This window comes from Ranitomeya variabilis, chromosome 2 (assembly GCF_051348905.1).
Source record: "Ranitomeya variabilis isolate aRanVar5 chromosome 2, aRanVar5.hap1, whole genome shotgun sequence".
Lineage (NCBI taxonomy): Eukaryota > Metazoa > Chordata > Amphibia > Anura > Dendrobatidae > Ranitomeya > Ranitomeya variabilis.
Window position 1 is genome coordinate 111,238,233 of NC_135233.1, and position 144,179 is coordinate 111,382,411.

Here is a 144,179-nt window from a genome sequence, read left to right on the forward strand (position 1 = left end):
TGTGATGCCATCATGTCAATATGGACCAAAATCTCTGAGGAATGCTTCCAGCACCTTGTTGAATCTATGCCACGAAGAATTGAGGCAGTTCTGAAGGCAAAAGGGGGTCCAACCCGTTACTAGCATGGTGTACCTAATAAAGTGGCCGGTGAGTGTATATAGTACAGTTGGGATGCATATATATGGGGGCCAAGATGGATTTATGGGGGAGGGGGCAGGACAAAGGACCAGGATGCATATATATGGGGGGCAGGATGGATATATGTGGAGGGGCCAGGATGGATATATATGGAGCCAGGATGGATATATGGGGGGCAGGACAAGAGACCAGGAAGCATATATATAGGGGGCCGGATGGACATATGGGGAAGCAAGGAAAGGGACAAGGAAGGATATATGGGGGTCCAGGAGAGAGATATAGTGGGGCAGGACAAGGGACTTATGAGGGCCAGTATATATAGCTGGGGAAGCGGGATGGATATCTGGGGGCCAGACTGGTCAAAAGAAATAGCGGGCCAGGCTGGGGCATATTATAAAATTCTCAAAGAGTGTATACCATGCCTAGATCCATGGCACTTCCAAACATTACATAAATAAAAAAAATGGACGGGAAGCTATATGCCATAAAATTACATGAAAATTTTTATTGCAATAAAGCTTTTTGCATATTGCTGTCCCCATACTAACTGGTTTTACGTTGAATCTTTTAACATTGTATCAATAAAAATTTTCATGTAATTTTATGGCATATAGCTTCCCGTCCATTTTTTTTAATTTACGTATTATAAAATTATTGGGGCCAGGATAGGGCATATTATAAAATATAGGGGGCCAGGCTGGGCGAGATTATTAAATTAAGGGGGCCAGGATGAGGGACTTAATTACTGTTTTGGGGCCAGAATGAGGAACATGCTACTGTATATTAGTTTATGGTGACAAGTGGGGAACATAATTTCTTTAGGGTCCAATTATGGACATCATTACTACTGTAATATAATTTAATTTGTAGGAAATGGTTTTCCATGGAGGGAACAAAAGGGAGGTCCTGTTACTGTGCAGGGTGGCACTGCGTCGCTTTTCGTCTTCATCTGACGTAGCGTAGAAGTCAGGGAAAAAGTGGGGAAAGTGCTCTGGAAGCGATCAGCTATTGATGACTGTGTGTTATTGTTTGCAGAAACAAGTCCTGGCTGGAAGTCTGTGCTGGTTGAAGAAGAAAAGCGAAGATGAAGGACTTCAACTACAGACGTCACAGGTGAGTCAGTGTATTACATGTACATGCACAATATACACTATATACTGTGTACAGAGGTCCTGTGTATAATATCACCAGTGATCACTGTATTACCTGTACACTGACACTATATACAGAGGTCCTGTGTATAATGTCACCGGTGATCACTGTATTACCTGTACACTATATGCTATATACAGAGGTCCTGTGTATAATGTCACCGGTGATCACTGTATTACCTGTACACAGACACTATATACAGATTTCCTGTGTATAATGTCACTGGTGATCCCTGTATTACCTGTACACTTACACTATATACAGAGCTCCTGTGTATAATATCACTGGTGATCCCTATATTACCTATACACTGACACTATATACAGAGCTCCTGTGTATAATGTCACTGGTGATCACTGTATTACCTGTACACAGACACTATACAGATTTCCCGTGTGTAATGTCACTGGTGATCCCTGTATTACCTGTACACTGACACTATATACAGAGTTCCTGTGTATAATATCACTGGTGATCCCTGTATTACCTATACACTGACACTATATACAGAGCTCCTGTGTATATCACTGGTGATACCTGTATTACCTGTACACTGACACTATACACAGAGCTGCTGTGTATAATGTCACCTGTGATCACTGTATTATCTGTACACTGACACTATATACAGAGGTACTGTGTATAATGTCACTGGTGGTAATAACAGTGTTGTTAGTATTGTGGTTTGTATTCATAATCAGTATTGCAGTATTCGGTCACTATGTGGTGGTAATTTGTGGTCTGGTCACGGTGTGGCAGTATTTCTCCTTGTATGTGGTATTATTTGGTCCCTATATGCAAGTAATATGTCATATTATTTGGTCACTATGTGGTGGTTTAATGTGGTCTGGTCACGGTATGGCGGTATTTGTCCCTTGTATGTAGCATTATTCGGTCACTATGTGGTCTGGTCATGTTGTGGTGGTATTTCTTCCCTGTATGTGGTAGTATTGGTCTTGGTATAGGCCAGGGGATTGTGTTGTGTATGGCGGTCATTGGCTCTCTCTGATATTAAAGGGAACCTGTCACCCCGTTTTTTCAGTATGAGATAAAAATACTGTTAAATAGGGCCTGAGCTGTGCATTACAATAGTGTAGTTTGTGGACCCCGATTCCCCACCTATGCTGCCGAAATACGTTACCAAAGTAGTCGTTTTCGCCTGTCAATCAGGCTGGTCAGGTCGGATGGGCGTGGTGTCTTCCCCCAGATCTTGCGTAGTTTTCCGTTGGTGGCGTAGTGGTGTGCGCATGTCCAAGGTCCCGAATCCTGCACAGGGGTGTGAAAATAGCAGCGATGTCCGTTATTCCATTGGTGGTCGGTGGGCGCGGCCATCTTGCTTTGGCCGCGCGTGCGCAGAAGCGGCGCTCTGCTGGCCGCGGCTTCAGGAAAATGGCCGCGGGCATCCGCGCGTGCGCAGATGGCTATCGCGGTGGCCATTTTCGTGAAGCAGAGTTCGCATCTCGGCTTCACGAAAATGGCCGCCGCGATAGCCATCTGCGCACGCGCGGATGCCCGTTGCCATTTTCCTGAAGCCGCGGCCAGCAGAGCGCCGCTTCTGCGCACGCGCGGCCAAAGCAAGATGGCCGCGCCCACCGACCACCAATGGAATAACGGACATCGCTGCTATTTTCACACCCCTGTGCAGGATTCGGGACCTTGGACATGCGCACACCACTACGCCACCAACGGAAAACTACGCAAGATCTGGGGGAAGACACCACGCCCATCCGACCTGACCAGCCTGATTGACAGGCGAAAACGACTACTTTGGTAACGTATTTCGGCAGCATAGGTGGGGAATCGGGGTCCACAAACTACACTATTGTAATGCACAGCTCAGGCCCTATTTAACAGTATTTTTATCTCATACCGAAAAAACGAGGTGACAGGTTCCCTTTAATTAGAGATTAAATACTTTGTACACAGCAGCAGAGATGCACCTACAGTGGGTTTCCTACAATCTGTTTGAAAAAGAACCGAGATGGACCCTAAAAGATGGAAGTAGAAGCAAAGTAGCCCCCGAGTTCTGATAAATGTCCATTTATATAACGGAGGAAAAGCACAACATGTACAATTCCCTCTTGCACTCTAAAAACTGTCTCAAAAGAACTCAGAAGGACCATATAATAACTAGTGTTACCCTCTACTTCAGTCTCCATCAGTTGTGTGGCACATCTATTTTTAGCATTATTCCATTTTTCTGTTATTCAAAAACCGAATGTAACAACGATTCGTGAATGTACTAAGCCGGACAAACACTGATGATTTCTGATGGATGTTTTCTAAGAGACTAGTCATTCATGGTTTGTCTGGTTGCTTCAAGAGAATGCCAAATTTGCAGATTGAACACTGCTTTTAATCTGTTGTCTGATGGTCTACCAAATAAGGACGGCAAGTCGGGAACAACTGCGCCGCCAAGTCATACAGCTGTTGTTTGGTTTGGCATAGGACTGCAGCCAATGGCCAGACAAATATAACACAATAGCTCAACTTTTTTTTAATCAGTTGCGAAAAAATGCCAACAAATATCAAAATTGTCCAGATCCAACTTTTTACATGCAAAAATCTCAATCTCTAGTGTGTAATCAATTTAGGCTCCAGTATGTCAGCAAACTTATGAGAATGCTTCATATGACTTGTAGAGCTCCCTTATAAACATCCATAAGTGTATCTACCGGGGGGCAGAGGGTGCTAGCGCCCCGGGCCCGGTGCTCAGAGGGGGCCCACCCGGAGCTACGCTACGGTAACTGTATCAGCGCCCGCAGCGCGCCAATACAGTTACCTTCTGCGGCAGAGCAGGGAGAATCGATCTCCCTGCTCTGCCGCGGGCCACTAAGTGGCCCCTGAGCAGGCGTGGGGGGGGCCCGGTGCCAGCAGTGGGCCCCCCGCCTGTCATCGCAGGGTCAGCTGTACTGGCATTTAGCCGATACAGCTGACCGCAGTGATGAGGAAAGGAGCGCTGCCCTCCTTCCCCCATCATCCCCCTGTCAACGTCTGATGTCGGCGACGCTGACAGGGGGCGTGAGCCGGCGCCCGCTGTCAGGAGACAAGCGGAAGCTCAGAGCAGTGCAGGAACCAGGAAGAAGAGAGGTGAGTATTTATTTTTTTTAAGGGGTGCTGCCTTATAATACAGGACCTGCCTATGGGGGGTCTGCGTAATACTACAGGGTCTGCCTATGGGGGGTCTGCCTAATACTACAGGGTCTGCCTAATACTACAGGGTCTGCCTATGGGGGGTCTGCCTATGGGGGGTCTGCCTAATGCTACAGGGTCTGCCTATGGGGGGAGGTCTGCCTAATGCTACAGGGTCTGCCTATGGGGGGTCTGCCTAATACTATGGGGTCTGCCTATGGGGGGTCTGCCTAATGCTACAGGGTCTGCCTATGGGGGGTCTGCCTAATACTACAGGGTCTGCCTATGAGGGGGTCTGCCTAATACTACAGGGTCTGCCTATGGGGGGTCTGCCTATGGGGGGTCTGCCTAATACTACAGGGTCTGCCTATGAGGGGGTCTGCCTAATACTACAGGGTCTGCCTATGGGGGGTCTGCCTATGGGGGGTCTGCCTAATGCTACAGGGTCTGCCTATGGGGGGAGGTCTGCCTAATGCTACAGGGTCTGCCTATGGGGGGTCTGCCTAATACTATGGGGTCTGCCTATGGGGGATCTGCCTAATGCTACAGGGTCTGCCTATGGGGGGAGTTCTGCCTAATGGTACAGGGTCTGCCTATGGGGGGGTCTGCCTAATGCTACAGGGTCTGCCTATGGGGGGTCTGCCTAATGCTACAGGGTCTGCCTATGGGGGGAGGTCTGCCTAATGCTACAGGGTCTGCCTATGGGGGGTCTGCCTAATACTATGGGGTCTGCCTATGGGGGGTCTGCCTAATGCTACAGGGTCTGCCTATGGGGGGAGTTCTGCCTAATGCTACAGGGTCTGCCTATGGGGGGGTCTGCCTAATACTATAGGGTCTGCCTATGGGGGTCTGCCTAATGCTACAGGGTCTGCCTATGGGGGTCTGCCTAATACTACAGGGTCTGCCTGTGGGGGGGTCTGCCTTATACTACAGGGTCTGCCTATGGGGGGTCTGCCTTATACTACAGGGTCTGCCTATGGGGGGTCTGCCTTATACTAAAGGGTCTGCCTATGGGGGTGCTGTCTTGTACTACAGGATCTGCCTATGGGGGTACTGTCTTATGCTACAGGGTCTGCCTATGGGGGTGCTGCCTTATAGTACAGCGTCTGCCTTAGGGAGTGCTGCCTTATAGTACCAGGTCTGCCTATAGGGGTGCTGCCTTATAGTACCAGGTCTGCCTATAGGGGTGCTGCCTTATAGTACAGAGTCTGCCTATGGGGTGCTGCCTTATAGTACAGGGTCTGCCTATAGGCGTGCTTCCTTATACTACAGGGTCTGCCTATGGGGTGCTGCCTTATACTACAGAGTCTGCCTATGGGGAGTGCATTATACAATATAGAGTAGGCCTATAGGGAGTGCATTAAACTATTGAGGACTATCTGGTACATTATACTATATTGAGGACTATCTAGTGCATTATACTATATCGAGGACTATCTGGTGCATTATACTATAAAGAGGCTATCTAGAGGGGCATCATACAGTGTGGGGATTACAGTGTTGGAGCCATCAAACAGTTTGGAGGCTACTAAGGGGTCAGTATACTGTGTATAAGAGAGCATCATACTGTGCATAGGGGAGCTGTACAGGGGCAGACTCGGGACATTATTAAATGTAAAATGGGCACTTATTGTTATAGGGGAACTCAGGTTACTGTGACTGTCGAAGGAGCACACAGGGCAATATTACTTTCTAGGGGACAAAATATGGGCACTGTTTTCTAGGGCATTTGTGCCCAGCATTACTATATTATAGAGGGGTGCTTTAGAATTTAGAGGGCACACAGAAAAACACAGCAGGTGCAGTAATAGGGACACATACGGCGGCAGCGGCTCAGTATTGGGGTATCAGGTGCAGCAATAGGGACACATACGACAGCAGCGACTCAGTAATGGGGTATCAGGGGCAGCAATAGGGACACATATGGCAGTAGCGGCTCAGTATTGGGGTATCAGGTGCAGCAATTAGGGATACATACAGCAGCAGCGGCTCACTATTGGGGTATCAGGGGCAATAATAGGGACACATACGGCAGCAGCGGCTCAGTATTGGGGTATCAGGTGCAGTAATAGGGACACATATGGCAGCAGCGGCTCACTATTGGGGTATCAGGGGCAGTAATAGGGACACATATGGCAGCAGCGGCTCAGTATTGGGGTATCAGTGCTGATAGGGTAAAACAGGTACAGGAGTATTATCCCTGGAGCCCCTCTGACTAGCTAGCTACGCTAAAACAGTTGCCTTACCCTAAGAACCAACCTTTCCCATTTTACAGCCAAGTAAAGAAAATACAACGGACGTATAAGTGCACCTGGACAGACCTAGAGAGCTTTGGTGAGTGTGCAAAGGCAGGTGATGTACTATGACACATAATTAAGACACAGATGTGGCAAAGGATCAAGCATGGGGCATGGATGATAAATCTGCACCTGTTTTACCCTACCTGATATGGTTGGTTCTCTGGTAGTGGGTCTGGTGGTGGAGGTGACTAGATGATCGGTTGGGGGTGACATGCTGTTCTACAACTTCCTTCCCAAAATGATTACTGTTAGCTTACTCCCAAAAAGTCAATGTCCCCACTAACCACACCCCTGCGTCAGCTTCTTATGTCACTACATGTGATCTTGTCTGGACAGGATTTAGTGTAACTCACTTAAGTCGGGTTGCAGCACAGGTCATACAAGTATTTCTCCAGTCTGGGTTTGTCTGACCACAGTGTTTACAAGTCCAAGTATGGAGCATCATGTGTGGCCATTATACAGTATGGAGCATCATGTGTGGCCATTATACAGTATGGAGCATCATGTGTGGCCATTATACAGTATGGAGCATCATGTGTGGCCATTATACAATATGGAGCAATGTGTGGCCATTATACAGTATGGAGCATCATGTGTGGCCATTATACAGTATGGAGCATCATGTGTGGCCATTATACAGTATGGAGCATCATGTGTGGCCATTATACAGTATGGAGCATCATGTGTGGCCATTATACAGTATGGAGCACTGTGTGGCCATTATACAGTATGGAGCACTGTGTGGCCATATTTTTTTCTGTTTATAATTATTATTTATGAAACAGTGTGATCAGCAGTGCTAAATGGGTGTGATTGGGGCGTGGATATGGGTGTGACTAGTTGTGAAATGGGTGTTGTCAGAGGCGCGGCCTAAAATTTGCCACGGCGCGCCGCAAAATTTGTCCCTCTTTCCCTTCTTCAAAAATTGGGAGGTATGTGTATATGGACTGTCGTCCGTTCCTCTGTTACTGAGAAATCAGCATTTGTATTGATATATAAATGAAGCTAAAGACCTATTTGTAGATCTGAAGCCTGTGTCACTCCAGCTCTAATCCCTGCCCAGCGCGATCTCCTCATGCTTGGCTGACTGCTGTGTGACTTCAGGCAAAGGGGCCGTCCGTTGAGCTGGAGATGCTGACATTCTTTTAAGATGCTACAATTTGCTAATGTTTCAATACATACACAGATTGCCACTGATATGTGTAATATTTACCAGATACCACTAAGACCTGCGGTTAGTCTGTAAAATATACAAATGTATTAATATATAGGGCTAGATTCTATCAGAACCTCGTCCTTCATTTTTAACAAAAGAATCAAGCAAACCGTTCACATATATTTTGAATTCCTTTCACTTGAATCCAGTCTTGTGCATTTACTTGCGTTTTGCAATATGACCACTAGGTGGCAGTGACACACCATTTTACCAGTAAGATTCTGCAGTCAGTTGTCATTATTGTCATTGTCATTATTTATCTCGGGGTAGGGTCACACCTCCGTTTCTCCACATCCGAGATAAAAAGCCCTATTATTCTGATTAGACTCTGATCACAGTTTGATCTGAGTGGCATCACTTTTTCTCTGACATGGAGAGAAAAAAGTTTCTCCACCTTCTCCATTTTGTCAGTCTGTGAAAATCAAACCACAAAGGATATCAGCTGAGTGTGGTCTGATTATTTTTCACAGTCCCATAGATTTACATTTCCAACAAGCAGATCAAAATCAGACATGTCTCCGATTTCTTCCACAGATGACCCAAGGAAAAAAAATCGGACATGTGAATGACCCAATAGAATGTCATAGGTATGAGTGCTCTGTGAAAACCAAGGATAGCACTCATCCGAGAAAATGTGTGTGTGCACAAGCCTGTAAAGTGTAACCCCAAAATATAGAAAAGTGAGTATTGTACAAGTGGGTACACCATAGCTGTTTTTCCTAAATACACAAAATAGAATATTTTGCTGCTAAAAAATTGCACAGACTGATCACAGTCCATGCTACAGGCTGTTATAACTAGGCGTTAGGAGACCGAGAGACCTGTTCCGCAGCCCGAGTAATAGACTATGTGGTTCTACAGTTCTGGTGATGGGAGCCGGGGAACAGGGCTCTCAGGTGGGGCTGAATTTATCGTCTTTATGCCAGTTTTCACACATAATAAAGTTGCAGATTTTTACGCAAGCGACATTTGTGCCAAAATATGCTGACTTTCTTCAAATTTGCATTGGCTTTGTCTTTTTTATAAAACTGGGCAGAGTTTAGTGGGGGCATGGCCAATTACTGATGGACATGTTTCATATATTTTTTATACCGAAAAGTGTCAAATGTATGGCAGCTCATGGAAATGGATACTAAATAGGGGTGGGTTATTGTATGGCTCCATATGAAGGGAAAATGGCATGGCATGCTCTGGTGCATGTTCAATAATGGACTGTTGTAGAATCATTGCTGCCAGGTGTGACATATGGGGCCTGATAGAACACTATGCGGCAGTACATATAAATCCGACGGGTCCAAGCTACTGGGCTTCAGTAAACCCTTTGTGCCATGAAACGTTTTCATGCCATATAGTCTCATGCCATATAGTCACATGCCGTACAGTCACATGCCTTAAGGCCCTGTCACACATAGCGAGATCGCTAGCGAGATCGCTGCTGAGTCACAAGTTTTGTGACGCAACAGCGACCTCAGTAGCGATCTCGCTATGTGTGACACGTACCAGCGATCAGGCCCCTGCTGTGAGATCGCTGGTCGTGTCGGAATGGCCTGGGCCGTTTTTTGGTCGTTGAGGTCCCGCTGACATCACTGAATCGGTGTGTGTGACACCGATCCAGCGATGTCTTCACTGGTAACCAGGGTAAACATCGGGTTACTAAGCGCAGGGCCGCGCTTAGTAACCCGATGTTTACCCTGGTTACCAGCGTAAATGTAAAAAAAAAACAAACAGTACATACTCACCATCTGATGTCCGTCAGGTCCCTTGCCGTCTGCTTCCTGCTCTGACTGAGTGCCGCCGTACAGTGAGAGCACAGCACAGCAGTGACGTCACCGCTGCGCTCTGCTCTCACTGTACGGCGGCACTCAGTCAGAGCAGGAAGCAGACGCAAGGGACCTGACGAACATCAGATGGTGAGTATGTACTGTTTGTTTTTTTTTGGTAACCAGGGTAAACATCGGGTTACTAAGCGCGGCCCTGCGCTTAGTAACCCGATGTTTACCCTGGTTACCCGGGTGCTGCAGGGGGACTTCGGCATCGTTGAAGACAGTTTCAACGATGCCGAAGTCGTTCCCCTGATCGTTGGTCGCTGGAGAGAGATGTCTGTGCTCCCCAGCGACCACACAGCGACTTACCAACGATCACGGCCAGGTCGTATCGCTGGTCGTGATCGTTGGTAAATCGCTATGTGACGGGGCCTTTACAGTTTTATGCCGCCCAGTCTCATTCTGTCCAGTCTCATTCTGTCCAGCCTCATGCCGTCCAGTCTGATGTCGTGGTCTGATGCCATACAGTCTCATGTCATACAGTCACATGCCGCACAGTGTCATGCCGTACAGTCACGTGCCGTACAGTCTCATGTGCAAGATTGCACTTACTTACGGGTTTGGGGAATACTCGCTTGGCAGCGTATTAACACACAAGACCGTATTTTCTTCCAAAAGTTCAACTGGGTTTATTACTCCATAAACCCTGCTTGTCAGTGCTGCAGGTTTTCCACTGGCAGTACCACACGGGACCTGTTTCTGGCTCTGCAGATCCCTGTCCTCACCTCGTGCTGTTCAGGGATCCAGTCCTCCTCCCAACACCCAGGTTACTCGGGATCACACAGGTGGCCTGTCCGGGTACTATTCAGGACGTCCATCCCCAGCTGGGACCATCCAATATCCAGGTCACCAGTAGCAAAGTCCCACCACGTGCTCTTCAGGGCTTAGCACACCCAACACCGAGGTATCTATCAGGACCTTGCACGTGGACCATTCAGGTCCCCTCACTCAGAGAGCATACAGGAACCTACCGGAACATGTGACCCACACCCTGGTCACATTATGTACCTGTAACCACTCCCATAGGTGAGGTATGGATCACATGGGCTGGTCACGTGATCCTGACATCATTGCAGGTTCTCAAAACACCCGCACTGCCGAATAGGAAAAAGGGGTACAGTGAGCACCCTCACCCAGTGGTGAGGTATGTGGGTAGCCAGACCCTCCCATCTCTCATAGCAACCCGGACCCAGATTCAATAAACAACATCTTAGTGCTCATGTGCACCAAAGACCAAATACTCCGGGTTGCATTGTAGGGAGCATCTCCCCATATCAAGGGAGACTTACAGCGCAGAAGACCTCCTCCTCTGCGACACATACCTCCCATTAACCACAATGCCGGACACTGTCTCACTATCACATCCATGCATACAACTGCCATGGATTCTCATGGCCTCAATACGCCTCCGTGCGCATACTGGGGAGACCATGCAGCGCCCCCTACCTGTTACAGGGGTCACTGCATCACATATGCCATACAGTCTCTTGCCGTACAGTCTCATGGTGTACAGTCTAATGCCATACAGTGTCATGGCGTACAGTCTCATGCCATACAGTCTCATGCCATACAGTGTCATGCCTACAGTCTCTTGCCGTACAGTCATATGCCATACAGTCTTATGGCTTACCGTCTCATGACGTATAGTCACATACCATACAGTCTGATACCATACAGTCTCAAGCCGTATAGTCACATGCCGTACAGTCTCATGCCGTACAGTCTTATGGCGTACCGTCTCATGATGTACAGTCTCATGTCATACAGTCTCATGTCATACAGTCTCATGTCATAGTGTCATGACGTACAGTCTCATGCCATACAGTGTCATGGCATACATTCTCTTGCCGTACAGTCTCATGTCGTATAGTCTCATGTTGTACAGTCTCATGCACACAGCTTTATGCTGACATTCTGTTTCCTTCCTGATGGGCCTGTGTGTGGAGTGCAAGTCAATGGTCCCTATGAACACTCCTTCCTGTATTGTGTGTGAGGCACCACTGTAAGCCCAGATGCAGCCTCAGGCTAGTATCCATCTTCGGGGACATTAAATTAAGACCTTTTGTTTTGCTCATTTATATTCTTAAAGAGATTGTCCCAAGATTGCAGCATGTCACTTATCCACAAGAGTGGAAATTGCGAAAACATGTCAGCACAGTGGTCTTCCATCCCTGTGAAACTGCCAGAAACACAAATGGTACAACCTGCTCCTATCATTCATATATAAGAAGTTAACAGTGAGGTGCCAGGAATAAGGGTGACAGGGCGGCGATCGTCAAACCGTCTGAGGTGGAACACTGTGGTGAATATTAGGTATTATCACCAAGAATGAGAGGATGGATGTGGGAAGGGAAGTGGTTGAGGAAATGTGAACAGTGACTACTTCTCCAGTCATATCACCTTTACATCCATTACAGAATACTGAATATTGATTGGTTGATAGAATATAGACATTTTGCCAGTTTTGTTACTTACAGGCTGCCCCTTCATCCAAAATGACTACTACATGTGTAATAACAGGCAATTTATAGTGGGGATTCTGCACCACCGTTACCAACCAGCGAGGCAAAATGCAGAGCTGCTCCAAGTGTGGCCGCGTGAACCTGGCAGATGCCTGATTCTGTGACTGGTGTAGGGCAAAGGTAATTGTTCACTTTGGTGCTAACCTGTGCCTACCACACAGAACTCTTACACCTTGGATTTTAAGGTTGCATCTCTATCCATTCAGTAATACCCGTATGTTGCCTCTCCTGTTTTGCAGACGGGTCCTTCTGTGAGTTACCTGACCTGCTCCAAGTGCAGTGCTAGCAGCCAACCATATGCCCATTTCTGCTCATCATGTGGAGTTTACCTGGAGCCCCCATCAAAACTTTCCAACCACTTGATTGGGATTGCACGACCTGCAGACCACTTAACGTGGTCCGGTGTAAGCTGGGTTTTGTGTTTCTTTATTACCACTTCTACAGTTTTAGGCTTTGTTCACATGTCCAGTAACGATCCTGTAGAACGGATCCAGCAGAAATCCGCTAGGAAAAAGTATTTAGTCCATTATTCACAAACTGATCTCTGACAGATGTTTTTTTATCATTGGAGTCCGTGGGCAACGGATCCATTATTGCGCCATCCATTGTCATCTATTTCTAACATATCCGTCAAGAAAAGGCCACATTGTGACCATACGTGTGTGGCTACCAAGTGGCAAAGACAGCGTTCTAGCTTCTGGTAAAATATATAATTTTTATTTAATCATTAAAATTCCATTGTAAAAGAAACAAAAAAAAGCAGTGAGGTAGAAGAAAAATCATCATGTTGCTTTTTTTCCTACCCCCTGCTTGTTTTGTTTCCTTTGAAATGGAATTTTAATGATTAAGTAAAAATTGATTATTTTTGTTAACTAAGGTACTTACACACTGTAGTCCCTGAAATGTACCTTACTCTCCCTGTTATGACTGCATTTGTCCCCATATCAGCTCTCCTCCAGGCATGTCATATGGTGATGGAGGTAGCAGATAGTGATGAGCAAGTATACTCGTTACTCGGGTTTCCCCGAGCATGCTCTGGTGGAGATTTAGTTTTCCTTGCCGCAGCTGCATGATTTGCGACTGCTAGACAGCCTGAATACATGTAGGGGTTGCCTGTTTGTTAGAGAATTCCCACATGTATTCAGCCTGTCTAGCAGCCGCAAATCATTCAGCGAAAACTAAATCTCCGAACATGTCAAAATACTCGGAGACCACCCAAGCATGCTCGGAGAAACCCAAGTAAAGAGTATACTCCCTCATCACTAGTAGCAGAACCTCGGACAGTATGCAGTACTATAGTATACAGCTGCATATTTATTTTAGATGTTCTCCAACTACTAATGACAAGTAAGCAGACCCTACTCTATTAGTTCCCTTTCACTCAGATTTGCACAGGACATGTACAAGTAAAAAAGTCTGGGCTTAGTATCTAACATAGAAACATATTGCTTCCGCACATAATAACTTCTAATATGAAAGCTTCATAGAAATATAGAATTGACCCATCAGTATAAAGTATTTAAAGTATAGATGTATATGTGGTCAAAAACGTTTTACGGACATAAAGGGAACAAATCGCTGATATACTAAACTATACAAACAAAGGAAACGACGATCAAAAATTCCCAAACATTATTGTATAAAGTTACAAAAAATCTTTATTAATCACTGGGGGTACATGGAAGCAAGGGAAGGAACCGCCAAAAACATGCATTGCAAGATATGGGCGCACAAGCTAACAGGGTATATAGAGTGTTGAAGTATCAATAAACCCTAATAGTATTGCACATTCCCAATAGGCCTAGTAGCAGATAAACAGAAGCTTGTATTGCATGCATGCAAGAAATATCCATAGTACATTAGCAAGTGCATACCTGATCAGGGTCTGTGTTGCAGTGCACCCTCCCCATAATAACTTCTGCTGATAAGTGTGTATGTGCTCTATACCTTCCATGTCACTTCTAGAGCCGGTGTATATCTTTCCTACCTGAAGGATGTCCGCATCAGCATTGCATTCTTTGTAGGAAAATCAGTCTCAGATTCTGTCATTTTTTATGGGAAAAATATCACTATGTTTACCTTAAAATTATAGATATCATGGCGGAACTGTAGAATTGCCATTATATGTGAATGGAGTTATTTGGGCGTGATTGGGTAAATGGAGGGCACCACAAAAGACAGAGGGTTCACTGTGCGCTTGTAACTGAGCATGAAAAGAGAAGAAGAAGAAAGATCATGCCCACATAAGTAGGAACACCTCCGTGTAAATAATGATGTAAAAAATAATTTTTATTTAGTTGGCAAAAACCTCACAAGACGCACACATGTGCACACAAAAAACGCAACACAACAAAGCTTAAAAACACTTAAAAAATGCAAGCACAATGCATATATATATATATATATATATATATATATATATATATATATATATATATATATATCTATCACATCCCAAGGTGAGGAAAGTGACGGCCCACAAAACAAATGCTTCCCACAATAAAATAGCTATAATAAGATGACTACAATAGCCTGACTATACAGATGGGAATGAAGAGAAAATCAATATTGCAATACCATACATCCCCCTAATAAGGTGCATAACAAATGTGCAGGCAATAGCAAAATTGTCAAGGCTTTAAACCCATGGCAAAGGGAATGTACCCTAAATAAGGAAGTGTGTCAATAATAAAGGAGACAATTTTGAAGTTAGAAAAAATGAACAACCATATATATGTATATAAATGTCTCACTAATGGTACACATGGGACCTGCGGAGGGGGAAGGGAGAGGAAGGGAAACTAAGCAATGTAAAGACCCATAACCTCAATCCCATAAGCAAAAAACCCCATCATACCCGCGGTCCAGAGCCATGTGAAAAAGAATTGTGGTAAAATGGGGAAGCACAGTGTGGGATAGGCTCCCACGCGTATCGCCGCCAAAGTAGCGGCTTCCTCAGGGAAAGAAAGTATCGAGTTATTTGGGCCCCGCTGGTCGCTCATCATTGTGCCCATTATAAACGGTAGTGTCAATGCAGAGTTTTTTGGTGCCCATACATCTTAGACACCTATCTCTTCCAACTTGTCCACACACATGACCATTTGGCTCGGCTCCCCTAGAAAACAAAATGTTCAGCTGCATGAATACAAACCTCCCAAACCTTTGCCCCCCTAATGTAATCTGTCATGGGAAAATTGAGAGATCCCATACATTTACATTTCAGTCAATCTCACTAAAATTGAACGCTTTGGCCTATTTACTACTTTATTCTGAGCTGTATGTGGGCCTATAGGGGACTTCTTGCAAATTCTTAATGCTGCCATAAACATTAGACTAATGTCAGCTGAACCCGCCAAAATTGATGGGTTCGGCCAACGGCCTAATGTGTACGGTGGCGCCGGCCAAATGATAGTTGTGAGAGATGTTATTCACTGATGTCCGATTACGGACTGCCGATCACATTGTTCTCCCTAAGATAAGCCGACAGCTAAGTGCTCCTGTGTATGGAAGTGTTGCCTAAAATTGCTGTTGGCCAAATGATTGGCCGAAACATTGTTTGGCCAACAGCCATCTAATGTGTTTGACGAGCCTTAGGGCTGACGTCCGTGCATGTCGGTCTGAGATTGGACTGTTAGTGAACGGATTGGCCTCAGGTCTCATGACCCAAGCATGACGTGTATTTCTATGAGACTGTCCCACTCAGGTCGGGAGAGCCGCTGCCAGTCTGCGCAATAGCGACACAGTCTCAGACCGATTTGCACAGATGTCTGCATGAGCCTTTAGTCTTATGGTTATTGTTGTTATCATTCGTTTTAGGATTTAGATGGTCGTGCTTCCTGGCAACCTTAATCAGTCTTATTGCCAAACCCAAGGCTAGTTGTAGACGCAATGGACAAAGGGACCCAAACAGTTGGATTGTTTTACCCATCTAGCAAGTTGATGGAAAAAAAGGAGCTAGAATTATTGTCCGAGAAAGATCAGAAAGAGAAGATGAGTGATCGCAAGCCTCTGGTCACAGCAATCAGCCCCGGCAGAGGTGAGCGTTTCAATTCTTTTGAAGCGGCGCTGGTGTAAAGAACACATGAGCCCAAGAGCAAAATGAAAATGTATATATTTAGGGACTGTAAAGCAATTTCATACATTTATATTATTTCAGTTCTACAGCTGTTTTGAAACTAAAGTTTCTGTGGTCATATACAGACTATAATGATTGTGTTACAACTCACACGGGAAAAATAGGTAAAGCACTAGATACTACAATTGACCCAGCCGGTTTCTGTACAGATTAGAGATTTTGACCCCGCAGTCCCTAGTGGGTTCTACGTGGGCTGGAATAGCTCTAACAAACTAAAAGATGGCAGCTTGCACCTATGCTGCCTGAAAGGCCGTTGAGCCTTTCACGTTCCTCGTAAAGAAACGGAGGGCAGAGCAGAGAGCAAATTACCTACAGAAGGGGAAGTGTTAATACATCAGATATTGTCTATATGTAGAGAGGCTGGCACTTCACAACATACTATCAACTAGAAACTCGGACTTACATAAATATAGCCGATGAAGAGAACCAGAAAATGAAATATAAAATCATTTTTTATTTAACACATTTAAAATAATGCATAGGGGAATTTATATTAAAGCAGAGTGCCCAGAATGGGGAAGTGCTTATCATCTATGGTATACACAGATGAAAGGTTGGCCTATGCTAATATTACAAATACCCAACACAAAATTGTATCAGACTGCCTGCCCTTGTATGGGTCTAGATCAAGGTAAGTTGAACTAATAGACTCTGTATGAAGGATTAGTTCAAAGTGTGCTGACATAGAAAGAGATCCCTAGCTGGTCTTTCGCTGACTGTCACTAACAACGGCAGTATGGCTGGACATCCAAATAAGAATATCATCAGCAGAAAATACCAGTAGAGGGAAAGAATATAAAGTCTCACCCGAAAGGTGATAAGGCAGACAAATGAATAAATGATAACACCTGTTAACCTAAAAAGAGTAAAGCATGGATAACAGACAATAAACACGCAGAGAAAAGTTGTAAAAGTTGTAACTACCGTGGTTCAGTAGATAGGAAGCTAACCACAAAGCACAGGCTCAAGGGTTTGAACCCAAACGCATGACACTGACTTCTAGCTAACAAGTGGAGTAAGTTTTTATGTTATGGATTAAAATATATTAATTCCGCTGCTCTGTGAAGCCACCATCTGTAGATCAGACTAGTCATGATCTGTAACCTAACAGTTTGGGAGCAGCAGCCTGGTAGTCTGAGAAGTTACAGTTTTGACCTTTGCTCGATAAAATACATAATCGAGTTACATCTATATCATTCATTAAAACTCAGTCCAAGCCTACCCTTATGTAGCCAGATAGGAAACAGGAGTTGCATCTTAATAACGCGTGCATCTTTGCAGGCTTTTGGAGGCAGCAGTTGGATCATATCAGTGCTCACCTGCGCTGCTACACTCAGAGCGATTCTGAGTTCAAAGTTCTGATCGGAAAACCTTGGATGGGAAGAGTAAGTAAAAGAATATTATACAGGCAAATCAGTCAGTCACCTAGTAACGTTGTAAATTACAGGTACGAAAAAATCTGTGCCCTGTGATTGGCTGCAGCGGTCAATTGATTGTGAGCAACGTGTCATCTTAAAACATCTTATGCACTGGTGCTCAAGTCATTAGGCTGCTGAAGCCAGTCCCAGGGAACTTCACGCTATGACAGATCACTTATCTCCATATAATCAGTTTGACAGCTCTTTGGTCTTCACCATAGTGGAGTTTGGAGTGTAACTGTGGATGTGGACAGGTGTCTTTTATACTGATAACAAGTTCAAACAGGTGCCATTACTACAGGTAATGAGTGAAGGACAGAGGAGCCTCTTAAAGAAGAAGTTACAGGTCTGTGAGAGCCAGAAATCTTGCATGTTTTTAGGTGACCAAATAAGTATTTTTCACCATAGTTTGCAAAATAAATCTTGCCAAATCAGACAAGGTGATTTTCTGGATTTATTTTTTGTCATTTTGACTCTCATAGTTGTGGTCTACCTATGATGTCAATTACAGGCCTCTCTCATCTTTTTAAGTGGGAGAACTTGCACAATTGGTGGCTGACTAAATACTTTTTTTCCCCACTGTATGTCCATCTGATCCCGGCCTAAGGGAGTGTAGTAAATGCCTGCATCCATGAGATCACTGAGTAGGGTTTAAAGACACAGATTTTTGATCAGTTCTACGGATGATGAAGTTGGTTTGAGGTGGCCATTTATACCCACAGATATTTTCTTAAGATAGAAGCAATTCTCATCCTCATTAGTTATGATCAACCCCCAAATTATAAAGGAATCTTTCAGTAGGATTAACCCTTTAAATCCATCTATATGGGCATGTAGGTCATAAAACTTGAATAAAATGATACCTTGATACCTGCAATCTGATGTTTCTTTCCAGAGAAATCTACATTTTTCTTAATATGTAAATGAGCTGTTAAGATCTATGGGCCGGACAAAGCTCTCCTGAGAATCTGCCTCCAGAGATTATGTGTCACGCTGGGTGAAGGATAAGCAAGTGTACAACACAGGCACGTATGAGCTAACACCAGCTCCATGCTGCAGCAAGTGAATGTATTTAACGGGCTCTGGCGATGAGCCCGCACCTTTTCCGGCACATGACAGCTGATCTTATCAGCTGACATGTGCCCGGAACAGCCGAAAGTGGAATCGCGATTCACCGGCGGCTGTTAACAAGTTAAATGCCGCTGTCAAACTCTGACAGCGGCATTTAACATGCACGTGCAGGAAGCACGTCATTACCCCCTCCCATCGGCGCCCATGTCACATGATCGCGGGTTGCCGATGGGTTGGCAATGACAACCCTGGGTCAGCAGGAGACCCCTGTGGTTGTCATAGCCGGATAGCTATGAGCTCCACCCAGTGGTTGGCATAGCAAGTGAGGTATTCTGCTACATGCAGGCAATATGATCATCGCCTGCATGTAGCAGAGCCAATCAGGTTATGGCAGCTTCTAGTCTCCCATAGAGACTATTGAAGCATGCTAAAAGTAAAAAGAAATGTTTTCAAAAATATTTAATAAATAAAATATATATAAAAGTTCAAATCACCCCCCTTTCGCCCCATTCAAAATAAAGCAATTCCAAAAAATAAAAAATACACATATCTGGTGTCGCCCGGTTCAGAATTGCCCAATCAATATAAAAAAAGAATCCAATCGGTAAACGGCATAGCGAGAAGAAAAATCAATACACCATAATTACTTTTTTTTGGTTGCAGCAATATTGCAATAACAGGCAATCAAAAGATTGTATACACACCAAAATGGTATCAATAAAAACATCAGATCGGCGCGCAAAAAATAAGCCCTTGCCCAGCCCCATATCCCGAAAAGTGAAGGTGCTACGGGTCTATGAACTCATAATGACCTGGAGAATCATAATGGCAGGTCAGTTTTAGCATTTAGTGAACATGGTAAAAAAAAATAAAAAAAACAATAGTGGAATTGCACTTTGCTTGCAATTTCACCGCATTTGGAATTTATTTCCCGTTTTCCTGTACATGATATGGTAAAATCAATAGTGCCACTTAAAAGTGCAACTCGTCCCACAAACATAAGCCGTGACATGGCCATATAGATGGAAAAATAAAAAAGTTATGGCTGTGGGAATAATAAGAAAAAGTTTTGAGATTTTTTTCACCTGAATTTGGACGTCGTCTTTTTGATTTGTTGATTTTTTTTTTACCAAGTGGGCTGCTTGAGCCTTCTCTGACGATGCGTCTACATTTGGGCTTAGGTGTCCTACACAAGTATCTATATTAGGGTATGTGTCCACGGTCAGTGGGGCCGCAGCGTCAAACACGCAGCGTCCAGATGCTCCAGCATAGTGGAGGGGATTTTTTAAAATCCCGTGTCCACTATGCGTGGAAACACGCACGCGGCGGCCCTGCGACTCCGGACATGCTGCGCGTCTTTTCAGATCGCAGCATGTCCGTGTTCCTTGCAGCGACACTGCGTCGCCGCAAGGAATATCACAGGGCCCTATGTGAGGAGTGCGATGATCCCGGATGTGTACAGTTAACACATCCGGCATCATCGCGTCCCAGAAGGGGGCGGGGCTTAGCCGCTCCGACGATACCGCCGGCCATCCTGAACGTGGACACGCAGCCTTAGAGTGCTGAGAGCAATCTTTACTTATATGTAACGACTGACCATCTGATCTGTATGTCTCACACTGGTAACTCCTCCTTTCATGTATAATAATCTCTGGAGGCAGAGTCTCAGGAGATCAGTGTCCGGCCCATAGATCTTAACAGCTCATTTACATATTAAGAAAAATGTGGATTTCTCTGGAATAAGACATCGGATCGCAGATATCAAGGTGTCATTTTATTCAATTTTCTATGACCTGTGTGCCCACATAGACAGCTTAGGAGGGGTGATCCTACTGAGGATGTTTTCTATGTATGGCTGGCATTAAAGTTAGAATGCATTGTTGCCATATGTATATGTTCTGCTACATTGTGGATTACATTTATTACATCAGTTGGCTGCTTACCTTCTGTATGTTTCTATATAGTTTTGCTACAAATACTTACAGAAAAAAATGTTACGGTAATATCCCAAAGAATGTTGTAACTGGGAACCCAAAGAAGCTCTCTAGCAATCATTTCTTGAACAATTTGATGGAGGGTCGAGATGACCATGATGAAATCCAGTCTAGCGTGGGTAAGTCTCATAATACAGTATGTCCTTATTTTTGCCTTGACCATATACAGCTCTGGCAAAAATTAAGAGACCACCACATCAAAACCCTGTCATGGGCAGCCCAATCTCCAGACCTGAACCCCATTGAAAACCTCTGGAATGTAATCAAGAGGATGATGGATAGTCACAAGCCATCAAACAAAGAAGAACTGCTTACATTTTTGTGCCAGTAGCAGTGTGAAAGACTGGTGGAAAGCATGCCAAGATGCATGACAGCTGTGATTAAAAATCATGGTTATTCAACAAAATATTGATTCCTGAACTCTTTCTGAGTTCAAACATTAGTATTGTTGTTTCTAAACGATTATGATCTTGTTTTCTTTGCATTATTTGAGGTCTGAAAGCACTGGGGGGTTTTAATTTTGACCATTTCTTCTTTTCAGAAAAAAATACAAAACTTATTGCTTGGAAATTCAGAGACATGTTGTCAGAAGTTTATAGAATAAAAGAACAATTTACATTTTACTCAAAAATATACCTATAAAGAGAAAAATCAGACAAACTGAACATTTTGCAGTGGTCTCTTAGTTTTTGCCAGACCTGTATCCTGTACTGACTCGACCATGCTTCATCCTTGAAGAACACTGGGGCTGTGGCTTTAACCTTCCAAGTAAATGTTGTGACAGCTCCATACCGTACTGATCATCATTTATTTAGGCTACTTTCACACTAGCGTCGTGCACTGCGTCGCTATGCGTCGTTTTGTTGAAAAAATGCATCCTGCAAAAGTGCTTGCAGGATGCGTTTTTTCTCCATTGACTTGCATTAGCGACGCAGTGCGACGCATTGCCACACGTCGCAACCGTCGTGTTGCGTCGGACCGTCGCCACCAAAAAACGTTGCATGTAACGTTTTTTAGTGCGTCGTGTCCGCCATTTCCGACCGCGCATGCGCGGCCGGAACTCCGCCCCCTCCTCCCTGCACCTCACAATGGGGCAGCGGCTGCGTTGAAAAACAGCATCCGCTGCCCCCGTTGTGCGCCGCAACGTCGCATTGCGACGTGCAGTGCACGACGCTAATGTGAAAGAGGCCTTATTTGCTGGTTTGCTTCTTTTAGGTTTCAACCATTTTCATTTTTAAAGAGGATATCCGAGAGTTTAGAAAAAAAAGGCATGTGGCTGAATCTCTGGCAGGCCCGATCAATGACAGTTATGAGGTTCAGCAGGCTTCTGTTAGCAACTACATGCCTTTTTTTAAGTCCTGGATATGCCCTTTAAGGAGGTGATTACATTCCCTTACACAGCACATAACACAGTATGTGAGAAGCTTAGCAGCCCTCATGGTGCCGGGAGCTGCCCCATCTTTGTGTGCTACAAGTTGGTAATTGATGGGACAACAGACACTGCAGAATACAATGGGTACGGGCAAATCAAAGAAAGCGTGTAACAATGTGTTTATTGACTCGGGAGCTCGCGCCTTTCACATGACATTATTTCTCTAGCAGCACAAATATTGACTTGGCATGGTGCAGGATAAGACTGTTCACAGAAGCCACATAGTGGAATACGTTACATATAGGATGATAAATCCCAGAATTAGGAATACCCAAAGGCTTATGTAGCGCCCCCACTGCCGCAGGGCCGAGGGGTACCCGGTACCGGGCCTCTGAGTCTCTGCTCTGGGGTTGTCACGGTGGCTAGACCCGGTCCGTGACCCTGCTGAGGGGCGTACAGTAATAGATGTGGATAGTGGTGGTGGTGCGGTGCAGTAAATAACGAGGACACCAGGTTGCAGTCTCTTTACCTCTTTACTGAAGGTGTCTGGGTCCTCAGTCCGGAATACGGTTCACCAGGCTGCGCAAGTCCGGCCGGTCCGATGGCACCTCCAGAGTTCTCCTTGCAGGTGGAAATCTGTGCCTTCCTGCTAGCGCTATGTGTTGTGGTCCTCCCCTGCTGAGCTTACGGGATAGTCCCCACAACTGTTGTGTCTGTTTCTCGTGTTCCCTCACAACTCGATTAGATGATCTTCTGCTAATCTTCCGTCCCTCCCAGGTGTTATGGTTGGGACGCACCCGTATGACGGGTAGGCTCGGAGCTCTTCCGGGACCCTAGAGTCGCCCCTCTCCAAAGGTTGTCCCCTATGTCTGCGTAGGTGATTTAGGTGAGACAGCCCGCCTGTGACTGACTGTCCTGCCGTTGGTTTGAAGTATGGCTTAGAGCTCTGTACCTCCTCGGTGTTCCGGCCGCCGGTTGTTTACGCCTCAGTAGGATGTTGCCTCGATCTTACAGCACGACTCCTACTGGTATTCTCCTTCTTGCTTTGATCTCGTTTCTCACAGCACAATAAATCTCGCTTCTTGTCCTTTCTTAGGGCACCGCCGCTATGAAGTGCAGGCGCGGTCCCGTAGCTTTCTCTGTTTGCCAGGCCTCTGTCAGGATCCCACCCCTGACAGGGACCCTACCGAATCTTCCCCTACAACACCCTCTGCCACAAGGTGTTGCCTGGTTCCAACCCAGTCAGCGTTCTCTCTAACTTCCTGCCTGACCCCCAGTTTTACCAGTATGTGAGGAGTGGCCTAATGAATAGTACCCTTAGCTCCCCCTGGAGGCCCGACTGTGAAATGTATTGGTGTATGTGATACCTGGTCAGATGAACTCCTTCAGTGCCATCAGACGTACCATAGCCCCCCTTAGCGGCGGAGCCACAGTACTGCAACGACCAGGACTATGGGGCGCTGCACTCCCCCTCGGTTAAATCCAGTACTCCTGGACTGGGAAGAAAACAACAATACATGTCAGCAAAAAGACATACAATTTTTGTGAGTGCAATAACAATAAGCATATTTGAACAGAGCTTCCCTTTATGGGAGGTGAGGACACTTAAACGTTACAAACATGGTTAAATACTTTTAAATAACTTACTATAAATAACTTTTCTTACCCAACCGGGTATTCTACTAAGTGCAAAATTTTTAAACATTAATTTAACATTGCCTTTAAGGATGTACACTCTGAATCCACTAAAGACCTTCTTATAACACATTATAAGGCTTAAGCAACTTTTATGCATTCTCCTTCTTTAAATCTGCAGGACCGCCTGTCCTAACCGCTCCAGACCTACTGCCTCTACTTTCTGTTACAGGACCGCTCCTTTCCGCCCGAGCCTACTGTCCTTCCACTACTATACACAGTATAGAACATATCATTTTTCTTTCAGTTTAGGATCACTGAGCCATCTCTGTATGGCTCCTAGGAGGACTCACTAACTAACCCCGTACGGGTTCACTTCCTGTCCTCATTCCTCTATTAACATTATTGAACATTTCTTACAATCAACTAGTTGGTTACATTTAACTTTCACATATCAACATCATCAATACTTTCTTTTCAAGACATTATTGCCATTCAACCATCTTAAGGCAACACTGTACATAAGTGCAAGATGTGAACATCCCCTTTAAGAGGGAACCAAGTCTCTATGAGGTAGTGCAACTTTTCAAGCTGCCAGTCCGTATGCAGCAAGGACTCCAGTGCAGGTTCCAAGAACCGTATCTTCGCAAAGAGTCCGTCTTTTATGTAAAACCAGTAGAGAGCACCTTTAAGAAGGTGCAAACTATATACAAGATGTTTGTATCATGCATTGTTCATGATTCAGCAGTTCTTTGATAACTTGTGCAAATGTAGAAAACAAACAAAAACAAGAAACAATAGGGATCCCGGGTCAACAAAGGGATCCCTTTAAGAGTTAACGCTGGACGGGTTTAGCAGCAACGTAGCAAGGAAAAACAATGAACTATTTACAGTCTTTAAAGCATTTTTGCAGTGTATAAGTTACTTGAACCACTCAGGAGGTAGCACCGGCGGAGGCAACCCCCTAGGGTATTGCGCACCGCCTGGTACTGCATAAGGGGACGTGTTGTCCCATCTGGGGGTCTGCGTACCCACTGTCTTCAGTTCTGGAGCAGCACGGGCACCACCCACCGGAAGAGGTGCCTCCTTGGCCACGAGGGTGGTGGAGGTGACAATGCTGCATGTCGTGGTCTTGACCATAGTGCACGTGGGGGTGACCTCGGTGGTCCTGGTAATGACCATGGGCTGACCACAAGGGGGCACCTTGGCTACAGGGGTTAGCTTCACTGGCACCTTAATCGGGGGTTTCACAGGGGTCTGCCTCTTGCGGACATTCAGGGCAAACCACCCCTTTTCCCCGAAGTGCCTGGTGTACGAGACTTCATCCCCCGGGTAGAGATCCCGGTCTGGGTTGCCCTCTCTGAGATGCGACTCAACATCCCTTCGGTTTACAAACACCTCCGCATACAGACCCGGCTCTTTAATGAAGCCCCAGCCTCCGCGGAGCTTGAAGGTGGTGATGATGCCCTGCCTGCGCGGGGCCTGGTGAGCGGTGGGGTCCTTGCGGGCCCGGTCCTTGACCGCCAGGTCTTTCTGATGGTAGGCCTCCAGCCCGGCCTGGTACTCTTTTTCCTTCTCCTTCCACTGCTGTTCCAGCTGGGCCTGGTATTCCTCCCAGCTCAGGGCCTGCACCATCTCCCCTTCCCGTGTCTTCACCCCGGGGAACCCCATGAGTTCGGATCCTGGGTTCACCCAGCGGCATACCGTGCGCTCCGCACGTGTCTCACACAACAGGGTGGTTGGCGCGATCGGGGCCTTCAGGCGGTGTTCCATGCCCGTTGCCTCCTCCCATGGTAACAGGCGTTGGAGTCTACGGGTCCCAGGGAGAGGGGGTGCCGCAACGGGGCCTATTAACAAGTCCTCCGCCGGCGGGACAGGGTCGACGGACTCACCAGCCAATGCAGGTTCCTCCTCCGCGGCGGGTTCCGCTGGCGGTGTCGGCGAGGGCCTTAGCAGCAACTCCGGTAGTGGTACAGGGTCCGATGTCAAAAGACTTCCTTCCAGCGCTACCTGGTGTGGAGCCTGGGCCTTCGCGTTCAGCTGAAGGAGCTGGTGGATCAACTCTCCCATCTCAGCCTGCAAAAGATCAGCGTTGTCCGTGGAGAATTGGCTGCGGTACTCGTCCGGGTAGTTGGGGGAGACTTCTGCTTCCACCGCACATTCGGGTTCTGAGCTGCTGGCCATGGCGTCCTCCACGTGAGTCGCTTCCTGATCCTTTTCCCGCTCTCTCTTCCGTGGGCGGTTTCGTTTCCGTTGTCTCCGCCCTCCATTGAGAATCAGGAGGCGGATCTCGGCTGCTGACGGACACGTCCTCATGGTGCAGAAATATTTAGACTGGGCGGCCATCATCGTTCGCGCGCTCCAGCTTGCCTACGCCCACTCCACGCCCTTCTTCTTCTACTGCGCTCTCCTCAGCGCTGTAATGGCGGCGGATTTTGGCGGCAAGTGGCACAGCACAGTCTTTGCAATAAGTCACAGTCCAAGTACAATAAATCACAGTTCTAAGGCACACATGACCCGATTCTTCAGGCTTAAGTAGATCCTGTTCGTGACGCCAAGTTGTAGCGCCCCCACTGCCGCAGGGCCGAGGGGTACCCGGTACCGGGCCTCTGAGTCTCTGCTCTAGGGTTGTCACGGTGGCTAGACCCGGTCCGTGACCCTGCTGAGGGGCGTACAGTAATAGATGTGGATAGTGGTGGTGGTGCGGTGCAGTAAATAACGAGGACACCAGGTTGCAGTCTCTTTACCTCTTTACTGAAGGTCTCTGGGTCCTCAGTCCGGAATACGGTTCACCAGGCTGCGCAAGTCCGGCCGGTCCAATGGCACCTCCAGAGTTCTCTTTGCAGGTGGAAATCTGTGCCTTCCTGCTAGCGCTATGTGTTGTGGTCCTCCCCTGCTGAGCTTACGGGATAGTCCCCACAACTGTTGTGTCTGTTTCTCGTGTTCCCTCACAACTCGATTAGATGATCTTCTGCTAATCTTCCGTCCCTCCCAGGTGTTATGGTTGGGACGCACCCGTATGACGGGTAGGCTCGGAGCTCTTCTGGGACCCTAGAGTCGCCCGTCTCCAAAGGTTGCCCCCTATGTCTGCATAGGTGATTTAGGTGAGACAGCCCGCCTGTGACTGACTGTCCTGCCGTTGGTTTGAAGTATGGCTTAGAGCAGGGGTCAGGAACCTTTTTGGCTAAGAGAGCCGTAAACGCCACATATTTTGAAATATAATTCCGCGAGAGCCGTACAATATGTTTAAAGGGCCATTGACAGATCAATCGCTCCAATGTTCACTTAGTACAGCAAGGAATGCTCCTCCCTGCTGTATAAAGCCACAACTGGACTGAAACAATGGTAATTAGCAGTAAAAAAATTAAATAAATAACTTACATTGTGAGCTTGCGATGCATGACATCAGTCCAGCAGTCTGGCTTCTTCTTTTTCCTGCGCATGACTGGAAGCTGGCATTCTTCCCACCTGATGTTGAGAGAATGCCAGCTTTGAGGCATTCGCAGAAGAAAGAAGCTGGAATGTTGGACATGTCACACAACGCATTGTCAGTTATGTCAATTATCTATTTTATTATTTTACAGCGAATTATTGTTTAGGTCCAGCGGTGGCTTAGTGCAGCAGAGAGGAACACTCCTTTGTGTACTAAGTGACCGCTGGAGCAATTGTATCTGTCAGTGGCCCTTTTAAAAGTGTTGGTCTTACAGAAAATGAACAAAAAAGAGAGGCTCAGACCCATAGGGAACTAAAGCATTTACTACTTAAAGTGGTACATACAAGCAGGCACACCCAGCGTAAGTTCTGGCGTCGGCACATTGGAGCGGAGCTGTGCAGCTCCATGTGTTCCTATGCGGCCGCACACTCCGCTCTGGAGTGCCGACGCCAGAACTTGGTTCCCACATGCGAGACACGGACGTGTTTCTCGCATGTGGAAACAAGCCCTAAGTGCCATTATACACAGGAGATCTGTACTTAGTATGCAGCGTCTGTGTATAGGTAATACAGTGATCACCGGTGACATACACAGGACCTCAGTATATAGTATACAGTGTATAGGTAACACACTGACTCACCAGTGACGTCTCTAAGTGAAGTCCTTCATCTTTCATCCCGCACAGACCGCCATCACTTCATCCAGCCAGGACTCGTCTCTGCAGGAAATAACACAGTTATCACGAGTTCCACTTGCAGAACACATTACTTAATTTTCCCAACTTCTACATTACACCACATGAAGAAGGCGACATAGTGTCAATCTACACAGTAATAGGACCGCCCCGCCATTTAAAACAGTATACTCAAAAAATAAAATAAATACATCCCTGCAGTAATAATATCCCTTAATTAGCCCCTGTGGTAATAATATTCGCCATCCTGGCCCCCGTGTGTCTCATTCCTGGCTCCAGCCATATGTTCTCCCATCCTGCCCTCATGAGTATCCATCCTGCCCCATATGATCTTCCCATCCTGCCCCATCTGTCTCCATCGTATCTATCCTGCCCCATGATCCTGCCCCATCTGTCTCCAATCCTGCCTCCAGTGTCTCCAGTCATGACGCCATGTCTGTCATCCTGCCCCGTGTCTCCAATCATGCCCCGTTTCTCCATTCTGCCCCTGTGTCAAGCATTCTGCCCCTGTGTCCAGCTTTCTGCCCCAGTGTCCAGCGTTCTGCCCCCGTGTCCAGCGTTCTGCCCCCGTGTCCAGCGTTCTGCCCCCGTGTCCAGTGTTCTGCCCCAGTGTCCAGCTTTCTGCCCCCGTGTCCAGCATTCTGCCCCCGTGTCCAGCGTTCTGCCCCCGTGTCCAGCGTTCTGCCCCAATGTCCCTTCTGCCCCCCTGTGTCCAGCTTTCTGCCCCCGTGTCCAGCTTTCTGCCCCCGTGTCCAGCTTTCTGCCCCCGTGTCCAGCTTTCTGCCCCCCTGTGTCCAGCTTTCTGCCCCCCCTGTGTCCAGCTTTCTGCCCCCCTGTGTCCAGCTTTCTGCCCCCCCTGTGTCCAGCTTTCTGCCCCCCTGTGTCCAGCTTTCTGCCCCCCAGTGTCCAGCTTTGTGCCCCCCTGTGTCCAGCTTTCTGCCCCCCCTGTGTCCAGCTTTCTGCCCCCGTGTCCAGCTTTCTGCCCCCGTGTCCAGCGTTCTGCCCCCGTGTCCAGCGTTCTGCCCCCGTGTCCAGTGTTCTGCCCCCGTGTCCAGCGTTCTGCCCCAGTGTCCAGCATTCTGCCCCCGTGTCCAGCGTTCTGCCCCAGTGTCCAGCGTTCTGCCCCAGTGTCCAGCGTTCTGCCCCAGTGTCCAGCGTTCTGCCCCAGTGTCCAGCGTTCTGCCCCAGTGTCCAGCGTTCTGCCCCAGTGTCCAGCTTTCTGCCCGTGTCCAGCGTTCTGCCCCCGTGTCCAGCGTTCTGCCCCCGTGTCCAGCGTTCTGCCCCCGTGTCCAGCATTCTGCCCCCGTGTCCAGCGTTCTGCCCTCGTGTCCAGCGTTCTGCCCCAATGTCCCTTCTGCCCCCCTGTGTCCAGCTTTCTGCCCCCCTGTGTCCAGCTTTGTGCCCCCGTGTCCAGCTTTCTGCCCCAGTGTCCAGCTTTCTGCCCCAGTGTCCAGCTTTCTGCCCCCGTGTCCAGCGTTCTGCCCCCGTGTCCAGCGTTCTGCCCCCGTGTCCAGCGTTCTGCCCCCGTGTCCAGCGTTCTGCCCCCGTGTCCAGCGTTCTGCCCCAGTGTCCAGCGTTCTGCCCCAGTGTCCAGCGTTCTGCCCCAGTGTCCAGCGTTCTGCCCCAGTGTCCAGCGTTCTGCCCCAGTGTCCAGCGTTCTGCCCCAGTGTCCAGCTTTCTGCCCCCGTGTCCAGCGTTCTGCCCCCGTGTCCAGCGTTCTGCCCCCGTGTCCAGCGTTCTGCCCCCGTGTCCAGCATTCTGCCCCCGTGTCCAGCGTTCTGCCCTCGTGTCCAGCGTTCTGCCCCAATGTCCCTTCTGCCCCCGTGTCCAGCTTTCTGCCCCCCTGTGTCCAGCTTTCTGCCCCCCTGTGTCCAGCTTTCTGCCCCCCCTGTGTCCAGCGTTCTGCCCCAGTGTCCAGCGTTCTGCCCCAGTGTCCAGCTTTCTGCCCGTGTCCAGCGTTCTGCCCCCGTGTCCAGCGTTCTGCCCCCGTGTCCAGCGTTCTGCCCCCGTGTCCAGCATTCTGCCCCCGTGTCCAGCGTTCTGCCCTCGTGTCCAGCGTTCTGCCCCAATGTCCCTTCTGCCCCCCTGTGTCCAGCTTTCTGCCCCCCTGTGTCCAGCTTTGTGCCCCCGTGTCCAGCTTTCTGCCCCAGTGTCCAGCTTTCTGCCCCAGTGTCCAGCTTTCTGCCCCCGTGTCCAGCGTTCTGCCCCCGTGTCCAGCGTTCTGCCCCCGTGTCCAGCGTTCTGCCCCCGTGTCCAGCGTTCTGCCCCCGTGTCCAGCGTTCTGCCCCAGTGTCCAGCGTTCTGCCCCAGTGTCCAGCGTTCTGCCCCAGTGTCCAGCGTTCTGCCCCAGTGTCCAGCGTTCTGCCCCAGTGTCCAGCTTTCTGCCCCCGTGTCCAGCGTTCTGCCCCCGTGTCCAGCGTTCTGCCCCCGTGTCCAGCATTCTGCCCCCGTGTCCAGCGTTCTGCCCTCGTGTCCAGCGTTCTGCCCCAATGTCCCTTCTGCCCCCGTGTCCAGCTTTCTGCCCCCCTGTGTCCAGCTTTCTGCCCCCCTGTGTCCAGCTTTCTGCCCCCCCTGTGTCCAGCTTTCTGCCCCCCAGTGTCCAGCTTTCTGCCCCCCAGTGTCCAGCTTTGTGCCCCCCTGTGTCCAGCTTTGTGCCCCCCTGTGTCCAGCTTTGTGCCCCCCTGTGTCCAGCTTTCTGCCCTGGGCCCCCCCCCCCCCCCCCGATCGCCGCTCTCAATAAAAAAAAAAAAAAAACAAGTTTTACCTGACCGCGATCCTGCTCTGTCTGGTTATCGGTGGGGGCGGCCATCTTCCTGAGGCCGCGCGTGCGCAGGTGGAGCGCTCTGCTGCCTGGGGCTTCAGGAAAATGGCCGCGGGATGCCGCGCATGCGTAGAAGGAGATCGCGGCGGCCATTTTTCTGAAGCCGAGATGCGAACAGGTAAATTCTGCGCCGCCGGCGACCCGCCCCCCGCATTGTGCCGCCCGGGGCGGCCCGCCCCCCCCTTCCTACGCCACAGGCTGCCTGCAAGCCAGATACGGCCATCAAAAGAGCCATATCTGGCTCGCGAGCCATAGGTTCCCGACCCCTGGCTTAGAGTTCTGGCCGCCGGTTGTTTACGCCTCAGTAGGATGTTGCCTCGTTCTTACAGCACGACTCCTACTGGTATTCTCCTTCTTGCTTTGATCTCGTTTCTCACTCAGCACAATAAATCTCGCTTCTTGTCCTTTCTTAGGGCACCGCCGCTATGAAGTGCAGGCGCGGTCCCGTAGCTTTCTCTCTGTTTGCCAGGCCTCTGTCAGGATCCCACCCCTGACAGGGACCCTACCGAATCTTCCCCTGCAACACCCTCTGCCACAAGGTGTTGCCTGGTTCTAACCCAGTCAGCTTTCTTTCTAACTTCCTGCCTAACCCCCAGTTTTACCAGTATGTGAGGAGTGGCCTAATGAATAGTACCCTTAGCTCCCCCTGGAGGCCCGGCTGTGAAATGTATTGGTGTATGTGATACCTGGTCAGATGAACTCCTTCAGTGCCATCAGACGTACCATAGCCCCCCCTTAGCGGCGGAGCCACAGTACTGCAACGACGGACTCTGGGGCGCTGCACTTATATCCACCGTCACAACCAACTGTTTTTTTTTCTTAAATAAAATAAGTAAAGCAACTTTGCTGTAGCTCTTCATGACACTTTCCATGGTTTTCTTTTTTCAGCTGCTATGCAAACTGTGTGTCTTAATGGTAACAAACTCTGTAGAGTGTAATCCTGAGGTCCGGCGTCTCATCATGTCTTCTATGTGTCCCCCACTTTGTGGTAGAAGTAGAGGACAGATAGAAGGGAATGAATGCTGCCATACACATTGGACTAGCATCAATCAGACCCCCCAAACCTGATGACTTCAGCAGATGGTCTAATGTGGCGGGAGAGTGGGGGGGCTGACAGGTGATTTTGGGGGAAGGAGTAAGGATCTGGGATGTCCAATTATCTTTGTTCTCCAAAGATGAGCAGCGATCAGAGATGTCTGACAGCGACGCTCTCAAAGAGATTGCAGGTATGCTCAGATGAGTAGTCGCCCTACCAGGGCAGCGGGGTACTCGGTACCGAGTCCGTCGCTCTTAAAGGGAATGTCACGGTGGCTGCGACCCGGTCCGTGGCCCAGGGCGCCCAATTAAAGGGGAACGGTCTTTTAAGGGGAATTGTGGTAATGTCTGTCTTGATGCCACCAGTGGTGTTTGGTCAATAGGGGAACCGACGCTGCTTTAAAAGGGGTCCTCTGGGGATGTTGTTGCAGCAATGATGGTGACGCTTCCCACAGGTGAAGGGGGTCCCCAGGGCTCCCAAGGTGTGTGGGCCAGATGGTATAAGCCGACGAATAAGAAGAGGACACAAGTGGTAAAGTCTTTACCTGGTTTACTGTAGATGTAACAGGCCTCAGTCCAGGGTACCAGGTACAAGTGTAGTTAGGGTCCGGCCAGCTTGGAGGCAATTGGGGAATCCCTCTCCCAGGTGAGGTCCATAAGCCTTTCCAACTAGCGCTGTCCTATGACATAACAACAGGGTCTGTACCACAGGACTGGCATATAGCAAATGTGGTGCCAATATTCAAAAAGGGGACAAAAACTGAACTCGGTAATTATAGGCCAGTAAGCTTAACCTCTACTGTGGGTAAAATCCTGGAGGGCATTCTAAGGGATGCTATACTGGAGTATCTGAAGAGGAATAACCTCATGACCCAGTATCAGCACGGGTTTACTAGGGACCGTTCATGTCAGACTAATTTGATCAGCTTCTATGAAGAGGTAAGTTCTGGACCGGACCAAGGGAACCCAGTGGATGTAGTGTATATGGACTTTTCCAAAGCTTTTGATACGTTGCCACACAAACGGTTGATACATAAAATGAGAATAATGGGGATAGGGGAAAATATGTGTATGTTGGTTAAGAGCTGGCTCAGGGATAGGAAACAAAGGGTGGTTATTAATGGAGTACACTCGGACTGGGTTGCGGTTAGCAGTGGGGTACCACAGGGGTCAGTATTGGGCCCTCTTCTTTTTAACATATTTATTAATGACCTTGTAGGGGGCATTCAGAGCAGAATTTCAATATTTGCAGATGACACTAAACTCTGCAGGGTAATCAATACAGAGGAGGACAATTTTATATTACAGGATGATTTATGTAAACTAGAAGCTTGGGCTGATAAATGGCAAATGAGCTTTAATGGGGATAAATGTAAGGTCATGCACTTGGGTAGAAGTAATAAGATGTATAACTATGTGCTTAATTCTAAAACTCTGGGCAAAACCGTCAATGAAACAGACCTGGGTGTATGGGTGGATGACAAACTCATATTTAGTGGCCAGTGTCAGGCAGCTGCTACAAAGGCAAATAAAATAATGGGATGTATTAAAAGAGGCATAGATGCTCATGAGGAGAACATAATTTTACCTCTATACAAGTCACTAGTTCGACCACACTTAGAATATTGTGCACAGTTCTGGACTCCGGTGTATAAGAAAGACATAGCTGAACTAGAGCGGGTGCAGAGAAGAGCGACCAAGGTTATTAGAGGACTGGGGGGTCTGCAATACCAAGATAGGTTATTACACTTGGGGCTATTTAGTTTGGAAAAACGAAGACTAAGGGGTGATCTTATTTTAATGTATAAATATATGAGGGGACAGTACAAAGACCTTTCTGATGATCTTTTTAATCATAGACCTGAGACAGGGACAAGGGGGCATCCTCTACGTCTGGAGGAAAGAAGGTTTAAGCATAATAACAGACGCGGGTTCTTTACTGTAAGAGCAGTGAGACTATGGAACTCTCTGCCGTATGATGTTGTAATGAGTGATTCATTACTTAAATTTAAGAGGGGACTGGATACCTTTCTGGAAAAGTATAATGTTACAGGGTATATACACTAGATTCCTTGATAAGGCGTTGATCCAGGGAACTAGTCTGATTGCCGTATGTGGAGTCGGGAAGGAATTTTTTTCCCCAATGTGGAGCTTACTCTTTGCCACATTGGGTTTTTTTTGCCTTCCTCTGGATCAACATGTTAGGGCATGTTAGGTTAGGCTATGGGTTGAACTAGATGGACTTAAAGTCTTCCTTTAACCTTAATAACTATGTTGCTATGTATGAAGTCCCTGCTGCTTGAAGCTGTTTAGCAAAGTCCTCTTTTCCTCCTGTCCCAAGACAGGTACCTGCACGCCGGGCAGCTTGAGCCGATTTACAGGGACTCTATCATGCCCCGGGCTCTTCAGGTGTTTCTGCGTCTCAGGTGTGGTGTGGGCCAATCACATAAAGTTCTTAGTCCTCCGGTTCTGCCAAGTGTCCTATAGTTCCACTAAGGCCTCAGGCTCCCGGTACACGGCTGCTGTGCTCTGGCTTTGAGGGTGCCCTGCCGCTGTTCCCCTGCTGAGCCCTGTTCCACTCCTGTACTCCTTTCCTCTGTGCTCCACTGCACTTCACCCTTCAGGTTCTCTATCCTTTCCTGGAGCTGCAGCACTTCACTGGCTGCATGGCTCCGGCTGTCTGCTCCACGTCTCTCCTAGACGTCTGCTCTCTTTCGTCTCTCAGGACCAACTCTCTAACTCCTCCTCCAGGCCAGAGCACATAAAGTTGGGGGACGCTCCCCTGAATCCGGGTTCAGAGCTCCCCCTTCTGGCCTGAATTCAGAATGTGGTGCATGTGTGTGCTTACCTAGTAAAGAGAACCCCATTGCCTCCAAGCATGATATCGCCCTCCCCGAAAGGAAGGCAACATCACTGTAACAACCGGTCCCCTGGGGTGTTACATAAGCGCTTCTATGTATGAAGGAGTCAGGCTACCTGCCAAAGAATTGGCCAACAGTGATCTGAAATCTATGAGAGGTTTTTAGGGGCTGTCCATGCGTGTGTTTATGGTCTGCAGTCACTCCATGTGGCTGCAGACTTGTGAATCCTCACAGCATGCACTGTACGCACTGTCAGAATTCTCCGGTGCTGGGAACAGGTGGGTGCGTGACTGCAAGTATGTGATTTGCAAACACGCTGTCACATGCCAAATAGACATGCGCAACCTCACTCAATACAGGGGAATTGAGCGAGTCACATGACCGCTTGCTCCCGGCGCTTGCACTGGAGATTGGAGAATCCTGAAATTCACTGTGAGAATTCAGAAGTCTGCAGTCACATACGGAGCCCCAAGCTTGCAGAACCACTTTAATACTACAGGATTAGAATATGCAGGCTGTTATCATGGAGGTATATAGTTTGCAATTGGAGCTTTCGGATAGAAAATGGTAAGAAATTTTTAATCAGCACCTTTAATCCACACAAAGTTGTTTCATTTCGTTTTACTTCATACGCTCTGAAAGAACAGAAAATAAATCAAAGGAGCGCATAACCGTAAAGGGAGTCAGTCACCACCAAAACCCACTTTAAACTAAGCACATAGTCAGATACGGGAGTTATACCCTATAAGTATCAAATCATTACTGCATAAATCTGTCGCTCCATTGTGCAAAAACGCTCTCAAGTCTTGTGTGCTGATTGGGGTGCTCAGTGTGTCCTTGACGGGGCCGAGCACTTTAGTGCACCGCTTTGCTCATGAATTTGGATGCCTGTCTCTGGCTTACACAGAGTCAGTGCAGTCAGGAGAAATCTGGTACCTGTTCCAAAAGTCTTAATTTTGTTTTTCTTAAGCCATTCAGAGGTAGACTTGCTGGTGTGTCTTGGACCATTGTTCTGCTGCATAACCCAAGTGCGTTTCAGCTTGAAGTCATGAACAGATGGCCGGACATTCTCCTTCAGGATTTTTTGGTAAACAGCAGAATTCATGGTTCCATTTTTCACAGCAAGTCTTCCTGGTCTTGAAGCAGCAAAACAGCCCCAGACGATCATACTACCACCACTGTATTTTACTGTTGGTATAATGTTCCTTTTCTGAAATGCTTTTTTACTTCTACTCCAGATGTAATGGAACATACACCTTCCAAAAAGTTCAACTTTTGCCAGTCCAGAGAGTATTCTCTCAAAAGTCTTGAGGATCATCAAGATGTTTTCTGGCAAAACTGAGACGAACCTTTATATTCTAATTGCTTAGCAGTGGTTTTCATCTTGGAACTATGCCATTGCAGGCCATATTTGCCCAGTCTCTTTTTTATGGTGGAGTCATGAACACTGACCTTAACTGAGGCAAGTGAAGCCTGCAGTTCTTTGAATGTTGTTGTGGGGTCTTTTGTGACCTGTTAGATGAGTCGTCCCTGCACTTTTGGGGTAATTTTGGTCAGCCAGTCACTCCTGGGAAGGTTCACCACTGTTCCATGTTTTTGCCATTTGTGGCTAATGGCTCTCACTGTGATTTGCTGAAGTCCCAAATCTTGAGAAATGGCTTTATAACCATAGTTATAGAGTGATAGATCTCAATTCCTTAGTTTCTCATTTGTTCCAGATTTTCTTTTGATTGCGGCATGATGTCTAGCTTTTGAGTATCTATTGGTCTACTTCACTTTATCATGCAGGTCCTAATAAAGTGATTTCTTGATTGAGAATGGGTGTGGCAGTAATCAGGGAATTTGAACTCAGGTTCCCAAAGATGTGACAAACCACAGTTAATTTATGTTCTTTTTTTGGGGTGGGGCGGCAATAATTTATTTTAACACAGGGCCTTGTAGGTTTGGATTTCTTTTTTCCTTAATAATAGAGACCATCATTTAAAAACTGCATTTTGTATTTACTTGTGTTTATCTTTGAGTAATATTTACATTTGTTTGATGATCTGTAACATTTAAGTGTGAAAAACATGCAAAATACAATACAACTGTATTTAGATTAAAAACAACAAAATTGCATTCAGAGGGTAGACATTTACTTTTAAGAATTACTATGCCGACATTGCAACCAGTTTGTATTCTTCTAGTGCAATTAAAATAAAAATGAAGCAAAGTTTTAAATAGATGGGAATGAGGATGACTGCAGCACCAGACTACAGAATGACAGACAGGAGAGAAAAAGAAGAGCCAAATACTTGTGATCCTGTCAGAAGTGTACATCAGTAGTTGATTCCCCTCTTCCCATTGAACACATGCACACTCATCTGCACCAAGCATGCATATCTATGGGGCAGTGGAGCGTTGGCCAATAGCTGATGAGGATGTATGGCTTCATTAAGACTTCAGTATAATGACCTGAATATGTACTCATGGGTGCAAATACTTTTTTAGACTTTTATGTTATTTTTTATATAGACAAGTGTACTAGGTGGATTTTCATAACTCATCAACTATTTGTAAAGTACCAAAGTTATTTGCCCAAGACATTATTGGAGGCTCTTCTGCCATTCTGCATATATACTGTAGGCTGTATTTGGAGCACCCGTAACGTCACCCGTAAAGTGATGGCACCCACTAAATAAGACCTGAATGGCAGATCACACACTGACTGGTTCTCTTTAGAGTTTATTTATGGATTTGGGGATCAGTTATTGTTAACTAAAATGTGTTTGACGATTTTACAGGTAATTAACATCTGTGGCTGCCACCACTGTCATTATGTACCATCATTATATATAATAGTATAATACTCTTGTATATCCTGCAGCCAGTGAGGACGGGCTGAGTGCTAGAAGCAACAATGGAAAAGCAAAACGGTCCAAGAGAAAGAGCAGGAAGCCGCTTCAGAAAGAAGACCGACTCCCGGCATGTGACGGAACGCAGGAACTAGACAAGGAAGGTCGGATTAATATGCTTTCTAACTCTGTGCTGCCTGTTTAGTCCATCATTCCGATAGTTGGGCATTGACCAGGGACTCAGGACATTAGCATGACCCCCACTCCCCCACCTAGAAACTACATCATAGAATTGTATGGGTCGTTAGAGCTTTAGGTTGGCACTATGTTATCTTCTGGTTTTGTAGTCAAGCCAATGATCTGTCTATAGTAGGGTTTGGGCGAGGAATAGAGCTGGGGAGGCGGAGGCTTTGGAAGTGCTTTTACAGTCCCAGTGCTTTTAAGCCTCATTCGCATAAGAATTTAAACAGTGATTTAAGTGTTGCTCAGGGAACAACAGATTGAAAACTCAAGGTGTGGATGATATTGTCTTTCAGAGAGTAACAAAACCATATAAACAGTTTGGAAAGGTGGATTCTGCTGACAGAGTCCCTAGAATCAATGGACTACCTCTTTTAAGAGTTTGGCTCATGTTCCTTTCTTGGGTAACACACCGCTCCTCTACATACCAGTTGCCTGCTTGCCTGAAGATTGGCAGATGAGGCCGGCAGAATGGCTGAGCTGCTGGCCACAACTGTGTGCTATCCCTTAGGAGGCGGCTTTCCTTGTGCGGCATGGGAGAAGTGCCGGGGCTCTATGGCGTCCAAGTAGAACATGCAAGCTGTATAGAAAGCAGCCTGAAAGCCTGCACCTCTTGCCTGTACCCTACAGAATCAAAAATCCCTCCAGTCTTTTGATTAAGAGGAAATTGCAAAATTATTGTTTTTACAAACAATTAGCAGTTTTTCTCGTCCATGTGGCGCCACTGCTGACAGCATGAAATGGGAAGAGGTTTTGTAAGTAACGCTCTAATATAGTCAATTTTTTGCCGGGCACCTGGTGAATGAATAATTAGACTTACCTCTGGTCAGTTTTTGTTAATTGAAAATATCTGTAGTCTAAACTTTAGCTTCGCTAGTAAGACTTTCATTGGATTGTACTCATTTTTCCAACATGGTCTTCAGTCAATTGAAAATGACTTTTTTGGGGTGTGTAAAATAGCAAATCTTGTTTGCAATCAATGGCCTGCACTTGTTGGAGAATTGTGTAGTATTCTGTTCCAAAGAAAATATTGATTCTGAAAGAAAACTAAAGGTTTTTAGACAAATCTGTTGGAGTGTACTTATTTATGCTGAGCACTGTGTATATATATAGAGAGAGAGAGAGAAAGAGAGAGAGATCATGTATATATCATTTTGATCTCTACCTATCAGTCTGACTGACAGTACTGTCTGTTGCTAGAGATTAAAATGATGCAACTGAAAATATTGACTTACAGAGGAAACAGATGAGCTGTGGAGAAGACGTTACATTTATCGTCCAGCTAACATAAATGACCAGGCCTCTGTATCTTTTCAATACAATGCTAACATTTCAAGCTCTTGGATGAGGTATATAGAAGGAGAGCATACGCTAACATATAAAGCTGGTAATACGGAGACAGTCTCTGCTACCGTGAGCCTGATTCATTCAGACTGGCATTATGCACGCCACTTAAAGAGGTTGTCCACTACTTTAATATTAATGATCTATCCTTAGGATAGTAGTAATGAAACTCGGCACTCAAAAGGCTATGTTGCAATATATCCTTTTGAGTGCCAACCTAGCGTTTTGAGTGCTGAGTTTCATTACTACTATCAGTACAGATTGGAACCCTTCTCAGGCACCTCATCTGTCCCTTCTGGAGTGCTGTTTATGATTTTTCTATCCTTAGGATAGGCTTCAATGTCTGATTGGTGGGGGTGCAACATCCAGCACCCCAGCAGGGCTACAGTCACTGTGCTCGTGCTGTATTTTTTTTTTTTTTAATCATAGACCGGTGACAGGGACAAGGGGGCATCCTCTACATCTGGAGGAAAAAAGGTTTAAGCATAATAACAGACGCGGATTCTTTACTGTAAGAGCAGTGAGACTATGGAACTCTCTGCCGTATGATGTTGTAATGAGTGAGTCATTACTTATATTTAAGAGGGGACTGGATACCTTTCTGGAAAAGTATAATGTTACAGGGTATATACACTAGATTCCTTGATAGGGTGTTGATCCTGGGAACTAGTCTGATTGCCGTATGTGGAGTCGGGAAGGAATTTTTTTCCCCATGATGGAGCTTACTCTTACCACATGGGGTTTTTTTTGCCTTCCCCTGGATCAACATGTTAGGGCATGTTAGGCTATGGGTTGAACTAGATGGACTTAAAGTCTTCCTTCAACCTTAATAACTATGTAACTATGTAACTATGTATGCACCCCCTGGCACATTGACTGATAGCCATCTCTGCAGCCTATCAGTGTCTTTTCAGCACATAGTCGTAGTTATTTATATATGTTAAAGATGCAGTATGTGTGTTATATTGCTTTGTATGTGATGAAACTGAACTTTTTTTTCCAGTTTATGATATGAACCATACACTACCTCAGGGAAGCCATCATCATAAAGTTACCTGTTGTTTAAATCAAGTTTTTGTGTTGCATGTATTTTTCAAAAAAATGTTGACAATGTTTTTTTCTTTCCTCCATTCACAATAGATTTTGACACTGAGAACCCTGCTCCCGCCCTTCCCTTCACAATGACCTTTGCACAGGTTCATTAGGTACTTCAATACAAAAAAAAAAAAAAAAGAGGGTTGTGGTCTGACCATGGTGGCTATGTACATGTGTTGTTTCTTGAAATTAGAATCTAAAAAAGCCCCAGTGGTCACTGTGAAAATTGCAACATTTCCATTTTTATTTTTAATACAGATTATGATATGTAAAAGAAATATGAAAAATATTTAAAAAACATAAAAGCATGAGTTTTATGTTGATAGCTTCCCTGTCTAAGGCCAGATTTCGAGGTGTCAGGTGTACTTATGATTTAGAATTCAGAAATTGCAATCCCCTTAACTGTTGTAATTTACCATTGCATTCAGGGAGCAGATCCTAATAATGAAGATCGTCCAGTACTGACTGTTGCTGTCCTGAATGGACATTATAAAGCTATACCAGTCCTCGCACAGGAAGGATCAGATATAGACCAGCAATCTGGACTGTAAGCACTTAATCCCCTTCTTACACTTTACTTACATCACAGAAAAACCCCAAAGCTTATTTCCAGATTTTCTTCGGTTATGCTGATTATTATTTTACAAGGAACTACTGAAAAGCAGTAGATGCATTATTAAGGGGCAATAAGTGCACCATATCCTCCACTATGAAGCTGCCTGGCAATGCAAACCTGCTATTTGTTTGCACTTTCCTAGGCATAAATACAGTAGTTGATAGGGGGCATCTTTTTATAATATTCCGCTAGTGACCAGCCCATAAGTCTCTTCATTTACTTGTTTTTTTTTTATTATAGCTTGCCCTCCTTGTCACAAATTATACCCTATATTTAGTTATCAATGTGTTATTTTAATGGCAGAACTACAGTGGTGCTGGAAAGTTTGTGAATCTTTTAGAACTTTCCTATTTTTTTATGTAATTTTAGGTCGAATTTATGCAAGAGTTTCATACAAGACATAAAGGTAGATAAACAGAACCAAATCAGACAAATGCATCAAAGGTATTAGATGTTGTATTTATTTTATTGAGGGAAATTATCCAGTATCCCACCTCCGAGTGATAATAATACATGAACCTTTGCTTTCAGTATCTGACCCCTTTTCCAGTAATAACCGCATGTAAATGTTTCCGTTGTTTATTGGTCCTGCACATCAGCTCGGAGGAATTTTAGCCCTTTTCTCTCTACAAAACAGCTTTACTTCTGTTATGCTGGTGGGCTTTCTCACATGAATTGCTCACTTCAGGTCCATCCACAATATTTCTATAGGATTACGGTCAGGACTTTTACTTGGCCATTCCAAAACTGTAACTTTATTCTTCTTTAACCATTCTTTTGCCTTGTGTTCTTCAGGTCATTGACATGCTGAGTAACCAACGCTTTTGAAATTCAGCTCATGGACAGATGTCCAGACATTTTACTTTAGAACTGGCTGGTATGTAGTTCAGGATTCATTGTTCCATCAATGATGAGAAGCTGTCCTGGCCCAGATACAGCAAACAGACCCAAACAATGATACCACCACTACAGTATGTCACAGATGGTAGAAGGGTTTTATGCTGTAATGTATTTTTCCAAATACAATTCTTTTTATTTAAACTAAAAAAGCTCTAATTTAGTTCTAATCCATCCACAGAACCCTTTCTTCTGGCTTGTCCAGGTCATCTTACGTAAACTACAAACAAGCGGCAATGTTCCTTTTGAATAGCAGAGGCTATCTACTTCCAATCCTGCCATGCACACCATTGTTTTTCAGTGTCCTCTTGATGGTGGACTCATAAACTTTAACATTAAACAATGTGAGAGGGGCCTTTCGTTGCTTAAATGTTATCTTGGTTTCCATTGTGACCTAGCAGATTATTATACATCCTGGTCTTGAAGTGATCTTTGTTGGTCAACCACTCCAGGGAAATGTAAAAATGGTTTTGATTATCCTCTATAGATATAGGTATAGAGTCTGACTATGGAATGGTGGAGGCTAAACTCTTTTAGAGATGGTTTGTAACTTTTTCCATCATGAGTATCAACAAGTATGCTTCTGTGGTCCTCAGAAATATCCTTTTTCATGCCATGATACACTACTACAAACCTGTATTGTGAAGATCAAATTTTGATAAATTCCTGTTTAAAAAAAAACCAAACAGGTCATGCACTCACACCTCCACATTTTCTGCTAATACTAATGGTTAGCAAACTTTTTCCACTTACATTCTCGTTATATTGAACAATTTTCCTCATTTAAAAGAGGAAGAGTCTAATAATTTTGACTCATTAGATTTGGTTTTTATCTACTTTTAGGACTTTCGTGCAAATATAATGTATTTTTTGGTCAAATTTATGCTTAAAGGTACCGTCACACTCAGCGACGCTGCGGCGATCTAGACAACGAGCCGACCTAAACTAGATCGCTGGAGCGTCGCTGTTTAGGTCGCTGTAGAGACGTCAAACACAGCAACTCCAGAACGATGCAGGAGCGATCCAGTGACGTAACGGCGACTAACTTATCGTTCTTGCTGGTTGATAGCTCCATGTCTGGCATTGCTGGCGTCATTGCTTTTGATGTCAAACATGACGATACACGCCGACCTAGCGGCGAAATAAAGTTCTGGACTTCTAGCTCCGACCAGCGATGGCACAGCGGGATCCAGATCGCTGCTGCGTGTCAAACACAACGAGATCGCTAACCAGGACGCTGCAACGTCACGGATTGTTGTCATTCTCGTTGCAAAGTTGCTGAGTGTGACGGTACCTTTAGTGTGGAAAACTGAAATGGTTCATAAACGTTTAAGCACCATTGTACAATGCAATCTTATGCATCATTGTCTCTTTAATGAATGCCTCCTGTGAGCCTTTGCTGATAGGTTTGATAGGAAATAGCTCTGCCTACAGGGCATTTTTTCCATCAAACAGACAGAACCACCTGACATACTACAGTCTTATGTCATTGAGGTCCATCTCATACTTGTGGTCTCCAGCATTTTGATATATTCAGCAAATCATTGTGGTTTCCACTATCAAAAAAGGCCACAAAATTATTTTATATTCCAATAAAATGAAAATGTTCTCAATTTTTATCTCACGTATCCCATTTTACTAAGTAAAATTGTATTATATCTTTGTACAACTTATCATTGTACCCAAGTGAAATATCTCATTTCTCCTTGCAGAAACCGTAACACCGCTCTACATGAGGCTGTCCTTGTTGGAAGGGAAGAAATGCATCGAAATATTACTGGGGTAAAGATTGTTTTTACAGTTCTAAAGAGCGATCTTTAAAGGGAGTCTGTCAGTTCAAAATGGCCGTTCAAACCAAGCACACGTGCTCAGTGCACTCTTGGCATGGCCAAGTAGTTCAGTGCACTTTCTTACCTCTGTTTTCCCATATGTCTTCCCTTCTCTAACTCTTGTCAAGCCAGACCTGTCCATCAAAGAAGAGGTTGGCAAAGATAGATGTGGGTGCACTGAATTGGTGGTCACACAAAAGGTGGGCCAAGTAGTTGTGCTTGATTTGAACAGCCACCTTGTGTTAACAGACTCCTTTTACACTAGGACAGAAATCTTCAGGAATAGAATCCACTGTGACATTCTCATAGGTGTACACATAGTTTTTGCTGCTGACCTTCCCCAGTACAGTTGGTAAACTCTGCAGTATATTTCAGCGCTGAAATCTCACCTCCCGAGACTTCAGTGCCGAGATCTCAATCTGCGCATGTACCGCCTCCCGTGGCCATTTTTTTCCTGGAAGGAATCCAACACACGCACAGGAAAGCATGGATGGAACGGCAGAGCCACCCACGCAGCACGAGACAGAGCCAAAGCAGCAAGCAGCGGGGGACAGAGCGAGGCGGCAGCACCAAGGACAGATAAATGGGTATAAAAAAGTAAGAAATGACACCTAGGTATCACAATACATGCTTATGGTTTATACAGCATTACCATATATAACTAATGTCATATATAGAAGGATATCATGAAATATATCCACAGTACAATAAGATAGTAGACATATTGTATTAGCCCCTAGGACAGAACATAGTGGAAAATCAAATTACAGGCTGATCCAACTTCAGTGGAAATGTTTCATGACAAGGATAAGATGCTCAGTATTGTGTGTGGCCTCCATGTGCCTGTATGACCCCCCTACATGCCTGGGCATGCTACTGATGAGGCGGCGCATGGTCTCTTGAGGGATCTCCTCCCAGATCTGGACTGATAAAGCATCCAACTCCTGGACAGTCTGTGGTGCAATGTGACGTTGGTGGATGGTGCGAGACATGATGTCCCAGATGTGTTCAATCGGATTTAGGTCTGGGGAACAGGCGGGCCAGTAAATAGCTTCAATGCCTTCATCTTGCAGGAACTGCTGACACACTCCAGCCACATGAGGTCTGGCATTGTCCTGCATTAGGAGGAACCGAGGGCCAACCGCACTAGCATATGGTCTCACAAGGGGTCTGAGGATCTCATCTCGATACCTAATGGCAGTCAGGCTACCTCTGGCGAGCACATGGAGGGCTGTGCGGCGCTCTAAAGAAATACAACCCCACACCATTACTGACCCACTGCCAAATCAGTCATGCTGAAGGATGTTGCAGGCAGCAGATCGCTCTCCACAGCATCTCCAAACTCTGTCACATGTGCTCAGTGTGAACCTGCTTTCATCTTTGAAGAGCACAGGGCGCCAGTGGTGAATTTGCCTGGTGTTCTGTGGCAAATGCCAAGCGTCCTGCACGGTGTTGGGCTGTGAGCACAACCCCCATCTGTGGATGTCAGGCAATCAGACCATCCTCATGGAGTCGGTTTCTAACCGTTTGTGCAGACACATGCACATTTGTGGCCTGCTGGAAGTCATTTTGCAGGGCTCTGGCAGTGCTCCTCCTGTTCCTCCTTGCACAAAGGCGGAGGTAGCGGTCCTGCTGCTGGGTTGTTGCCCTCCTACGGCCCCCTCCACGTCTCCTGGTGTACTGTCCTGTCTCCAGGTAGAGCCCCCAGTCTCTAGACACTACACTGACAGACACAGCAAACCTTCTTGCCACAGCTCTCATTGATGAGCCATCCTGGATGAGCTGCACTACCTGAGCCACTTGTGTGGGTTGTAGAGTCCGTCTCATGCTACCACGAGTGTGAAAGCACAGCCGACATTCAAAAGTGACCAAAACATCAGCCAGAAAGCATTGGTACTGAGATGTGGTCTGTGGTCCCCACCTGCAGAACGACTCCTTTTATTGAGGGTGTCTTGATAATTGCCAATAATTTCCATCTGTTGTCTATTCCATTTGCACAACAGCATTGATTGATTGTCAAACAGTGTTGCTTCCTAAGTGGGCAGTTTGATTTCACAGAAGTTTGATTTACTTGGGAGTTAGATTTACATGGAGTTAGATTCTGTTGTTTAAGTGTTCCCTTTATTTGTTGAGCAGTATAGTTGTGACAAAATGATAGAGATAAAATGTCTGGTGACAGAGGTAAGTACAGTGGGGAAAATAAATATTTGATACACTGCCAATTTTGAAAGTTTTCCCACCTACAAAGAATGGAGATGTCTGTAAATTTTATTGTAGGTACACTTCAACTGTGATAGACAGAATCTTAAAAAAAAATCAGAAAATCGCATTGTATGATTTTTATATAATTAATCTGAATTTTATTGCATGAAATAAGTATTTGATACAATAGAAAAACAGAACTTAATATTTGGTACAGAAACCTTTGTTTGCAATTATGGAGGTCAGACGTTTCCTATAGTTCTTGACCAAGTTTGCACACACTGCAGCAGGCATTTTAACCCTCTCCTCCTTACAGATCTTCTCCAGATCTTTCAAGTTTCATGATACATGACCCCATCCACTCTCCCTTCAATACGGTGCAGTCGTCCTGTCCCCTTTGCAGAAAAGCACCCCCCAAAGTATGTTGTTTCCCCCACCATGCTTCCTGGTTGTGACGGTGTTCTTACGGTTGTACTCGTCCTTCTTCCTTCAAACACGGCGAGTGAAGTTGATACCAAAAAGTTCTATTTTGTTTTCATCTGACCACATGACCTTCTCCCATGCCTCCTTTGGATCATTCAGATGGTCATTGGGGAACTTAAAATGGGCCTGGACATGTCTGGCGTGATCAGGGGGGACATTGCATGCCCTACAGAATTTTAATCCATAACAGCGTAGTGTGTTACTAATGGTAATGTTTGACACTGTGGTCCCGCTCTCTTCAGCTCATTCACTAGGTCCTCCAGTGTGGTTCTGGCCTGATTCCTGAGCTTTTTCAGAATCAACCTTACCCCACCAGGCGAGATCTTGCATGGAGCCCCAGCCTGGGGAAGATTGACAGTAATCTTTTGTTTCTTCCATTTTCTAATAATTGTACTAACAGTTGTTGCCTTCTCAACAAGCTGCTTGTCTATTGTCCTGTAGTCCATCGTAGCCTTGTGCAGGTCCACAGTTTTGTCTCTGGTGTCTTTAGACAGCTGTTTGGTCTTGGCCATGGTGGAGAGTTTGGAATGTGATTGAGTGTGTGGACAGGTGTCTTTTATACAGGTAGCAAGTTCAAACAGGTGGAATTAATACAGGTAATGAGTGCAGAGTAGGAGAGCTTCCTAAAGAAAAACTAACAGGTTTGTGAGATCCATAATTCTTGCTGGTTGGAAGGTGATGAAATACTTGTTTCATGCAATAAAATGCAATTTAATTATATAAAGGTCATACAATGCGATTTTTCTGGTTTTTACTTTTAGATTCTGTCTCTCACAGGTGAAGTGTACCTACGATAAAAATTACAGACCTCTCTATCCTTTGTAGGTGGGAAAACTTGCAAAATCAGCAGTGTATCAAATACTTATTTTCCCCATTGTATATACCTGAATAGGGGCTAGAAAGGGTTAAACAGGGATGTGGATCCCTGTGTAACCCTTTCTAGCACCCACTCAGGTACATACTTACCTCTGTCACCAGATATTTCATATATTAGTGACAAAACCATATAGATTTTATGATATCCTTCTATATATGACATGATTAGTTATATTTGGTAATGCTGTATAACATTTTTCTTTTTTTTATACCTATTGATCATCTATGTATTCTGATTTTATAATATATACCTTATACTTGGGTTAGCACTTGCTTTACTTTTGGTTGTTTAATTTTACCTCCCTATGTGCACCATTATTATTGGCATGTTGGTTTTCTCTTCGCTTTGGTTTCTTATGCAATATTCCTGATGTGCCACTATATTGTCCAGCCTACCCATGCACCTGTACGAGGATATATCCACTGCTTAAAACAATAGAGGGAACACTCAAACACAATGTAACTCCAAATCAATCACATTTCTGTGAAATCAACCTGTCGAGTTATGAAGCAACACTGATTGTGAATACATTTCTTCTGCTGTTGTGCAAATGGAACAGACAACAGGTAGAAATGATCGGCATATAGCAAGACAACCCCATAAAGGAGTGGTTCTCCAGGGGGTGACCACAGACCAATTGTCTGTTTTCATCCTTTTTGGCTGCTTTGGTCACTTTTGCATTTTGTTATTACTCTCAGCCCTAGAGGTATTGTACAGTAACATGAGGCGATGTCTACAACCCACAGAAGTGGCTCAGGTAGTGCAGCTCATCCAGTATGGCGCATCAATGCGAGCTGTGGCAAGAAGGGTAGCTGTGTCTGTCAGTACAGTGCCCAGAGGCATGGAGCAGATACCAGGAGACATGGAGAGGGCCTTAGGAGGGCAACAGCCCAGCAGCAGGACCGCTGCCTCCTCCTTTGTGACAAGAGGAGCAGTGCCAGAGCCCTGCAAAATGACCTCCAGCAGGCCACTAACATCCATGTGTCTCCTCAGTCAAAAACAGACTCCATAAGACTGGTATGAGGGCCAGACGTCCACAAGTGGGTGTTGAGCGTACAGCCCAACACCGTGCAGGGCGATTGGCATGTGCAGGAGAACACCAAGATTGTCATATTTGACATTGGCGCCCTGTGCTCTTCACGGATGAGAACAGGTTCACACTGAGCACATGTGACAGACGTGAGAGTCTGGAGATGCCGGTGAGAATGTTCTACTGCCTGCAACATCCTCCAGCTTGACCAGTTTGGCAGTGGGTCAGTAATGGTGTGGGGAGGCATTTCTTTGGAGGGTAGCACAGCCCTCCATGTGCTCACCAGAGGTACCCCAACTGCCATTAGGTACCGGGATGAGATCCTCAGACACAGTGAGACCATATGCAGGTAAGGTACAGACCTTATGGGGCTGAAGTGTCAGCAGTTCTTGCATGATGAAGGAATTGAAGCTATGGACTGGCCTGCTCATTCCACAGACCTGAATCCAATCGAGCACATATAGGACATCGTGTCTCGTTCCTTCCAACACCACATTGCACCACAGACTATCCTGGAGTTGACTCTTGCTTAAATTCAGGTCTGGGAGGAGATCGCTCTTGAAAACATCCGCTGCCTCATCAGGAGCATGCCCAGGTGCCGTAGGGAGGTCTTACAGGCACGTGGAGGCCACACACACTACTGAGCATCATTTCCTTGTCTTGAGGCATTTCCACTGAAGTTGGATCAGCCTGTAATTTGATTTTCCACTTTGATTTTGAGTGTAATTCCAAATCCAGACCTCCATGGGATATTAATTTTGATTTACATTGATCAGTTTTATGTTTTATTGTTCTCAACGCATTCGACTAAGTAACGAATAAAGATTTGCAACTGGAATATTTCATTCAGAGATATACACTCACCGGCCACTTTATTAGGTACACCATGCTAGTAACGGGTTGGACCCCTTTTGCCTTCAGAACTGCCTCAATTCTTCGTGGCATAGATTCAACAAGGTGCTGGAAGCATTCCTCAGAGATTTTGGTCCATATTGACATGATGGCATCACACAGTTGCCGCAGATTTGTCGGCTGCACATCCCAAAGATGCTCCATACAAGGCAGGATGGATCCATGCTTTCATGTTGTTTACGCCAAATTCTGACCCTACCATCCGAATGTCGCAGCAGAAATCGAGACTCATCAGACCAAGCAACGTTTTTCCAATCTTCTACTGTCCAATTTCGATGAGCTTGTGCAAATTGTAGCCTCAGTTTCCTGTTCTTAGCTGAAAGGAGTGGTACCCGGTGTGGTCTTCTGCTGCTGTAGCCCATCTGCCTCAAAGTTCGACGCACTGTGCGTTCAGAGATGCTCTTAGGCCTACCTTGGTTGTAACGGGTGGCGATTTGAGTCACTGTTGCCTTTCTATCAGCTCGAACCAGTCTGCCCATTCTCCTCTGACCTCTGGCATCAACAAGGCATTTCCGCCCACAGAACTGCCGCTCACTGGATTTTTTTTCTTTTTCGGGCCATTCTCTGTAAACCCTAGAGATGGTTGTGCGTGAAAATCCCAGTAGATCAGCAGTTTCTGAAATACTCAGACCAGCCCTTCTGGCACCAACAACCATGCCACGTTCAAAGGCACTCAAATCACCTTTCTTCCCCATACTGATGCTCGGTTTGAACTGCAGGAGATTGTCTTGACCATGTCTACATGCACTGAGTTGCCGCCATGTGATTGGCTGATTAGAAATTAAGTGTTAACAAGAAGTTGGACAGGTGTACCTAATAAAGTGGCCAGTGAGTGTATAGGATGTGGTATTTTAGTGTTCCCTTTATTTTTTTGAGCTATATATATATATATATATATATATATATATATATATATATATATATATATATATATATATATATATATAACACGTCTTCTTACATACAGCTTGATTGTACTCACCATTTATTGATGACATTTATATATGCATGTGTAGAATTGCCCTTTATTGAGTTTTCCTAATCCATGACATAGCCTTTGCAGAATTCCTGGATTTTCAAGGCTAGGGAACTGTATGCCCTTGTGATCTCCAATAGTGTTTTCACATATGAAGTCTCCCATGATGTGTTGAGGAATCATTGCTACTGCTCGTATTTTTTTTTCAGGTGCAATGCAAGTAAAAAAAAAGAAAAATGATAAAGGGATGACAGCCTATGACCTGGCCCTGAAGAGCGGAAATTACCAAATCTCCTCACTTTTTGCGTCCAAGATGGGGCAAGGCATGTTGGACATGTTCACCAAGCCAAAAAACATCAGTCTGGATGTGTTCTCGTTTTTAAATGACAAACCACGATACTCTTTTTCTAATCATGGTTATTTAATCCAGAAATGATCTGCCTGGATTCCATTTGTTATGTATTTGGTGCCTTTCTATTCTGAATAAATGTGTAATGTTCTCTTACCTTGCTGCTGTGTGGGCTCCTAACTAATTATTTGCTGGGAAAAGAGCTTGTGTCTTTAGAAGAACACCCCTCGAGTAAGAGGAGCTGCCAGGCACTGATGTGGAACGGGTCACTTCCTCTTACATCTTGGTCAATACATGCCTCACTGACCATTTGAAACTAATACATGAATCTTTATATCTTATGACTTTTCTACCCAATTTCCTTACTGGCTGCACTTTTCGTTAACTTAAAGCAGTAAGTCTCTAAACATAAAGGCCCAAACTAATCAAGAATGGTGTTTTACATGCCAGTAAAGAGTGGGCTGGAGTGGAGTGTCCGCCTTCTAATGAATTTGGTGCATCTTTCAACTGCCGTGCACCACCACAAGGAACGTATATTTCTGATGTAATTTATGCCACGTTTGTGGCATGAATTATAAGGAATTTGTTTTCTGCCCTCAGTCAGGTTCCCTCCAGGTAAAGATCTGACCACTATTGAAAAAGTTGCTGAAGCTAGCCAAGAAGGCGGAAAACCACCAAAGTCAGTATTATTTTGTTTAACTAGGCAATCCCTGCATGTGTTGCGTCCGTCGATAAGCCGCAAGACATGCAGCCGAGGGACTTGCCCATAATTTTTGAGCACGCCGAAGTCACTCAGTGAACCTGTTTAAGTGAACCTGTCAGCAGGATTTTGCTAAGTAAACCACAGACACTGTCCGGTTGGCAGTGTTAAACTGATTAAAATGATACCTGGGGTGAAGAAATCCATCTTGTGGTTCTTGTGTAATCCGTGTTAGGAGTTTTCAGTTAATGATATGCCCATGTTCCGAGGGCAGGACTGTGGGCATCGTCCTGCTCTAAGCCACAGAAATCAAGAAGAGACTTGCTCATTGTGGGAACATAGCCTTAAAGATAAGTGTAATGAAAAAGTTATTTCGAGCAATTTTGAATTGTAGAATAAATGGAAAATCTAATAAAATTACTAAAGCAATTTTGAATTGTCACTTCAGAGAGGAAGACGACTAGAACTCTAGCGCCACCTATTGGAAGTAGCAATCCTAACAGTCAATGATGACCCTTTAACGAGCCTTGTCACATGACTTAGGATAAAAGCCAAACCAGAATCTCAATTTGCAGACACTGTTTCGGGGTACTGCCCCTCGTCAGTGCAAAGTGGAGATCTGGTTTGAAGCAATTTCAACATTTTAGCAATAAAACCCACACTAATGGGCTCTTCAGCCCCTTTAAAGCTGTAGATTGGGTCTCAGCAGCCAGATCATGATTTTTTAAAATCTTTATTATACTTACCTATACAAATACTTGTGCCATCCTCTTATAGGACCACACAACTGCACATTCTGCACCTTTTCTCCATGTGCTGCCTTCACAAGTCATCATCTTCCCCCTTTGAAGCATTGAATACCTTTGTCATATGTCTAAAATCAGAGGTATAATAAGGGCTCAAAGCAATGTGATCCCTATTATAGATCAGTACTAAATGGCTGCCGAATCCATGCCACCTTTTCATACATCCACACAAGACAAAAACAACGTTTAGGGACATCACAATTCTGTATTTTTTATACTTTGACCCATTTCTGGATGAGGCACAAACCACAATGAACCACAAAAGCAGAACGATTTACAAAAGTAAACAAAATCATTTATTAGTTTTGAAGTCCTCAAATGAGAGGACTTTTCATCAGCATCTACAATGAATGTGTCTGTAGTAACATGAAAGTACTTGAAAGTGGCTCCCACTAGATAGACGATAGTAGCCAGGATGATGGTAGCCCACCATGACCTAGACCACCCGCCAGAATGGAGGGATGGTCTCACATGTGCGCTGTTGCTTCATTGTGTCTCTAAGTGACAGACTGAGATCTTCAGAAGTCTCAGTCATTGAATCAAGCATCAGACCCAAGACCGGCGTCCATGTAATTAGTGGTAGTCTCTGCAGACAGAACCCCCATTATCTAGCCATTATCGCCCATCCAGAGGAGAGATGATCACTTGTAGAAACACTTTAGTTTGGACACAATGGACACTTGATCAAAGCACTTGAATTGAAATGAATAAGCCTCAGTTGACTGTCATATTATTCTTGAGGTTTATGGATAATCCAAAGTAAAATCCCACATATGTGGCAACATAAAAATGACCAATCGCACAATATTCTGCACATCTGTGCTAAGTTGGCTTTAAATGTAATCTGGGCTGAATAAAATTCTTTAAAACATGAATCAACCACAAAAATGCAGTATGGTATTGAAGCCCACAGGACTAAAAGCAGAAGACTGAACCCTAAAACCACGGGCTAATAAGCCAGGACACGTCTGGTTGGACGTCTCTTCCCCCGGACTAGTCCTGGCCTTGGGTGCTGTAATGATGACACCATTTCGGCATCATTTTCACTGTTCCCCCGTTTCTCTTGAGCAGATGCACAATGTCCAGAACTGATGTTATAACGAGGGACAGTGAAGATGATGTCAGTAAAGCCAAGAGGGCGTGATTATATCACCCGAGGCTGGGACTGGTCTAGGAGAATAGACACCCTACATCACCCGAGCCTGGGACTGGTCTAGGAGAATAGCCACCCTACATCACCCGAGCCTGGGACTGGTCTAGGAGAATAGCCACCCTACATCACCCGAGCCTGGGACTGGTCTAGGAGAATAGATACCAGACATCACCCGAGGCTGGGACTGGTCTAGGAGAATAGCCACCAGACATCACCCGAGGCTGGGACTGGTCTAGGAGAATAGACACACTACATCACCTGAGGTTGGGACTGGTCTAGGAGAATAGACACCCTACATCACCCGAGGCTCGGACTGGTCTAGGAGAATAGACACCAGACATCACCCGAGGCTGGGACTGGTCTAGGAGAATAGCCACCCTACATCACCCGAGGCTGGGACTGGTCTAGGAGAATTCTTTGACAAAAGAAAAAGAAAAAAGAGGGACGGCACTACCTTCCACTTGGAGACCTTCAGCCTCTGTGCACATCAAGTGCTTTCATTCTAAGTGAATTGTTCTGGGCGTCAAGAATAACTCTGATGTACACATAACAGACCCTGAATGAATATATCTGAGAATAACTGCAGTCCACGTGAGAATTCCCAGCGAGAGCAGAGCTGTACCTGTAAGGGTATGTTCACACAGAGTGTTAATATATGTTTGTTTATTTTTCTGCAAAAAAATCCATAGCTTTAAAAAAAAAAAAAAACATTGTATAGGTTTTTGCAGTTTTTTCAATTGCATTTTTTCTCCTTCAGTCGATTCAATTGTCCATTTTGGAGCAATTTTACTTCCCCATTGAAATGATTACGAAGTTTATTTAAGTGGTTTTCCGTGTGGATTTGGAGAAGATTCCGCTCCAAACTCTAGATAAAAAAATGAGAATAGACCCTAATACTAAAAGCAGTTTTTTTTCCAAGGGATTTGGTACGCAGACCTTGAGGCCAATACTAGTTCAAAAATGTCCGGAATCGTTTTTGTTGCTAAAAACAGAAAACCAAATCCGTCCCGGTCGTCCATGTGATCACCTTCTTAGCCGCAGTGAGAAGGCGTGCTTACATTCCTTACTGTCTATTGGGAAGTACTTGTCGTAAAAATCTAAGACGTACTCTTCAGTCTTGAATCCGAACTTCTGGTACAGCAGCATTGCCGGATTATTGGCGGACACATGGAGGGTCACATCTTTGCCCATGCAGGTCTGTCGGGAAGGAAAATAAAATGTAAGCGGCTTTAGACGCAGAAGACAACGGAGCGGTGAGAGAATTAAAATAGAACCTTTATTTCATTAAAAACAAATAATTAAACACCACAAAAAAGGAACCGATCAAAGAACAGCAGCATCAACAGCAACATGAGAAATCTAAATAATCCTACTGCACCCGATGATGATGGAAAATATCCAGGTGGGTAGGCGTATGAGCAGAATGCATACAACGGGTCCTGGACTATTATACCCTGGAACTTTACCCGAGCTCATCCTCGGTGTCCGGATCCCTTACCTCACATTGCTGCCCCTAAATGACCCTACACCACACTGCTTTTCCTACAGGGGCTAAAACGTTATCTGTACACCCTGCCAGCGCTTGTAATGGAGTATATAGGACTAAGAGAGAACAGCCCAGTGTTACTTCAGAGAACTAGCACCGCCCCTATGACTTTACCGTTAATGTGACTATAGCGTGAACAGGGCATCATACATGGAAACAGATTTTGAGAAAAAGTGCCCATGTTGTCTTGAAGAATCAGACTTTCACTTCTCACTTCTACAGCTATGTCTGAATTGGTCTTGTGGACACTTCTTCTTTCAGAGAGGTTTAATACTGTGTATATCTGAATAGGAGCCAGTAGGGGTTACACGGGGATGCACCCACCCCAACACGCGTTTCAGTGTCTTCCTTTGTCAGGTGGTGGGCGAAACACGAGTCGGGGTGGGTGCAGGTTTCCCCTTCTGGTACCTAGGATAAAAAATTACGGACCTCTCCATTCTTTGTAGGTGGGAAAACTTGCAAAATCGGCCGTGTATCAAATACTTATTTTCCCCACTGTCCATATAGATTTGTTGTGCCTAATGTGGCAGCCAAATTTACAGTGGATTGTTGCCAATTTGTGATCTGATGAACAGAATACAAAGGGTTTATTGGTTACCTGAATAAGGTGGTAGATCATAAATGTTGCTATGCCAGCTCGCCTCCATTCCGGATGGACAAACAGAAAAGAAATATAGGCCTCATTGTATTTGACATCGGGCACCATGAAACCAAAGGCAATAATAACCTTTTTGTAAAGGACCACCACACTGAAATCCGGGTACTGCAAACACTCCGAAACATCAATACCTAGAAACACAGGAACCATTCTGATTAATGAGTAACTGGCAGTTTATACAACCTTTTTATGTCATAGTGATATGTCAAAAATGTGATAAACTGGATGTTTGGGTGCTGATACCCCTATGTGATCACTAGGTGAAGGGGCAGAAGGGCTGAGCAGAATTCATCAGAAACAAATAGGTACAGAGTCCTTTCGTGTTAGCGACTATTCCCAACATCTGGATCTTTGATGATCAAAACTGCTGACATGTCATTGTAACTAGTCAAAAGTTTAGGAGAAGGTCAGGTACTCTATGGCTGTGTGCACACGATGCAGATTTGCTGCGGATCCGCAGCGGATTTTTCCGCGCAGAAACGCTGCAGATCCGCACTGTGATGTACAGTACCATGTAAATCAATGTCTAAAAAAAAAAAAAAGCTGTGCAGATGGTGGAGAAAAATCAGTGCGGAATTGCTGCAGATTTAAAAGAAGTGCATGTCACTTCTTTTGTGCGGATCTGCAGCGTTTCTGCACCCCTCCATTATAGAAATCCGCAGTGGCAAAAACTGCAGAAAATCTGCACAAAATCCGCATCAAATCCGCATAAAAACTGCGGCAAATCCGCGGCTGCGGACTCTGCCAGGAGATGCAGATTTTGTGCAGAATATTCTGCACCACTTTTCCTACGTGTGCACGTGCCCTTTAGGTCATGTTCACACGTTGCGAACAATTTCTGCTGCAGATTTGGTCACAATTGGTGTTACATGGGGATTTCATTGTGTATCTGGTAGCGGATTTCACCCTACACCAGTTCAAAGACTTGTATGGGGTGAAATCTGCTATGACAGTAAGTGAACATATCTGCAGCATGCTCTCAATATCGGGCAGATTTTTTTCCAGAAAGTATAAATATGGTTTTGAAAACCCATTCACTTGCACTGTACTGTAAATTGCTGCAAATTTTCGTTGCAAGTCTTAAATAGTTAACATAGCCTTAAAGGGGTAATCCCATCTCCAAGTTCCTATCCCAATATGTAGTAGGTGTAATAATAATATTAGCAAATTACTCCAATTAGAAGTGTAGCATACACTATGTTCCAAATTATTATGCAAATGACATTTTTTATCGGATTTTCCTAAATGATTGGTGCAAATGACAGTCAGTCTAAAGGTACCTTCACACTAAACGATATCGCTAGCGATCCGTGACGTTGCAGCGTCCTGGATAGCGATATCGTTGTGTTTGACACGCAGCAGCGATCAGGATCCCGCTGTGAGATCGCTGGTCGTTGCTGAAAGTCCAGAACTTTATTTCGTCGCTGGATCTCCCGCTGACATCGCTGGATCGGTGTGTGTGACACCGATCCAGCGATGTCTTCACTGGTAACCAGGGTAAACATCGGGTTACTAAGCGCGGCCCTGCGCTTAGTAACCCTATGTTTACCCTGGTTACCCGGGGACTTCGGCATCGTTGGTCGCTGGAGAGCTGTCTGTGTGACAGCTCTACAGCGACCACACAACGATGAAACAGCGACGCTGCAGCGATCGGCATCGTTGTCTGTATCGCTGCAGCGTCGCTTAGTGTGAAGGTACCTTAATAAAAGTAATCACCCGTTAGAGTATACATTGAATTTTATTGAAGAAACCTCCCAATGATAACAGTATAATCTGCAAAATGAATAAAACCTTAAAATGCACTGTTCCAAATTATTAGGCACAGTAGAATTTCTAAACATTTGATATGTTTTAAAGAACTGAAAATGCTCATTTGTGGAATTTGCAGCATTAGGAGGTCACATTCACTGAACAATAAAGCTATTTAACTCCAAAACATCCTAACAGGCCAAGTTACATGTTAACATAGGAACCCTTCTTTGATATCACCTTCACAATTCTTGCATCCATTGAACTTGTGAGTTTTTGGAGAGTTTCTGCTTGTATTTCTTTGCCTCCCAGAGCTGCTGTTTGGATGTGAGCTGCCTCCCACCCTCATAGATCTTTTGCTTGATGATACTCCAAAGGTTCTCTATAGGGTTGAGGTCAGGGGAAGATGGTGGCCACACCATGAGTTTATCTCCTTTTATGCCCATAGCAGCCAATGACTCAGAGGTATTCTTTGCAGCATGAGATGGGGCATTGTCAGCATGAAGATGATTTTGCTCCTGAAGGCACATTTCTGCTTTTTATACCATGGAGGAAAGTTGTCAGTCAGAAACTCTATATACTTTGCAGAGGTCATTTTCACACCTTCAGGAACCTTAAAGGGCCCTATCAGCTGTTTCCCATGATTCCGGCCCAAAACATGACTCCTCCACCTCCTTGCTGACGTTGTGCAGCCTTGTTGGGACATGGTGGCCATCCACCAACTATCCACTACTCCATCCATCTGGACCATCCAGGGTTGCTCAACACTTATCAGTAAACAAGACTGTTTGGAAATTAGTCTTCATGTATGTGTGGGCCCAATGCAACCATATCTGCTTGTGAACACTGTTTAAGGGTGGCCGAATAGTAGGTTTATGCACCACAGCAAGCCTTTGAAGGAGCCTACACCTTGAGGTTCGAGGGACTCCAGAGGCACCAGCAGCTTCAAATATCTGTTTGCTGCTTTGTAATGGATTTTTAGCAGCTGCTCGCTTAATCCGATGAACTTGCCTGGCAGAAACCTTCCTCATTATGCCTTTATCAGCACGAACACGTCTGTGCTCAGATTCAGCCACAAATCTCTTAACAGTGCGATGATCACGCTTAAGTTTTCGGGAAATATCTAATGTTTTCGTCCCTTCACCAAGGCATTGCACTGTTTGATGCTTTTCAGCAGCAGAGAGATCCTTTTTCTTTCCCATGTTACTTGAAAACTGTGACCTGCTTAATAATGTGGAACATCATTTTTAAGTAGTTTTCCTTTAATTAGAATCACCTGGAAAACCAATTATCACATGTGTTTACGATTGATTTCAGTGATCCATTGAGCCCTGAGACACAATATCATCCACGAGTTTATTTGAAAAACAAAACAATTAAATCTTTATGACACTTAAATCCAATTTGCATAATAATTTGTAACACAGTGTAGTTCTTCTGATTCACTATGTTGCTTGCGACATGGATGTCTAAGCTACTACAATTACCTGCACGTGGGGTAAGCGACATAGCGAATCAAAAGAACTATACTACGTTTCTAGTTGGAGGTATTTGCTAATATTATTATTATTACACCTACTACATATTGGGATAGGGTTTTGGAAATGGGAATACCCCTTCAAGGGTTTGTGTCCTAAGACCCCAACAATTGATTTATAGACCAGATCAAGAGACAGGAGCGAACAGCTCGGCTTCTATCATGCAAATGAAAAGTGAAAATGACCAATGCAAACCATGACCAGACTTTGAGCCAGCAGGGCATACTAGGTAATTTGAGCTCAGAAGTCGCAAGAAATTTAAGTGCAATTTTGTAAGTTTTAAGAACATGAGTATCAGAATAAATATGTCCCATTGCTTCCTTACCTGGCCAGAAAAACTCATGGCATATGGAGTTTATTGTGGGGACGTGGCCTGGACGGACATAGCTATAGTCAATGGGGGACTGTGGTTCTGCTGCCCAGCTGGGGTCATTTCTGTGGGCATAAGCCCTGATTTCAGCCAAAAGCTGCAGTCTGCACGGTCTGGTCTCATAGTCACGTCTGATAGAGAAAGATAGAAAAATACATATATAAAAAAAACATAAAAAGATTAAAACTAGAATACTCCTCCCTTCAAAAACTTTGCACTGCCCAGACTCTAAGCATATTTGTACCACTGTACGACTGCTCTCTCACTAAGGCACGATTTACAGTGTATAGCCAAGGGTTTGTGAAGGAGTGTAAAAAATAAAACTATATTTCGTCCAAAAAAACAGCACCCCTGCTGTCCATGGGACCTGTTTAGTATTGTCGCTCATACCTATTTAAAGGGAAACGGTCATCAGTAAATGACCTATACATGTACACAGGTTATAGCATTACATGTATTTAAGAAAAATGCTATTTTTTTCCTATCATAATCTGTATTAAATAAAACAGAATGAGAAATATTGCAATTCTTTTACTGACCACTGGGGCAATTCTAGACTCCTACTTCCTGTCCTTAAAGGAAGAGTTTACAGCAGTTTCATCATCAGCAGAGGCAGGATTATGACAAGTCACATCTATATACACTGATAACACAGGATCCACTAATCATAACAGGTTATGTCCCAGCTTTCCCTGCCCCCTCCCTGCACAATGACCTTTGCACACGCTCATTAGATGCTTCATTACAAAAGACAGTAGGAGTCAGTCTATTGCTATGTACATGTGTTTTTCCTGAAAGAAGCAAGTTAGAGTCTACAAAAGCCCCAGTTGCCAGGATGAAAATTACAAGCTTTCCAATTTTTAACCCCTTCAAGACCTTGCCCTTTTCCGTTTTTGCGTTCTCGTTTTTCGCTCCCCTCCTTCCCAGAGCCATATCTTTTCTATTTTTCCGTCAATATGGCCATGTGAGGGCTTGTTTTTTGTGGGACAAGTTGCACTTTTCAACGACATCATTGGTTTTAGCATGTCGTGTACTAAAAACGGGAAAAAAATTCCAAGTGCGGTGAAATTGCAAAAAAAGTGTAATCCCACACTTGTTTTTTGTTTGGCTTTTTTGCTAGGTTTACCAAATGCTACAACTGACCTGCCATTATGATTCTCCAGGTCACTGCAAGTTCATAGACACCAAACATGTCTAGGTTACTTTTTATCTAAGTGGTAAAAAAAAATTCCAAACTTTGCTAAAAAAAAAAAAAAAATGCGCAATTTTCCAATACCTGTAGCGTCTCCATTTTTCGTGATCTAGGGTCAGGTTAGGGCTTATTTTTTGTGTGCAGAGCTGAGGTTTTTAATAATACCATTTTGGTGCAGACACGTTCTTTTGATTGCCCGTTATTGCATTTTAATGCAATGTCGCGGCGGCCAAAAAAAACTTAATTCTGGCGTTTCGATTTTTTTTCTCGCTACGCTGTTTAGCAATCATGTTAATCCTTTTTTTTATTGATAGATCGGGCGATTCTGAACCAGCGATACCAAATATGTGTAGATTTGATTTTTTTTTTTTTTGTTTTATTTTGAATGGGGCGAAAAGGGGGTGATTTAAACGTTTATATTTTTTTTTCTTTTTTTCATATTTTTTTAAAACTTTTTTTTTTTTTTTACTTTTGCCATGCTTCTATAGCCTCCATGGGAAATTCCGGTCTCACTTTGTTACTTGCTTTCACCAGTGGTCTTCTCCTCAGTCATCTTCCAGGCAGTCCACTTTGACCAAGGCCTCTTTCACACTAGCGTCGTACGACACACGTCGCAATGCGACGTTGCGACGTACCGACGCAAACTGTGATAGCGCCGCACAACGGTGGCAGCGGATGTAGTTTTACAACGCATCCGCTGCCCCATTGTGATGTGTGGGGAGGCGGGGGTGGAGTTCCGGCAGCGCATGCGCGGTCGGAAAAGACGGTCACGACGCACCAAAAAACATTACATGTAACGTTTTTTGGTGGCGACGGTCCGACGCAACACGACGCAACCGTCGCACAACGGTTGCGACGTGTGGCAATGCGTCGCTAATGCAAGTCTATGGAGAAAAAACGCATCCTGCAAGCACTTTTGCAGGATGCGTTTTTTCTACAAAACGACGCATAGCGACGTGCAGTGTGAAAGTAGCCTGAAACAGCAACAAATCAACAAATGGTGTGATCTGACCCCAATGTACCTTGACCTTGCAGTTCACCTCTAATGTCTTTGGAAGTTGTTTTGGGCTTTTTGGTCACTATAATTATTTATCCGTCTCTTCCATTTGTCATCAATTTTCCCTTGAAACCAAATTCAAAGCAGTGGTCTACAGTCCCATAGACCATAAAATTCTGAATAATAAGTAAAATTGTAGTAACAGGAACATAAAGCTGTTTGAGATGGTTTTATAGCCTTTACCTTTAACGTGTTTGTCTATAACTTTCTAATCTCCTGAGACCACTCTTCGTTTTCTTTGGTGTATGTTCAGTGTGGTATACAATATGATACCAAACAGCACAGCGACTACTTTTCATCCTTCAAATAGGCAGACTGACTGATTACAAGTCTGTAGACAATTGTGATGCGAATTACAAAACACACAATAGTTTCATATGTCCCTATTGTTATATTATTTTAAAACTTTGGTAGGAGTACTATCATTTTCATTAACTTGCTTTTTTTCTTGTTTTTTTTTTTGCTATTGAACCACAATTCAAAAGCAATATCTGCTTTTCATAGTTGATATTTAGAATGACAAGTGACAACTGAGGCTTGTGACAGGCTGTAGCCACATACATCTATGGTGCCCGATCGCTGACAGCATGTAAACAAACACTAGATGGATGAACGGTAAGAGTTCTGGAAACGTTAAGAATTTTAAAAAAAAACCTCCCCTTTTTTTTTTTTTACTACTTACAGTTGTCAACTATTATTTTACATGGAGAGAATGATACAACACAAGGACTCGAACAACTAGAAAGGGCAATGGTAACGTCACTGCTTGTCGTAAACACACCTTTAATGGCCTTATCTGGAAACATACCGAGCATTCTGTGCATTATCAAGAATAAGGAAAAATATAGAACAAAAGCAACAAGGAAACAAAAGCTCCCTAAATTGTAAAGACACAATCATAACGTTAGTGTGCTGAAACATACAAAGCTCATGGGCCAAGGAACATTTAGTACCATGAGCATTTTTTTTTTTTTTTTTTTATGTAGTGGAATATATGAAGTAACCTATCATTTTCTACAAACCAAACTTCTGCTAAATGTATAATACAAAAAAAAAATTGTGCAGGAATTTGTGTGCGCCATACTGGAATGGTGAGACAGCAATCTGACCTGTTTGTTCCCATCAGCCTTTTTCATCCCTTCTCAGGGAGCCGCGCAGAGTTGTACATGGGCTCACAGAAACTCTATAACCTTTCCACCACAAACCCGCCTTTATCAGGAGAGGTTGAATACTAGCAGTATCGGCACTGACCTTAAATAATCTTTCTAGCTAGATAAAAACTGCATTACATGTGTTTACAGCTTAAATTGAAGCAATTTCACCAAGATATGAAGTTATCGTTTATTTATCAATAGATCGGAGAGGAGATAAATTGCAGATTACTGGTCAGTAGTGATGAGTGAATATACTCGTTACTCGAGATTTCCCGAGCACGCTTGGGTGTCTTCCGAGTATTTTTTAGTGCTCCGATATTTAGTTTTTTTCGCCACAGCTGGATGATTTACAGCTACTAGCCAGGTTGATTACATGTGGGGATTCCCTAGCAACCAGGCAACCCCCACATGTACTTATGCTGGCTAAAAGCTGTAAATCATTCAGCTGAGGCAATGAAAACTAAATCTCCGAGCACTAAAAAATACTCGGAGGACACCCGAGCGTGCTCGGGAAATCTCGAGTAACGAGTATATTCACTCATCACTGGTCATCCACCACTGGGACCCCACTGCTCCCGAGAACAGAGCTCTGCAGAGCTGCCATCTGAAAAGAGTGGCTGATGGGCATGTGCACCACGGCTCCATTCATGGTCTACTCTATGGGATTGCGAGACACAGGAGCGCTGTGCTTGGATATCGCCAGTGGTCCCATAGGCAATAAACTGAGCAGTGGTGCACGTGTTCAACCACAGCTCCATCCAGGCGGGGTGATACAAACAGGAGCTTTTCTTCTTAGTTATTAGGTATTTTTCATTTAACAATACTATATCCTTCACCTTATAAGACAAGTCCAACCTTTTCTCTAACGTAGAACTCAATTTCTGTCAGCAAGGAAAATGTTTTTTAATTCTGATCTGTAAAGCAACTACAAACCCTTACCTTATGAATGGCTTCAGAATGCGAGCAGTGTAGGGACTAACTATGCTGAGGTCGGCATCTTTATCTTCCGCGGCTCCTAGCCGATACAAGAAACGCATCGCGGAGTGACAGACACCTTTGGTTGTGGGCACTGCAGTCTATCAGAAACAAAAAAGAAGTGGAAATTGAAAAGGCAGAAGATGATCTGACTAAGAAAACAGGAGTGCCAGTAGTCATTCATCAACCACACCAAGGATACTTGGCAAGATAGCGATGCCTACGCTGATCTCAATAGTATCACGCTGTAGCTTAGCGGCACTAACACCGCAGCATCTTCTGTTAGATCCCAACCAGCTCTGTCAAAGCTCGGCATTCACAAAGCAGTCTGCAAGATGTTCGAATAAGTAATAATTAAGTCCCTGTTCTACTCTGGTTCCCCTCTAACTTCCCATTTGAACACATTCACTTATTATTAGTGTTGAGTTTCTCCCAAAACAGACTCGTACACAAGCATCTTCTCACCTGATATCTGTCCAAGATTCGCAGGTCCTTGCTTGTCGTCCTGTACACCGGCCCTGTGGGTACGGGCCGAGACACCGAGCCTTCCCTTGCTCCATAAACCCCTCCGACAAGCATTAGAGCGGCGTTCAATGACTGATCCAAGTCAAAGAGGGGCAAACCTCTTTCTCGCTTAGCTTTACGGACAAGCAGCTTCTGCCTCAGCCTTCGCGCTTCTGGAGTCACGGCTACAGCATTGGGACAGGCCTCCAGACGTTTTAGGAGCAGTTTTTCCTCATAAAGGCTGATAGCGTGGTACTGAGGAGTTTTGTTTTTATCCTTCACTATGGGTTGAGGTCGTCTCTTGTCACGAGCTCTATCCGCAGATGGACCCTTGTGAAGTTCACCCTCCCCCCGGTCCAGTTTCTCCTCTTCACTTTCTATTTCTTGTTTCACATGTATAGACGACTTGAAATTCTTTTGACACATAGGGGCTGAATGTGAGATGTTAGCAGAAGGCAAATATTCCATCCCGGGATCGATGACACCATCAGCATCCATCTCTTCATCATCTGAAATCAAATTAGAAAGCAATTAAATTTCCCAGTTTGCAAGAATGACTGATTAGCAACATATTAATAGTGAGAATATTGCACATTCACATGGTCCAAAACATTATAACAAGAACCATTTGCAGGGCCACAGAGTTTACAGTTGCTTTGAAGAGCGTCGGGAACAATTTCAATCAGGAAATCACTATTGACAATAAGGCTTGTAGTACCCTAGTCCAGCAACCATGTTGGTTAGTCTGTGGCTGCCGGACCAGAGCCCTATGAATGTCCTCCTTCAGCATTCCCTGTGCCCATTTTTATTATTAGGCTATTATTCCAACATCATTCATGCAGCATAACACAAGCATGATGTTACACTGGGTCTGCTAATCAGAACAAAAAGGTAGGAAAAGATTCGTAAGCTTCTGGTCTGGCAACCACAGATTAGCGACATGGCCACCGGGCCAGGGACCTGCAAATCTTTTTGGACAACTCTACTGCTCTAACTTTTTGAAGTGGTATCATGAAGATTAGAAAGGATTAATATGACAACCACAAGCTATGCTATGCTGCCAAGTAGTCATGTATCTCCCTCATCGTTGACCTAAGCCAAAAGTGGGGAACAAATATAGACAAAGGGTTTTTAGTTACATTCATCACACGGCACAACACATCAAATAATACCAGCAATGACACAAGATTATGCCACAAATACAATAGTACTGTTGCAGAGATTTTACAGGTTAAAGTAACTATATAATTTGTCAATTGTAGGTGAAATGATCCAGAAGAAGGAATCGAATGTACAGAGATCAAATAAAACCCACACAGAACGCAATCACTGATCTACAGGACAAAAGTGAAATACTGTAAAAGTTTTGTATTGTGAGGTACACATACACACACACACACACACACACACACACACACACAGTGGGTGCGGAAAGTATTCAGACCCCTTTAAATTTAAATTTTTCCCTCCTTGTTTCATTGCAGCCATTTGGTAAATTCAAAAAAGTTCCTTTTTCTCATTAACCCCTTCATGACCGAGCCTATTTTGACCTTAATGACCTGGCCGTTTTTTGCAATTCTGACCAGTGTCCCTTTATGAGGTAATAACTCAGGAACGCTTCAACGGATCCTAGCGATTCTGAGACTGTTTTTTCGTGACATATTGGGCTTCATGTTAGAGGTAAATTTAGGTCGATAATTTCTGTGTTTATTTGTGAAAAAAACGGAAATTTGGCGAAAATTTTGAAAATTTTGCAATTTTCACATTTTTATTCTGTTAAATCAGAGAGTTATGTGACACAAAATAGTTAATAAATAACATTTCCCACATGTCTACTTTACATCAGCACAATTTTGGAAACAAAATTTTTTTTGCTAGGAAGTTATAAGGGTTAAAATTTGACCAGTGATTTCTCATTTTTACAACAAAATTTACAAAACCATTTTTTTTTAGGGACCACCTCACATTTGAAGTCAGTTTGAGGGTTCTATATGGCTGAAAATACTCAAAAGTGACACCATTCTAAAAACTACACCCCTCAAGGTGCTCAAAACCACATTCAAGAAGTTTGTTAACCCTTCAGGTGTTTCACAGCAGCAGAATCAACATGGAAGGAAAAAATGAACATTTAACTTTTTAGTCACAAAAATGATCTTTTAGCAACAATTTTTTTATTTTCCCAAGGGTAAAAGGAAAAACTGGACCACGAAAGTTGTTGTCCAATTTGTCCTGAGTACGCTGATACCTCATATGTGGGGGTAAACCACTGTTTGGGCGCACGGCAGGGCTCGAAAGGGAAGGAGCGCCATTTGACTTTTTGAATGAAAATTTGGCTCCAATCTTTAGCGGACACCATGTCACGTTTGCAGAGCCCTCGTGTGCCTAAACATTGGAGCTCCCCCACAAGTGACCCCAATTTGGAAAATAGACGCCCCAAGGAACTTATCTAGATGCATAGTGAGCACTTTAAACCCCCAGGTGCTTCACAAATTGATCCGTAAAAATGAAAACGTACTTTTTTTTTTTCACAAAAAAATTCTTTTAGCCTCAATTTCTTCATTTTCACATGGGCAACAGGATAAAATGGATCCTAAAATTTGTTGGGAAATTTCTCCTGAGTACACCGATACCTCATATGTGGGGGTATACCACTGTTTGGGCACACGGCAAGGCTCGAAAGGGAAGGCGCGCCATTTGACTTTTTGAATGGAAAATTTGCTCCAATCATTTGCGGACACCATGTCGCGTTTGGAAAGCCCCTGTGTGCCTAAACATTGGAGCTCCCCCACAAGTGACCCCATTTTGGAAACTAGACCCCCCAAGGAACTTATCTAGATGCATAGTGAGCACTTTGAACCCCAAAGTGCTTCACAGAAGTTTATAACGCAGAGCCATGAAAATAAAAAATAATTTTTCTTTTCTCAAAAATGATTTTTTAGCCCGGAATTTTTTATTTTCCCAAGGGTAACAGGAGAAATTTGACCCCAAAAGTTATTGTCCAGTTTCTCCTGAGTACGCTGATACCCCATATGTGGGGTAAACCACTGTTTGGGCACACGTCGGGGTTCGGAATGGAAGTAGTGATGTTTTGAAATGCAGACTTTGATGGAATGCTCTGCGGGCGTCACGTTGCGTTTGCAGAGCCCCTGATGTGCCTAAACAGTAAACACTCCCCACAAGTAACCCCATTTTGGAAACTAGACCCCCAAAGGAACTTATCTAGATATGTGGTGAGCACTTTGAACCCCCAAGTGCTTCACAGAAGTTTACAACGCAGAGCCGTGAAAATAAAAAATAATTTTTATTTCCTCAAAAATGATGTTTTAGCAAGCAATTTTTTATTTTCACAAGGGTAACAGATGAAATTGGACCCCAATAGTTGTTGCCCAGTTTGTCCCGAGTATGCTGGTACTCCATACGTGGGGGTAAACCACTGTTTGGGTGCACGTTGGGGCTCGGAAGGGAGGGAGCACCATTTGACTTTTTGAACGCAAGATTGGCTGGTATCAATGGTGGCGCCATGTTGCGTTTGGAGACCCCTGATGTGCCTAAACAGTGGAAACCTCTCAATTCTAACTCCAACACTAACCCCAACACACCCCTAACCCTAATCCCTACTCTAGCCATAACCCTAACCACAACCCTAACCCCAAAACACACCCCTAACCACAACCCTAACCACAACACACCCCTAACCCTAAACCCAACCCTAACCACAACCCTAACCCCAACACACCCCTAACCATAAGCCTAACCACAAGCCTAATCTTAAACCTATTTCCAACCCTAGCCCTAATTCCAACCCTAACTCTAATTCCAACCCTAACCCTAAGGCTATGTGCCCACGTTGCGGATTCGTGTGAGATTTGTCCGCACCATTTTTGAAAAATCTGCAGGTAAAAGGCACTGCGTTTTACCTGCGGATTTACCACGGATTTCCAGTGGTTTTTGTGCGGATTTCACGTGCGGATTCCTATTGAGGAACAGGTGTAAAACGCTGCGGAATCCGCACAAAGAATTGACATGCTGTGGAAAATACAACGCAGCGTTTCCGCACGGTATTTTCCGCATCATGGGCACAGCGGATTTGGTTTTCCATAGGTTTACATGGAACTGTAAACCTGTTGGAAAACTGCTACGAATCCGCAGCAGCCAATCCGCTGCGGATTCGCAGCCAAATCCGCACCGTGTGCACATAGCCTAATTCTAAGGCCATGTGCACACGCTGCGGAAAACGCTGCGGATCCGCAGCAGTTTCCCTTGAGTTTATAGTTCAATGTAAACCTATGGGAAACAAAAAACGCTGTGCACATGCTGCGAAAAAAACTGCACGGAAACGCAGCGGTTTACATTCCGCAGCATGTCACTTCTTTCTGCGGATTCCGTAGCGGTTTTACAACTGCTCCAATAGAAAACCGCAGTTGTAAAACCGCAGTGAAATCCGCAGAAAAACCACGTTGAATCTGCGATAAGTCTGCAGTGGTTTTGTACTGCGGATTTATCAAATGCGCTGTGGAAAAATCCACAGAGGACCAGAATAACCCTAACCCTAACCCTAGTTCTAAACCTAGTGGAAAAAAATATATATATATATTTTCTATATTTTATTGTTGTCCCTACCTATGGGGGTGATAAAGGGGGGGGGTTCATTTACAATTTTTTTTATTTTGATCACTGTGATAGGTTTTTTCACAGTGATCAAAATGTACATGAAACGAATCTGCCGGCCGATTCGGTGGGCGCACTGTGCATGCGCCCGCCATTTTGGAAGATGGCGGCGCCCAGAGAGGAGACAGACGGACACCGGGAGGCTCGGTAAGTAAGGGGGAGCCCGGGGGTGGATCGGAGCACAGGGGGGGTGGATCGGAGCAAGGAAGGAGCGGACAGGAGGATGGGGGAGCGGACAGGAGGACGGAGGGGACCGGACCACAGAACGGAGGACTGGGGAGGAGATCGGTGGTGGTGGGGGGGCAGATCAGGTTTTCCAGCCATGGCCGATGATATTGCAGCATCGGCCATGGCTGGATTGTAATATTTCACCACTTTTCATAGGTGAAATATTACAAATTGCTCTGATTGGCTGTTGCACTTTCAACAGCCAATCAGAGCGATCGTACGATCGTAGCCACGTGGGGGCAAAGCCACCCCCCCTGGGCTAAAGTACCACCCCCTCTGTCCCTGCAGATCGGGTGAAATTGGAGTTAACCCTTTCACCCGGCCTGCAGGGACGCGATCATTCTGTGACACAGCATATGCGTCACAGGTCGGATTGGCACCGACTTTCATGACGCATACGCTGTGTCACAGGTCGGGAAGGGGTTAATGTACACTCTGCACCCCATCTCTAAAAAAAAAACAAACGTAGAAATTTTTGCAAATTTATTAAAAAAGAAAAACTGAAATATCACATGGTCATAAGAATTCAAACCCTTTGCTCAGACACTCATATTTACAGTGCCTTGCGAAAGTATTCGGCCCCCTGGAACTTTTCAACCTTTTCCCACATCATGCTTCAAACACAAAGATACCAAATGTAAATTTTTGGTGAAGAATCAACAACAAGTGGAACACAATTGTGAAGTTGAACGAAATTTATTGGTTATTTTAAATTTTTGTGGAAATTCAAAAACTGAAAAGTGGGGCGTGCAATATTATTTGACCCCTCTAACTTAATACTTTGCTGCTCCTCCTTTTGCTGCGATTACAGCTGCAAGTCGCTTGGGGTATGTCTCTATCAGTTTTGTACATCGAGAGATTGAAATTCTTGCCCATTCTTCGTTGGCAAACAGCTCGAGCTCAGTGAGGTTTGATGGAGATCGTTTGTGAACAGCAGTTTTCAGCTCTTTCCACAGATTCTCGATTGGATTGATGTCTAGACTTTGACTTGGTCATTCTAACACCTGGATACATTTATTTGTGAACCATTCTATTGTAGATTTTGCTTTATGTTTGAGATCATTGTCTTGTTGGAAGACAAATCTCCGTCCCAGTCTCAGGTCTTTTGCAGAGTCCAACAGGTTTCCTTCAAGAATGGTCCTGTATTTGGCTCCATCCATCTTCCCATCAATTTTAACCATCTTCCCTGTCCCTGCTGAAGGAAAGCAGGCCCAAACCATGATGCTGCCACCACCATGTTTGACAGTGGGGATGGTGTGTTCAGGGTGATGAGCTGTGTTGCCTTTACACCAAACATCGTTTGGCATTGTGGCCAAAAAGTTCGATTTTGGTTTCATCTGACCAGAGCACCTTCTTCCACATGTTTGGTGTGTCTCCCAGGTAGCTTGTTGCAAACTTTAAATGACACTTTTTATGGATATCTTTGAGAAATGGCTTTCTTCTTGTCACTCTTCCGTAAAGGCCAGATTTGTGCAGTGTATGACTGATTGTTGTCCTATGGACAGACTGTCCCACCTCAGCTGTATATCTCTGCAGTTCATCCAGAGTGATCATGGGCCTCTTAGCTGCATCTATGATCAGTCTTCTCCTTGTTTAAGATGAAAGTTTAGAGGGATGGCCGGGTCTTGGTAGATTTGCAGTGGTATGATACTCCTTCCATTTCAATATGATCGCTTGCACAGTGCTCCTTCGGATGTTTAAAGTTTTGGAAATCATTTTGTATCCAAATCCAGCTTTAAACTTCTCCACAACAGTATCACGGACCTGCCTGTTGTGTTCCTTGGTCTTCATGATGCTCTCTGTGCTTCAAACAGAACCCTGAGACTATCACAGAGCAGGTGCATTTATACTTGACTTGATTACACACAGGTGGATTATATTTATCATCACTAGGCATTTAGGACAACATTGGATCATTCAGAGATCCACAATCAACTTCTGGAGTGAGTTTGCTGCACTTAAAGTAAAGGGGCCGAATAAAATTGCACGCCCCACTTTTCAGTTTTTGAATTTCAATAAAAATGTAAAATAACCAATAAATTTTGTTCAACTTCACAATTGTGTTCCACTTGTTGTTGATTCTTCACCAAAAATTTACATTTGGCATCTTTATGTTTGAAGCATGATATGTGGGAAAAGGTTGAAAAGTCCAGGGAGCCGAATACTTTCGCAAGGCACTGTAAGGGTACCGTCTCACATAACGATTTACCAACGATCACGACCAGCGATACGACCTGGCCGTGATCGTTGGTAAGTGGTTGTGTGGTCGCTGGGGAGCTGTCACACAGTCAGCTCTCCAGTGACCAACGATGCCGAAGGCCCCGGGTAACCAGGGTAAACATCGGGTTACTAAGCGCAGGGCCGCGCTTAGTAACCCGATGTTTACCGTGGTTACCAGCGTAAAAGTAAAAAAAAACAAACACTACATACTCACATTCCGGTGTCTGTCCCCCGGCGTTCTGCTTCTCTCCACTGTGTCTGTGCCAGCCGGAAAGCACAGCGGTGACGTCACCGCTGTGCTCGCTTTCCGGCCGGCCGGCGCTCACAGTGCAGAGAAGCAGAACGCCGGGGGACAGACACCGGAATGTAAGTATGTAGTGTTTGGTTTTTTTTACTTTTACGCTGGTAACCACGGTAAACATCGGGTTACTAAGCGCGGCCCTGCGCTTAGTAACCCGATGTTTACCCTGGTTACAAGCGAACGCATCGCTGGATCGCTGTCACACACAACGATCCAGCGATGACAGCGGGAGATCCAGCGACGAAAGAAAGTTCCAAACGATCTGCTACGACGTACGATTCTCAGCAGGGTCCCTGATCGCTGCTGCGTGTCAGACACAGCGATATCGTATGGATATCGCTGGAACGTCACGGATCGTGCCGTCGTAGCGACAAAAGTGCCACTGTGTGACGGTACCCTAAGTCACATGCTCTCCATTTCCTTGTGATCCTCCTTGAGATGGTTCTAATCCTTCATTGTCCAGCTGTGTTTAATTAAACTGATAGGACTTGATTTGGAAAGGCACACACCTGTCTATATACTATAAGACCTCACAGCTCACAGTGCATGTCAGACCAAATGAGAATCATGAGGTCAAAGGAACTGGCCAAGGAGCTCAGAGACAGTTTTGTGGCAAGGCACAGATCTTGCCAAGGTTACAAAAAGAATTTCTTCAGTACTCAAGGTTCCTAAGAGCACAGTGGCCTCCATAATCCTTAAACGGTAGAAATTTGGGACCACCAGAAGTCTTCCTAGACCTGGCCATCCAGCCAAACTGAGCAATCGTGGGAGAAGAGCCTTGGTGAGAGAGGTAAAGAAGAACCCCAAGATCTCTGTGGCTGAGCTCCAGAGATGCAGTAGGGAGATGGGAGAAAGTTCCACAAAGTCAACTATCACTGCAGCCCTCCACCAGTCGGGCCTTTATGGCAGAGTGGCCCGACTGAAGCCTCTCCTCAGTGCAAGACATATGAAAGCCCACATAGAGTTTACTAAAAAAAAAAAAAAAACACATGAAGGACTCCCAGACTATGAGAAATAAGATTCTCTGGTCTGATGAGACGAAGATAGACCTTTTTGGTGATAATTCTCAGCGAGATGTGTGGAGAAGACCAGGCACTGCTCATCACCTGCCCAATACAATCCCAACAGTGAAACATGGTGGTGGCAGCATCATACTATGGGGGTGTTTTTCAGCTGCAGGGACAAGAAAACTGGTTGCCATTGAAGGAAACATGAATGCGGCCAAGTACAGAGATATCCTGGATGAAAACCTCTTCCAGAGTGCTGTGGACCACCTTCCCCCCCAAATTTTTTTTCGACATTTGTTTTTTTTTCAGTCAATATGGAGTGCAGAGTGTTCATTAATGAGAAAAAAAATTAACTATTTTGAACTTACCAAATGGCTGCAATGAAACAAAAAAGTGAAAAATTTAAAGGGGCCCGAATACTTTCCGTTCCCACTGTGTGTATATATATATATATATATATATATTTTATGTATCCCAACCCTGGCTTGTACTTCTCAACAACTTTGTCCCTGACTTGTTTGGAGGTCTGCTTGGTCTTCATTGTGTTGTTTGGTTGGTGTGTATATTCTTTTGTAGGCCACTGTGTATGTACATACATTTACACGGTGTGTGTATATATGTGTGTGTGTGTGTGTATATATTACATACATACACACACACACACATACTTACTAGATGGTGGCCCGATTTTAACGCATCGGGTATCCTAGAATATGTATGTATGTATGTATGTATGTATATAGCAGCCACATAGTATATAGCACAGGCCACGTAGTATTTAGGAGCCATGTAGTATATAGCAGACAAATACTAAGTGGCCTGTGCTATATACTATGTGGCTGCTATATACATACATATTGTAGAATACCCGATGCGCTAATACAGGCCATGCAGTATCTAACAGTGGACACGCAGTATATAACACAGCCCAAACAGTATATAACACAGCCCACATACTATATAACACAGCCCACGCAGTATATAGCAGCCACGTAGTATATAACACAGGGCACGTAGTATATAGCACAGCGCACGCAGTATATCACACAGCCCACGCAGTATATCACACTGCGCATGTAGTATATAGCAGCCATGTAGTATATAACGCAGTCCACGCAGTATGTAACACAGCCCACGCAGTATTTAGCAGTGTGGGCACCATATCCCTGTTAAAAAAAAGTAATTAAAATAAAAAATAGTTATATACTCACCCGCCGGGATCCAGCGAAGCTCTGGCCATGAGCGCGCGGCTGCCGCCATCTTCCGTTCCCAGGATGCATTGCGAAATTACCCAGATGACTTAGCGGTGAGACCGCTAAGTCTTCTGGGTAATTTCGCAATGCATCTCTGGGAACAGAAGATGGCAGCAGGCGCGAGTGCATCGTCGGACTACGGAGGGTGAGAATAGCCGGGTTTTTGTTTTTTTTATTATTTTTAACATTAGATCTTTTCACTATTGATGCTGCATAGGCAGCATCAATAGTAAATAGTTGGGGACACACAGGGTTAATAGCAGCGGTAACGGAGTGCGTTACCCGCGGCATAACGCGTTCCGTTACCGCTGGCATTAACCCTGTGTGAGCGGTGACCGGAGGATAGTATGGAGCGGGCGCCGGGCACTGACTGCAGGGGAGTACGGAGGGACTAATCGGACTGTGGCTGTCGCTGATTGGTCCCGGCAGCTATGACAGGCAGCTGGCGAGACCAATCAGCGACGCGGGATTTCCGTTACGGAAGTTGCCGACAGAAAGACGGAAGTACCCCTTTGACAATTTATATATATATATATATATATATATATATATATATATATATATATATATATATATATATATATATATATATATATATATATATACATACATATACATACACAGGGTGGAGCGCGGTAATTTGCTTTTTTGCACTGCATGCTGTGGCGGCACTGTCGGTCGAAGAGAGGGGAGAGTGGGTGTGGCTTACAGTGGCTGATGGGAGATTTGTATTCCTCCGCCTTTCAGTTGCCATCATGCAGTGGACACGTGAGGAGAGGTCATTTTGTGTTGAAGCGTATTTTTCAAATGCCCACTCGATCATTGCAGTGCAGCGTGCTTTTCGTTTACAATTCGCTGTTCCTCCACGCGGACGTGTTCCTGGACGGCAATCAATTGTAAACTGGGTGAATGCATTCAGAACAGCAGGGAATGTGTCATGTGTACGAAGGGGACCTGAGAGAAGGATTACAACACCACAAAACATCGAGAGAGTTAGAGCAGCAGTACTGCAATCTCCGAAACGCTCTGCTCGGAAGCAATCATTTGCTCTTGGCATTTCAAGACGTTCTCTCCACCGGATTCTTCATGATGAACTGAATTTTCACCCGTATAAAATGTGCGTGGTCCAACAATTGTCAGCACGGGACTATTTGACACGGCGGACCTCTTGTGAAGACATGTTAGCAACGATACCCCGTGACGCAATTGTGTTTTTTTCTGATGAGGCACATTTTCACCTCAGTGGGTGTGTAAACAAACAAAATATGCGTTACTGGAGTGAAACAAACCCCAGAGAAGTTCACGAGAGACCTCTGCATTCGGACCGCGTCACTGTGTGGTGCGCCATATCACGAGTAGGCATCATTGGTCTTTACTTTTTTCAGGATAACGGTCGTGCCATAACTGTGAACTCCGAACGGTACTTGTCTATGATACAGGATTATTTTCAGCCGGCTCTTGAGGCAATGGAACTAGAGGATACATGGTTCCAACAGGATGGTGCCACTGCACACACAGCGAGGGTTACCATGAATTGTTTGAGGCAAATGTTTCCTGGACGGCTTATCTCTTTGAGGGGAGATGTGAACTGGCTCACCAGATTTAGCCCCATGCGATTTTTTCCTTTGGGGTTACCTGAAGTCTAAGGTGTATATTAACCGTCCCAACACCTTGGAAGACCTAAGGAACAATATTGAAGCTGAAATTGGCAGAATACCAGTGGACATGCTTGTTAGAGTTCATGAAAACTTCAGAAAACGTATGCAGCAGTGTGTGGATAGCGAAGGTCGACATTTGCCAGATACACTATTTAAAACCATGTAATTTAAAAATTCCATTACTGTTCAGTATAATTAAAATATAAAATAAATTTTTCTAATGATCATAATTTTTTTATTTCATTCCCAAATCAGCAAATTACCGCGCTCCACCCTGTATATATACATACATATATATATATATATATATATATATACATATATATATATATATATCTAATATATAAAGCTGAATGTGTGTGTGTGTGTATGTATGTATGTATGTATGTATGTATGTATGTCCGGGATTGGCATCTGAACCGTAGCAGCTACAGCCACAAAATTTTGCACAGTCACACGTCTGGACCCCGAGAGCGTCATAGGCTATGTTGTGAGGTGAAATTTTAACCCCGCGCTTTCCAATTCACCAAACAATTTTGCCCCTATCTACATAATGGGGAAAAAGTGAAAGGAAAAGTGTTGGAGGCGTCGCAGCTACAGGCACAAAATTTTGCACAGTCACACGTCTGGACCCTGAGAGCGTCAAAGCTATATTGTGAGGTGAAATTTTAACCCCGCGCTTTCCAATTCACCAAACAATTTTGCCCCTATCTACATAATGGGGAAAAAATGAAAGGAAAAGTGTTGGAGGCAAATTAACAGCTGCCAGATGTGAACAAGGGGGACTTAAAGAATGACAGCGATGGCACCAAAGAGTATATACTGTACAGTTGCTAAGGTGGGGCCCCAACATGGGATAATCACACCACCACGGGGATATGAACACACACACAAAATGCGCCACACACTACCACGTGCTCGAACACATATACCACTCTCAGTGCACATTTCACCACACATACACCAACCTCGCCACATAAAAGTAGAAACACAAAAGTCGCCGCTCAAAACTCGCCACGCGCAAAACTCTCCACATGCAAAACTCGCCACACGTGCAAAACTCGCCACACGCAAAACTTGCACACGCAGAAAAATTGCCACACGCAGAAAAATTGCCACATGCACAAAAGTTGCAACACATGCAAAAGTTGCCTCACACAAAACTTGCACATACTCAAAAGGCACCACACATAAAACTCGCCACGCGCAAAACTCGCCATGCGCAAAACTTGCTGCACACAACTTGCTACACTAACCTGTCACATGCAACTCGACACACAAAAAGTTGCTACACGCATGTCGCCACACAAAACTCATCTCACAAAAGTCCCTACATGCATGTCGCCACACGCAACTCAACACACACAACTTGACACACGAAACTCGCCCTAAAACACACACAAGTCTGGTATCCTTCAAAAATAAAAATCTGATTAATAAGCAGACAAACTACAAGAGCAACAAATGTACCATATAGGAATCCGGCAGCTGTCAGTCACATGACCAGTCTATTATGTGTATGTGTGAGCTAATATATACTGCCAGGGGGTGGGCTTACTGTTGGCTGGGGATTTATCAGGCTGCCATTTTAGCTTACAAATACTGAGGTAAAAATACTGACCAAATAACGTGTGAACGAGGGCTAATACAGGAGGAGATGACATACAGCTATATACTATATACAGGAGATGACACACAGGTATATACTATTTACAGGGGAGATGACACACAGGTATATACTATATACAGGAGGAGATGACACACAGATATATACTATATACAGGAGAGATGACACACAGGTATATACTATATAGAGGAGGAGATGACATACAGGTACATACTACATACAGGAGGAGATGACATACAGGTATATACTATATACAGGAGGAGATGACACACAGGTATATACTATATACAGGAGCAGATTACCTACAGGTATATAGTATATACAGGAGGAGATGACACAGGTATATGCTATGTATAGGAGGAGATGACATACAGGTATATACTATATACAGGAGATGACACACAGATATATACTATATATAGGTGAGATGACACACAGGTATATACTATATACAGGAGATTACATACAGGTATATCTAATATATAAAGCTGAATGTGTGTATGTATGTATGTGTGTATGTCCGGGATTGGCATCTGTACCGTCGCAGCTACAGCCACAAAATTTTGCACAGTCACACGTCTGGACCCCGAGAGCGTCATAGGCTATGTTGTGAGGTGAAATTTTAACCCCGCGCGTTCCAATTCACCAAACAATTTTGCTCCTATCTACATAATGGGGAAAAAGTGAAGGGAAAAGTGTTGGAGGAAAATTGACAGCTGCCAGATGTGAACAATGAGGACTTAAAGAATGAGAGCGATGGCGACAAAGAGTATATACCGTACAGTTGCTAAGGTGGGGCCCCGACATGGGATACTCACCACACACGGGGATATGAACACAAACACAAAATGCGCCACACACTACCACGTGCTTGAACACATATACCACCCTCAGCACACATTTCACCACACACACACACCAACCTCGCCACATAAAAGTCGAAACACAAAAGTCACCACTCAAAACTCGCTACATGCAAAACTCGCCATATGCAAAACTAGGCTCACGCAAAACTCGCCACACGTGCAAAACTCACCTCATGGAAAACTTGCACACACAGAAAAATTGCCACATGTACAAAAGTTGCACCACATGCAAAAGTTGCCTCACACAAAACTTGCACATACTCAAAATGCACCACACATAAAACTCGCCACGCGCAAAACTCGCCATGCACAAATCTTGCTGCACACAACTTGCTACACTAACCTGTCACATGCAACTCAACACACAAAATGTTGCTACACGCATGTCGCCACACAAAACTCATCTCACAAAAGTCGCTACATGCATGTCGCCACACGCAACTCAACACACACAACTTGACACATAAAACTCGCCCTAAAACACACACAAGTCTGGTATTGTCCTTCAAAAATAAAAATCTGATTAATAAGCAAACTACAAGAGCAACAAATGTACCATATAGGAAATACGGCAGCTGTCAGTCACATGACCTGTCTATTATGTGTATGTGTGAGCTAATATATACTGCCAGGGGGGAGGGCTTCCTGTTGGCTGGGGATTTATCAGGCTGCCAATAGCAACCAATCACAGCTCAGCTTCTATTTTGCTACAGTTAATTAACCTGAGCTCTGATTGGTTAATATAGGCAACAAAGACATTCTCAGTATAACAAAGCTAATATATGTTGTGAAATGCTTCTATTTGCTTAGTTTTTGCCTTTTAATAATTACATTTCTATCTATTTGTTTTGTGGTTTTTGTGTGCAGAATAAATTTTTGTTAACACATTCTATTTTGCTAACAGCAGTCATTAACCCGGGCGAAGCCGGGTAGTACAGCTAGTATATATATATATATATATATACATATATATATATATATATATATATATACACACATATACATACATACACATATATACATATACACACACACATATACACATATACACACACACATATACAGTATGTGTATATATATATATATATATATATATATATATATATATATATATATATATATATATATATATATATATATATATATATACACACACACACATATACTGTATATCTATCTATCTATATATACACATGCACATATATACACACATATACACACACACACCGTGTACATGTATGTACATACACAGTGGCTTACAAATGAATATACACACTAACCAAAAACAAGATGAAGACCAAGGAGATCTCCAAACAAGTCAGGGACAAAGTTGTTGAGAAGTACAAGTCAGGGTTGGGATACAAAAAAAATATCCCAATCTCTGATGATCCCCATGAGAACCATCAAATCCATTATCATCAAATGGAAAGAACATGGTACTACAACAATCCTGCCAAGAGATGGCAGTCAACCAAATCTCTCAGATTGGGCAAGGAGGGCACTTAAAGATAGAGGCAGCACAGAGACCAAAGGAGACTGGATAATCTGTCCATAAGCCGTACACACCACAGAGTTGGCCTTTATGGATGATTGGGAAGAAAAAAGCCTTTAATTACAACAATTGTAAGGCTCATTTTGAGTTTGCCGAATGGCATGTAGGAGACCTCCGAAATGTATGGAGGAAGGTGCTGTGAGGCAAGACCAAAATTGAACTTTCTGTCCACTAAGGTAAGGGCTATGTCTAGCGCCAAACCAACACAGTTCATCACCCCAAGAACACCATTCCCACACCACTTCCCAATACAATCCCAACAGTGAAACATGGTGGCGGCAGCATCATGCTGTGGGAATGTTTTTCACCAGCAGGGACAATGGTCTGAGTCGAGGGAGAAGATGGATGGTGCAAAAAACAGGGATATTCTTGAGCAAAACCTGTTTCAGTCTGTTAGCGATGAGACGGGGACGGAAGTTCACCTTCCAACAAGACAATGATCCAAAGCATACTGCTAAAGCAACACTCGAGTGGTTTAAGGGAAATGTGTAAATGCTTTGGAATGGCCTAGTTAAAGCCCAGACATTAATCCAATTGAGAATCTGTGGTCAGACTTGAAGATTGCTGTTCACCCCAGATGAAAACATCTATCTTGAAGGAGCTGGAGCAGTTTTGCCTTGAGGAATGGGCAAAATTCCCAGTGGCAAGATGTGGAAAGCTCAGAGACTTATCCAAAGCGACTTGCAGCTGTGATCACCGCAAAATGAGGCTCTACATGAGAACTGAGGGTGAATAGTTATGCACACTGAATTTTGTCCTATTTGTTGTTTGCTTCACAATAAAAAGAAAACCAAATGTTCACAGTTATACGCGTGTTCTTTACATGAACTGATTCAAACCCTAAAAAACAGTGAAATTCCATGTTGTGAGGCAGCAAAACACGAAAAATGCCAAGGGGGTGAATACTTTTGCAAGAAACTGTACATATATAATAAATATTTATCTATATAGAATATATATCACACATACACGACAACAAGTCTGAAGAAACAGTTCTTAAATAAATTATTACAGAATTTATTCACCATAATTTTAGAGTTTATATATAAAGTGCATAAAAAGTTGAATTCCTTTTAATAAAGGGAGCCTGCAGCCTTGAACATGGCTTCTGATCTGCAAGTACCATTTTATAGAGGGAGAAGGGCAGAGCAGATTCATGTACAGCTTTGTGGAAAAAATATTTAGCAGAACTTTTTTCCTTTGGAATCCCTGCTCTTTCTATGCGGAGTCCAGTGGGTGGTCCTAATTAGTGATTGACAGCTCTCTCTGCACACCAATGTATTAACGGCTGCTAATCAGTGATTGGGACGGTCCTGTGGACTCCTGAGCCCAGGAAGAGCAGGTATTTAAAGTAATAAAAACTAATCATACTAAATCTTTGCCCACACACTTCTATATCAACAAGCTCGGAACGTCTCGCTTAAAGACAGGAGTGCATGTTTAACAGGCTCCCTTTAAATACATTGCATTACTAATCTTGTATTGATCCCAAGTTACAGTCTGCTTTATCCTCCAGAGCTGCACTCGCAATCCTGGTCCTATATTCAATTTTTCATAATAATTAGAGACCATTCTGCAAGAGGGTGGGGAATATTTGTCTCAGCAGTGGACATTTTTACCTTGAACATAATAGAGGACATATATAAAAAAAAAAAAAAGATTAATTCTTATTACAGTGGACAATTATACTAACCATGAAATAAAGCTTGGGGTGGCATGACATCGGGAATGAGATCAGCCTCAGAGAGCAGGCTTGGAGTTGCAGAGAGTGATGCTGGTGTATCTGGAGCAGAGAAATCCAAAGAAGGAGATGGAGAAGGACTGGTCATGGGTGTCCGGTCTGATGAACTCATGGAGGAGAAGTCTACGACTTCCCCTTTCTCAAGCCCAATATCTGGCCGACTGTTCCGACTGCTGGAGAATTTCACAGGAGTAGAGCACGAGCTGTGATCCACAAATCCAGAGGCTTCTTTCTGGACTCTCCTGATGTCTTTTGCTTCTTGAGTACGAGATCTCTTTTCTTTTAGCTCAATAGCAGATTCAACCGAGTTCCCTCTAGATCTCTTTCTGAGTCCTTCTACTGTGATCACTGGGTCCAAGCTAGACTTTACAGGAGCTATAGAAATCATAATACACAGTCCACAAAGCTAAGTTGTGCTGCTAGAAAATGCTTTTATTCCTTATAATTAAAGTGGGGTTATACTAGCAAAGATGTAGCTGAATAGATTGGAAATTGAAAATAATGACACTTTCTACAACAGACTTTCTTTTATATTTTTCTTTTCTCCTTTTCCCCTATGTGCTGTAGGAATATAACAATGTTATGGATTTACTAAGCTAAAAGTGGCAGAATTCTGTAGAGAATACAGTCTAATCTGCTGATCAGCACCATCTTAAATTAATGACACACACAAGAACAGCAGGAAGGCTTCTGCTGCAGCCAGTTGTCTCACAGCCACACACAAGAACAGCAGGAAAACTTCTCCTGAAGCCAGTTGTCTCACAGCCACACACACAAGGACACCAGGGAGGTTTCAGTGCATCCAGTTGTCTCACAGGCACACAAGGACAGCAGGGAGGCTTCTGCTGCAGCCAGTTGTCTCACAGCCACACACAAGGACAGCAGGGAGGTTTCTGATGTAGCCAACTGTCTCACAGCCACACACAAGGACAGCAGGAAGGCTTCTCCTGAAGCCAGTTGTCTCACAGACACACACGAACTGCAGGGTGGTTTCTGCTGCAGCCAGTTGTCTCACAGCCACACACAAGGACAGCAGGGAGGCTTCTGCTGCAGCCAGTTGTATCACAGCCAAACACAAGGACAGCAGTGAGGCTTCTCCTGAAGCCAGTTGTCTCATAGCCACACACGGACAGCAGGAAGGCTTCTGCTGCAGTCAGTTGTCTCACAGACACACACAAGGACAGCAGGGAGGTTTCTGATGTAGCCAGCTGTCTCGCAGCCACACACAAGGACAGCAGAAAGGCTTCTCCAGACGCCAGTTGTCTCACAGCCACACACAAGGACAGCAGGAAGGCTTCTGCTGCAGCCAATTGTGTTACAGCCACACACAATGACAGAAGGGAGGCTTCTGATGCAGCCAGTTGTCTCACAGCCATGCACAGGACAGCTAGAAGGAGGAAGACGATCCCAAACTCACAGAAAAAACTTCATTATATATTTCTAAGTTTTAAATGCACAAACAGAAAAAAATTGAAAAAGAGTGAGATTTCTGAAGTTTCATGCACACACTGCTTATATTTTCCTTGCAGGTATGAACCGTCATAGCGTTTTTTTCAAATCTGCAGCATGACATTTCATTCAGCATTTTTGCAGGGTTTTTGAGCCATTCAAAAAAAAATGGAAAAAAAAAAATAAAGTAAAAGCATGGCAAAAAAGCACATATTTGCTGCAGAAATATCTGCTGCAAATACTATATAAGTGCACATACCTTAGGAGTAAAAATAAATCAGCCCCAGCATGCTTGCTCTGGGGTCTGAATTGTAGCATGGGGTTTCTAATCATGGGGGGTGGGGATCTGTGATGCTAGAAACCCATAAAGTAAGCACCAACTTTATGTTACAACAGCCCACACGCTGTGGTCCCCAACATTTTCTGTACCTCGAGTCACAAGGTGATTCTGACTGATGGTTGATTGGTTGATAACTATGTAAAATCTAAAATGGAGAAGACATATTGAATGTGAATTTTGATATGCAAGACATGTGCAAACTCAGGGAGTTTCATTGTTTTGTCGTCATCTCTTCAATCAGAGATTCGCTGAAATTAAAGGGTTTTTTTTTCAGGATCAAAATATTAACGGGAACCTGTCAGTACTTTTTTTTTATATACTGATGGTGCTTGTGCTCCAATAAAAATTGTACCTTTTTTATGGAAATCTCATACGCCAAGTCAGGAGAAATCCAGCATAGAAGTCATATGTAAATGAGGCTGTAAGTGCACTAGGGGCGTGTCAGTGCACTGGGACTGCTTTCTCCAGATGCATTGACAGCAGATGTGCATATGGCATAAGGTGAGCCAAAGAGCTGTGGCTGGTGGGCCACATGTGGCTTCTAGGTCACAGGTTAGGGCCACTGTTCTAAAGTGTCATTATTCTCAAATGTAAAATCTGTTCTGGTGTATTTCTATATGTACATTATTAATACATATTGCTTAAAACCTCTCTAGCATAAGGAAACCTCCATCACCGCTGACAAAAGGAGGCTGGAGTATCTATCCCTTACAAATATTGCCCATAGGTAGCCAAGGGACTGTTAGCAAAACCGCAATCAATGAAAAGTTAATAGGAGAGAGAGGTTAGAATTCATCGTAGCACACAAGCCTGAAAATACAGTTTCCACTAAATATCCGGCAAAAGTACGTTTTCCTGAATGGTTATGACCTGGGGCCACTATTGTTCAATGCAAGAGATACATTTTCACCTGCTTGGACTAATCAAGAGACAATAAAACGAAGCTTGGAGGACCAATAAATGCCCATCAGAATCTGGACCCACAGATCTATGGACAAAACTGTATTTTCAGGTGCTGAGTGTTATAACGAGGTAAATAAAATCACTGACAGTAAGAAGTTAGTAGATGTTTTCAGGACAACACAGAACACCTGCTGGGGGTGACTTTACTAAATACGTACTTTTTATTTTTTGTGAAGATATATACTTGTCTCCTTCAGGTTTCAAAGTAGGAGGTTTGTTGTGAACGAGCTTCCACCACCCCGGTTCCCCAAACTCCTGGGCTCCGGATTTGAAGAACATGGGGCTGCCCACAGAGAGACATCCTGCAACTGTGCTCCACCAGGTAGAGGTCTTCTTCCTGAAACCAACAAAAACAAACATACATATTAGAAGATTTCTCCATACCGGAACCAGTTTTTACAAATGTATGAATCTGAACTAAGAGGCCTTATCCCCAGAAAAAGCACAATTCGTGTTCATGGGCTACACTAGAGAAAGGAGGTAAAATGCAATACCGGGCATAGTCGATCGTCAAGGGTGGTGTGAATTCTAGGAACAAAAAACCTTTTCTCTAATCCTAAACAACCCCTTTAAATAGCTAAATATAGTGCATTTAGCACAGACCCAGCACTATTTTCCCCTAACTGTACGTCACAGTCAGGGTGAACACGTATGGAGCAGGCTCAGAAACTGAGTCTGCTCCGTACATGGCAGATGCCGGCCGTGTTATATGGACGACACCTGCCTCTAACAGCAATCACTGGAGCAAGCTGCGATGGGTTAACCACTTAGATGCTACTGCCAATCATTTCATTTAAATGGTCTTTTTTGCTTATGCCCATGGGCACAATCGTTTGCAAGATGATAATAAAGTCTACTGAAGGCCCCCCATCATTGCCATTCATAGGGGAACGTCAACTTCAAAATATACTACAATACTATTGCAGATTCTAGTATTCTAGAAAATCAAGAAAAAAAAAATGAATAAAAAAAAGTTCTACAAAATATTTAAATAATTCTAAAAAATATATAAAATCATCTCCCTTTTCCCAGTTAAGAAAATGTATAATTAAAAAAAATAAAATAAACCAATTTGGTATCATCTTGTCTGTATCTTTCAAAATCTTAAAACTATTTCACCAGTAATACACAGAGCAAAAATGAAGCACAAAAATTGAAAAAAAAAAAGTGATTAAAAACGCTTTCTTAACCACTAAGAGTATGAAATGGCATACTACTGCAATGTCAAGAGAAAAGTCCTTATAATCCCAGATACTGAATAGTTAATACTGGTGATTGGTAATGCAAGAGTCCTGGATTCTGATTTTTCCTGTTTTTTTCACCAGCCACGCTGACATTGGCAGCAATAGACAGGTTCTGACTTCTACAGGAGAACGGTTTTGAAAGGGAACCTGTCGCCATGAAAAAGTATTCACATCTGCAGGCCTCGTGTGATAGAGCTGATTGCTATAGAGTTCTGTCAGTAAAGACTCGGTATAACCTGGGTATAATCATTTAAACTTCTGCACTTTCTGGGATTTTTGGTCCAGTGGGTGGTCCTATCAGTGTCCGTCAGCTGTCTGTATACGCACTCTTAGGCCGCGTTCACACGTTAAGTATTTGGTCAGTATTTTACCTCAGTATTTGTAAGCCAAAACCAGGAGTGGGTGATAAATGCAAAATTAGTGAAGTGTTTCTATTATACTTTTCCTCTCATTGTTCTACTCCTGATTTTGAATTACAAATAAATACTGAGGTAAAATACTGACCAAATACTGCCAGTGTGAACGTGGCCTCATACCAATAGAGCTGTCAGTCACTGACAGGACCAGACCGCTCACTGGACCAAAAATCACAGAAAGAGTAGAAGATTAAAGGATTAAGACAGACAGCAACAACTGTCATCCCTAGCTATCTTGTCTGTATACCCTTTTGCTTCTCCCCTGCCCAGGAGCTGTGGTATGATCAGACCATGTCCCTGCACGGTCATTACACGGCCATTACACAGCACACAGCAGGGGCACATTTATAAGATTATCTCAGCACAGGGACTTTTTATTTTATAACATCCAATTGTGGAAATTATTCTTATTATAAGATCTTTGGATTGAAATCTACTTTGTGGAACCCCCTTCAAGTATGCTCTGACCTGGGCGAAGGTCATCACTAAAAAAGGCAGTAAAATGTTATAAATGGTGGATCCTGTGTTATCTACTGTCTATAGACAATATATAACAATCTGCCATTGTAATCCTGCTTGCAATGAGACCACTGACTAGTCATCCATATGGAACAAGAAGCATGTCTAGTGTTCTGCTTAGTTACGAGTGAAGATTTCCGAATTTAATTTTTTAGGCTATGTGCACACGTCAGGATTTCTGGCAGAAATTTTCCTGACAAAAACCGGACATTTCTGCCAGAAATCCGCATGCCTTTTTACCGCGATTTTACCGCGTTTTTTATGCGTTATTTTGCGTTTTTTCCCAATGCATAGAATAGCGGGAAAAACGCGAAAAAAAAACAAAATTAATAAACATGCTGCTTTTTTTACCACGATGCGTTTTTTTCGATGAAAAAACGCACCATGTGCACAAAACATGCAGAATGCATTCTAAATGATAGGATGCATAATGTATGCGTTTTTAATGAGTTTTTATAGCGTTTTTATCGCGAAAAAACCTGAACGTGTGCACATACCCTAAATGTAGACAATGATGAGGAATATCAAGAGAAAAACCAATTGAAGTCATGTATTATTTACTATTGATGCATTCCCTTTAAGGCTAAGTTCACACAGGGCATTTTTGCTGCATTTTCTTTTCTGCAGCAAAACCTGAGCCCTTGGCAGGAAAGAAGCTGGGCAAAAATGCAGGTTTAGGTGTGTTTTTTGCAGCATTTTTAATGCAGTTTTGGTACTTTTTTTTTTTCATGCGTTTTTTTCTATTCAACTCAGTAGGTGAAAAACGCTGGAAAAAAATCACTGAAAGAAGTGACAAAATACTGGTGACAAAAAACCCAATGTGTGTGCATGAGATTTCTGAAATCTCATAGGCTTTGCTGGCACTGTGAAACGCAGCTGAAAATTGGCATAAAAAACACATCAAACCCTAACACACTTAATCACTTTGAGGAAATCTCCGGACTTAGGCTACTTTCAGACATAGCGCATTTTTGAGCGCTATTTTGCGGGCGCTTTTCAAAAATGCGCAATGTCATTTTCGTCTGCCGGCAAAGTGAATGAGAAATTCACTTTGCCGTTCAGACACACCGCAAAAAAACGCGGCGCTTTTGTCTGCAAACACGCCGGCGTAAAAAGAATTGACATGTCAATTCTTTACGCAGCGGCGTGTCTGCGTATCCCCATAGGGCCCTATATTAACGTGCACACACAGCGCCTTTGTCCTGGGTGTCGGCGTCTTTGTACGGAGGGGTTGACACCCAGGACCGGACGTGACGTCGGACAGGAAGAGGGAAGCCCCCGCCCCCCAGTGAAGCAGCATGGAGTCCTTCAACAGAATGAGGGCTGCTGATCGAGACGGTAAGTATCCCCCGTGTGTGACCCCCCTGTGCGTGTGTCCCCCCACTGTGTGTGTGCCGTGTGCGCCCTGTGTGTGTGCCGTGTCCCCCCCGCCCCCCCCGTGTATGTATGGGTATGTGCTGGGTCTGCTGCGGGGGGTGGGGTGGTCTTTGGTGTGTGTGTGTGTGTGTGTCTCTGTGTGCAGGCATTGTCCGATGGGACTACAAGTCCCATCGGGCTCTGCCTGCTACAGTGACAGTCAGTGACACAGTAGCCAATGATGGGACAGTAGTAGTCCCATCATCCGGCTAATGTGTTGAATGTAAAAAAAAAAAACAAAACACACATATACAGTACATACACACATACAGAACATGCGCCGACATGCGCCACGCAACGGCATGCGCCATGCGACGACATGCGCCACGCGACGGCATGCGCCATGCGACTGCAATGCACCATGCGACGGCGTACGACGCCATGCGACGACATGCGCCATGCGACGACATGCGCCGACATGCGCCACGCAACGGCATGCGCCATGCGACGACATGCGCCACGCAACGGCATGCGCTATGCGACTGCATGCGCCATGCGACGGCGTACGACGACATGCGCCATGCGGCGCCATGCGGCGCCATGCGATGGCATGCGACGACATGCGCATACATACATACAGACATACAGTACATACATACAGACATACAGTACATATAACATAGATTACATACTCACCATCACTTGTCACTTTGATCCCCGAAGCCAGTGTCATAAAAAATATTAAAATAATAAACAACCAATATACTCCCTGATCCGCAGAAATCCAATTAAAACGAGTGTCCCACGACGATCTCCCGTGGAGAACAGGAGCATCTGCTGATGCGACCACTCACCAGGGGCTCCAGGAAGACAATGAGGGGAGGAAGGTATCCTTCCACAATGTATTCCCCACAATGTATTCCTACGCCCCTGTGAGAAAATAGTCCCTAGTTTCACTTTATGGCATGCTGTATGAGAAAGTTCCCACGCAGCTTTTTGCCATAAAGTGAGACCAGTGAACTATAGTAACCTCAGTGATGCACTGCAGGAGCCATTGTCCTTAAATACGTGGCACGTGGCACTTACATACGTGGCACTTATATACATGGCACGTGGCACTTACATACGTGGCACTTACATACGTGGCACTTACATACGTGGCACGTGGCACTTAAATACGTGGCACGTGGCACTTACATACGTGGCACGTGGCACTTACATACGTGGCACTTACATACGTGGCACTTACATACGTGGCACTTACATACGTGGCACGTGGCACTTAAATACGTGGCACGTGGCACTTAAATACGTGGCACGTGGCACTTACATACGTGGCACTTACATACGTGGCACTTACATACGTGGCACGTGGCACTTAAATACGTGGCACGTGGCACTTAAATACGTGGCACTTACATACGTGGCACGTGGCACTTAAATACGTGGCACTTAAATACGTGGCACGTGGCACTGAAATACGTGGCACGTGGCACTTAAATACGTAAAATATATTAAAATAATTTTATAAAATTGTGAAAGCGGGGAATACCCCATCCTGCATGGAAACCCCCGTTCTTTAAAAAAAAAAAAAAAATTCAGTGAATTGTGAAAGAAGGGAATCCACCTCCTGCATGGATACCCCCTTTTCTGAATATTTTTTTTTTTCGTATTCATTACACAGTGAAAGCGGGGAATCCACAGTCTTGCAGGGAAGGCCCATTTGTTTGTTTTTTTTGGTGTTTTTTTTGTAATAAAAAGGCGTAAGCGTAGAATCCCTATTTATTTCCAATTTGGTTTTTAAACCTAGCAAAATATTTATTAAAAAAAACGCTCTTCACTGGATTTTCTGTCCCGTGTGTGTCCCCTGTGCGTGTGTGTCCCGTATGCGTGTGAAGGTAATAACAAGCAGTTGGGGTTGTCATTCCTCAGCAGCCTGTGTTACTTTTTCTGCCTCTATCAAGTTTGTCAAATTTTGTGTGTATAACTAATAGTAGTTAATGTTTTACCTTTTTTAGGTTCAAAACTTCCCATGTCTTTGGGAAAAGGGGTGCCGGGAGTTTTCCAACAAATATACAAAAACTGCTTCCTGGCACAAGGTCTGTGTCACCCTCTATCCCCTGTACGAGTCATACACAAAGGAGCGGCAAAAAGAAACTTGTAAATATTTTCCATTTTGGAGGAGTATTTTTGAATTTCTTGTCTGTATGTAGTTGAATAGTATATTAATAGGTTCAATTTTTCACTTTTTAGTTTCAGCCTTGAAAACCCGCTGGAGGTCGGTGAGGGACAGATTTACACGGTCACGGTCAGAAGCACGAAGTGGCTCTGCGGCACCTGCTTCTCAAGGGCGTTTTGAACAGGAACTCCAATTTTTAAACGGCAGTCTACATTACCGACCGTAAGTATCAGTAACGTCTTTAATTTTGAATAGAAAATAAAATGTATTAAAACTATTGTTTTGATGTTTCTCTTTACAGAACCATAGGCAATGTCCAGCCGATGACCGAAATCCCGGCCACAGCAACAACTCCAGTGTATGAACATGCTTCACAGCCTGCTACCAGCTCTCTTCCAAATGAGCCAAGGCCTGACCCTTCTACCCAAAATGATGATCTGCCCCACTCCGAGACTAGTTCATTGGCATCGCCACCACCGCCACCAACACCACCTCCACTTCCAGCCTCAACACAGAGGAAGAGGAAAAGAGGCTCTTCAAAGGAGGATGAGGAGACGGCTGCCTTGGCAAGGGCAATTTCTCTAATTGATCGCCAACCTGAAGAGGATCAATTCTCAGCATATGGAACCACTCTAGCTTCCAGAATGCGTACTATGTCCCCCGAGGTCCAGGACTCCTGCATGACGTATCTTTCAATGGCGGTGACATGTTTTAAGAAGTATCCGCATATAAATCCAACCTTTGAAGAAATGGTTTGTTCACTAAACCACATCTGGCACCCACCGACGCCGACTCCTCTTGCACCTGCAGCAGCATTCAATAAACCTCTGCCATCTGCTCCAAGTGCTGCTGCAGGTGCACCAACATCCAGAGTAGTAGCCCAGTCTGAAGAACACCATCCAGACTGGAGCTACTACTCATATTCACAAAGCCTATATGAGGACCAGTAGGCATAATGTTGCTTTTCATGTTTAAAACGCCATGATGTCCAAGTCCACTCCTCAGTTTCCGCCAAGAGGGCATGTTTCCAGCTCTGATTAGTGTTGCGCAAGTGCCGAATGACTCACCGTCAGTGGTGACGGGGAAAGGGCCTTGCGCAATACTAATGAAAGCTGGAAGCATGCCCTCCTGGCGGCAATTAATGAGTGGACTTGGACATCCACAGGTTTATAATCCCATTTTGGGGATGTTTACAGTGTTTACATGTGGAATTTTGTTAATAACAAAAAAAAACAACAAATCATTCTATTCTCAATTTTATTAGAAAAGTTTTTCAATTTTGACAGTTACTACAAATAAATATTTGAACTTTTAACTATGATGTAGTCTGCTTCTTTGATTTGTCGACCATGGCCAAAAATACACATTACATAACACCCACTTGCCATGAATAGAGGACACCCCCTAGAAATCAGATATACTACGAGGGGAACTGCTGAATAGAAGGCACTCTATATCTATGGTAGAAGAACTCACAGGAGTGTCAGGAATAACGTACAGCAAACAATGTGGAGTACCGGAAAACTCCAGTGTTAACTCCAGTGTGTATTGTATTCTGAGTCATAAAGACAGGAAATGACCTCAATGACTCTTTTTTTTTTCACCTTTTTTTTTTTTTTCAAACAAACTTTAATTTCAGTACACAATGCTGAAAAAAACGCAGCTGCAAAAAACGCAGCAAAAAACGCAGTGTGTGAAAGCAGCTGCGTTTTTTGCCTGCGTAAAAAAACGCAGGTAAAGCAGCAGCAAAATACGCGCGCGTAAAAATACGCAGCAAATATGCTGTGTGTGAAAGTAGCCTAAAGGTCAACGTTGATAAATCGGAGATTATGTTACTTAATACCCATTTTACAGTCCAAAATTCAATTCTAATTCATTTCCTTTTTCAGCATGCAAAACAATACATCACCTACTTGGGAATTAATCTCACACCATCCAAAACTACTTTATTTAAACATAACTAGACAAAAATGCAAAATCTATCCAAATGGTCTTCCCAGTCTCTTTCCTTTTTAGGGAGAGTACACTCAAAAATGGTAACACTGCCCCAATTTCTGTATTTATTTCGTTCACTGCCAATTCCAATACCTTCAATGACATTTGAAACACTCCACTCGCATATACTGCGTTTTATATGGAACAACAAAAAACCACGTATTTCACAACAGATCTTATTCAGGCACAAACGACAAGGAGGTGTTTCTTTGCCGAACTTTGCTCACTTCTTCAGGGCGGCTCGGATTGCCCAACTTACAGCTGTGAATGCAGAACAGCACACACCCCTGTGGTCTCAAAGAGAAAGCTCCCACATAGCACCTTACTCCTTAGGCCTCTTTCACACTTCCGTCTTTTAGCTCCCGTCGATTTTTGAAAAAACAGGATCCAGCAAATTTTTTTGCTGGATCCTCTTTTTTCCCATAGACTTGTATTAGCGACGAATTGTGACGGATGGCCATCCGTTTCATCCGTCGTGCACTGGATCCGTCGGAAAACCACTGTCCGTCGGGCGGAGAAAACGTTCAGAGGAATGTTTTTTTCTGCACGTCGGAAAATCGCTCAGTGACGGGTCCTGCGCTGCCCGTCGTTGGCTATAATGGAAGCCTACGGACGCAGGATCTGTCACTGACTGTCAAAAGCAGGAATCCAGCGACGGTTTCCGTCTTTTGAAACTGAGCATGCGCAGAAGAATTTCCAGGGAAATTCTCTCTCTCTTTTTACTATTGATGCTGCCAATGCAGCATCAATAGTAACAAGATATAATGTAAAAAAAAAAAAAATCACAATATTCTCACCTTCCGGCGTCCCGCGCAGCGTTACCGATGCTCGCAATACTCCCGGCAGGTAGCGTTCCCATGGATGCATTGCGAAATGACCAGATGATGTCGTGGTCTCGCGAGACCACGACGTCATCAGAGGTCATTGCACGCAAGGCATTACTGGGAACGCTAGCTGCCGGGAGAATCGGTAACGCTGCGCGGTACGCCGGAAGGTGAGAATATTGCGAATTTCATTTTTTATTATTATTTTTAACCTGGGTTTTGTTGTGTATGCGTTTTCGCAGCGGAAAACCGCTGTGAAGACGCATACACAACAGGTGCACACAGCCTCGACGAGTTAGTCAGAAAAACGGGCCAAGTGCACCCATCTTTTACAATCTGCACAGGATCCGTCATTTCAACATTTTGACGGATCCTGTGCAGATTGTAAAAACGGAAGTGTGAAAGAAGCCTTACAGAGTCTATTTGGGGCCACCGGACCTTTACCTAAAGACTTGACTACACACTCGCCCTACACATCCCATTCACTACATCTATGGAGAGCTAACAGGTTTCAATTTGCCCTACAATCCCAACCTTCACCACTTCTGGGACTGTTTGATGACCCCATGTTTCTCCCGGGTGAAGCATCCAGGAATCACTCCTGGTGGAAACAGAATAAGATAACTAGATTACATTGTTTAACCATTCACTTTAAATTAATGACGAAACAAACCTTCATCATGAAATACCACATGCCAGCGTCCGAAAATTGGAACAAATATTTCACTTTTTGCAAACCTTAACCATTAACACGCTAAATCCAAAGCCATCTAATTATGAACTGAAATGCTTATATGACCCACAAGATGGCTCGAAATTAAAAACCATGGAGCAATGGGAAGACCACCTACACATCACCCTTACACCTCAAAGATGGTACAAATGTTATGAAAACATTTTAGAAGGAAGTAATCAGATCTCGCTCGCCGAAACCTCCCTCAGACTATTCCATAGAACTCATTATGTTACTAGCTACCTACACAATATCTATCACACTATTCCACACAAATGCTTCAGGGGACGTGATGAGGTGGGAGACACTTCATACTTGGTGGACATGTCCCATAGTGAAGTCTCTCTGGAAGGATGCAGTAAAATTAATTAACGTTGTCCTGAAAAAGGAATTACTCTGATCACCGACAGTATTCCTTTTAGGTGACAGACCAATCAATGCCAATAATAAAACTTGCCATCTTATTGATTTTATTACCATGGCAACTAGAAACCACATATCTGGACAATGGAAAACCATTACACTGTCCATAACTCAACTTGAAAAGACGGATACATTTAATAATGTTATATGAAAAAATTGAAGCCACTAGATCCGATTCTCTTGAAATCTTCCGAGGTATTTGGGATCCATGGATCCAGGCATAGGCTGATGGTGAATTACCCAGAATATTGTCACTATCCGTATAAAATATAACAGATTGACGGCTGTGACTTATGATCAACACAAACTTTAGATTTTGTCAATTTAACCCTCATCACTTTCACCCAAGGTTTCCTTTCCCCCTCTTAACTATTAGTTGAGTTTATACTGATGTATATCTGTTTTGCATATATAAAACCAATAAGTCAAGGATACTGTATTACTTCTAATTTGTCTGATACAAAGGGATCCTTGTACTTCATGTTATACATTGTTTATGTTATTTTGATGCTATCTACAATAAAAACTGTTGAAACTAAAAAACCACATCAAAAACGCCCAGTGTGAACTGACTTCTTCCCACACTGTAAAACATACTCGTATATTAAGAGCTTATTCACACGTTTTACGGTACCAGCAAAGAAAATTAGACTTCTGAAATCTCAGGCCGCTTATTTTTTCCTTGCCGATTTGAAGCAGTCTCACATCAGCAGCGTGTCAATTCTTTCAGCATTTTTGCTTTTGTCACAAATTCAAATGAATGGGGGGGGGGGGGCAGAAATGTCTGCTGCAAATACTTAAAGGGAACCCAACATACCACTCGATCCATGGACAACATGTCTCAGGCCGTGGCTGCAGGATTTCAGCCATGCAAGTATTAAACAGTTTAATAGTCGCCGGGGACCGAGCTGTGCTGCAGACTAGTAGGACAGAGAGGTCCCCAGCAGCTTCTGCCCGCCCGCTGCCCTGGAGTGACAGGTCTCTCCATAGATGTATAGGCAGAGAACCCCAAGGGAGCAGGAGAGGAAACCCATCAGGGACCAGCCTGTCCGACTAGTCTCCAGCAGCATTTCAAGAGTTAAACATATATAGCTGAAATAATGCTATGACGGATGGGGCTGCCCATGGATCGGGCTTCATGTATCAGCTGTCAGGTTCCCATTAATGTGTTTTCGGTGATATTGGCCCTGGTGTGTTGGATATAGGTGTACCTGTGTGCGCCTTGTTTTTTGCTCATGTATTTGTCTATATTTGCCCCCCTTTTCACATGTAAAGCGCCATGGAATAAATGGAGCTATAAAAATGTATAATAATAAATAATAATAATCGTTTGCGAGCTCTGTAAGTGACAGTGAGTGACGGCCATCTGTGCTCCTGGATAGGAACAGTAACAATTAGAAAAAGCAAAGTTAAAAGCAGAGGAAATATAGTTTTAGCAAAGTATCAAGTATTGTCAGATGTAAGGCAGCTGTCAATTAAGAAAATGTTCGTTCACAATTCAGGATAAACGTTCTCTCTGCCTCAACCCCCACACGGCAGATCACAGCCACAGCGATAATGGGTTTCTGATTGTGAACATTCACCTATTTCCCAGCAGGAAGGTCCAGTGCTTCTCTATAAACGAGCAGATGTCCTCCTTCCATCTAAAGTAGCCCAGGCGACCAGATCCTTCCAGAGACAAGTTGTACATGGCCAACATCACAACCTGTTGGGACAAAATGTATGTCAGGTTTCTGACTGAGGACAGTATACATAATTCACTGTCTAAACAGCTTAAAGGGGTGTTCTCAAGTTTGAAAGTTATCCCCAATCCATAAGATAGGGGATAACGTCCCGATCACTATGGGTATGGACCACCAACGACTCTGAGAACCGAGGCTCTGAAGAGCACTACCACTACATTCATACTTATTGGGAATGCTGGATGTAGCAAAGTGCTGCGCTCTACTAGTCTTTGGCACTTCCATAAGAATGAAATGAGCGACAGTGCACATGATCAACCTCTGCTCCATTCAGGGACCTAGTTTTCTGGATTGGGGAGGGTCCCAGTGGTCGGATCCCCAGAGATTGGAAAGTTATCCGCTATACAATGTATTGAGGATAACTTCCAAACTTGAGACAACCCCTTTAACTGCCTATAAGTGCAAAAACATTCACACAACTCATCAAGTTATTAACTTACCTGCTGCCAAGTTAGTTTTAAGCGCTCAAACTGCTCTTTTCCATCCTCAGAACAGTCACTACATGTGACCTTAAAGAAATTGTCTCCTTTTAGGTGACTTGGAGGATCACATCTCAGCTGACCTGCAAAACGACAACGTAAGGAGCGGCAACTGAGTTTACATACAAGGCTCGCTAGCTCGGAACTGATCAGTGGGAAGGAGCACAATGGCACAATCTGACAACACACTGAGCAATTCTTCCAATGAAAGCTGCACACAGAGCAAACCAGATCCGCAATTTGCACACATGACTAGCCCAAGTCTTAGTACGGCCATCTAAGCCCAAGCTGGCTGGGTTCACATTACGTTAGTGGCGTCCGCTAGACGGACTACGTTACACAGCGGCATAACGCGGTGTAACGTAGTCTGTTTAACGCCGCCATTGACTCCAATGTCGGACGCATCACAAGCGCTAGCTCTATCTGCGCTAGCGTGCTGCCATACCGGCACTTGCGTTTACAGCAGCCCATTAACGTATGTATTGAACGGGCTGCTGTAAACGTAATGTGAACCCAGCCGGATTCAATCACATTTATTACTTAACCACACGATGGCTCTTAAATGTTAGAGATTCCTGGTCCCTCTGTTAGGACCCTACTGATTGCCATTGCAGAAATTCTCAAACCCACATTCCTCCCCAGCAGCAAGTCCTGGGTGCCAGAGGTCCTTCCAGGGGGCAGTAGGAGCTGTCTTGCAGCCCACCTTTCAGTGATAAGTGGAGGGATCGAACATATAGATATATGATCAATGTCATTAGTAACCCTTAAGGACACCTTACACATTAAACTAATGTTCACCAACATTGACTGGTTTAGTGGGCTCTAAGGTGTATGGGGGCTTGGACCTACTGATCGTTGTGGGAAGGGGTCAATCAAGCAAGTCCAAATTTTCGGTCTACTGATCACTTTGTTCTCCAAGGGCTATTATGTCCATCAGCGGCCTCCTCATAGAGAACACAAGAGCAGTCAGACAAGCAAGCGTACTTGTGTATGTGAGAGATGGCCCACAGCTATGTGTATGGCCGGTTACAGCTATGTTCACTTTAAGTTTTCTTGGAGAGTTCAAACACTGAGCTTTTCAAGGTCAGTAAACGTTCCTGTTTTGGGCACTTTGAAGCGGGTAAAAAAATGTATTTACTGAAGACAGATTTTAAACAGAGAATTGAGAATCTTGAAAAAGAAAGATCAGTCCTGGCAGAGAAAAAAAGCAGAATTCTCTGATAAGATATATTACAAAGCTCCTCACTTTTACATATAATATTGATTTATGCAATAAAACCAAAAACAACAGTTACTCTTTGCTGTCATGGAGAGTCTATAGAGGACCTAAGAACAACAAAGGACTAACCACTCAATATTCAATATAAGACTTATCATAAATTTGCTGGGCATGATATGAAATAATCTTCATATGACAGCTGCGACCCTTCTAATCTAAGGCCGGGGTCACACTAGTGTATGGCATCTGCTGCGAGTGTGATCCAAGTGTCCGTGCTCTGACATGAGAGAATCACAGCACAGCTGCGGAGGATAAGGAGAAAGTCATTTCCTCATCTTCTCCATCGCCGAAGTCTGCAGGACACGCACTGCAGTCGGGTGACATCTGAGTGCAGTCCGATGTTTCACTTGCACCCGTAGACTTGTATGGGTACATGTGTTGAAGTATTTGCTGCCAATGGCACCATGCTGTAATTGTTTTTATATCCAAATCGCCATAAGAAATAATCGCAGATATGCACAACCCCATAGAGTAACACTGGTCCGAGTGCTATGTGATTTTTTAATCAGATTTCACTTGTCTGATTTATTGGCTCATGTGAACAAGCCCTAAGGCTATGCTCACATTTGCGTTGTGCGGTGCAGAGTCGGCGACGCAACGCACAACGCAAATGTAAACGCATGCACAACGCAGCGTTTTGTGACGCATGCGTCCACTTTTGCATGGTTTTTGGCGCAGAAAAAACTGCATCATGCAGCGTCCTCTGCGCCCTGACGCATGCACCACAGTGACGCATGCGTCACAAAACGCAAGTGCAACGCATGCGTCGCCGCGGCTGCGCCTGACGCAATGCTAATGTGAACGTAGCCTAAGACACATGCACAGCCACGCTCCATTAAGGTTTGTGGGAGAAACAAAAATAGCCGAGTGCCAGTTCATCCATAGATTTTAGTAGAGAGAGATTATGTAGAAATTCAGGATTGGTGGCGTCCAAAGGTTGGATTTGCAAAGATTTGGATTTGGCAAAGTTGGGGGCCCAGCGGTCATATTCAAACAGATAATACTAGTATAGAAGATTCACCAGATGCAAACTATCTGCTTTAAAGGGAATCCATCAGCAGGTTTGTGCTATGTAATCTGAGAGCTGCATAATGTAGGGACTGAGACCCTGATTCTATCGATGTGTCACTTACTGGGCTACTTGATTCAGTTTTGATAGAATCCCTGATTTCTCTGCTGTAGATGTAGCAGAGCTCAGCCACAACACTGATTGGCTGCTTCCTGTGTAAACTGTGCGTTGTCAGCAAGCCACCAATCAGTGGAGGGCGGGGTTATACAGATTAGCTGGACTACCTGGCAGTAAAAACTAGTCTTCAAACGAAAATCTCCTGCTCATAAAACACTGATTGTAATGAAACTAAAATGCAAACTAGTAAGAGACACATCCCTGGGATCAGGGTCGATTAAATGGCAAAAGTTTGCAGACAGATTCCCAGTAATTGGTAAACCCTTTCAAATGGAAAATTGCTTACTTGCAGGAATCCATTTTTGACATTTCTCACAATGAAACGGCATCTCCTCCATCCATGGTGGATCTAGGTCATCACCTATGTCACTGTTCAGCGAATCACCACTTTGATCATGAGACAAGTCAATAGATGCCTGATCTTCGGACTCTACCAGCAGGAGAGTCTCCCCTTCCACTTCCCCCTCCTCTAATCCCTCGTAGGCAGATGTCCTAGTAGCGTCATCATCCATGGGCGTGATATGGGCAGACGTATCCATGGTCTGAACACAGCAGAATGTCAACTTCAGATGGATGACGTCTATCTAACTTGGTCCAGAGGTTTGTTACACGCAGTAACAACCATAAGTCTTTCCCATCTACCAGCAGAGACCACACTAGACGAGTTCATGGAGGATATGGCACTTTTATTAGGAGTCCATTAGCTATTTTAAAGTCAAAGTTCCAGAGTGATCATCAGCCACCAAGATGATGATTTATAGAAAACAAAGACTACCCATAAACGTCCAGCCACTTAAACATCCACAGCAGGGGAAGTGTCCGTGCGATACGTCAGGCTTTAAGACTTGATTGATGCATCATGTCAAAGATTCTTCTCACGTTCTGACTCCAATTGTTTGGTTAGTTCAATCTGCTCTTGCAAAAGACGCAAGTTTTCCTCTTTCCGTCTTTGCCGCTCTAGATCGTGGACGACACCCAAACGTAACCTCTGAAAAAAAAAAAAAAGGGAAAAGAGATATACAATTAGGGTCATCAAATAAACTGCACAACTGTTCTACCTTGTCATACAGTAAAGCATGGTGGCATCCAAATCTCAGTGTATCAACAACACAGGACTCCAAACATAAAACTACAAAGATACAAATCCAAATTGTGGGATTACTCATGATAAGACAAGTGTCAAGAGAATGCCGAAATCAAGAGCCAATTAATAATAATAATGGATAAGTCTAATAACTATGACATTCTGGCTCCAGAAAGAGAGAGGGGGTTGGCATTATGCCTCCAGAAAGTGTGTGTGGGGGAGCGGCATTCTGGCTCCAGAAAGAGAGTGGGGTCAGCAATCAATCTGGCTCCAGAAAAAGGGGGGGGGGGGGGCAGCAATCTGGCTCCAGAAAAAGGGGGGGGGGGGCAGCAATCTGGCTCCAGAAAGAGAGAGAGGTAGGGGTTCCGCAATCCGGCTCCAAAAAGAGGAGGCGGCCGTGGGATTCTGGCTCCAGAAAGAAGGGGAGGCGGTGGGGCATTCTGGCTCCAGAAAGAGAGGGGGCGGAGGAGGACCTCTGGCTCCAGAAAGAAGGGGGGATGGCTCTGGCACCAGAAAGGGTGAGGGGGGCATTCTGGCTCCAGAAAGAAGGGGGGGAGGGGGCAGGATTCTGGCTCCAGGAGAAGAGACCCTGGCATTCAGAAATGGCAACAGCAAGTCTCAAAAACAGGACCACTTTAAGGACACATGCTTCTAAATGCAATATTATTATTATTATTTATTTATATAGCACCATTAATTCCATGGTGCTGTACATGAGAAAGGGGTTATACATGCCCTTCATTTTTTCCCATGGATTTGGCCATATGCAGGGCTCGCTTTTATGCTAGAAAAGTTGTATTTTTTAATAACTTACATGTTATGTGGGGAAAGAAACTGTAAAATAAAAAAAAACTACTTTTTTTTTTTTTTGCTTGTAGAGCTCTGGTGGGGCAGTCATGAGAAATCTAGCCTAGAAGAAATATGCAAATCAGGCCAAAAGTGCGTGGTGGGCGTTAACACTTACACTGCTTCTTCCACATGGGCTGACACGCCCCTAGTGCACTTCCAGCCTGATTTGCATATGACTTCTACACTAAGTTTCTCATGACTGACACATTGTTAATCTTTAAAAAAGAAAAAAAAAAGTTATTTTTTAGAATGATTAAAAAAAAAAAGAGTTGATCACCGGCCATATACCGGCCCCTGCAGCGACCTGACCGTCCGTGCCGTGAAATGATAACCTCCATTACGGTCCTCTACATGTGACCGCCATGGAATAATTACAAGGCAGCAAAATAGCAAATGTATGTCCTTCACGATCCGCCATCCTGGCCACACACAAGTCTGCAAAAGAAAACTGATGCACTCGCACATAGCAACCAATTATATTGCAGCTTTCATTTCTTCTAAGGCTGAAAAATGTAAGCAGCGATGTGATTGGCTGCTCTGGGAGCGTTCCATTTATAATCCTCCCCTATAAGACGAGGCCAGTGTTCCTGCCCGTGTAACGCTGCCACCTTCGTGTTACACAGGGGCCACACCGCCAGCTGACCTCCTGTTGTGGCTCCTGCTCACAGGTCCGCGGTTGACCTTCATAAGCTACAAACCCCGCACATAGACAACAGGCAATCCCCGCACCCACCTCTCTCTCCAGATTCTGCTTCACGTGTACCCCCAGTACGGTGCCGACGGACAGGACCACCGAGATAGTCAGGACCACCTTGGAACGAGTAGACATGCCTGCTACTGTACCGGATGGGGAGGAGCTACACTGGAACGCACGGGTAAGTGAGACGCGACGTTACGGGACGCATCTAGGGACGATGCTGAAGTTGGTTTCTTATTCAGCAGTTTCTTATTCGGCTATTTTTTATTTTCTGTTTTTTTTTCAGGTTTTTCAATAAAAATAAACCATTCTAAGTATATAATAATATGCGGTCATGTGTCCTCTTGTGAATACACTTAAAAACAGATAAAAATATTAGAAGGCTGGCACAAAAATGGGCATCAAAGTGGGCACTGAGGTATGGTATTAAAGGTGTTAAATGGCTTTGTGCCACTGATCTGACACCTGAATTGCATACCTTGTGATGCCACACATCAAGTTCCTGTCAATCCAGCCTGGCACAAATGGGTTCTGGGCATCAGAACTGGCATCAAAGTGGGCAGAGAACCAATTTTCACACATGCAAATAAGTAACAGCTATTTTTAAGGGGTTAAATGCCTTTGTGCCACTGATCTAACACCTGATTTACATACCTACTGATGCCCCACATGAAATCCAAGTCAATCCAGCCTGGCACAAATGGGTACTGGGCATCAGAACTGGCATCAAAGGGGGCAAATAGCACATTTTCACAGATTTGAATAAGTAACAGCAATTTTTAAGGGGTTAAATGCCTTTGTGCCACTAATCTAACACCTGATTTACATACCTAGTGATGCCCCACATCAAAGTCAAATCACTTCAGCCTGGCACAAATGGGTTCTGGGCATCAAAACTGTAATCAAGGGGGGCAAATCGCCCATTTTCACAGATTTGAATAAGTAACAGCTATTTTTAAGGGGTTAAATAGCTTTGTGCCACTGATCTAACACCTGATTTACATAACTACTGATGCCCCACATGAAATACATGTCACTCCAGCCTGGCACAAATGGGTTCTGGGCATCAGAACTGGCATCAAAATGGTCAAATCGCCCATTTTCACAGATTTGAATAAGTAACAGCTATTTTTGAGGGGTTAAATGCCTTTGTGCCACTGATCTAACACCTGATTTACATACCTACTGATGCCCCACATGAAATCCATGTCACTGCAGCCTGGCACAAATGGGTTCTGGGCATCAGAACTGGCATCAAAGTGGGCAAATCGTACATTTTCACAGATTTGAATAAGTAACAGCAATTTTTAAGGGGTTAAATGCCTTTGTGCCACTAATCTAACACCTGATTTACATACCTAGTGATGCCCCACATCAAAGTCAAATCACTTCAGCCTGGCACAAATGGGTTCTGGGCATCAAAACTGGCATCAAAGGGGGCAAATCGCCCATTTTCACAGATTTGAATAAGTAACAGCTATTTTTAAGGGGTTAAATAGCTTTGTTCCACTGATCTAACACCTGATTTACATAACTACTGATGCCCCACATGAAATCCAAGTCACTGCAGCCTGGCACAAATCGGTTCGGGGCATCAAACCTGGCATCAAAGTGGGCAAATCACCCATTTTAACAGATTTGAATAAGTAACAGCTATTTTTAAGGGGTTAAATAGCTTTGTGCCACTGATCTAACACCTGATTTACATACCTACTGATGCCCCACATGAAATCCATGTCACTCCAGCCTGGCACAAATGGGTTCTGGGCATCAAAACTGGCATCAAAGTGGGCAAATTGCACATTTTCACAGATTTGAATAAGTAACAGCTGTTTTTAAGGGGTTAAATGCCTTTGTGCCACTAATCTAACACCTGATTTACATACCTACTGATGCCCCACATGAAATCCATGTCACTCCAGCCTGGCACAAATGGGTTCTGGGCATCAGAACTGGCATCAAATTGGGCAAATTGCACATTTTCACAGATTTGAATAAGTAACAGCTGTTTTTAAGGGGTTAAATGCCTTTGTGCCACTAATCTAACACCTGATTTACATACCTACTGATGCCCCACATGAAATCCATGTCACTCCAGCCTGGCACAAATGGGTTCTGGGCATCAGAACTGGCATCAAAGTGGGCAAATCACCCATTTTCACAGATTTGAATAAGTAACAGCTATTTTTAAGGGGTTAAATGCCTTTGTGCCACTAATCTAACACCTGATTTACATACCTACTGGTACCCCACATGAAAACCATGTCACTGCAGCCTGGCACAAATGGGTTCTGGGCATCAGAACTGGCATCAAAGTGGGTAAACAGCGCATTTTCACAGATTTGAATAAGTAACTGATGTTTTTAAGTGGTTAAATGCCTTTGGGCCACTGATCTGACACTTAAAATACACAGACAGTGATGCCCTGCATCAAACCCAGGTCTCTCCCGCCTGGCCCAAATGGGTTCTGGGCACCAGAACTGGCATCAAAGTGGGCAAACAGCCCATTTTCACAGATTTGAATAAGTAACTGATGTTTTTAAGGGGTTAAATGCCTTTGGGCCACTAATACGACACTTAAAATACACAGACAGTGATGCCCTGCATCAAACCCAGGTCCCTTCAGCCTGGCCCAAATGGGTTCTGGGCACCAGAACTGGCATCAAAGTGGGCAAACAGCCCATTTTCGCAGATTTGAATAAGTAACTGATGTTTTTAAGGGGTTAAATGCCTTTGGGCCACTGATCTGACACTTAAAATACACAGACAGTGATGCCCTGCATCAAACCCAGGTCTCTCCAGCCTGGCCCAAATGGGTTCTGGGCACCAGAACTGGCATCAAAGTGGGCAAACAGCCCATTTTCACAGATTTGAATAAGTAACTGATGTTTTTAAGGGGTTAAATGCCTTTGGGCCACTAATACGACACTTAAAGTACACAGACAGTGATGCCCTGCATCAAACCCAGGTCTCTCCAGCCTGGCCCAAATGGGTTCTGGGCACCAGAACTGGCATCAAAGTGGGCAAACAGCCCATTTTCACAGATTTGAATAAGTAAGTGGTGTTTTTAAGGGGTTAAATTCCTTTGTGCCACTGATACCAGAGTGCATACATATAGAACAGGGAGCCCCACAATAAAACCAGGTCTCTTCAGCCTGGCCCTAATTAGTTCTGGGTAGGGTTGAGCGACCTTAGCTTTTTTAGGATCGAGGTGGGTTTTGTGAAACCCGACCTTCTCGGATGTCGGATCGTATGTAATCGGCCGATTCTACTGTAAAGTCGGGTTCCGGACCCGGAACACGAAACCCAATGTATATATATATATATATATATATATATATATATATATATATATATATATATATATATATATCTCTCTCTCTCTCTCTCTCTCTCTCTCTCTCTCTCTCTCTCTCTCTCTCTCTCTCTCTCTCTCTCTCTCTCTCTCTCTCTCTCTCTCTCTCTCTCTCTCTCTCTCTCTCTCTCTCTCTCTCTCTCTCTCTCATACAGGGCAGCGGGAAGAGAGAGGCTAAGTGCTGAAATTGGTGAATCTTAAAAATGCGACATTTCTGGGGAGGCTGAGAGCTAGTGTTTGTAGCCATGAGGGGTCAATATCCATGGCCCCTTCCTAGGCTATGAATATCAGCCCGCAGCTGTCTGCATAGCTTTTTCTGGAATTTAATTATAAGGGTACCCCATGTCATTTTTGGGGGGCCACCCTATTTTAATAGCCAGTAAACACTAAAAATACAGCTGTGGGCTCATATTCATAGCCTGGGGAGATCCATGGGTATTAACCCCTTCTTAGGCTATAAACATTGGCCTCCAGTCGCTGGCTTTCCCTCTCTGGATTGGAAAATTATGCGGGAGCCCGCAACATTTTTTCCCCCCAAAATAATCTTTTATTAATTACATACATGTCCTCTAATTTGCACACACACTATACTAATTGTATTGATCACTGACATATACAGTACATATCTAACTATTCTGCATCTACTTAGTGTATGTAAACCATGTCTTCTATCCTGTCGGCTCCAGCAGTGATTTTAGAGAGGCTGACAAATGAATTACCGGCTATTCTTCTATGTATCTCTCTCTGCAATATAAAGACTATATATATATACAGTGTGTATATATATATATATATATATGTATGTATGTATGTATGTATGTATGTATGTATGTATGTATGTATGTATGTATGTATGTATGTATGTATATGTATATATATATATATATATATATATATATATATATATATATATATATATATAACCATATGCAAGAAGAAAGAGAAGGCACTCACCGATCTAAATTTCCCAACTTTATTTCATCTTAATGTTAAAAAAATTCCATGGCCGGGGGAGTGAGGAGCGGAGTTCTTGTGAGCAGGGATAGACGACGGCCGTTTGTGCTTGCGCTTCCACGGGTCAGTATTTTTTTTAACATGAAGATGAAATAAAGTTGGGAATTTTAGATCGGTGAGTGCCTTCTCTTTCTTCTTGCATATGGTCATGGATTTTCGTGTATTTTCAGAAGAGCACCTATGATCTTGATGCATGGCTGATGCTAGGACTATTATTCATTAATACCTGAACCCGAAATTTTTGGATAACCTCGTTTCACAGACAGTGCCGTTCGTTTTTGGTCTTCTTGGCGTTAGATATATATATATATATATACACTCACCGGCCACTTTATTAGGTACACCTGTCCAACTTCTTGTTAACACTTAATTTCTAATCAGCCAATCACATGGCGGCAACTCAGTGCATTTAGGCATGTAGACATGGTCAAGACAATCTCCTGCAGTTCAAACCGAGCATCAGTATGGGGAATAAAGGTGATTTGAGTGCCTTTGAACGTGGCATGGTTGTTGGTGCCAGAAGGGCTGGTCTTAGTATTTCAGAAACTGCTGATCTACTGGGATTTTCACGCACAACCATCTCTAGGGTTTACAGAGAATGGTCCGAAAAAGAAAAAAAATCCAGTGAGCGGCAGTTCTGTGGGCGGAAATGCCTTGTTGATGCCAGAGGTCAGAGGAGAATGGGCAGACTGGTTCGAGCTGATAGAAAGGCAACAGTGACTCAAATCGCCACCCGTTACAACCAAGGTAGGCCTAAGAGCATCTCTGAACGCACAGTGCATCGAACTTTGAGGCAGATGGGCTACAGCAGCAGAAGACCACACCGGGTACCACTCCTTTCAGCTAAGAACAGGAAACTGAGGCTACAATTTGTACAAGCTCATCGAAATTGGACAGTAGAAGATTGGAAAAACTTTGCTTGGTCTGATGAGTCTCGATTTCTGCTGCGACATTCGGATGGTAGGGTCAGAATTTGGCGTAAACAACATGAAAGCATGGATCCATCCTGCCTTGTATGGAGCATCTTTGGGATGTGCAGCCGACAAATCTGCGGCAACTGTGTGATGCCATCATGTCAATATGGACCAAAATCTCTGAGGAATGCTTCCAGCACCTTGTTGAATCTATGCCACGAAGAATTGAGGCAGTTCTGAAGGCAAAAGGGGGTCCAACCCGTTACTAGCATGGTGTACCTAATAAAGTGGCCGGTGAGTGTGTGTATATATATATATATATATATATATATATATATATATATATATATATATATATATATATATATCACACCCACTAGCTATTGAACCTGTTCTACGCCCGGGTGGCGAGCATTTATATTGGTATATGGTCTCCATCCTGGTATGCGCCTCTTCCATCCTGCCCCCTAATCTTGTCATGTGCTGCTACCATCTTGCACCCCCATCCTGTCATACGCTGCTCCCATCCTGCGCCCCCTTCCTGTCATGTGCAGCCCCATCCTGCGCCCTCATCCTGTTTTGTGCGCCTCCATCTTGTCATGTGCTACTCTTTTCCTGTGCCCTCATCCTGTCATGTGCTGCTCCCATCCTGCGCCCCCATCCTGTCATGTGCTGCTTTCATCCTGCGCCCCATCCTGTCATGTGCTGCTCCCATTCTGCGCCCCCATTCTGTAATGTGCTGCTCCCATCCTGCGCCCCCATTCTGTCATGTGCTGCAACCATTCTGCGCCCCCATTCTGTCATGTGCTGCTCCCATCCTGTGCCCCCATTCTGTCATGTGCTGCTCCCATCCTGCGCCCCATTCTGTAATGTGCTGCACCCATTCTGCGCCCCCATTCTGTCATGTGCTGCTCCCATCGTTGATGGCCCCCATAAGATGCTCCATAGCATAATATGCCCCGTATGCTGATGCTGCGATTTAAAAAAAAAAAATGACAGACTCACCTCTCGTCGCTGGGCGCCGAGTGCCTAAGCAGGCGGGAACACCAGCGCACTATGGGGGTCAGGTGCTGGAGTCGCCGCTGGCTAAGGCCCCCGGTGTAACAGCGTGTCCCTCCCCCGGCCTGTGTCCCTGGACTGCTATGTAATCAGGCTTGAGTCAACAACCAGAAGGGGGAGCTTTCCCTCATGGAGGGATGGATCCCAGGACACAGAACAATAGACTCATGTGTTGGCTGATTCAATTGTGTGGTGACTTGCGAAGGGCTGGGATCGTATGCTGAGGCGAGATCCTGGTGCCCGTGTGTGGAGGATTAAAAGCTGCCACGTGGAATGGTGTTGTGTCCCTCATCTGCTGGATCCAGTAAACCCATCCCAGGATTATTTTTCTTTTCCCTGGCTTCGGATTGCCAGGTGGCGCCCCCGGATCTGCTCCCTTTGTGTGGACTCATTGTAGACTAATTACGGACGCTGCAGAATTACTTTGATTTGTGTTGTCCCAGTTCCCTGTTCCGATAAATTTTATTGGATTGATTACTGGCGTGGTGTCTCTTCCTGCTCTGTCGCATGCCCCGTCACACCCGGCACTTGCGATATTCACCTGTCCCTGTTCCACCGCCGCGCGCCACTCTGTCATCCGTGTCCTCTGGCTGTGACTGTTGAGGCAGGGGGCGCGCACTGACCACGTCATCGCGCCCTATGACCTGAACGTCACAGCCAGAGGATGCGGAAGACCCGGCGGTGGAACGGGGACAGGTGAATATAGCATGGCTCACCCTCCCCCTTCATACTCACCCTCCTGGTGCGTCTCTGCTTCTCCGTTGGAGATAGCGGTATGCGTTCAGTGCTTACTCATACCGCGATCTCCTGGGCCACAATCCTCCTCCCCGGATGCGTCACACTGTGGGATCCAGACTGTGCAGACGCGTCGCGCTTGCGCAGTCTATAAAGGCTTTGGACAGAGTGACGCTATCAGCGTTATAATATATACATATATATATATATATATATATATATATATATATATATATATATATATATATATATATATACATATATACTGTATATATATACTGTATATATGTATACACACACACACACACACACCACACATTTATTCTATGTGTATATCTCTATTCTATCGTAATCTAACCTGTCACTCTGATTAAAATGTACGTGGCTGATCATTTGCCGGCTTTTAATCTATCTATCTATCTAGAATATATATATACATTTTGAAGAATATTACGTTTTAAAACTATGTGTAAATGATTAATAACATTTCTGTATGTAAAATCTCATGTTAAAATCGCACTGCAGTCGGATGTAGATCGGGTGTTAGGTGTGAAAAGTCAGATTGTACTCGCACAAAAACCGCCTGACACTCACATGACACTTGCATTGCACTCGTCAGACTTTCCTGCAATAAATCGGACCGATTTTTAAATCGCCAGTGTGTCTCCAGCCTGTGTATGTAATAGTGGTGTGAGATCAGTGGCCAAGGTCATTTAACCCCTTAAAATTCAGTTACTTATTCAAATCATTAAAATCAATGCCAACTTTGATGCCAATTCTCACGGCCAGAACCCATTTGGGAAAAGCTAAAGTGACATGAATTTCATGCAGGGCATCAAAATGCATGTAATAATGGTGTCAGACCAGTGGCCCAAAGTCATTTAACCTCTTAAAAAATCACTTACTTATTCAAATATGTGAAAATGGGCTGTTTGCCCACTTTGATGCCAGTTCTGATGCCCAGTACCCATTTGGGCCAGGCTAAAGGGACCTGAGTTTGATGCAGGGCATCACTATCTGTGAATTGTAATCGTCAGATCAGTGGCCCAAAGTCATTTAACCCCTTGAAAACATCAGTTACTTATTCAAATCTGTGAAAATGGGCTGTTTGCCGACTTTGATGCCAATTCTGGTGCCCAAAACCCATTTGGGCCAGGCAGAAGGGACCTGGGTTTGATGCAGGGCATCACTTTCTGTGTATCTTAAGTGTCAGATCAGGGGCCTAAAGGCATTTAACCCCTTAAAAACATCAGTTACTTATTCAAATCTGCGAGAATGGGCTGTTTGCCCACTTTGATGCCAATTCTGGTGCCCAGAACGCATTTGGGCCAGGCTGGAGGAACCTTGGTTTGATGCAGGGCATCACTGTCTGTGTATTTTAAGTGTTGTATCAGTGGCCCAAAGGCATTTAACCCCTTAAAAACATCAGTTACTTATTCAAATCCGTGAAAATGGGCTGTTTACCCACTTTGATGCCAGTTCTGATGCCCAGAACCCATTTGGGCCAGGCTGAAGAGACCTGTTTTTGATGTGGGGCTCCCTGTTTTATATGTATGCACTGTGGTATCAGTGGCCCAAAGGCATTTAACTCCTTAAAAACATCAGTTACTTATTCAAATCTGCAAAAATGGGCTGTTTGCCTAAATTGATGCCAGTTCTGATGCCCAGAAAACATTTGGGCCAGGCTGAAGGGACCTGGGTTTGATGCAGGGCATCACTTTCTGTGTATTTTAAGTGTCAGATCAGTGGCCCAAAGGCAATTAACCCCTTAAAAACATCAGTTACTTATTCAAATCTGTGAAAATGGGCGATTTGCCCACTTTGATGCAAGTTTTGATGCCCAGAACCCATTTGTGCCAGGCTGGAGTGACATGGATTTCATGTGGGGCATCAGTAAATATGTAAATCAGGTGTTAAATCAGTGGCACAAAGGCATTTAACCCCTTAAAAATAGCTGTTACTTATTCAAATCTGTGAAAATGGGTGATTTGTCCACTTTGATGCCAGTTTTGATGCCCAGAACCCATTTGTGCCAGGCTGTATTGACATGCATTTCATGTGGGGCATCATTAGGTATGTTAATCAGGTGTTAAATCAGTGGCACAAAGGCATTTAACCTCTTAAAAATAGCTGTTACTTATTCAAATCTGTGAAAATGGGTGATTTGTCCACTTTGATGCCAGTTTTGATGCCCAGAACCCATTTGTGCCAGGCTGGAGTGACATGGATTTCATGTGGGGCATCACTAGGTATGTAAATCAGGTGTTATATCAGTGGCACAAAGGCATTTAACCCCTTAAAAATAGCTGTTACTTATTCAAATCTGTGAAAATGTGCAATTTGCCCAATTTGATGCCAGTTCTGATGCCCAGAACCCATTTGTGCCAGGCTGGAGTGACATCGATTTCATGTGGGGCATCAGTAGGTATGTAAATCAGGTGTTAGATTAGTGGCACAAAGGCATTTAACCCCTTAAAAATAGCTGTTACTTATTCAAATCTGTGAAAATGTGCAATTTGCCCAATTTGATGCCAGTTCTGATGCCCAGAACCCATTTGTGCCAGGCTGGAGTGACATGGATTTCATGTGGGGCATCAGTAGGTATGTAAATCAGGTGTTAGATTAGTGGCACAAAGGCATTTAACCCCTTAAAAATAGCTGTTACTTATTCAAATCTGTGAAAATGTGCAATTTGCCCAATTTGATGCCAGTTCTGATGCCCAGAACCCATTTGTGCCAGGCTGGCGTGACATCGATTTCATGTGCGGCATCAGTAGGTATGTAAATCAGGTGTTAGATTAGTGGCACAAAGGCATTTAACCCCTTAAAAATAGCTGTTACTTTTTCAAATCTGTGAAAATGGGTGATTTGAGTACTTTGATGCCAGTTTTGATGCCCAGAACCCATTTGTGCCAGGCTGTATTGACATGCTTTTCATGTGGGGCATCATTAGGTATGTTAATCAGGTGTTAAATCAGTGGCACAAAGGCATTTAACCTCTTAAAAATAGCTGTTACTTATTCAAATCTGTGAAAATGTGCAATTTGCCCACTTTGATGCCAGTTCTGATGCCCAGAAACCATTTGTGCCAGGCTGAAGTGACATGGATTTCATGTGGGGCATCACTAGGTATGTAAATCAGGTGTTAGATTAGTGGCACAAAGGCATTTAACCCCTCAAAAATAGCTGTTACTTATTCAAATTTATGAAAATTGGTGATTTGCTCACTTTGATGCCAGTTTTGATGCCCAGAACCCATTTGTGCCAGGCTGGAGTGACATGGATTTCATGTGGGGCATCAGTAGGTATGTAAATCAGGTGTTAGATCAGTGGCACAAAGGCATTTAACCCCTTAAAAATAGCTGTTACTTATTCAAATCTGTGAAAATGTGCAATTTGCCCACTTTGATGCCAGTTCTGATGCCCAGAACCCATTTGTGCCAGGCTGGAGTGACATGGATTTCATGTGCGGCATCAGTAGGTATGTAAATCAGGTGTTAGATTAGTGGCACAAAGGCATTTAACCCCTTAAAAATAGCTGTTACTTTTTCAAATCTGTGAAAATGGGTGATTTGAGTACTTTGATGCCAGTTTTGATGCCCAGAACCCATTTGTGCCAGGCTGTATTGACATGCTTTTCATGTGGGGCATCATTAGGTATGTTAATCAGGTGTTAAATCAGTGGCACAAAGGCATTTAACCTCTTAAAAATAGCTGTTACTTATTCAAATCTATGAAAATTGGTGATTTGCTCACTTTCATGCCAGTTCTGATGCCCAGAACCCATTTGTGCCAGGCTGAAGTGACATGGATTTCATGTGGGGCATCACTAGGTATGTAAATCAGGTGTTAGATTAGTGGCACAAAGGCATTTAACCCCTCAAAAATAGCTGTTACTTATTCAAATCTATGAAAATTGGTGATTTGCTCACTTTGATGCCAGTTCTGATGCCCAGAACCCATTTGTGCCAGGCTGAAGTGACATGGATTTCATGTGGGGCATCACTAGGTATGTAAATCAGGTGTTAGATTAGTGGCACAAAGGCATTTAACCCCTCAAAAATAGCTGTTACTTATTCAAATCTATGAAAATTGGTGATTTGCTCACTTTGATGCCAGTTTTGATGCCCAGAACCCATTTGTGCCAGGCTGGAGTGACATGGATTTCATGTGGGGCATCAGTAGGTATGTAAATCAGGTGTTAGATCACTGGCACAAAGGCATTTAACCCCTTAAAAATAGCTGTTACTTATTCAAATCTGTGAAAATGTGCAATTTGCCCACTTTGATGCCAGTTCTGATGCCCAGAACCCATTTGTGCCAGGCTGCAGTGACATGGATTTCATGTGGAGTACCAGTAGGTATGTAAATCAGGTGTTAGATTAGTGGCACAAAGGCATTTAACCCCTTAAAAATAGCTGTTACTTATTCAAATCTGTGAAAATGGGTGATTTGCCCATTTTGATGCCAGTTCTGATGCCCAGAACTCATTTGTGCCAGGCTGGACTGACATGGATTTCATGTGGGGCATCAGTAGGTATGTAAATCAGGTGTTAGATTAGTGGCACAAAGGCATTTAACCCCTTAAAAATAGCTGTTACTTATTCAAATCTGTGAAAATGTGCAATTTGCCCACTTTGATGCCAGTTCTGATGCCCAGAACCCATTTGTGCCAGGCTGAAGTGACATGAATTTCATGTGGGGCATCACTAGGTATGTAAATCAGGTGTTAGATTAGTGGCACAAAGGCATTTAACCCCTTAAAAATAGCTGTTACTTATTCAAATCTGTGAAAATGTGCAATTTGCCCACTTTGATGCCAGTTCTGATGCCCAGAACCCATTTGTGCCAGGCTGGAGTGACATGGATTTCATGTGCGGCATCAGTAGGTATGTAAATCAGGTGTTAGATTAGTGACACAAAGGCATTTAACCCCTTAAAAATAGCTGTTACTTTTTCAAATCTGTGAAAATGGGTGATTTGAGTACTTTGATGCCAGTTTTGATGCCCAGAACCCATTTGTGCCAGGCTGTATTGACATGCTTTTCATGTGGGGCATCATTAGGTATGTTAATCAGGTGTTAAATCAGTGGCACAAAGGCATTTAACCTCTTAAAAATAGCTGTTACTTATTCAAATCTGTGAAAATGTGCAATTTGCCCACTTTGATGCCAGTTCTGATGCCCAGAAACCATTTGTGCCAGGCTGAAGTGACATGGATTTCATGTGGGGCATCAGTAGGTATGTAAATCAGGTGTTAGATTAGTGGCACAAAGGCATTTAACCCCTCAAAAATAGCTGTTACTTATTCAAATCTGTGAAAATGGGTGATTTGCCCATTTTGATGCCAGTTCTGATGCCCAGAACTCATTTGTGCCAGGCTGGACTGACATGGATTTCATGTGGGGCATCAGTAGGTATGTAAATCAGGTGTTAGATCAGTGGCACAAAGGCATTTAACCCCTTAAAAATAGCTGTTACTTATTCAAATCTGTGAAAATGTGCAATTTGCCCACTTTGATGCCAGTTCTGATGCCCAGAACCCATTTGTGCCAGGCTGGAGTGACATGGATTTCATGTGGGGCATCAGTAGGTATGTTAATCAGGTGTTAAATCAGTGGCACAAAGGCATTTAACCTCTTAAAAATAGCTGTTACTTATTGAAATCTGTGAAAATGTGCAATTTGCCCACTTTGATGCCAGTTCTGATGCCCAGAACCCATTTGTGCCAGGCTGCAGTGACATGGATTTCATGTGGGGTACCAGTAGGTATGTAAATCAGGTGTTAGATTAGTGGCACAAAGGCATTTAACCCCTCAAAAATAGCTGTTACTTATTCAAATCTGTGAAAATGGGTGATTTGCCCACATTGATGCCAGTTCTGATGCCCAGAACCCATTTGTGCCAGGCTGGAGTGACATGGATTTCATGTGGGGCATCAGTAGGTATGTAAATCAGGTGTTAGATTAGTGGCACAAAGGCATTTAACCCCTTAAAAATAGCTGTTACTTATTCAAATCTGTGAAAATGTGCAATTTGCCCAATTTGATGCCAGTTCTGATGCCCAGAACCCATTTGTGCCAGGCTGGAGTGACATCGATTTCATGTGCGGCATCAGTAGGTATGTAAATCAGGTGTTAGATTAGTGGCACAAAGGCATTTAACCCCTTAAAAATAGCTGTTACTTTTTCAAATCTGTGAAAATGGGTGATTTGAGTACTTTGATGCCAGTTTTGATGCCCAGAACCCATTTGTGCCAGGCTGTATTGACATGCTTTTCATGTGGGGCATCATTAGGTATGTTAATCAGGTGTTAAATCAGTGGCACAAAGGCATTTAACCTCTTAAAAATAGCTGTTACTTATTCAAATCTGTGAAAATGTGCAATTTGCCCACTTTGATGCCAGTTCTGATGCCCAGAACCCATTTGTGCCAGGCTGGAGTGACATGGATTTCATGTGGGGCATCAGTAGGTATGTAAATCAGGTGTTAGATCAGTGGCACAAAGGCATTTAACCCCTTAAAAATAGCTGTTACTTATTCAAATCTGTGAAAATGTGCAATTTGCCCACTTTGATGCCAGTTCTGATGCCCAGAACCCATTTGTGCCAGGCTGCAGTGACATGGATTTCATGTGGAGTACCAGTAGGTATGTAAATCAGGTGTTAGATTAGTGGCACAAAGGCATTTAACCCCTTAAAAATAGCTGTTACTTATTCAAATCTGTGAAAATGGGTGATTTGCCCATTTTGATGCCAGTTCTGATGCCCAGAACTCATTTGTGCCAGGCTGGACTGACATGGATTTCATGTGGGGCATCAGTAGGTATGTAAATCAGGTGTTAGATTAGTGGCACAAAGGCATTTAACCCCTTAAAAATAGCTGTTACTTATTCAAATCTGTGAAAATGTGCAATTTGCCCACTTTGATGCCAGTTCTGATGCCCAGAACCCATTTGTGCCAGGCTGGAGTGACATGGATTTCATGTGCGGCATCAGTAGGTATGTAAATCAGGTGTTAGATTAGTGACACAAAGGCATTTAACCCCTTAAAAATAGCTGTTACTTTTTCAAATCTGTGAAAATGGGTGATTTGAGTACTTTGATGCCAGTTTTGATGCCCAGAACCCATTTGTGCCAGGCTGTATTGACATGCTTTTCATGTGGGGCATCATTAGGTATGTTAATCAGGTGTTAAATCAGTGGCACAAAGGCATTTAACCTCTTAAAAATAGCTGTTACTTATTCAAATCTGTGAAAATGTGCAATTTGCCCACTTTGATGCCAGTTCTGATGCCCAGAAACCATTTGTGCCAGGCTGAAGTGACATGGATTTCATGTGGGGCATCAGTAGGTATGTAAATCAGGTGTTAGATTAGTGGCACAAAGGCATTTAACCCCTCAAAAATAGCTGTTACTTATTCAAATCTGTGAAAATGGGTGATTTGCCCATTTTGATGCCAGTTCTGATGCCCAGAACTCATTTGTGCCAGGCTGGACTGACATGGATTTCATGTGGGGCATCAGTAGGTATGTAAATCAGGTGTTAGATCAGTGGCACAAAGGCATTTAACCCCTTAAAAATAGCTGTTACTTATTCAAATCTGTGAAAATGTGCAATTTGCCCACTTTGATGCCAGTTCTGATGCCCAGAACCCATTTGTGCCAGGCTGCAGTGACATGGATTTCATGTGGGGTACCAGTAGGTATGTAAATCAGGTGTTAGATTAGTGGCACAAAGGCATTTAACCCCTCAAAAATAGCTGTTACTTATTCAAATCTGTGAAAATGGGTGATTTGCCCATTTTGATGCCAGTTCTGATGCCTAGAACTCATTTGTGCCAGGCTGGACTGACATGGATTTCATGTGGGGCATCAGTAGGTATGTAAATCAGGTGTTAGATTAGTGGCACAAAGGCATTTAACACCTTAAAAATAGCTGTTACTTATTCAAATCTGTGAAAATGTGCAATTTGCCCACTTTGATGCCAGTTCTGATGCCCAGAACCCATTTGTGCCAGGCTGAAGTGACATGAATTTCATGTGGGGCATCACTAGGTATGTAAATCAGGTGTTAGATTAGTGGCACAAAGGCATTTAACCCCTTAAAAATAGCTGTTACTTATTCAAATCTGTGAAAATGTGCAATTTGCCCACTTTGATGCCAGTTCTGATGCCCAGAACCCATTTGTGCCAGGCTGCAGTGACATGGATTTCATGTGCGGCATCAGTAGGTATGTAAATCAGGTGTTAGATTAGTGGCACAAAGGCATTTAACCCCTTAAAAATAGCTGTTACTTTTTCAAATCTGTGAAAATGGGTGATTTGAGTACTTTGATGCCAGTTTTGATGCCCAGAACCCATTTGTGCCAGGCTGTATTGACATGCTTTTCATGTGGGGCATCATTAGGTATGTAAATCAGGTGTTAGATTAGTGGCACAAAGGCATTTAACCCCTCAAAAATAGCTGTTACTTATTCAAATCTATGAAAATTGGTGACTTGCTCACTTTGATGCCAGTTTTGATGCCCAGAACCCATTTGTGCCAGGCTGGAGTGACATGGATTTCATGTGGGGCATCAGTAGGTATGTAAATCAGGTGTTATATCAGTGGCACAAAGGCATTTAACCCCTCAAAAATAGCTGTTACTTATTCAAATCTATGAAAATTGGTGATTTGAGTACTTTGATGCCAGTTTTGATGCCCAGAACCCATTTGTGCCAGGCTGGAGTGACATGGATTTCATGTGGGGCATCAGTAGGTATGTAAATCAGGTGTTAGATTAGTGGCACAAAGGCATTTAACCCCTTAAAAATAGCTGTTACTTATTCAAATCTGTGAAAATGGGTGATTTGCCCACTTTGATGCCAGTTCTGATGCCCAGAACCCATTTGTGCCAGGCTGGAGTGACATGGATTTCATGTGGGGCATCAGTAGGTATGTAAATCAGGTGTTAGATTAGTGGCACAAAGGCATTTAACCCCTTAAAAATAGCTGTTACTTATTCAAATCTGTGAAAATGTGCAATTTGCCCACTTTGATGCCAGTTCTGATGCCCAGAACCCATTTGTGCCAGGCTGAAGTTACATGGATTTCATGTGGGGCATCACTAGGTATGTAAATAAGGTGTTATATCAGTGGCACAAAGGCATTTAACCCCTCAAAAATAGCTGTTACTTATTCAAATCTATGAAAATTGGTGATTTGAGTACTTTGATGCCAGTTTTGATGCCCAGAACCCATTTGTGCCAGGCTATATTGACATGCATTTCATGTGGGGCATCATTAGGTATGTTAATCAGGTGTTAAATCAGTGGCACAAAGGCATTTAACCTCTTAAAAATAGCTGTTACTTATTCAAATCTGTGAAAATGGGTGATTTGTCCACTTTGATGCCAGTTTTGATGCCCAGAACCCATTTGTGCCAGGCTGGAGTGACATGGATTTCATGTGGGGCATCAGTAGGTATGTAAATCAGGTGTTAGATTAGTGGCACAAAGGCATTTAACCCCTTAAAAATAGCTGTTACTTATTCAAATCTGTGAAAATGTGCAATTTGCCCACTTTGATGCCAGTTCTGATGCCCAGAACCCATTTGTGCCAGGCTGGAGTGACATGGATTTCATGTGGGGCATCAGTAGGTATGTAAATCAGGTGTTAGATTAGTGGCACAAAGGCATTTAACCCCTTAAAAATAGCTGTTACTTATTCAAATCTGTGAAAATGTGCAATTTGCCCACTTTGATGCCAGTTCTGATGCCCAGAACCCATTTGTGCCAGGCTGCAGTGACATGGATTTCATGTGGGGTACCAGTAGGTATGTAAATCAGGTGTTAGATTAGTGGCACAAAGGCATTTAACCCCTTAAAAATAGCTGTTATTCAAATCTGTGAAAATGGGTGATTTGCCCACTTTGATGCCAGTTCTGATGCCCAGAACCCATTTGTGCCAGGCTAGAGTGACATGGATTTCATGTGGGGCATCAGTAGGTATGTTAATCAGGTGTTAAATCAGTGGCACAAAGGCATTTAACCCCTCAAAAATAGCTGTTACTTATTCAAATCTGTGAAAATGGGTGATTTGCCCACTTTGATGCCAGTGCTGATGCCCAGAACCCATTTGTGCCAGGCTGGAGTGACATGGATTTCATGTGGGGCATCACTAGGTATGTAAATCAGGTGTTAGATTAGTGGCACAAAGGCATTTAAACCCTCAAAAATAGCGGTTACTTATTCAAATCTATGAAAATTGGTGATTTGCTCACTTTGATGCCAGTTTTGATGCCCAGAACCCATTTGTGCCAGGCTGGAGTGACATGGATTTCATGTGGGGCATCAGTAGGTATGTAAATCAGGTGTTAGATCAGTGGCACAAAGGCATTTAACCCCTTAAAAATAGCTGTTACTTTTTCAAATCTGTGAAAATGGGTGATTTGAGTACTTTGATGCCAGTTTTGATGCCCAGAACCCATTTGTGCCAGGCTGTATTGACATGCTTTTCATGTGGGGCATCATTAGGTATGTTAATCAGGTGTTAAATCAGTGGCACAAAGGCATTTAACCTCTTAAAAATAGCTGTTACTTATTCAAATCTGTGAAAATGTGCAATTTGCCCACTTTGATGCCAGTTCTGATGCCCAGAAACCATTTGTGCCAGGCTGAAGTGACATGGATTTCATGTGGGGCATCAGTAGGTATGTAAATCAGGTGTTAGATTAGTGGCACAAAGGCATTTAACCCCTCAAAAATAGCTGTTACTTATTCAAATCTGTGAAAATGGGTGATTTGCCCATTTTGATGCCAGTTCTGATGCCCAGAACTCATTTGTGCCAGGCTGGACTGACATGGATTTCATGTGGGGCATCAGTAGGTATGTAAATCAGGTGTTAGATCAGTGGCACAAAGGCATTTAACCCCTTAAAAATAGCTGTTATTCAAATCTGTGAAAATGGGTGATTTGCCCACTTTGATGCCAGTTCTGATGCCCAGAACCCATTTGTGCCAGGCTAGAGTGACATGGATTTCATGTGGGGCATCAGTAGGTATGTTAATCAGGTGTTAAATCAGTGGCACAAAGGCATTTAACCCCTCAAAAATAGCTGTTACTTATTCAAATCTGTGAAAATGGGTGATTTGCCCACTTTGATGCCAGTGCTGATGCCCAGAACCCATTTGTGCCAGGCTGGAGTGACATGGATTTCATGTGGGGCATCACTAGGTATGTAAATCAGGTGTTAGATTAGTGGCACAAAGGCATTTAAACCCTCAAAAATAGCGGTTACTTATTCAAATCTATGAAAATTGGTGATTTGCTCACTTTGATGCCAGTTTTGATGCCCAGAACCCATTTGTGCCAGGCTGGAGTGACATGGATTTCATGTGGGGCATCAGTAGGTATGTAAATCAGGTGTTAGATCAGTGGCACAAAGGCATTTAACCCCTTAAAAATAGCTGTTACTTTTTCAAATCTGTGAAAATGGGTGATTTGAGTACTTTGATGCCAGTTTTGATGCCCAGAACCCATTTGTGCCAGGCTGTATTGACATGCTTTTCATGTGGGGCATCATTAGGTATGTTAATCAGGTGTTAAATCAGTGGCACAAAGGCATTTAACCTCTTAAAAATAGCTGTTACTTATTCAAATCTGTGAAAATGTGCAATTTGCCCACTTTGATGCCAGTTCTGATGCCCAGAAACCATTTGTGCCAGGCTGAAGTGACATGGATTTCATGTGGGGCATCAGTAGGTATGTAAATCAGGTGTTAGATTAGTGGCACAAAGGCATTTAACCCCTCAAAAATAGCTGTTACTTATTCAAATCTGTGAAAATGGGTGATTTGCCCATTTTGATGCCAGTTCTGATGCCCAGAACTCATTTGTGCCAGGCTGGACTGACATGGATTTCATGTGGGGCATCAGTAGGTATGTAAATCAGGTGTTAGATCAGTGGCACAAAGGCATTTAACCCCTTAAAAATAGCTGTTACTTATTCAAATCTGTGAAAATGTGCAATTTGCCCACTTTGATGCCAGTTCTGATGCCCAGAACCCATTTGTGCCAGGCTGGAGTGACATGGATTTCATGTGGGGCATCAGTAGGTATGTTAATCAGGTGTTAAATCAGTGGCACAAAGGCATTTAACCTCTTAAAAATAGCTGTTACTTATTGAAATCTGTAAAAATGTGCAATTTGCCCACTTTGATGCCAGTTCTGATGCCCAGAACCCATTTGTGCCAGGCTGCAGTGACATGGATTTCATGTGGGGTACCAGTAGGTATGTAAATCAGGTGTTAGATTAGTGGCACAAAGGCATTTAACCCCTCAAAAATAGCTGTTACTTATTCAAATCTGTGAAAATGGGTGATTTGCCCATTTTGATGCCAGTTCTGATGCCTAGAACTCATTTGTGCCAGGCTGGACTGACATGGATTTCATGTGGGGCATCAGTAGGTATGTAAATCAGGTGTTAGATTAGTGGCACAAAGGCATTTAACACCTTAAAAATAGCTGTTACTTATTCAAATCTGTGAAAATGTGCAATTTGCCCACTTTGATGCCAGTTCTGATGCCCAGAACCCATTTGTGCCAGGCTGAAGTGACATGAATTTCATGTGGGGCATCACTAGGTATGTAAATCAGGTGTTAGATTAGTGGCACAAAGGCATTTAACCCCTTAAAAATAGCTGTTACTTATTCAAATCTGTGAAAATGTGCAATTTGCCCACTTTGATGCCAGTTCTGATGCCCAGAACCCATTTGTGCCAGGCTGCAGTGACATGGATTTCATGTGCGGCATCAGTAGGTATGTAAATCAGGTGTTAGATTAGTGGCACAAAGGCATTTAACCCCTTAAAAATAGCTGTTACTTTTTCAAATCTGTGAAAATGGGTGATTTGAGTACTTTGATGCCAGTTTTGATGCCCAGAACCCATTTGTGCCAGGCTGTATTGACATGCTTTTCATGTGGGGCATCATTAGGTATGTAAATCAGGTGTTAGATTAGTGGCACAAAGGCATTTAACCCCTCAAAAATAGCTGTTACTTATTCAAATCTATGAAAATTGGTGACTTGCTCACTTTGATGCCAGTTTTGATGCCCAGAACCCATTTGTGCCAGGCTGGAGTGACATGGATTTCATGTGGGGCATCAGTAGGTATGTAAATCAGGTGTTATATCAGTGGCACAAAGGCATTTAACCCCTCAAAAATAGCTGTTACTTATTCAAATCTATGAAAATTGGTGATTTGAGTACTTTGATGCCAGTTTTGATGCCCAGAACCCATTTGTGCCAGGCTGGAGTGACATGGATTTCATGTGGGGCATCAGTAGGTATGTAAATCAGGTGTTAGATTAGTGGCACAAAGGCATTTAACCCCTTAAAAATAGCTGTTACTTATTCAAATCTGTGAAAATGGGTGATTTGCCCACTTTGATGCCAGTTCTGATGCCCAGAACCCATTTGTGCCAGGCTGGAGTGACATGGATTTCATGTGGGGCATCAGTAGGTATGTAAATCAGGTGTTAGATTAGTGGCACAAAGGCATTTAACCCCTTAAAAATAGCTGTTACTTATTCAAATCTGTGAAAATGTGCAATTTGCCCACTTTGATGCCAGTTCTGATGCCCAGAACCCATTTGTGCCAGGCTGAAGTTACATGGATTTCATGTGGGGCATCACTAGGTATGTAAATAAGGTGTTATATCAGTGGCACAAAGGCATTTAACCCCTCAAAAATAGCTGTTACTTATTCAAATCTATGAAAATTGGTGATTTGAGTACTTTGATGCCAGTTTTGATGCCCAGAACCCATTTGTGCCAGGCTATATTGACATGCATTTCATGTGGGGCATCATTAGGTATGTTAATCAGGTGTTAAATCAGTGGCACAAAGGCATTTAACCTCTTAAAAATAGCTGTTACTTATTCAAATCTGTGAAAATGGGTGATTTGTCCACTTTGATGCCAGTTTTGATGCCCAGAACCCATTTGTGCCAGGCTGGAGTGACATGGATTTCATGTGGGGCATCAGTAGGTATGTAAATCAGGTGTTAGATTAGTGGCACAAAGGCATTTAACCCCTTAAAAATAGCTGTTACTTATTCAAATCTGTGAAAATGTGCAATTTGCCCACTTTGATGCCAGTTCTGATGCCCAGAACCCATTTGTGCCAGGCTGGAGTGACATGGATTTCATGTGGGGCATCAGTAGGTATGTAAATCAGGTGTTAGATTAGTGGCACAAAGGCATTTAACCCCTTAAAAATAGCTGTTACTTATTCAAATCTGTGAAAATGTGCAATTTGCCCACTTTGATGCCAGTTCTGATGCCCAGAACCCATTTGTGCCAGGCTGCAGTGACATGGATTTCATGTGGGGTACCAGTAGGTATGTAAATCAGGTGTTAGATTAGTGGCACAAAGGCATTTAACCCCTTAAAAATAGCTGTTATTCAAATCTGTGAAAATGGGTGATTTGCCCACTTTGATGCCAGTTCTGATGCCCAGAACCCATTTGTGCCAGGCTAGAGTGACATGGATTTCATGTGGGGCATCAGTAGGTATGTTAATCAGGTGTTAAATCAGTGGCACAAAGGCATTTAACCCCTCAAAAATAGCTGTTACTTATTCAAATCTGTGAAAATGGGTGATTTGCCCACTTTGATGCCAGTGCTGATGCCCAGAACCCATTTGTGCCAGGCTGGAGTGACATGGATTTCATGTGGGGCATCACTAGGTATGTAAATCAGGTGTTAGATTAGTGGCACAAAGGCATTTAAACCCTCAAAAATAGCGGTTACTTATTCAAATCTATGAAAATTGGTGATTTGCTCACTTTGATGCCAGTTTTGATGCCCAGAACCCATTTGTGCCAGGCTGGAGTGACATGGATTTCATGTGGGGCATCAGTAGGTATGTAAATCAGGTGTTAGATCAGTGGCACAAAGGCATTTAACCCCTTAAAAATAGCTGTTACTTATTCAAATCTGTGAAAATTGGTGATTTGAGTAATTTGATGCCAGTTCTGATGCCCAGAACCCATTTGTGCCAGGCTGGAGTGACATGCATTTCATGTGGGGCATCAGTAGGTATGTAAATCAGGTGTTAAATCAGTGGCACAAAGGCATTTAACCTCTTAAAAATAGCTGTTACTTATTCAAATCTGTGAAAATGGGTGATTTGCCCACTTTGATGCCAGTTCTGATGCCCAGAACCCATTTGTGCCAGGCTGCAGTGACATGGATTTCATGTGGGGTACCAGTAGGTATGTAAATCAGGTGTTAGATTAGTGGCACAAAGGCATTTAACCCCTCAAAAATAGCTGTTACTTATTCAAATCTGTGAAAATGGGTGATTTGCCCATTTTGATGCCAGTTCTGATGCCTAGAACTCATTTGTGCCAGGCTGGACTGACATGGATTTCATGTGGGGCATCAGTAGGTATGTAAATCAGGTGTTAGATTAGTGGCACAAAGGCATTTAACACCTTAAAAATAGCTGTTACTTATTCAAATCTGTGAAAATGTGCAATTTGCCCACTTTGATGCCAGTTCTGATGCCCAGAACCCATTTGTGCCAGGCTGAAGTGACATGAATTTCATGTGGGGCATCACTAGGTATGTAAATCAGGTGTTAGATTAGTGGCACAAAGGCATTTAACCCCTTAAAAATAGCTGTTACTTATTCAAATCTGTGAAAATGTGCAATTTGCCCACTTTGATGCCAGTTCTGATGCCCAGAACCCATTTGTGCCAGGCTGCAGTGACATGGATTTCATGTGCGGCATCAGTAGGTATGTAAATCAGGTGTTAGATTAGTGGCACAAAGGCATTTAACCCCTTAAAAATAGCTGTTACTTTTTCAAATCTGTGAAAATGGGTGATTTGAGTACTTTGATGCCAGTTTTGATGCCCAGAACCCATTTGTGCCAGGCTGTATTGACATGCTTTTCATGTGGGGCATCATTAGGTATGTAAATCAGGTGTTAGATTAGTGGCACAAAGGCATTTAACCCCTCAAAAATAGCTGTTACTTATTCAAATCTATGAAAATTGGTGACTTGCTCACTTTGATGCCAGTTTTGATGCCCAGAACCCATTTGTGCCAGGCTGGAGTGACATGGATTTCATGTGGGGCATCAGTAGGTATGTAAATCAGGTGTTATATCAGTGGCACAAAGGCATTTAACCCCTCAAAAATAGCTGTTACTTATTCAAATCTATGAAAATTGGTGATTTGAGTACTTTGATGCCAGTTTTGATGCCCAGAACCCATTTGTGCCAGGCTGGAGTGACATGGATTTCATGTGGGGCATCAGTAGGTATGTAAATCAGGTGTTAGATTAGTGGCACAAAGGCATTTAACCCCTTAAAAATAGCTGTTACTTATTCAAATCTGTGAAAATGGGTGATTTGCCCACTTTGATGCCAGTTCTGATGCCCAGAACCCATTTGTGCCAGGCTGGAGTGACATGGATTTCATGTGGGGCATCAGTAGGTATGTAAATCAGGTGTTAGATTAGTGGCACAAAGGCATTTAACCCCTTAAAAATAGCTGTTACTTATTCAAATCTGTGAAAATGTGCAATTTGCCCACTTTGATGCCAGTTCTGATGCCCAGAACCCATTTGTGCCAGGCTGAAGTTACATGGATTTCATGTGGGGCATCACTAGGTATGTAAATAAGGTGTTATATCAGTGGCACAAAGGCATTTAACCCCTCAAAAATAGCTGTTACTTATTCAAATCTATGAAAATTGGTGATTTGAGTACTTTGATGCCAGTTTTGATGCCCAGAACCCATTTGTGCCAGGCTATATTGACATGCATTTCATGTGGGGCATCATTAGGTATGTTAATCAGGTGTTAAATCAGTGGCACAAAGGCATTTAACCTCTTAAAAATAGCTGTTACTTATTCAAATCTGTGAAAATGGGTGATTTGTCCACTTTGATGCCAGTTTTGATGCCCAGAACCCATTTGTGCCAGGCTGGAGTGACATGGATTTCATGTGGGGCATCAGTAGGTATGTAAATCAGGTGTTAGATTAGTGGCACAAAGGCATTTAACCCCTTAAAAATAGCTGTTACTTATTCAAATCTGTGAAAATGTGCAATTTGCCCACTTTGATGCCAGTTCTGATGCCCAGAACCCATTTGTGCCAGGCTGGAGTGACATGGATTTCATGTGGGGCATCAGTAGGTATGTAAATCAGGTGTTAGATTAGTGGCACAAAGGCATTTAACCCCTTAAAAATAGCTGTTACTTATTCAAATCTGTGAAAATGTGCAATTTGCCCACTTTGATGCCAGTTCTGATGCCCAGAACCCATTTGTGCCAGGCTGCAGTGACATGGATTTCATGTGGGGTACCAGTAGGTATGTAAATCAGGTGTTAGATTAGTGGCACAAAGGCATTTAACCCCTTAAAAATAGCTGTTATTCAAATCTGTGAAAATGGGTGATTTGCCCACTTTGATGCCAGTTCTGATGCCCAGAACCCATTTGTGCCAGGCTAGAGTGACATGGATTTCATGTGGGGCATCAGTAGGTATGTTAATCAGGTGTTAAATCAGTGGCACAAAGGCATTTAACCCCTCAAAAATAGCTGTTACTTATTCAAATCTGTGAAAATGGGTGATTTGCCCACTTTGATGCCAGTGCTGATGCCCAGAACCCATTTGTGCCAGGCTGGAGTGACATGGATTTCATGTGGGGCATCACTAGGTATGTAAATCAGGTGTTAGATTAGTGGCACAAAGGCATTTAAACCCTCAAAAATAGCGGTTACTTATTCAAATCTATGAAAATTGGTGATTTGCTCACTTTGATGCCAGTTTTGATGCCCAGAACCCATTTGTGCCAGGCTGGAGTGACATGGATTTCATGTGGGGCATCAGTAGGTATGTAAATCAGGTGTTAGATCAGTGGCACAAAGGCATTTAACCCCTTAAAAATAGCTGTTACTTTTTCAAATCTGTGAAAATGGGTGATTTGAGTACTTTGATGCCAGTTTTGATGCCCAGAACCCATTTGTGCCAGGCTGTATTGACATGCTTTTCATGTGGGGCATCATTAGGTATGTTAATCAGGTGTTAAATCAGTGGCACAAAGGCATTTAACCTCTTAAAAATAGCTGTTACTTATTCAAATCTGTGAAAATGTGCAATTTGCCCACTTTGATGCCAGTTCTGATGCCCAGAAACCATTTGTGCCAGGCTGAAGTGACATGGATTTCATGTGGGGCATCAGTAGGTATGTAAATCAGGTGTTAGATTAGTGGCACAAAGGCATTTAACCCCTCAAAAATAGCTGTTACTTATTCAAATCTGTGAAAATGGGTGATTTGCCCATTTTGATGCCAGTTCTGATGCCCAGAACTCATTTGTGCCAGGCTGGACTGACATGGATTTCATGTGGGGCATCAGTAGGTATGTAAATCAGGTGTTAGATCAGTGGCACAAAGGCATTTAACCCCTTAAAAATAGCTGTTATTCAAATCTGTGAAAATGGGTGATTTGCCCACTTTGATGCCAGTTCTGATGCCCAGAACCCATTTGTGCCAGGCTAGAGTGACATGGATTTCATGTGGGGCATCAGTAGGTATGTTAATCAGGTGTTAAATCAGTGGCACAAAGGCATTTAACCCCTCAAAAATAGCTGTTACTTATTCAAATCTGTGAAAATGGGTGATTTGCCCACTTTGATGCCAGTGCTGATGCCCAGAACCCATTTGTGCCAGGCTGGAGTGACATGGATTTCATGTGGGGCATCACTAGGTATGTAAATCAGGTGTTAGATTAGTGGCACAAAGGCATTTAAACCCTCAAAAATAGCGGTTACTTATTCAAATCTATGAAAATTGGTGATTTGCTCACTTTGATGCCAGTTTTGATGCCCAGAACCCATTTGTGCCAGGCTGGAGTGACATGGATTTCATGTGGGGCATCAGTAGGTATGTAAATCAGGTGTTAGATCAGTGGCACAAAGGCATTTAACCCCTTAAAAATAGCTGTTACTTTTTCAAATCTGTGAAAATGGGTGATTTGAGTACTTTGATGCCAGTTTTGATGCCCAGAACCCATTTGTGCCAGGCTGTATTGACATGCTTTTCATGTGGGGCATCATTAGGTATGTTAATCAGGTGTTAAATCAGTGGCACAAAGGCATTTAACCTCTTAAAAATAGCTGTTACTTATTCAAATCTGTGAAAATGTGCAATTTGCCCACTTTGATGCCAGTTCTGATGCCCAGAAACCATTTGTGCCAGGCTGAAGTGACATGGATTTCATGTGGGGCATCAGTAGGTATGTAAATCAGGTGTTAGATTAGTGGCACAAAGGCATTTAACCCCTCAAAAATAGCTGTTACTTATTCAAATCTGTGAAAATGGGTGATTTGCCCATTTTGATGCCAGTTCTGATGCCCAGAACTCATTTGTGCCAGGCTGGACTGACATGGATTTCATGTGGGGCATCAGTAGGTATGTAAATCAGGTGTTAGATCAGTGGCACAAAGGCATTTAACCCCTTAAAAATAGCTGTTACTTATTCAAATCTGTGAAAATGTGCAATTTGCCCACTTTGATGCCAGTTCTGATGCCCAGAACCCATTTGTGCCAGGCTGGAGTGACATGGATTTCATGTGGGGCATCAGTAGGTATGTTAATCAGGTGTTAAATCAGTGGCACAAAGGCATTTAACCTCTTAAAAATAGCTGTTACTTATTGAAATCTGTGAAAATGTGCAATTTGCCCACTTTGATGCCAGTTCTGATGCCCAGAACCCATTTGTGCCAGGCTGCAGTGACATGGATTTCATGTGGGGTACCAGTAGGTATGTAAATCAGGTGTTAGATTAGTGGCACAAAGGCATTTAACCCCTCAAAAATAGCTGTTACTTATTCAAATCTGTGAAAATGGGTGATTTGCCCATTTTGATGCCAGTTCTGATGCCTAGAACTCATTTGTGCCAGGCTGGACTGACATGGATTTCATGTGGGGCATCAGTAGGTATGTAAATCAGGTGTTAGATTAGTGGCACAAAGGCATTTAACACCTTAAAAATAGCTGTTACTTATTCAAATCTGTGAAAATGTGCAATTTGCCCACTTTGATGCCAGTTCTGATGCCCAGAACCCATTTGTGCCAGGCTGAAGTGACATGAATTTCATGTGGGGCATCACTAGGTATGTAAATCAGGTGTTAGATTAGTGGCACAAAGGCATTTAACCCCTTAAAAATAGCTGTTACTTATTCAAATCTGTGAAAATGTGCAATTTGCCCACTTTGATGCCAGTTCTGATGCCCAGAACCCATTTGTGCCAGGCTGCAGTGACATGGATTTCATGTGCGGCATCAGTAGGTATGTAAATCAGGTGTTAGATTAGTGGCACAAAGGCATTTAACCCCTTAAAAATAGCTGTTACTTTTTCAAATCTGTGAAAATGGGTGATTTGAGTACTTTGATGCCAGTTTTGATGCCCAGAACCCATTTGTGCCAGGCTGTATTGACATGCTTTTCATGTGGGGCATCATTAGGTATGTAAATCAGGTGTTAGATTAGTGGCACAAAGGCATTTAACCCCTCAAAAATAGCTGTTACTTATTCAAATCTATGAAAATTGGTGACTTGCTCACTTTGATGCCAGTTTTGATGCCCAGAACCCATTTGTGCCAGGCTGGAGTGACATGGATTTCATGTGGGGCATCAGTAGGTATGTAAATCAGGTGTTATATCAGTGGCACAAAGGCATTTAACCCCTCAAAAATAGCTGTTACTTATTCAAATCTATGAAAATTGGTGATTTGAGTACTTTGATGCCAGTTTTGATGCCCAGAACCCATTTGTGCCAGGCTGGAGTGACATGGATTTCATGTGGGGCATCAGTAGGTATGTAAATCAGGTGTTAGATTAGTGGCACAAAGGCATTTAACCCCTTAAAAATAGCTGTTACTTATTCAAATCTGTGAAAATGGGTGATTTGCCCACTTTGATGCCAGTTCTGATGCCCAGAACCCATTTGTGCCAGGCTGGAGTGACATGGATTTCATGTGGGGCATCAGTAGGTATGTAAATCAGGTGTTAGATTAGTGGCACAAAGGCATTTAACCCCTTAAAAATAGCTGTTACTTATTCAAATCTGTGAAAATGTGCAATTTGCCCACTTTGATGCCAGTTCTGATGCCCAGAACCCATTTGTGCCAGGCTGAAGTTACATGGATTTCATGTGGGGCATCACTAGGTATGTAAATAAGGTGTTATATCAGTGGCACAAAGGCATTTAACCCCTCAAAAATAGCTGTTACTTATTCAAATCTATGAAAATTGGTGATTTGAGTACTTTGATGCCAGTTTTGATGCCCAGAACCCATTTGTGCCAGGCTATATTGACATGCATTTCATGTGGGGCATCATTAGGTATGTTAATCAGGTGTTAAATCAGTGGCACAAAGGCATTTAACCTCTTAAAAATAGCTGTTACTTATTCAAATCTGTGAAAATGGGTGATTTGTCCACTTTGATGCCAGTTTTGATGCCCAGAACCCATTTGTGCCAGGCTGGAGTGACATGGATTTCATGTGGGGCATCAGTAGGTATGTAAATCAGGTGTTAGATTAGTGGCACAAAGGCATTTAACCCCTTAAAAATAGCTGTTACTTATTCAAATCTGTGAAAATGTGCAATTTGCCCACTTTGATGCCAGTTCTGATGCCCAGAACCCATTTGTGCCAGGCTGGAGTGACATGGATTTCATGTGGGGCATCAGTAGGTATGTAAATCAGGTGTTAGATTAGTGGCACAAAGGCATTTAACCCCTTAAAAATAGCTGTTACTTATTCAAATCTGTGAAAATGTGCAATTTGCCCACTTTGATGCCAGTTCTGATGCCCAGAACCCATTTGTGCCAGGCTGCAGTGACATGGATTTCATGTGGGGTACCAGTAGGTATGTAAATCAGGTGTTAGATTAGTGGCACAAAGGCATTTAACCCCTTAAAAATAGCTGTTATTCAAATCTGTGAAAATGGGTGATTTGCCCACTTTGATGCCAGTTCTGATGCCCAGAACCCATTTGTGCCAGGCTAGAGTGACATGGATTTCATGTGGGGCATCAGTAGGTATGTTAATCAGGTGTTAAATCAGTGGCACAAAGGCATTTAACCCCTCAAAAATAGCTGTTACTTATTCAAATCTGTGAAAATGGGTGATTTGCCCACTTTGATGCCAGTGCTGATGCCCAGAACCCATTTGTGCCAGGCTGGAGTGACATGGATTTCATGTGGGGCATCACTAGGTATGTAAATCAGGTGTTAGATTAGTGGCACAAAGGCATTTAAACCCTCAAAAATAGCGGTTACTTATTCAAATCTATGAAAATTGGTGATTTGCTCACTTTGATGCCAGTTTTGATGCCCAGAACCCATTTGTGCCAGGCTGGAGTGACATGGATTTCATGTGGGGCATCAGTAGGTATGTAAATCAGGTGTTAGATCAGTGGCACAAAGGCATTTAACCCCTTAAAAATAGCTGTTACTTATTCAAATCTGTGAAAATTGGTGATTTGAGTAATTTGATGCCAGTTCTGATGCCCAGAACCCATTTGTGCCAGGCTGGAGTGACATGCATTTCATGTGGGGCATCAGTAGGTATGTAAATCAGGTGTTAAATCAGTGGCACAAAGGCATTTAACCTCTTAAAAATAGCTGTTACTTATTCAAATCTGTGAAAATGGGTGATTTGCCCACTTTGATGCCAGTTCTGATGCCCAGAACCCATTTGTGCCAGGCTGCAGTGACATGGATTTCATGTGGGGTACCAGTAGGTATGTAAATCAGGTGTTAGATTAGTGGCACAAAGGCATTTAACCCCTCAAAAATAGCTGTTACTTATTCAAATCTGTGAAAATGGGTGATTTGCCCATTTTGATGCCAGTTCTGATGCCTAGAACTCATTTGTGCCAGGCTGGACTGACATGGATTTCATGTGGGGCATCAGTAGGTATGTAAATCAGGTGTTAGATTAGTGGCACAAAGGCATTTAACACCTTAAAAATAGCTGTTACTTATTCAAATCTGTGAAAATGTGCAATTTGCCCACTTTGATGCCAGTTCTGATGCCCAGAACCCATTTGTGCCAGGCTGAAGTGACATGAATTTCATGTGGGGCATCACTAGGTATGTAAATCAGGTGTTAGATTAGTGGCACAAAGGCATTTAACCCCTTAAAAATAGCTGTTACTTATTCAAATCTGTGAAAATGTGCAATTTGCCCACTTTGATGCCAGTTCTGATGCCCAGAACCCATTTGTGCCAGGCTGCAGTGACATGGATTTCATGTGCGGCATCAGTAGGTATGTAAATCAGGTGTTAGATTAGTGGCACAAAGGCATTTAACCCCTTAAAAATAGCTGTTACTTTTTCAAATCTGTGAAAATGGGTGATTTGAGTACTTTGATGCCAGTTTTGATGCCCAGAACCCATTTGTGCCAGGCTGTATTGACATGCTTTTCATGTGGGGCATCATTAGGTATGTAAATCAGGTGTTAGATTAGTGGCACAAAGGCATTTAACCCCTCAAAAATAGCTGTTACTTATTCAAATCTATGAAAATTGGTGACTTGCTCACTTTGATGCCAGTTTTGATGCCCAGAACCCATTTGTGCCAGGCTGGAGTGACATGGATTTCATGTGGGGCATCAGTAGGTATGTAAATCAGGTGTTATATCAGTGGCACAAAGGCATTTAACCCCTCAAAAATAGCTGTTACTTATTCAAATCTATGAAAATTGGTGATTTGAGTACTTTGATGCCAGTTTTGATGCCCAGAACCCATTTGTGCCAGGCTGGAGTGACATGGATTTCATGTGGGGCATCAGTAGGTATGTAAATCAGGTGTTAGATTAGTGGCACAAAGGCATTTAACCCCTTAAAAATAGCTGTTACTTATTCAAATCTGTGAAAATGGGTGATTTGCCCACTTTGATGCCAGTTCTGATGCCCAGAACCCATTTGTGCCAGGCTGGAGTGACATGGATTTCATGTGGGGCATCAGTAGGTATGTAAATCAGGTGTTAGATTAGTGGCACAAAGGCATTTAACCCCTTAAAAATAGCTGTTACTTATTCAAATCTGTGAAAATGTGCAATTTGCCCACTTTGATGCCAGTTCTGATGCCCAGAACCCATTTGTGCCAGGCTGAAGTTACATGGATTTCATGTGGGGCATCACTAGGTATGTAAATAAGGTGTTATATCAGTGGCACAAAGGCATTTAACCCCTCAAAAATAGCTGTTACTTATTCAAATCTATGAAAATTGGTGATTTGAGTACTTTGATGCCAGTTTTGATGCCCAGAACCCATTTGTGCCAGGCTATATTGACATGCATTTCATGTGGGGCATCATTAGGTATGTTAATCAGGTGTTAAATCAGTGGCACAAAGGCATTTAACCTCTTAAAAATAGCTGTTACTTATTCAAATCTGTGAAAATGGGTGATTTGTCCACTTTGATGCCAGTTTTGATGCCCAGAACCCATTTGTGCCAGGCTGGAGTGACATGGATTTCATGTGGGGCATCAGTAGGTATGTAAATCAGGTGTTAGATTAGTGGCACAAAGGCATTTAACCCCTTAAAAATAGCTGTTACTTATTCAAATCTGTGAAAATGTGCAATTTGCCCACTTTGATGCCAGTTCTGATGCCCAGAACCCATTTGTGCCAGGCTGGAGTGACATGGATTTCATGTGGGGCATCAGTAGGTATGTAAATCAGGTGTTAGATTAGTGGCACAAAGGCATTTAACCCCTTAAAAATAGCTGTTACTTATTCAAATCTGTGAAAATGTGCAATTTGCCCACTTTGATGCCAGTTCTGATGCCCAGAACCCATTTGTGCCAGGCTGCAGTGACATGGATTTCATGTGGGGTACCAGTAGGTATGTAAATCAGGTGTTAGATTAGTGGCACAAAGGCATTTAACCCCTTAAAAATAGCTGTTATTCAAATCTGTGAAAATGGGTGATTTGCCCACTTTGATGCCAGTTCTGATGCCCAGAACCCATTTGTGCCAGGCTAGAGTGACATGGATTTCATGTGGGGCATCAGTAGGTATGTTAATCAGGTGTTAAATCAGTGGCACAAAGGCATTTAACCCCTCAAAAATAGCTGTTACTTATTCAAATCTGTGAAAATGGGTGATTTGCCCACTTTGATGCCAGTGCTGATGCCCAGAACCCATTTGTGCCAGGCTGGAGTGACATGGATTTCATGTGGGGCATCACTAGGTATGTAAATCAGGTGTTAGATTAGTGGCACAAAGGCATTTAAACCCTCAAAAATAGCGGTTACTTATTCAAATCTATGAAAATTGGTGATTTGCTCACTTTGATGCCAGTTTTGATGCCCAGAACCCATTTGTGCCAGGCTGGAGTGACATGGATTTCATGTGGGGCATCAGTAGGTATGTAAATCAGGTGTTAGATCAGTGGCACAAAGGCATTTAACCCCTTAAAAATAGCTGTTACTTATTCAAATCTGTGAAAATTGGTGATTTGAGTAATTTGATGCCAGTTTTGATGCCCAGAACCCATTTGTGCCAGGCTGTATTGACATGCATTTCATGTGGGGCATCATTAGGTATGTAAATCAGGTGTTAAATCAGTGGCACAAAGGCATTTAACCTCTTAAAAATAGCTGTTACTTATTCAAATCTGTGAAAATGGGTGATTTGTCAACTTTGATGCTAGTTTTGATGCCCAGAACCCATTTGTGCCAGGCTGGAGTGACATGGATTTCATGTGGGGCATCAGTAGGTATGTAAATCAGGTGTTAGATTAGTGGCACAAAGGCATTTAACCCCTTAAAAATAGCTGTTACTTATTCAAATCTGTGAAAATGGGTGATTTGCCCACTTTGATGCCAGTTCTGATGCCCAGAACCCATTTGTGCCAGGCTAGAGTGACATGGATTTCATGTGGGGCATCAGTAGGTATGTAAATCAGGTGTTAGATTAGTGGCACAAAGGCATTTAACTCCTTAAAAATAGCTGTTACTTATTCAAATCTGTGAAAATGGGTGATTTGCCCACTTTGATGCCAGTGCTGATGCCCAGAACCCATTTGTGCCAGGCTGGAGTGACATGGATTTCATGTGGGGCATCAGTAGGTATGTAAATAAGGTGTTATATCAGTGGCACAAAGGCATTTAACCCCTCAAAAATAGCTGTTACTTATTCAAATCTATGAAAATTGGTGATTTGAGTACTTTGATGCCAGTTTTGATGCCCAGAACCCATTTGTGCCAGGCTGGAGTGACATGCATTTCATGTGGGGCATCATTAGGTATGTTAATCAGGTGTTAAATCAGTGGCACAAAGGCATTTAACCTCTTAAAAATAGCTGTTACTTATTCAAATCTGTGAAAATGGGTGATTTGTCCACTTTGATGCCAGTTTTGATGCCCAGAACCCATTTGTGCCAGGCTGGAGTGACATGGATTTCATGTGGGGCATCAGTAGGTATGTAAATCAGGTGTTAGATTAGTGGCACAAAGGCATTTAACCCCTTAAAAATAGCTGTTACTTATTCAAATCTGTGAAAATGTGCAATTTGCCCACTTTGATGCCAGTTCTGATGCCCAGAACCCATTTGTGCCAGGCTGAAGTGACATGGATTTCATGTGGGGCATCACTAGGTATGTAAATCAGGTGTTAGATTAGTGGCACAAAGGCATTTAACCCCTCAAAAATAGCTGTTACTTATTCAAATCTATGAAAATTGGTGATTTGCTCACTTTGATGCCAGTTTTGATGCCCAGAACCCATTTGTGCCAGGCTGGAGTGACATGGATTTCATGTGGGGCATCAGAAGGTATGTAAATCAGGTGTTAGATCAGTGGCACAAAGGCATTTAACCCCTTAAAAATAGCTGTTACTTATTCAAATCTATGAAAATTGGTGATTTGAGTACTTTGACGCCAGTTTTGATGCCCAGAACCCATTTGTGCCAGGCTGTATTGACATGCATTTCATGTGGGTCATCATTAGGTATGTTAATCAGGTGTTAAATCAGTGGCACAAAGGCATTTAACCTCTTAAAAATAGCTGTTACTTATTCAAATCTATGAAAATTGGTGATTTGAGTACTTTGATGCCAGTTTTGATGCCCAGAACCCATTTGTGCCAGGCTGTATTGACATGCATTTCATGTGGGTCATCATTAGGTATGTAAATCAGGTGTTAGATTACACAGGCCAACAAAAAACAACTTTTTTATGTTTCTTTGATGAAAATAGGCAAATATTACTAATTTTGGGTCGAGAAACTCAAATATACCCACAGAATTGTTTAATTAGCTCTCGTTTTTTAGATACACGCCATGGATGTATGTGCTGTAGGTAGCGAGAAGCATTCATTACAAGAGTATAAATTGCACACAAATGTCATGTTCAAACTTGAAATATTGTTTAAAATATGATTAAAATAGCAAGAACACAATACATTAACTGAACACAACAGTTCAGACAAGACCTATTCACGAGAACGCTTTCTTTTTGCTTGTCTATTGAAGTTTTCTTCTGGTACATCTCTGATTAATGTCCAACAGTAGTCTGCAAGCATGGAAGCATTCCACTTGCCCTGATATCTTTGTTCCATATTTAAAATAACTTGGTGGAATCGCTCACCATGCTCATCGCTTACTGCACCACAATTGTCCGGGAAGAAATCCAGATGAGAGTCCAGAAAGTGTATTTTTAATGACATGTTGCAGCCTAATTTATGATACTTCGTAAGAAGGTTATTCACAATATCAACATAGTTATCAACTCGTCTGTTTCCCAAGAAGCCACGTACAACATCTCTGAAGGCTTGCCATGCCGCCTTCTCATTGCCTTGTAGGATCTCGTCAAAATTTCCATCCCTAAGTAGGTCACGAATTTGAGGACCAATGAAGACACCTTCTTTCACTTTAGCATCACTGAGTTGTGGAAACTTCCCTCTGAGGTACTTAAAAGCATTTCCTTCTTGGTTCATTCCCTTAACAAAATTTTTCATAAGACCAAGTTTAATGTGTAGCGCCGGCAGAATGATTTTACTGCGTTCAACAAGTGGACAGTGTTGAACATTCTTAATTCCAGGACACATTTTGTCCCTTGTAGGCCACACTTTTATATTGTAGTGAGAAGATCTAGCACGGCTGTCCCACTCACATAGGAAACAGCAATATTTTGTGTATCCCAACTGCATGCCTAACAATATTGCAACCACTTTCAAGTCTGCACAGATCTGCCATTGGTGGTCACTGTATTTTATTGCGTCCAGAAGCAGTTTCATATTGTTGTAGGTTTCTTTCATGCAAACAGCATGGCCTACAGGAACGGAAGGAAGAACATTTCCATTGTGCAATAGTACAGCTTTTAAACTAACCTTTGAACCGTCGATGAAAAGTCTCCAATCTAGTGGGTTGTACTGAACATTCATAGCGGACATTAAACCATCAACACTGGTGCAGAAAACGAGATTGTCTTGCTTTTTAAAATAAACATGTAAATCTCTTTGTCGATGCCTATAGGCAGTCACTTTAACATTGTACAGTAGAAAGTTCCATTGTTTTAATCTTGAAGCCAGAAGCTCTGCCTTTTCTTTCGACAGGTCCAGGTCGCGTATCAGATCATTGAGTTCACCCTGAGAAAGCAAATGTGGTTCATTTGATGCAGACTGTGAATCATATTCAAGATCTTGTGATGAACTTCCGGGCGATTCTTCCTCCTGATCTGATTCCAGTACATATTCCTTTGGAGGGCGAGGAACGGGAAGATCTTTCCCATGTGGGACTGGTCTTATAGCCGAGGGGATGTTAGGGTACTCAATAGTCCCCTTCTTTTTTCTTGACATGCCATGCTGAAGAGGAGCAACCATGCAGAAATAGCAGTCGTCTACATGATTTCTTGGCTCCCTCCAAATCATTGGCACACCAAAACGCATAGAACGTCCTTTATTCTTCAACCATGCAACCAGATTTACTGAACAACTATTGCAGCAAATGTGTGGAGCCCAGGGCTTCTCCTGATCACCAACCTTTACACCAAAGTAATGATGGTAAGCAGTCTTCACAAGTGGAGTAATTGGTCTTCTTTGGTTGGCAAATGTCACATAACCACACACGTAACAAAAATTGTTAACAATATTTGCACATTTACGAGGCATTTTCAAAGTGTAAATTCTCTCCACAAAATTACTGCAACAAGAGAAAGAGACTTCAATTAGTACAAACTATGCAGACACAATGAATAAAATGGCTGACATTGGTTCAACAGGTCTGTAATCAGGTTTACCAATACACATTTGTTGAAAATTCAAAATTTCCCTATTTTCCTGCATAATAATCTTAACCCCTTCCCGACATGTGACGGTATAGTATGTCACATGTCGGGACCCCCGCTTTGATGTGCGCTCCGGCGGTGAGCGCACATCAAAGTCGCGACATGTCAGCTGTTTTTTACAGCTGACATGTGCGCGCAATAGCGGCGGGTGAAATCGCGATCACCCGCCGCTATTAACTAGTTAAATGCCGCTGTCAAACACAGACAGCGGCATTTAACTACCGCATCCGGCCGTGCGGCCGGATATGAGCGCATCGCCGACCCCCGTCACATGATCGGGGGTCGGCGATGCATCAGGAAGGTAACCATAGAGGTCCTGGAGACCTCTATGGTTACTGATTGCCGGTGGCTGTGAGCGCCCCCCTGTGGTCGGCGCTCACAGCACACCTGCAATTCTGCTGTGTAACAGCGATCTTATGATCGCTGCTGCATAGCAGAGCCGATCGGGCTGTGCCTGCTTCTAGCCTCCCATGGAGGCTATAGAAGCATGGCAAAAGTAAAAAAAAAAAGTTTTTAAAAATGTGAAAAAAATAAAAAAAACATAAAAGTTTAAATCACCCCCCTTTCGCCCCAATCAAAATAAATCAATAAAAAAAATCCCCAACCTACACATATTTGGTATCGCCGCGTTCAGAATCGCCCGATCTAGCAATAAAAAAAAAGCATTAACCTTATCGCAAAACGGCGTAACGAGAAAAAAAATCGGAACGCCAGAATTACGTTTTTTTGGTCGCCACGACATTGCATTAAAATGCAATAACGGGCGATCAAAAGAACGTATCTGCACCAAAATGCTATCATTAAAAACGCCAGCTCGGCACGCAAAAAATAAACCCTCACCCGACCCCAGATCACGAAAAATGGAGACGCTACGGGTATCGGAAAATGGCGCAATTTTGTTTTGTTTTGTTTTTTGCAAAGTTTGGAATTTTTTTTCACCACTTAGGTGAAAAATAACCTAGTCATGTTAGGTGTCTATGAACTCGTAATGACCTGGAGAATCATAATGGCAGGTCAGTTTTAGCATTTAGTGAACCTAGCAAAATAGGCAAGCAAAAAACAAGTGTGGGATTGCACTTTTTTTGCAATTTCACTGCACTTGGAATTTTTTTCCCGTTTTCTAGTACACGACATGGTAAAACCAATGATGCCGTTCAAAAGTACAACTCGTCCCGCAAAAAATAAGCCCTCACATGGCCAAATTGACGGAAAAATAAAAAAGTTATGGCTCTGGGAAGGAGGGGAGCGAAAAACGAAAACGGAAAAACGGAAAAAGCTCCGGGGGTGAAGGGATGACATGTATCTCAGCAACAAGAGCTAATAATGATTTTTAAGTAACATATTCGTTTTTAGGATGCTAAAATTATTACAAACCAGCTATTTTCATTTCAGACACATTTTCACTGTTGGCCAGTGTTAGTGGCACAAAGGCATTTAACCCCTTAAAAATAGCTGTTACTTATTCAAATCTGTGAAAATGTGCAATTTGCCCACTTTAATGCCAGTTCTGATGCCCAGAACCCATTTGTGCCAGGCTGCAGTGACATGGATTTCATGTGGGGTACCAGTACGTATGTAAATCAGGTGTTAGATTAGTGGCACAAAGGCATTTAACTCCTTAAAAATAGCTGTTACTTATTCAAATCTGTGAAAATGGGTGATTTGCCCACTTTGATGCCAGTTCTGATGCCCAGAACCCATTTGTGCCAGGCTGGAGTGACATGGATTTCATGTGGGGCATCAGTAGGTATGTAAATCAGGTGTTAGATTAGTGGCACAAAGGCATTTAACCCCTTAAAAATAGCTGTTACTTATTCAAATCTGTGAAAATGTGCAATTTGCCCACTTTGATGCCAGTTCTGATGCCCAGAACCCATTTGTGCCAGGCTGAAGTGACATGGATTTCATGTGGGGCATCAGTAGGTATGTAAATCAGGTGTTAGATTAGTGGCACAAAGGCATTTAACCCCTTAAAAATAGCTGTTACTTATTCAAATCTGTGAAAATGTGCAATTTGCCCACTTTGATGCCAGTTCTGATGCCCAGAACCCATTTGTGCCAGGCTGCAGTGACATGGATTTCATGTGGGGTACCAGTAGGTATGTAAATCAGGTGTTAGATTAGTGGCACAAAGGCATTTAACCCCTTAAAAATAGCTGTCACTTATTCAAATCTATGAAAATTGGTGATTTGCTCACTTTGATGCCAGTTTTGATGCCCAGAACCCATTTGTGCCAGGCTGGAGTGACATGGATTTCATGTGGGGCATCAGTAGGTATGTAAATCAGGTGTTAAATCAGTGGCACAAAGGCATTTAACCCCGTCAATACCATACCTCAGTGCCCACTTTGATGCCCATTTTTGTGCCAGCCTTCTAAATTTTGTATCTGTTTTTAAGTGTATTCACAAAAGGACACATGACCGCATATTATTATATACTCAGAATGGTTTATTTTTATACAAAAACCTGAAAAAAACAAAATAAATAGCCGAATAAGAAACTGCTGAATAAGAAACCAACTTCAGCATCGTCATCTAGGGACAAACTTCATGTGAGCTGCGACTTCCATGTTGGGTACTGGCAGGCAGCCTGGTGTGCTGATGTGACACACAGAAGCCCTGGATGTATAGGTGCTTGTGCATTCATTTGTGTTGGAACCATTAACCATTTCACAAAAATATGTAATTTCAGAAATCTAGATATAATATGGCATAGCAGTAACGTTATAGGGGCAGTGTGAGGGTCCTGACACTCACTGTAATGTCTGTGGTCAACCATGTGCACTACCACCGATCAACGAGCAGCCCCATAGGAAATAACGGGGTGCCGGTCAAGCATGTGCACTACCACCGATCAACGCGCAGCCCCATAGGAAATAATGGGGTGCAGGTCAACCATGTGCACTACCACCGATCAACGCGCAGCCCCATAGGAAATAATGGGGCGCAGGTCGAGCATGTGCAATAGCACCGATCAACAAGCTGCTGCATAGGAAATAATGGGGTACAGGTCAACCATGTGCACTACCACCGATCATCGAGCAGCCCCATAGGAAATAATGGGGCGCAGGTCGAGCATGTGAACTACCACCGATCAACGCGCAGCCCCATAGGAAATAATGGGGTACAGGTCAACCATGTGCACTACCACCGATCATCGAGCAGCCCCATAGGAAATAATGGGGTGCAGGTCAACTATGTGCACTACCACCGATCAACGCGCAGCCCCATAGGAAATAATGGGGCGCAGGTCGAGCATGTGCAATAGCACCGATCAACAAGCCGCTGCATAGGAAATAATGGGGTACAGGTCAACCATATGCACTACCACCTATCAACGAGCAGCCCCATAGGAAGTGATGGGGTGCAGGTCAACCATGTGCAATAGCACCGATCAACGCGCAGCCCCATAGGAAATAATGGGGTGCAGGTCAACCATGTGCAATAGCACCGATCAACGAGCCGCTGCATAGGAAATAATGGGGTACAGGTCAACCATATGCACTACCACCTATCAACGAGCAGCCCCATAGGAAGTAATGGGGCAGAGGTCGAGCATGTGCACTACCACAGATGAGCGAGCAGCTCCATAGGAAATAATGGGGCAGAGGTGGAGCATGTGCACTACCACCGATCAACGAGCAGCCCCATAGGAAATAATGAGGTGCAGGTCGAGCATATGCACTACCACCGATCAATGAGATATCATCTATCACATGGACTACTAAACCATTCATTGGTGGCTATGAGTCCGATCCTAACGAGGTTCATTTGTCGTAGAGCACAAGAGTCCCCCTCTCATCTCAGTGTGTGATTGTGGGGGTGGGAAGGTTCTGTGTCTTTTACCATAGACCTAAGAGTAGTGATCAGCTGTGAGCAGGGTACAGTCCTGGGGGACCCCTTTGTGCAAGGCTGGTGATAGATTATAATGCAGAGGAGTGTGCATATAAATTACTTAAGGAATCTCGGTGGCATCTGGATAATGGAAAAGTACCAATATTTGTTGCTTTTTTTTAAAGGGATTGTCCGGGACTTTAACATTGATGGTCTATCCTTAGGATAGGTCATCAATGTCCGATTGGTGGAGGTGCGACACCCGGTACCCCCGCCGATCAGTTGTTCTTGGTGACAGAGCTGCACAGCGCAACTCTGACGACAGAATGGTGGCCGAGGAAGGGTACGGCACATCCCCCTACTATAGGTTTGAATAAGGATCGGATGTACAGTACCTGGCGGCGCCCACTAGTCAGTCAACAGAAGTGCGCTGTGCAGCTCCCTAACTGAGCAGTTCCAGCCACCAACGACCTCAGGAAAAGATGATCGTCGTGAGTCGTACCTCCACCGATCAGTCATTGATAACTAGTGATGAGCGAATATACTCGTTACTCGAGATTTCTCAAGCATGCTCGGGTGACCTCCGAGTATTTTTTAGTGCTCAGAAATTTAGTTTTCCTTGCCGCAGCTGAATGATTTACATCTGTTAGCCAGCATAAGTACATGTGGGGATTCCCTAGCAACCAGGCAACCCCCACATGTACTTATGCTGGCTAACAGATGTAAATCATTCAGCTGCGGCAAGGAAAACTAAATTTCTGAGCACTAAAAAATACTCAGAGGACACCCGAGTATATTCGCTCATCACTATTGATAACCTATCCTAAGGATAGGCCATCAGTGTTAAAGTCCCGGACAACCCTTTTTAAGACCTCCTTCACACATCCCTGTTTAAACACGTAAATGAAAAAAGGGTACTGGTGCCATTAGTGTTTTCCATCAGTGTGTCATCCATGTGTCTGGGTTTACCATCGGTGATTTTCCAATATGATTAAAGATCAAATTAAATTACATAGCTTCTCCTATACATTGCAATGTTAAACACGTACAGCCACACGGATGACTCACAGATGCCATCCCTGTGCTGTTCCTGTTTTTACGGACCCATAGACTTGTATTGGTCAGTGTCATCAAAGCTTCTGGAAAAAAACAGACATGTCTCTGTATGTTTTGCATTGACACACTATGGAGTAAAGACAGTGGGCACCACAGAAATGTGAAATAGGATTGGGTGCTACTGCTATCTGCACATAAAAAGTTTACACTTGTGTAGAGAAAAGCTATGCAGAATCATGGTGCACACCCACACATTAATGACAATAAAAAAGGCTTTATTGAAACACAAAGTGCATAACAGTTTAAAAACAATTAATAAACAGCAATACAATATGACAATAGGCAAGGTAGGGCACAGTAATCCCAATATTAATCAGTAAATGTATAATAATAAAACCGCCCCACCGATCGGGTATGTAGATATTATAAAATGCAAGTGTCGCGGGTTTATCGCGACTGAGAGGAGCCAGACGATCACAGCGTCTGATTTCTGCTACTTCTGCACTGATTAGAAGCACTTTACCTTCATATTAAATGGTGTAAATTTATTTTAGCTGTGCAGGGGTTAATCTGCTCTTTTGAGTGCTCCTGGAGCTAAGGCTCCAGCTGTTCACTGTTAGCCACTCCCATCTCCTATATAAACTGGACCCTGGCTAGCACTTATTGTCAAAGCTAGCTTTTGCTGCATGGCTGGAGGTTGTGGGTGATTATTGGAGAAGGCGGTTGGTGGATTAATCTGTGACTGTTGCTAGTATAATTATCTTTCTTCTCCTACTTTGGTTTAACCCCATCCTCCACTCCCTGATGTTTACCTCTGTTGTTTATATGTGTATGTTTGGTATTTTCCTTTATCCCTGTTTGTTTTCCCTGGGAGGTGGAAGGGTACAGACTGAGGGCGGATTCAGGAGCTAAGCCAAGGTACATGGCCCCGGCGTCTTCACCATCACAAGTCATACAGGGAACAGGGCGAGCTAGGGCTCCCCTAGTGTTGGGGACAGGGAAGGAGCCCCTAGTCCTGGGACACCCGACAACAGAGTTGTGACATTAAGAGTAATGAAAAACATGTAAATCCTGGAGGAGAGGACTGATGATGATATGCAAATGGTAAGACATGCCAAAATGTTGACTGATAACATACAAAAAATTGTCTATATATTCTATAAAACAATTATATCAAGATATCCAATATAATATATAAGTGTATCTCAAAAAATTAGAATATCATCAAAAAGTTCATTTCAGTTCTTCAATACAAAAAGTGAAACTCATATTATATAGAGTCATTATAAACAGAGTGATCTATTCGAAGTGTTTATTTCTGTTAATGTTGATGGTTATGGCTTACAGCTTACAGCCATCAACATTAACAAAAATAAACACTTGCAAAACAGTACATACAGTGGGGCAAAAAAGTATTTAGTCAGTCAGCAATAGTGCAAGTTCCACCACTTAAAAAGATGAGAGGCGTCTGTAATTTACATCATAGGTAGACCTCAACTATGGGAGACAAACTGAGAAAAAAAAATCCAGAAAATCACATTGTCTGTTTTTTTATCATTTTATTTGCATATTATGGTGGAAAATAAGTATTTGGTCAGAAACAAAATTTCATCTCAATACTTTGTAAAATATCCTTTGTTGGCAATGACAGAGGTCAAACGTTTTCTGTAAGTCTTCACAAGGTTGCCACACACTGTTGTTGGTATGTTGGCCCATTCCTCCATGCAGATCTCCTCTAGAGCAGTGATGTTTTTGGCTTTTCGCTTGGCAACACGGACTTTCAACTCCCTCCAAAGGTTTTCTATAGGGTTGAGATCTGGAGACTGGCTAGGCCACTCCAGGACCTTGAAATGCTTCTTACGAAGCCACTCCTTCGTTGCCCTGGCGGTGTGCTTTGGATCATTGTCATGTTGAAAGACCCAGCCACGTTTCATCTTCAATGCCCTTGCTGATGGAAGGAGGATTGCACTCAAAATCTCACGATACATGGCCCCATTCATTCTTTCATGTACCCGGATCAGTCGTCCTGGCCCCTTTGCAGAGAAACAGCCCCAAAGCATGATGTTTCCACCACCATGCTTTACAGTAGGTATGGTGTTTGATGGATGCAACTCAGTATTCT

General features: G+C 43.7%; 2 protein-coding genes, 1 long non-coding RNA gene and 1 pseudogene across 5 annotated transcripts; 2 read left to right on the top strand and 2 right to left on the bottom strand.

Annotated features, from left to right (window-relative positions):
- The first annotated feature begins 11,908 nt into the window (after positions 1 to 11,908).
- On the top strand, positions 11,909 to 18,118 carry LOC143803668 (double zinc ribbon and ankyrin repeat-containing protein 1-like; annotated as a pseudogene). Its single transcript, XR_013220953.1, has 5 exons — positions 11,909 to 11,959; positions 12,283 to 12,404; positions 12,524 to 12,688; positions 16,101 to 16,320; positions 17,701 to 18,118. The product of XR_013220953.1 is annotated as a double zinc ribbon and ankyrin repeat-containing protein 1-like (transcript).
- Positions 18,119 to 40,557: 22,439 nt separating this feature from the next.
- On the top strand, positions 40,558 to 51,148 carry LOC143804584 (uncharacterized). The gene is made up of 4 exons (XR_013221062.1): positions 40,558 to 40,813; positions 41,678 to 41,759; positions 43,492 to 43,561; positions 50,298 to 51,148. It is a non-coding gene; the product is annotated as an uncharacterized LOC143804584 (long non-coding RNA).
- Positions 51,149 to 52,137: 989 nt separating this feature from the next.
- On the bottom strand, positions 52,138 to 98,631 carry KAT14 (lysine acetyltransferase 14). Of its 2 annotated transcripts, XM_077282822.1 has the most exons (10): positions 98,374 to 98,631; positions 95,584 to 95,705; positions 94,985 to 95,106; positions 83,871 to 84,049; positions 80,913 to 81,335; positions 63,801 to 64,348; positions 63,300 to 63,436; positions 58,913 to 59,088; positions 55,241 to 55,431; positions 52,138 to 54,293 (listed from the first exon to the last, which is right to left on the bottom strand). In XM_077282822.1, the coding sequence occupies exons 1-10, from the start codon at positions 98,624 to 98,626 to the stop codon at positions 54,120 to 54,122; spliced, it is 2,325 nt and encodes a 774-aa protein (XP_077138937.1). In that variant the 5' UTR covers positions 98,627 to 98,631; the 3' UTR covers positions 52,138 to 54,119. The 2 variants fall into 2 exon arrangements, with proteins under 2 accessions (XP_077138937.1, XP_077138938.1); XM_077282823.1 differs by lacking the exon at positions 80,913 to 81,335.
- Positions 98,632 to 98,756: 125 nt separating this feature from the next.
- Positions 98,757 to 100,887, bottom strand: PET117 (PET117 cytochrome c oxidase chaperone). The gene is made up of 2 exons (XM_077282828.1): positions 100,754 to 100,887; positions 98,757 to 99,075 (listed from the first exon to the last, which is right to left on the bottom strand). Exons 1-2 carry the CDS (start codon positions 100,847 to 100,849, stop codon positions 98,950 to 98,952), a joined length of 222 nt encoding a protein of 73 aa, XP_077138943.1. The 5' UTR covers positions 100,850 to 100,887; the 3' UTR covers positions 98,757 to 98,949.
- Between the last annotated feature and the right edge of the window lie 43,292 nt (positions 100,888 to 144,179).

Coding starts and splice junctions, on each gene's coding strand:
- KAT14 (XM_077282822.1), bottom strand. CDS start 98,626: ATGGATACGTCTGCCCATATCACGCCCATGGATGATGACGCTACTAGG. Junction 95,107..95,583: donor TAAAACTAACTTGGCAGCAG/GTAAGTTAATAA, acceptor TTGTCCCAACAG/GTTGTGATGTTGGCCATGTA. Junction 84,050..94,984: donor ACCTTCCTGCTGGGAAATAG/GTGAATGTTCAC, acceptor TGTTGGTTTCAG/GAAGAAGACCTCTACCTGGT.
- PET117 (XM_077282828.1), bottom strand. CDS start 100,849: ATGTCTACTCGTTCCAAGGTGGTCCTGACTATCTCGGTGGTCCTGTCC. Junction 99,076..100,753: donor AGCAGAATCTGGAGAGAGAG/GTGGGTGCGGGG, acceptor TTTTTTTTTCAG/AGGTTACGTTTGGGTGTCGT.